The sequence below is a fragment of the Oryx dammah genome, unplaced genomic scaffold (genome assembly GCF_014754425.2).
Source record: "Oryx dammah isolate SB20612 unplaced genomic scaffold, SCBI_Odam_1.1 HiC_scaffold_25, whole genome shotgun sequence".
Taxonomy (NCBI): domain Eukaryota; kingdom Metazoa; phylum Chordata; class Mammalia; order Artiodactyla; family Bovidae; genus Oryx; species Oryx dammah.
This window is the reverse complement of record NW_024070209.1, coordinates 94,462,347-94,606,525: the sequence shown is the minus strand read 5'-3', so window position 1 is coordinate 94,606,525 and position 144,179 is coordinate 94,462,347. Positions and strand designations below refer to the sequence as shown.

Below are 144,179 nucleotides of genomic sequence, written 5' to 3'. Positions count from 1 at the left end.
TCCTTGGGTTGGGAAGATCCCCTGGAGAAGGGAAAGGCTATTCTGGCCTGGAGAATTCCATGGACTGTATAGTCCATGCGGTCGCAAAGAGTCGGACACGATTGAGAGACTTTCACTTTTACTTTCTGCTGGTGTTGACAAACTTCATAGGTATATCCATGTATTTCCTTTCGTTAGTGACTCTATTACCTATAGAATAAAAGCCTAAAACTCCCCATGTGTGGCAGTAAAGTCCTTTATGATATGGGCCTGCCTGGGGCTCCAGTAAAATCACATTACCAGGTAACATTATTCCCTTTCTGTCCATTCCTCCTACATGTGGCTTCCTCTGCATGTTTCTCAAATAGCCCTGTTTATCTGGTGAATGCTTATCTCTTCCACATGCCCCTGGCCCCATGGTTGCTGCTCTGTTCTTACTAATATTGATTACAACTACTAAGCACTTTCCACTGACTTAAGTGTATCATTTCCTTGAACCTCACAATAGCCTACAGATGAGGAAATTGGTTTAGAAAGGTGAAGTCACTTCCTCAGTTAACAGTAGTAAGTGATGGTGCCAGGACTCATACCTATTCTTATGTCAAAATATATCCTCTTACCACTGCTTCTGTTTCATCAGGTCCATCTGTCCCAATCTGTCTGTCCATAATTCTCTCCCTACCATTAATTTTTTAAACTATTATTTACTTCATTATCTTTTTTTTTTTGGCTACACCACATAGCATGTGAGATCTTAGTTCCCCAACAAGGGATCGAACCCATGCCCCCTGCAGTGGAAGCACAGAGTCTTAACCACTGGACCACCAGATAGGGAAGTTCCTGTCTTTCATTTGGCTTTAATTTTTTCTTGTTGTAGTTAAATATATATAACAGAATTTACCATTTAAATCATTTTAAGTATATACTTCAGTGGCTTTGAGTATATTCACATTGTTGTGCTCTATAATTATTTTTTATTCTGTACCCCTTTGGACTGTTTTCTGACAGTAGGCTCAGTCTTGGGCTTCCCTGGTGGCTCAGACAGTAAAGACTCCTGCAGTGTGGAAGACCTGGGTTTGATTCTTGGGTTGGGAAGATTCCCTGGAGAAGGGAATGACTGCCCACTCCAGTATTCTTGCCTGGAGAATTCCATGGACAGAGGAGCCTGGTGGACTATAGTCCATGGGCTCAGAGTCAGACACAACTGAACGACTTTCACTCACTCACTCAGGCTCAGTTGTACTGATACCTGTATCTTCCAGGCCTAGGACCTGCTACAGTGTGGGCAGGTACAATAACATTTGAAGGAATAAGTGACTATATTTGCTAGGCTGATGGAATTACTTTCTGATAACAGTGGATGAACTTATGAATTGGTTAGTAAATAACACTTGTGTAAGTGTTTCCTTATTTCATTTACTTTAAAGCTGCGACAGAATCCAAAGGGTGTCATGATAAATTTAGAAGGAAGAACTTCTCTGGTGGTGCGGTGAATAAGAATCCAGAAAAGGCAGAGGAACCAGAGATCAAATTGCCAACATCCGCTGGATCATGGAAAAAGCAAGAGAGTTCCAGAAACACATCTATTTCTGCTTTATTGACTATGCCAAAGCCTTTGACTGTGTGGATCACAATAAACTGTGGAAAATTCTGAAAGAGATGGGAATACCAGACCACCTAACCTGCCTCTTGAGAAATCTGTGCAGGTCAGGAAGCAACAGTTAGAACTGGACATGGAACAACAGACTGGTTCCAAATAGGAAAAGGAGTCCGTCAAGGCTGTATATTGTCACCCTGCTTGTTTAACTTCTATGCAGAGTACATCATGAGAAACGCTGGACTGGAAGAAACACAAGCTGGCATCAAGATTGCCGGGAGAAATATCAATAACCTCAGATATGCAGATGACACCACCCTTATGGCAGAAAGTGAAGAGGAGCTAAAAAGCCTCTTGATGAAAGTGAAAGAGGAGAGCGAAAAAGTTGGCTTAAAGCTCAACATTCAGAAAACGAAGATCATGGCATCTGGTCCCATCACTTCATGGGAAATAGATAGGGAAACAGTGGAAACAGTGTCAGACTTTATTTTTGGGGGCTCCAAAATCACTGCAGATGCTGACTGCAGCCATGAAATTAAAAGACACTTACTCCTTGGAAGAAAAGTTACGACCAACCTAGATAGTATATTCAAAAGCAGAGACATTACTTTGCCGACTAAGGTCCCTCTAGTCAAGGCTATGGTTTTTCCAGTGGTCATGTATGGATGTGAGAGTTGGACTGTGAAGAAGGCTGAGCGCCAAAGAATTGATGCTTTTGAACTGTGGTGTTGGAGAAGACTCTTGAGAGTCCCTTGGACTACAGGGAGATCCAACCAGTCCATTCTGAAGGAGATCAGCCCTGTGATTTCTTTGGAAGGAATGATGCTAAAGCTGAAACTCCAGTACTTTGGCCACCTCATGCCAAGAGTTGACTCATTGGAAAAGACCCTGATGCTGGGAGGCATTGGGGGCAGGGGGAGAAAGGGACGACCGTGGATGAGATGGCTGGATGGCATCATGGACTCGATGGACATGAGTCTGAGCGAACTCCGGGAGATGGTGATGAACAGGGAGGCCTGGAGTGCTGCGATTCATGGGGTCGCAAAGAGTCGGACACGACTGAGCGACTGAACTGAACTGAACTGCCAAGGCAGGGGACATAGGTTCGCTCCCTGGTCCAGAGAGATTCCACATGCCTAGGAGCAACTAAGCCCCTTGCACAGTAACTACTGAGCCCACATGCCTAGAGCTGGTGCTCTGTAACAAGAGAAGTGTCTCTTCTCACTGCAGTGAGAAGCCCGTGCACCACAACAAAGAGTAGCCCCCGCTTGCAACTAAAAAGAAAGCAACTAAATGAAGACCCAGCACAACCAAAAAAGAAAAAAATTTGGAAGAGGGAAGGTTTTTTTTCTTTATCTTATGTTTTTCCATTATAATAGCCATTGGCCTTATGTGACTAATTAAAATTAAGTTTAAATTCAGTTGCTCAGTCACACTCGTCACATTCCAAGTGCTTAATAGCCCCACATGGCTAGTGGCTATCATTTTGTGCAATGAAGATAGACAACATTTTTCATCACTGTAGATATTTGAATTCGACATTGTTGCTTTACACTTTAAAGGCAGAGAATAGTGAAACTTATTTTCTCTTAGAACTTGATATTTTGGCAAGAACTGCATTGTAGTGGCATGGGATTTAATACCATTGCTTTCTGGAAAAAGAAGTAGTTACTCAGCATTTACTAAGCAACCTTTCCTGGGATCCTGGGATATACCTTCGCCTTGTGGCTTGGGATGTTTAGGGCTGAGACCAGATTTGGCTGAGAGAAGGACACAGTTTCATTGGGAACCTAGTCATAATGAGGGAGGGTTGGGGGTGGGTGGGGCACAAAACAGATGGGAAACTGATATAAATGACTAAATGTTGGTCCAGAAAGGAGCAGAATGGCTCTTGTGTATCAGTACAAATCCAGGGTAGAGATTTTTAGCTTTTTTCATGGGGAGAATGGAAAACAAAATTTTCTAAAACCTGAATTCATGGTCAGTAGCCATGATCATAATTTGGTGTGGAAATCAGAGAGCACTGAGATCATAGGGTAGGGAATCTAATTAAGCAGAGGAGTTTAAAAATCCTTTTAGATCCTTGACTTCTGGAAGCTCTGCTTCACTTCATATCTCAATTTTAAAGTATATGAAACTTGAATTGCTGTTGACTAGGAGAAATAATGTTATATTTCATATTTAATTAAAACATTTAATCTGACACTAGTATGTGGTTTCTGTTTTGAGGAAAGGTGAGATGTTGGATTAGAATTGCAGAATTTTGCATTTTTAAGGGCCTCACCTTAATTTTGCCTGTGGGCTTCGAAGTAGACTGGCAGAATCCTCACCAAGATTCAAGTCTCTGTTGCACCATGATGCCCTCCTCTAGTCAAATTGAAACATTCCTAGAGTAATATTTAACTTGCTTTTGTAAAAGACACAGTAGATTATAGTTAGCTGATGTTTGGGCTTGAATTTGTTAACTGGCATTACCCACAAGCTTTTGTTTGTTCACATTTGGAAAAAAAAGAATACTCAGTTTATTTAAGATCCTTTTGTGGTAAATGTGTAACTGTATAGCCAAAAATATAAATAAAGAAGAAAAAAATCAATATTTAAAAAATTTGTTATGGTAGCCAATCATAGATTGAGGAGTCATTTCTTTTTGCCAAATTCTCTCCTATTGGAGAAAAGCTTGTACACTGGACCTTTGTTTTAAAGAAAATTCCTAGACTTGGAGCTAGAGATTGTTTAAAGAATTGTATTCTTCCTTTGTATTAAAGAAAATTCCTAGACTTGGAGCTCTTGCCATAAAGTAGTTTATTTATTTATATATACTAACCAAATTTTGTTGACTGGCAGGATCCTGACCACGATCCAAGCCTCTATTGCACCATGAGACTCACAACAATTGAACAATGTGGTTATTTTTATCCCCATTTCAGGAATTAGTATTGGGTAGTTAATTAAACAAAAACAGTGGCAAATCTGGGATTTGACTCCAGCTCAGACCCATGCCCTTTTTCTCTGTGCTTCCAAGCTGAGCTGTGGTAGCTGTTCAAATATATGGGCTTCACTGGTGGCTCAGTGGTAAAGCCTCTGCCTGCCAGTGCGAGAGCCACAGGTTCGTTCGATTCCTGGATCAGGAAGATCCCCTGGAGAAGGAAATGGCAATCCACTCCAGTATTCTTCCCTGGAAAATCCTACAGACAGAAGAGTCTGGTGGGCTACAGTCCACGGGGTCACAAAGAGTTGAGCGCTACATCAACTAAATAGCAACAGCTAAAAACATACAAACCTTGCACTAAATTTCAGATTGCTTCTGAACGTGCTGACCAAGTGGTGTATCTGTCATTTTAGGAACCAGTCTGTTTGTTTATTTTATTTTTGGCCGGGTCTTTGTTGCTCTATGCATGCATGCTTTCTCTTTTTGCAGCAGGTGGGGGCTTCTCTTTGTTGTAGTGCGCAGGCGTCTTAACTGTGGTGGCTTCTCTTGTTGCAGAGCACAGGCTCTAGGCACGAGGGCTTTAGTTGTTGCAGCATGCAGACCCAGTCGTTTGTGCTTTCTGGCTCTAGAGTGCCAGCTCGGTAGTTGGGGTGCACGTGCTTAGTTGCCTCTCGGCATGTGGGATCGTCCAAGACCAGGGATCGAACTGGTGTTCCTTGTGTTGCAAGGCAGATTCTTAACCATTGGACTACCAGGGAAGCCCCCAATCTGTGTTTCTTGACTCTCCCTTTTTAAAGCAATTTAAGCCACCAGCCAAAGGCTCTAGATTTCTCAGAACATTTCCCTAATCTGTTTAATGTGTTACTTCTGTGAGGCAGGAGGTTTGGGGGTTATTTTTGTATTTTTAGGTAGCTTAGGAGTCTGCTTTTCATTGAACAGTTCTGATATCCTTTCTTTGCCTTTGTGTTGAATTGAATTCAATACATAGAGGGGTTACTTCTAGCAGTGGTTTGGGTTCTTGTAGCTAGAATCCCTTTTGCTAGCCAGATCTGGTTTCTGAGAATCTCAGTAAGACTGTTTGAGAATGGTAGCCAGATCTAGCCATTCCATTGACTTGTTGTCAGGAGGTAGGATTAACATTGTTCTCTGTATCTCCTCAGACCTCCTGCATTAGTGATGATCTGTAAAGTCAGAGACAACATTATTAACCAGTGGTCTCTGTGCTGGATAGAGGGAATATATAGACATGGTTACTGAATTTCATAATCAGGGATCTTTGTGACCACTGGAGGAATTTGTTTTAAGGCAAATATAAAGAGTTCTTCTTTTCCTCAGGGAGTAACATACTACATCTAGGATTATTGTATCAAGCAGTTTATAGGCACAAAATATAAAAAAAGGTTCAAGTTATAGCAAGTAACTAAACTATGTTAGTAATGTTAGGGGATTCCATTCCAGGTCTTTGAGGATGATGTCATGAATGAATTAATAGTTAACTCTCCTATAATCTGCTCTTTGGTGCCATAGATACACCACGAGATTTCTTGGACCCTTGAGGTTAGTTAGTAGTAACTCACATATATAGAGCTTTGACTTTGTCAAGTACTGTGTAAAGTCTTTACATGCACTGTCTCATTTAATCCTTTTAACAGGCCTATCAGGTAAGTGCTGTTAATCTCAGTTTGTAGCAGGGCTAGGGCCAATCCTACTTGGGTCGCATCAGCTGAAAGTGTAAAAGGGCTAAGTCTCTAAAGGAAAATCAGAATGCCATTAACAGAAGGGGGAGTGATTGCTAGGCAGGTAAAAGCAATAGATGCCCACATTAACTGTTTTTCTTGGAACTGTCTTTGTTTTTTTAGTCACTCCCTCTTTATTTGTGTCTGATCTAGTTATTTTGAGTTCCATATGTTGTTTTCAGAAAATGTTGTTAGACTTTGTCTTTTCTTGAAATCCAATAAAGTTCTTTCACTTAATGTCCGAATCTGAGGTCCAGAATATAAGTAGTTACTTGCCTATGTCATATGACTAAACCAAAAGTGGCTTTTGAACTATAACTTTCCCATTATACTATTCTATCTTCCCACGTTTTTGTCCTATTTTTGAGTCAGTTTATGTTAAGTGTATGCTTATTCTCAGTTTCATTTCTGGCAGAATGTTGAATATTGGACCCATGTGTAATGATGAGTGATTTCCTTATTGCCTGGCATCTCTCTACAACTTTTCTGATCCCCAGGTGTTTATATAGAGAAGCTTTAAAGTTGCTCTAAGGTGATCCTTTTTAGGCATATCAGTCAGTTTAGCACCTTCCAAACTCTGATTTTCCAGATCAGATTTCCTCACTCAGACATTCCACACACTTTTCAGGCCAGACTTAGATTTTCTGATCCTGTGACTTTCTTCCCTTGATCCAGAGACAGGGTAGTGTTTTCTGTTTTGTTTGTCCTACATTTGAACACCTTACATATTGTATCAGCGGCAACTGTTGTGGGCATACAAACAGCTGTGTGGATGGATGAGGCACTGTCACTGCACTTGAGGAACTCACTATCTTGTGAAGTGAAGTCGCTCAGTTGCGTCCAACTCTTTGCGACCTCATGGACTGTACCAGGCTCCTCCCTCCCTGGGATTCTCCAGGCAAGAGTACTGGAGTGGGTTGCCATTTCCTTCTCCAACTATCTTGTGAAGGAGGCAGTTATTTAAGTTGTGAGCACAGGAGAAGCGTCTCCTGTTTTCCATGTTTCATTGAAGAATGATGAGTAGTTCTTTACCAAGTGAAGGAGGAGGAAGCGCAGGAAGACAAGGAATGTGGTTTGTTTGGTGAATGTTTAGGATTGCAAGGACTTTGAAAGGGGTGTTTAAACAGTCTGCTATTTGAATCCTTCTCCACATGACTCTCAGTTGCTCTTTTGGCTTCTGGTTGCCTGACTCTGATGACACAAAATACTCTTGTAACCATCTAGTCCTAGTTTTGCACAATTATTTTTGAGTTTACCATTGAGTTACTACAGTTGATATTTATTAAACAGCTGCTTTGTGCTAGGCTTGTGAGAGAATGGGGATACAGCTGTGAACGAGACAGGCCAGGTTCCTTCCCCTAGGATGGTAGAACATTATTAGTGGAACAGCCTTATAGTGGCATCAGACATTGAACAAGTAATTCCTTGTTGATGAGTGCACAAAGCATTGTAGATAGTTATTATAGGGAGCTTTGACCTTTTGTATGAGATGAGGGTAAAGGAGGCAAGAAAAAGCTTTTCTGAGGAAATATTTAAACTGAGGATGGGTCAAAGCAAACTGGAGAGAGTAAGCAGTCATTCCAGAAACTAGAACTTTGATCAGCTGTGTATAGAACCCCTATTGTCTCTTTGCCACTCACTGTGCTTGATTTTTCTCTTCAGTGTGATAGTTGTACACCAATTGGAAAGATGTAGCTTAGAGTTTTGGGGCCTGAAATGTGCTTTGAGGGCTGTTTATTCCAACCTGAATAGCATACTCATTAATAGAAGAATTGCTTCTATTTATGTGTATAGGTAAAATTCTTCTGCAGTTATGAAAATTTTAAGTAAATTTACCCTGTTTGATGTTTTATAAGTTCATTTTTTTTTGTTTTTATAAGTTCATATATTTTGCTTTCTTTTGGAAAACAATTGATAGCATAGGTAGAACATGACAAATATTAAATGCATTGTAAATTTAGTACAAAGTATGATAGCTCAGCTGGTAAAGAATCCACCTGCAGTGCAGGAGACCCCAGTTTAATTCCTGGGTCAGAAAGATCTCCTGGAGAGGGGATAGGCTACCTACTCCAGTATTCTTGGGCTTCCCTGGTGGCTCAGTTGGTAAAGAATCTGCCTGTAGTGCGGGAGACCTGGGTTCGATCCCTGGGTTGGGAAGATCCCCTGGAGAAGAGAGAGGCTACCCACAGTATTTTGACTTGGAGAATTCCATGGACTGTATAGTCCATGGGGTTGCAAAGAGTTGGACATGAGGGAGCAACTTTCAACATATGTATTACATATGTATACATATTGCACATGTTTTATTAAAACTAAATTTGGCATGCTTACTCATAGTTACTTATACTGTTGTTTATTGAGCTCCTCTGTGCCAGAGACTGTGCTAAATAAACATTTTATATCGTTATCTCACTTAATCTTCATTACTGCTCCATGAGAAATGCTGTTACCATCTCCATTTTTTAAAATAAAAATGATGAAATGGAGGCTCAAAGAAGGATCTACAGTAGCTAAATATTATAGAGCCAGGATTCAAATCCAAATTTGACTTATGAGTCTAGGTGTTTTTTTCCACTGTATGATACTTTTCATACTTGGAGGTACCTTGGAGTAATTCATGAATTACAATCTTTTTTTCCTATTTTTTTCTCTTCAGGCTTTTGTCAGGACGAATTGGCAGAGCTCGACTCAAGCACTAGTAAGTTCTAAATGTTCCTCAGTGTTAATGGGTAAGAAAAGCGTATGTGTGTGTACTTTTAAATGTATAACTTAAGGTGTCATTTATAGGCCTATTCACAGATTTTATTTCACTTTATAATTATGGGAAGGACATTCTCTTTTCTACTTATATTTCATTTTTTTTTCTCCTAATACTTTTTGGTGGTCAGACTCTAGCCATTTAATAGAAAATTTTTTGCTGAAAATTTCTGTTTAATGCTAGTCTTGTTTTCCATCATCCCATGAAGCTACCACTGACAAAAATTGTGCTTTCATTTATGTATACATACAAGCATATACCCACAACCATGTTTTAAAAGTATTGACTAATTTTGACATTTCTTTCAAAGAAGGATTAGGTAAAGTTTAGGTATTTATACATCATAACCTTCATACCACAGTTTAATTTCTAAGCATCTTCATCTACATTCTTAAGTTTAAGGTACGAGAATGACCGTTTCAAAGTCTTAATTAAATGATGCTTTTCATCTGTGTTTATAGTTCTCTCATAATGTCACAGACACCATTCTGGGTTATGGACATGGGAATATTCAGTGTATACACATATTATTTTGCCGTAATATTAAAAGGTCAAATGATACTTTAGATTGAGACTCTATGAAATGATCTAGAGTTATTTTTTTCTAGTTCTTGTATTTTTTAGGGTTATGGGGCTGGTTATTTGTTACCATTCTGTTGTTGAGGTAAGCGATAAAGTTCACCTCACCATCCTCACTAACAGCTGTGGACCTTCTCATATTTCCCTCACACACCTTAATAGTATAAAATTCACGTTTGTTCAACTAATAGTTACTAATTGCAAAACAAAAGTAAGTCTCATAATGATTATCAAACATTAAGGAAATAGGTTTTTCTTTCTAGAAGTCATAAAGTTCTGAATCAGCTTTGTAGGTAATACCGGATATTACTTTGTAGGATATTATAGGTTCGGTTTATCCCACCTTCCTACCTCACATCCCAGTACCTATGAGGGAACACACTATTTTCACTTTTTCTTTCTTTTATGAATAGCTGTCATTTAGGAGGAGTAAAAGGTAAATTCTTGAGTCATGGGCCTTTCTTAGAAGCACTTTTTAGAATTTGTCATTTTTGGCTGCTCTGGGTCTTCCTTGTGGCGCATGGGCTTTCTCTAGTTGCGGCAAATGGGCTACTCTCTAGTTGGAATAAATGGGCTTCTCATTGCAGTGGCTTCCTTTGTTGGAGAGCATGGGCTCTAGGTATGCAGGCTTCAGTAGTTGTAACCCTCAGGCTCAGCAGTTGTGGCACTGGGCCTAGTTGCTCTGTGGCACGTGGGATCTTCCTGGACCAGGAAGTGAGCTTGTGTCCCCGGCATTGGCAGGCAGACTCCCAGCCTCTGGACCACCAGTGGGAAGCCCCACTTATAAGAATTTTCTAACACTAGGAAGGATACTGATATGCCTTGTGATCTTTCAGATAGAACTACACATAAAACAAGTCAGATAATTGAGAACTCAATTTAATATTGAATGTTTTCTGCTCAGGCCCAGTTCTAGACTCCAGGGATACAAAAATAAATAAATCTTAAGTCCCACTCTCATTTGTTAACAGTCTATCAGAAAACCTTTCCTAGTCTGAAATTATTTAAAAATACACTTTTTTAAGCATATGGGACCCAAATTTATTCTTCATTTAGTAGCAGTTAAATACTGTTTCTTCTAGGAAAGGTACTTGATATTCTTAGGAAGATTATTTTTGGATTTTTCTTCCTGCTGACCCAAGTAATTCTAACTCATTTAACATTTCTGCATAGAATCCCTGTCTAGATATTGTGCTTTATAGATCTCTCCATTCCATGAGAATGAACAGATACTGAATCATAATTTTATTAATATATGTCAGTATGGAATGAGAGTTACCTAAAAAAATCATTTTTCTTTTAAAAATTATACCTAGCTTATGTGGCCAATATTTTCAGTAGTCCCCATGTTATTTTTGTGAATTTACTAGTGTTTTTGGTCTGTCTCTTTGAAATACATAAAGATCTGACATTATAATAATGAGTAGGCAGAAACAAAAGTTTATCATCCTGTCTGAATCAATCTTGGGGTTCAAATGAGCATGCTCAGTCCTACTGAATAATAGGAAACCTCAAGACTGAAATGGGCTATACACGTGTATTAAGTTGGTTAGGGTTGTTAATATTACAAATTCTATGGCTTCTGATTGGGAAGGAGTAAAGTCTCCTATGTTAATACCTCATGACTTTTGTGCATTAGATAGAGGACAGTAGGGTTTTCTTTGTGATGAATCTTTGGAATTTAGAGGCTCCAGTGTCTCCCTTACTCCTCAAATTCCTGATAGGGAAGGCCTGCTCATTCTTGCTTATTTTGAACCAAGAAATACCATTGTTGCTGATTTACCATTTTGCTTGTCAGTGGTTGTAGACAGCACGTTTGGGACATGTGGTATGTATTGGAACTGGATGAGGAAAACCAATTTTGTCCAATTCATATGGCCCCCACCTCCCTTTTCAGAGGTAGAGCAGATGGGTAGCCATGCTTAGAATATGGGCGGCTGTTCACACTCTGGCCGCCTTCCTATGATTCCTGGGCTTCCTGGAGTCCAATGTTATGGCACAGGTTCAGGCTAAGTTCATTTCTACAAGAAGCATCTCTGTACCCTGCCTATTAGCATAAGCTAGGGACAAGGGCAGTCAAAGGTCAAGAGAAGTTCAAAACAGCATAACCTTTCTCTGCTTCTGTTTCCAAATAACCCCAGTCTGCCCTGCTCCCCGAGTTTTTTTTTTCCTCAGCCATCATGTTTACTGTGTAGTTGTAAAACTCAAGAGAACAACGACTGACTTGATACAAGGGAAGTTAGAGAATAGAAGTCATTGTTGCTTAAAACAGGAGAAATAATTGATTTATGTTTGGGGGCCAATTAGGCTATAAAACAGGAACAGTAAAGGGACCTATGACTTCAGGACAGCTACTTGCTCTGATTTCTGTCCCACAGACAAGGGGCTCCCCAATAAAGGCTGTCAGCTTTCTAGGCTAAATTATTAATTCCTTTCATGCCTCTCAGGGATTGTAAACAGCACATAATACAGGAAAACAATTGATACTGTTCAGTTATTGGCCAGATAGAGGGTCAAAGGGTAAATAGTTGGATTAGCAACAGCTGTTCTTCTTCCCTAGTCAGACTTTGTCCCTTATTACATTTCAGCAAATCCATTCCTGGATTTTTGGCCTCTGAATAGTTAAATCCATTCCTCTTCTTATAAAATAATCCTATAAATAATTGGAGAATGGATATTGACCAAAATTGAAAATACGGATATTTTAATTCAGTTTCTATAGTTGAAGGTGAGCATTCTTTTTGGTATGTGCTGACTGTGGTTGTTTGGTGTTCAAAGGGTGTTATCCCAAGGAAGTAACAACTTGAAGTTTAGACAGATTAGTAGCTTTTTAGCTGTTTATACCATCTGCTTGAAGATTTTCTTGTAGCTTGATTAAAAGACAGAAATTGCCTTTATTTAAACTGTTGGTAGGATAATGCATGTTAATTGTGGAAAACACTAAAAGAAAAATACAAACACCCCTAATTCCACCACCTGGAAATAATCATTGTTTCTTATTTGAGAATATGTCCTTCCAGTTTGTGTCTGAACTTTTTATGTGGTTAGAAATCATATGTACAATTTTGTCTACTGTTTATTGCTCTCCCACTCAGCATTACATTGGGAACGTTGTTCCAAGTCATGAAAAATTTTTCATAAATCTTTTTAATGGCAAGATAATATTTCTTTGTAAGTGAGTAACTTTACCGTGGTTTATTTAACCATTTTCCTGCTGTTGGACATTTCAGTTGTTTCTAGTTTTTTCTTCATTATAAGTAACACCACAATGAATATAATTTTATATAAATTTTTTGTCTTCGTTTTAACTGAGCCCTTAGGTTTTTATTTAATATAAGCCAGAATTCTTCCGAATTAAGAGCATGGACTCTGGCTCAAGATTGCTTGAGTTCTGTAATCTTGGCTAAATTATTTAACCTCTCTGTGCCTCAGTACTCTCTTCTATTATATGGGGACAAGGAAAAAGTATTTCTACTTGACAAGGCTGTTGTGGAGATTAAGTGAAGTAATAACATGCATTTGGAACAACGCTTGGTAAATGATAAACACTACTGTTTTTGTTGTTCAGTTACTAAGTCGTGTCTGACTCTCTGTGACCCTGTGGACTGTAGCATACCAGACTCCCCTGTTCTTTACTGTCTCCTAGAGTTTGCTTAAATTCATGTTCATGAGTCAGTGATGCTATCTGACCATCTCCTCCTCTGTTACCCTCTTCTCCTTTTGTCTTCAGTCTTTCCCAGCATCAGGATCTTTTCCAGTGAATTCACTCTTTGCATCAGGTGGCCACAGTATTGGAGCTTCAGCTTCAGATATGAATATTCAGGGTTGATTTCCTTTAGGATTGACTGCTTTGATCTCCTTGCAGCTCAAGGGACTCTTAAGAGTCTTCTCCAGAATTACAGTTCAAAAGCATCGGTTCTTCAGTGCTCAGTCTTTGTGGTCCAACTCTCACATCTGTACATGACTGCTGGGAAGACCATAGCTTTGGCTACATGGACCTTTGTCCACAAAGTGATGTCTCTGCTTTTTAGTATGCTGTCTAGGTTTGTCATAGCTTTCCTTCCAAGGAGAACGTGTCTTTCAGTTTCATGGCTGCAGTCACCACTGGCAGTGTATTTGGAGCCCAAGAAAATAAAATCTTACACTGCTTCTGTTTTTCCCCTTCTATTTGCTATGAAGTGATGGAATCGGATGCCATGATCTCAGTTTTTTGAGTGTTGAGTTTCAAGCCAGCTTTTCACTCTCCTCTTTCAGCCTCATCAAAGGCTCTTTAGTTCCTCTTCATTTTCTGCATATCTGAAGTTGTTGATATTTCTCTCTGTAGTTTTGATTTCAGCTTGTGATTTTATCCAGCCCAGCATTTCGCATGGTGTCCTCTGCATAGAAGTTAAATGAACAGAGTGACAATATATAACCTTTTAACCTTTAACCTTTATAACTCTTTTCCCAATTTTGAACTAGTCCATTGTTCCATGTCCGGTTCTAACTGTTGCTTCTTGACCGACATACAGATTTCTCAGGAGACAGGTACAGTGGTCTGGTATTCCCATCTCTTTAAGTGTTTCTACAGTTCGTTGTGATCCACACAGTCAAAGGCTTTCGAGTAGATGTTTTTCTGTGTAGCATAATGTTGAAAGTCTCAGTCTGTGTACTACTGGCTGTTGTAACCACTTTATTCAATTAAACTAGCCTGTGTTTCTTAATGACACAAAGATAAATCATTCCAGATGTTAGCAGGTGTAAGTTACTGCTTCAAGTAAGTAGTTTCCTCCAAGGAGCAGAGCTTATGTATTGCTGGCCAAGGCTATTCTTTACCATCTGGTTGACTGTTTGGGTGTTTGGACCCCTTCCTCCAACAGCAGCAGGTAAGCCAAATGACCATCTGCCAGCCCATTTATTTAACCTCTTAGGAAACTAAAGAAGTTAACCCTCTGTTTATTCAAAATAAATAACTCAGATTGTGCACTTGCTCTTTGGTCAGTAGCAAGGTCTTATAGAGAGCATGCTGAGGAAGAAATTTGTATCATTAAAAATCTACCATTACCATTTTAAAAGGACTGCATAGTTGGGATTCTTCCTGACACAAACTTTAATACACACACACACACACACACACACACACATATACATATCTCCCCATTACTGATTAAACACCTGGATAAATGAGCATTTTAGAAGAGACTTGAGAGTTAAATTAATGTTTGCACTCTCTTGCTGTACTGATAGATTCCCACCAGGCAGAGATTCATGAGTGGGAGGAACAGGCAATTTAAAACACAGCTTCGGAGTGAAACAACTTAATACTACTAGTTTGCTCTGGCTTCACGTTCATCTGTCAAGTGTTTTGGGATCCCAAGGAGACTTTTTGTGGATTCTTCAGGCTATAAGAGAGAAATGTACACCTCAGCTAGAATACCCAATTTTGGAATAGGTTCATTCCAAAATTCCAACATTCTATGTTGTGTCCTATCAGTCTATTCCTAGTTGTCAAACTGTATGTTACAATTTTTGATCTGAGAAAACAGTTCATATAAGCCCAAGTGTGGTCTGCAGATAATGAACTTAAGTCTGGGTGTTAGAGATCAAAGAAAACGAACATTTACTGGGCGTTCCTTATGTACTAGGTACTCTGAACATGTTCAGTGGGAGTGAGGAGGGTTGGTTATAGCATTTAAAATTACCTAAATTTAAGTTTGAATTTGTAATACCTACCCCATTGTTTGTTTCCCTTCTCACTTCTCTTTTTCCCTTTGATGTGTGTGCCAAGCTAAGACTCAGTTCCTGCCGTCAAGGGACTCTGATTTCATCAGGAATGACAGACACAAAACATGATATGTGCCTTTAACTCCATAAAAATAAAAATAATGATAATAATAGTAATAATGGCTAATATTTGTTACACACTAAATGCTTCATGTGCATTTTTCATTAAGCACTCATGAAACCTATTGAAAAGATACTATTCCTATCTTACAGACCAGAGTGCTGAGGCCTGGAGAGGTTAAATGACTCACCCCAATGTACACAGTGGAGAAATATCTGGGACTTCAGAGCTGCTGTTTTAATGAATCTTCTATCCTGTTTCTGGCTCTTTTGACTGTGACAGGTCTCAGATGCTAATGGAAGAGTTTAAGGCAGTATAATGATTTATAACATATAATAGGGCCTTTTGTGTCCAGAATAAAGACTATTTTCTAAGTGTCATTTGGGCTCTTTTGCATATATTAGAATTATTTTGGATGTAAAGTAAAGTAATTTTCTATGGAATAGGCTCCCAAAGAGATTTCTTCTGTAGTTCAGGATTATTTGCACCATTTATTATCAAATGGGTTCTTTCCTTAAACAAATGAAGGTAAGTTCACAAATCTGCCTTGGTTTCCCTTTTTGTGTCACCTTTCCTTCAGAACATTCTGGTTGTGATATTGGTATTTCACATTCATAACAGTTCCAGGAGCCTTGCTTCCAAAGCTTCAGCAAAATCTGCTAGGTCACTGCAAGATCACGTCTCCTGAATGTGGCCTTTTGCTGAGGAGTTCCTTTCTGATAAGGATTCTTTTGAACAGGATGGGGGTGGGATGAGATCCAGGGTTTAGGCTGAGCGCTCATCCCCTTGACCTCTGCCCCTATTTCAGAGTTTATACTGACTTGGTAGGGACTCCCTATGGAGCCAACAGTTTAGGACTTGTTTACAGTTGATGAAAAGATAGTTGCATTCAAAGGCTGTTTTTGGGTCCTTGGAGAGTCATGGATCTCTGCTATTATCTTTGGTGGGTTCAGGGAATGCTTGAACATCTGGGTCTGGAGATTTGTAATAGATGACTAAGAAGGAATGAGAAGAAACTCTGAAATTAGACAGATTGCTGAAATTATTTCTGTGGGAGCAGTATTGCAGTAATATTTTGAGAGCAGAGAAAGATTTCTATAAACCTGTTGTTTTAATTAAAAAGCGGAAGATGACTGTTTAAATTCAGTATATGATAACAAAGGGAATGTGTGGGAATTCTTCTCTTTTTTGATGTCTCACCAAAGAGAAAATTTTTTGTGTTAGGCAAATGTGTTAGGTAGTGAAGGCAAACCTTGGATTATTAAATCCTGCTTTTCAGAGTTATACAGAGGTTTACAAATTGGCATTTTCTCTAAAAATCTTGTGGTTCTCTATGTTGAGGACAGTATAGCAATTGAATCCCAAATCAGTCCTCATAAGTCTTTTCTGGGCACAGAGATCAGTTAAGATGACTCTTGGCTTCTGTACCTGAAGTTACATTTCGTTTTGTTTTGTTTTGTTTTTTTTTTTTGGTTCAGTATTTGTTGTAGATGTGAATCTGGAAGAAGAAAAGAAGCATCTTTCTTTAAAAGGTGCTGACAATATGAACCAAAATTAAATTTTAATAGGTGTACCCTCTGTTAGTAAACATAGGGAAGGATAAAGTTCATGAATAATAAGATTCAAAGTGAAAATGTTATATCATTTTCACCTTAGCATGAAATTCCATGAGCTAAATGTAATCTGGCCTATAGAGCTATTTTGTTTGACTAATTGGATGTTTAAATAAAAACATATTAGTTGTCAACATTTAAAACCTGCAAAATTTTTGTGAAAAGTTGGATTTCTGGCCTTCTTGATAAATTGGATGGTTCAACTGTAGGCCTAGATTTCTACATGGGATCTGTTGGCTTGAATAGAGTAGTGGCTGCCTCTTTAAATGAGCATGTGCTCAGGTTTGTCACAAACCTGCATGACCTCTTTGATATACTTATGTTTCCTTCTAGTCTTCTGTAAGCATGTGAGTTTGCAATTCCTACATTAAAAAATAATTGTCAGTGTAGATGAAGATGTGTGAAAATGAGAAAGAAGTTTATAAGTATAATCTAATAATATCTGTCAACACTAAAAATGTTTGGGTTTATTCTCGCAGATTTAGCAGTTTAAAATTTAAACTTTTAAAATTCAAATTTGCAGATTTAGCAGTTAACCCATCTGGGTATTTATCCTATAAGAAATGACAGGTGTGCAAAATGTATATTCACAGATATTCTTTTCAGCATTTATAATAGCAAAAAAAAAAAATAGGAATAGCTCAGAAATTTAATAGGGGACTTGTTACATGGATTGTAGTTATCCATGTAGTGAAATACTGTAGAATCGTTAAGGAGAAGGTAAATTTTAGTCTGGAAGAAGATACACTGAACTGTTAACAGTGATGTCTTTCGGCACATGGTATCACAGAGTAATATTCACTATTACTGTGTTTTAATTTTTTAAAATTTATTTATTGGCTGCACCATATTTTACAGGATCTTAGTTCTCAGTTCAAGAACCAAACCCTGGCCCTCGGCAGTGAAAGTGTGGAGTCCTAAGCATTGGATCACCAGGGAATTGACCTTAATTTTTTTTTTTTTTTAATGAGGTTCTTATGTTAAGAAATGAGATACAGATTTTTTAAAAATCTACTGGCTCTCATTTCAGCTGCCAAGTTTCTAAGGCTATTCTGCCAAATTGAGCCACCCAGGCTACAGTTTCCCATTTAGATCACAGATTTTACATTCAGAATTCTCTTATCTTGAAATTACTTTAAGGAATGATGATTAGTATCCTCAAGTATCAGAAACTGTCTTGAAGCTCAGGAACAGGGTAAATGCTTAGAGCAGCATTTTCAGGCTTCTGCTTTCAGCCTTGCCTTCATTCACTAAACATGGCATCAGAATTGGCCTACTTTTTATCCTGCTGTCAAGAATGTAGGGAGCCTTAAGTAAGCTGCTCATATGAATTGTGCTGCTCTGGAGGTTGCAGGGTTATGTTGCTAAAAGTGAACCTAATGGACATGGTGTAGTGGAAAAAATATGAGAGTTTGCATCTTGGCTTTTGCCAGTTCTTACTAGGTGATCATAGGCAACCTGTGAAGATCAGTTTCTTCATCCATAAAACAGTAATAATCCCTGTTAGGGGTTGTTTTTTTAAAAATAAGTCAGATAATACAAGTGAATTGCCCAGCATTTAGCTGCTCCAGCTGTACTTGAATGTTTCTTCACTGCTGAAATATATGAAGAGTTTCTAACTTTGTAGGCTAATATTTAGTGAGCATTTACTATATGCTTATGGTTTTAAAACTTTGTCTCCTTTTTCTTTCAACTCTGTGAAGTTGTTCTCAACTTTTGTTCTCCCCATTTTATAGATAAGGAAACTGACAGTTTAACACTTTTCCAAGATCACACAGCAGTTAAGTGGCAAAACTGAAGCCTGTGTGATTCCAAAGCCAATGTACTTTTTATATTTTTAAAATAGTGGAATGATATACTTACAGTGAAATGTTAAGTGTAAGATTCAAGCAGTTTTCACAAATGTATGTGCCCTTGAAATTTATATTCCATCTAGATGTAGAACGCTGCCATCCCTTCAGAAAATTCCTTTAGGCTTTTTTCAGCTGATCATACGATTTTGCCCCCAAGCAGCAGTAGCTTCTGACTTCTGTCATGATAGATTAGTTTGTCTGTTCTAGTGTTTTTCAGCATAAAATTTTAGACTCATCCATGTTGTTGCAAGTGTTACTAATTCTCTTTATTGCTGAGTAGTATTCCATTGTTTATATCATAGTTGATCTGTTTATCTGTTGATACCTAGTCTCCTTCTAGGTCCAGCCTACTAGGAATAAAGCAGCTATGAATATTCTTGTACATGGTTTTTGTGGATATATTTTTATTTCTCTTAAACATATCTAGGAATTGTTGAGTCTGATGGTAGCTTTATGTTAAACTTTTTATGAACTTGTCAGTTTTCCAAATTGTGTATGCATTTTGCAGTTCCATTAATATGAGTTCTAATAGTTCCACATCCTTGCAGGTGTTTGGTGTTGTAAACTTATAAATTTTAATTATTCTAGTGAGCAAAAATGATGTGTTTTTAATTTGCATTTCCCTTATGACTATGTTGGTCACTTTTTCACACCCTTATTGGCCATTCGTGTTTCCTTTTTAGAAATTTCTATTCAAAATCTTTTGATAATTTAAGAAATCATGTTCTTCATACTGTTATTGAATTGTGGATATTTTTTATTATGATACAAGTCTTTTATCAAGTATATATGTTGTGAATTTTTCTCTCAATCTGTGGCTTTCTTTTTCACTTTATTAAACATGATTTTTGATTAATAAAAGTTGTACATTTTTATGAAGTTCTGTTTATTAATTTTTTTTTTATAATTAATGCCTTCTGTATCCTCCCTAAGAAATCTTGGCTTAACCTGAGGTTTCTAAGGTATTATCCTGCTTTCTACTAGAAACTTTATGGTTTTAGTTTTATTCAGGTTAGGTTTTTTTTTTTTTTTTTTTTTGGTATGGTATAAGATAGGAATTAGAGTCTTTTTATATGAATATTTATGTTACAGCACTTTTTGTTGACACGACTTTCCCATTGAGTTTTTGATATGCTTGCTGAAAAATAATTTGAACTTCTTATGTATGATCTACTTATAGACTGTTATTTTCTTCAGTAATCTATTTATAATACCACAATATTTTGAATGCTATAGTTGTATAGTAAATCTTAAAATTCTCCAACTCCATTCTTCCTTTTCAGAGATATTTTAGCTATTCCAGGGTTTTGTTTTAATTTTCTTATACATTTTAGAATCATCATCAAAAAAAATTTCTTTTAAACAAAGCCTGCTGAGATTTTGGATTTCATTGATCTTAACAATTTGGAGAGACTTGTTATTTTAGAATTGAATCATCTAGTCTATTAATTCAGTATATTTTCCCACTTATTCAGAACTTTATTTTTTCTTAGTGATGTTTTAAAAGATTAGCATTGAGATCTTCTACCTCTTTCTTTAAACTTATCCCTGAGTATTATTTTTTCAAATGCTGTAGTAAATAATATTATTTAAAAACTTTATTTTCCATTTGTGTCTTGCTAGTGTATAGAAGTACAATTGATTTTTGTATATTGAGATTGTATCATACAACATTGTTAAATTTGTTTACTACTTCTAATAACTTTAAAAATAAATTCTTTGATACTTTTTATGTGTGTGACTATGAATAAAGACAGTTTTACTTCTTTTTTGATGTTTATGACTTTTATTTTTCTTACCTTATAGCATTGGCTAAGATTTGCAGTCCAATAGTAGATACAAATGTTGAGGATGACCTTCTTGTCTTGTTTTTGATCTTTGAGGAAAAGAGTTCAGTGTTTCACTATCACATATGATGTTAGCTATAGTGTTTTTTTTTTTAATTGTGGTGAAACATACAGACCAAAACATTTATTATCTTAACCATTTTTTTTTCTTTTTTATTGAAGGAGAATTGCTTTACAGAATTTTGTTGTTTTCTGTCAACTGTTTTTTAAATGTACAGTTTAGAGTCATTTCTACACTCATACTGTTATGCAACCATCATCACCACCATCCATACACAGGTCTCTTTTTATCTTGCAGAAATGAAGTGAAGTGAAGTCTCTCAGTCGTGTCCAACTGTTTGCGACCCATAGACTGTAGCGTACCAGGATCCTCTGTCCATGGGATTTTCCAGGCAACAGTACTGGAGTGGATTGCCATTTCCTTCTCCAGGGGATCTTCCCAACCCAGGGCTCAAACCCAGGTCTCCTGCATTGTAGACAGATGCTTTACCATCTGAGCCACCAGGGAAGTCCTGGAAATGCAGAAATGAACCTGTAACTATTAACAGTATTCCCCATTCTCCAGACCCTGGCATCCACTGTTCTACTTTCTGTCTCTGTGAATTTGGCTAATTTAGGTATCTCATATAAGTGGAGTCATACTGTATTTGTCCTTTTGTGCCTGAGTTCTTTACTTAGCATACTATTTTCACGGTTGATCCATGTTGTAGCATGTCAAAATTTCCTTCCTTTTTAAGACTGACTAATCTTCCATTGTTCGTTATATAATGCATTTGTCTATCCATACATCTGTTGGTGGATCCTTGGGTTGCCTATACCTTCTAGCTATCGGGAATATTATGAATAATGCTGCTATGAATATTGAGTGTACAAATAGCTCAAGTCCATATTTTCAGTTCTTTTAGGTATATAGCCTAAAAGATCTTATCATAATTCTATTTTTACTTTTTTTAGGAAGCACCATATTGCTTTTTTCCATAGTGGCTCTACCATGTAAAGTGCCACAGGTTCTAATTTTCTGCATCCTCCTGTTTTCTGTGTTTTTGATAGTATCACACATACCTTATGGGTGTGAGTATCTCATTGTGGTTTTGATTTGCATTTGTTATTGTGTTTGTTTAGTTCCACAAGTTCTTTAAATATTAAGGATTATTCCTTATCAAGTATATTATTTGCAGATATTTTTCTTCCAGTTTATGGATTGACTTTTCACTGTCGATTGTGTCCTTTCATATAAAGAAGATTTAAATTTTGATGTACAGTTTACTTATTTTTTCTTCTGTTGTCTGTGTCATAGCCAAGAAATCATTGCCCAGTCCAATGCCAGGAATATTTTCCCGTTTGTTTTCCTCTAAAAGTTTTATACATTTTGGTCTTTGTTCTGTTTTGAGTTGATTTTTGAATAATATGGTAATGTTCATAGTCATTCTTTTGCATGTAGATACTCACTTGTTCCATCACTGCTGAAAAGATTGTCCTTTCCTCATTGAATGGTCTTGGCAACCTTGTTGAAAGTCATTGATCATATATGTGAGAGCTTATTTCAGGGCTTTCTGTTCTGTTTCTTTTGTCTGTGTGTCTGTCTTTATCCCACATTGTTTTGAGTACAGTAGCTTTATAGTAAGTTTTGAAATCTGGAAATTACACATTTTTTGAGATGGCCTTTATAAGCTTGAGGAATTTCCTTTGTATTCCTAGTTCGCAAAAGGTTTTTAGCACAAATGGTGTCAAATTTTTCAAATACTGCTTCTGCATCTGTTTAGATATTTAGACTGTTCATATATGATTTTTGAAAACTCAGCCAGCCTTGCAGTCCTGGGATAAGCCTCTTATGGTCATGATGTATTCTCATTTTTTTATCTTTATTTAACTCATTGTTTTGAACACAGTCGCTTTTATTTGTGTGAATTTATACTAGTTTTTTGTGTAGGCTTAAACCAACTAACTGGTTTTGATGTAGGCACTCTTCTTCAGATTTCAAGTCTCCACCTAGTGGTCTCTTCTGGAAGCCCAGTGGTGAGAACCTGGCATAATATATTGGCATTTATTCCCACTTTGTCCACTAGGTGGCAACAGGTCCTAATTGAAGAGCCAAGAGCAAGGAATGAGACTGAAAAATGGAAAACAATGCTTGTAGAATTCGTAGTTAAACGGAACAGAAAACCAAGATTTTCTTTAAAGTAATACTACTAGTCCTCAAGATCTGAGAGAAGGAATGATCCTTTAGCTTATTCCAAGAAACTAATTGGAGTGGAAACTTTAATTAGTATCATGGGAATCCATTCTGCTGCCTGACTTCCATTGCCTCTAAAACTACAAAATGTTAGCTTATTCAATAACTATACAGTTGCTTTTTTTTTTTTTTTCTTCAATATTGGGAGAGGAAGAGGAATGTGATAGAGCTGACTATTAATGCAAAGGGATCTGAGTTTGGGGAGTCAGAGTAAGAAGGATGTGCTTCTTTATGCAAGAGCTGACAGTTTACTTCCATGGAGGCTGCAAGAAGAGGTGTTATTAGTTCCCTGCCATCCCTTGTGTCTAAGACATCTTTCTTAGGGTATGAAAAGACTTTTTTTGAATGTTATAGTTGAAGGTGTGGGTTTTCTTTATAAAAATGGAAATTGGGAGAACAGAAATTTTCCTGGACAAGGATTTGTTTAAGGTAGTAGTGAAAGAATAAGGTCACGTAAAGGGATTTAAGATTCTAAGAAGCCCATAGGTAGAATTATCAGGCTGTGAAAATTAAAGGTAACAGGTGGAATGAGTTTCTAATGCTCCCTGAAGTAGTTAAGAAGAGAAGAGATTTGAGAGGACAACTAGGCTGAAAGCAGTGTGACCTATTGTAGCTTGCTTGATAATGGCAATGATGCCAACTTTTTTGACCTCAGTGACTTAGTTATCTTATGAACACAGCTGACTTAGGCAGGACCCCATTGTCTACTTAACCTTTCTATTCTTGCTTTCCAGTTGAAAATAATTCGTTGACAGTGAACTATTACATACAAATAAATTTGGAGGGAAGATGGTAAGTGTGCATTAGCAGTTGAGGTATGGTTCATATTTGAAATGGCATATACATGTCAAAGTCTAATTATAGTACTAGAAAATTTTAAAGTAAGGATACAGTTGATGTACTACCTAGCATACACAACATGTATCGACCTAAGTTGAAAATGAGGATGCTGAATGAACTGTAATGAAGATTGAAAAGTTAGAATAACAGTAATTGGAAACTACCACATTCCCTTAACAGTGATAATGGGGTTCAGAGAACTGCAAGATTTCCAAGTGATTTTATGTTTGTGTTTGCAGTAGGATCTTTGAAACATTGTCACCCATTTTGTGGCATCCAGGCTTATTAGCAGAATGTTAAAGAATCTCTTGTTACTTTTAGTTTATAAACACCAGATTTTGTTGACAGTCCATTAACAAGTTACTAATAGCCTTTATTCATAAGTAGAAATAAATGGGATGTCAGTCACTCATAAGATGGATGAAAGTTGGATTAATATACCAAGAGGATTCTTTAAATTCATACCTTGAGAATCATGGGCCTACAAGATTGAGAAGGAAGAGGAGAAGGTAGAAAACAGCGACAGGCTAGCAAGAAGAGGCCTCGGTGCTATAGCCTTTGGAGCTAAGTGTGAAGTATAAAAAAATGTGTGTCTTCTATTACTTGAAACACAACCTGTGCTATAGCCTTTGGAAATAGGTGTGAAATTTTAAAAAATGTGTGTCTTCTATGACTTGAAGCAAAATCTGTTAGGTGGGTCTTCACTATGTGTATGCAGATGTTTATAATAGTAGCTCTAATACTGTTGATAGAATTACTACTCATGTGATCAGTCCTATTGACAGAATTATTTGTTACATGAGTAACAACAACTGATTCTTCTAGGAATTGTTTTTCTGTATGTTGGATGGAGTAGACCTTTGTAATTGAGAAGGAAGTTAAATCCTTTATGAAATTATTTTGTACTGAGATTTTTGTTGATTCTTTTTGGTGTCTGCATTATTTAGTATCTCTGTTGTTCAGGAATTTTTCAACATAACTAAGATGCATAACTAACTTAGCTAACTAAAAGCTAAGCTCTAAACATAATTTTCATCAAAATAATCTTAATTGTGAAATTTAGTCTCTGTCTGTATCCCTTTGTTTCTCCATCTTTTTCTCTGTGTGAGAGGTTTTATTACACAAAACTTAAAATACTTTAATCCCTGTTTCCTAATAGTCATGATAATTTTGACTCTTAATCTTTCACCAAAATATATCACATTCTCTTAAGCTTTGTTAGTTAAGTCTGACCAGTTAGTTTCAACTTCTGGCCTTTGTTTTCTCTTTTGAAATACCTTGGGTAAAAAATACCACTAAAAAAACAAGCCTCATAAGCACCATTTGTAAATTAGTGGAAATGATCCTACAAATCCAGGTGAAAGATAGCAGGGTAATTTGAAAAGCTTCAAAAATACAGTGGGACTGGAAGGAAGCCTGGAAGAAATAGATGCTGATGGGGGCTGATCGGCTGCGCACATGTTAGCGACATAGTGGGGTCCTGTGAAAAGAATGCTGCCCAGCAGGAGTCACTCTCGATTAGTGTTCTTGATATACTCGGTGCCATTTAGATCCTCATTATTAGTGACGTGGCTTTTACCTATTGTTCAGTATGCACAAGTGCAATCAAGGTTTTGCAGAAAAGAGCTCCTTTAGTGGGGCTTGCTATATGCCAGATTCTGTACTAAGCACTTTATTCTCACCTTATATAATTTCCATCACAACCTTATGTAGTAGATGGTAGTTCCCAGATGAGAAGCTAAGACTAAAAGGTTAAGACCACACTGCCTTTCATTGCCCTTTTCATCATAACCAAAGAAAACTTTAGAGCTTAGAGAATATGATCTCATCTTAGGGGGTTGTAAAGAAACTTGGTAGAGTCAGAAAAACATGAGTTGAACACAAGGAGCTGTATTATGGCAAAGTAACACACTAACGTGTGTAAACAATTGTTGGTGTCTGGGAAATATAGACTGGTAACAAGGGAGGAAAACTAGGGGTTTTGACTGGAGTAGTTAAATTGCAAGAAAGACACTCTTCTTAAGCTAGTTTAAAATGAGGATATTGGTGGAAAATACAGGGTTTCTCTTGGAGACAAAGGAGGGAGCATTCAATTGGATTTCATGAAGAAGCAAGACCAGGATTCTTTTCAAATATCTCTGTGGAGGCTTATTTCTCTTTCTCTGGTACTTCTGTTTCACATTTCTCTTCTCCCTCAGACTGATAACTCTTTGCTTCTGTGTCCGTGATGAAAAATGGCTGCCCCTTCTCTGCCCTGACTTGTCTTTTGTCTTTCTAGCATCCGTGCTCAACACAGGCTGACATTTGTGTTCATATCTTAAATACTCAGGAAAGAGGTTAAACCCAGCTTTGAGTCCAGGTATCCATTTAATGGGACTATGGCCACTGACTATTCAGCAGAAATTGCTGGTACATTGTAAGGAAAATATTAATAGAGCAGATGAAATTTCTGATATGATAGCTTCAGTCAGGAAAAAGGTACATGGAGATTGTAGAAACTCCCCACTAAATCTGGTATTAATATTTGAGGGACAGTGCAAAGAGAGGGCAAATTCAGGGGCATAGTTTATTAGGAATTTGGTAGCCCTGGGGTGAGAGAGGATGGGGATCTGGGAACTGCAGTGAAAACCCAGGCATTAGGTGGTGCTTGAAGTTTGGCAAGTAGAAAAGATACTTTCAAACCACCCTATTATTGGCTGGGAGTGTAAATATGATGGACTTAATTGCAGTGGCCAGGGCTGGTTGTAGCCCTCAGTGTAACTCATTGCATAACACCTATTTGGTACCTACCTGCTGATAAGATCTGAGGCTGTCCAGGCTCTCTTGCCTTAGCCATGATTGGCTCTGGGGCTGGTTCAGATCGTATATACACATAGATGGTACTCCCACAGGTACAGCTTTTCAAAGTGGGAGCTGAAGATATGTCTTTGGTATTCAAGTTTCTGTATTGTTGCCTTTGGAATTTGAAAACCATTCCAGTAGTCCAGAGTGACTTTCCTCCTCTGTCTTCCTCAGGAAGTTTTTCCTCCCAAGTTTATTTTGGGATTGAGTTACGTTTGAGCAGTTTGTTATGGCACTTGGATCTAATTCCAGGAAAATAGACTTGATTTCAAGCTAACTGGCTTATCAAGATTAGGATTTTATCACTTGTGAGATTTGTGAAAACAGGAAGAGATTCATTTCTGTCATAAATGAGTGAAAAGGTGAACGAAGCTTGTCCCCAGAAAAAGCAACTATAAAGCTGAATAAAACTATCAACAACAACCACCACCAGAGGCTTATAACAAATTGAGAAGTAATCAGCCAACTTACCATAGGTCATGTTTATTGAATATGCCTTGCAGAATATACATTGTTTTTAAGTACACATGGAGCTGTTTCTAAGAGTATCCTGGGCCATAAAATAATTCGGATAAAATGAAGGTTAAAAAGCCCTACCTGATCATCTGAGTAGACACAGGAAAAACATTTGGCAAAATTCAATACTCATTCATGATAAAATCTCCCAACAAACTGGGAGTAGAAAGCAACTTCCACAGCTTCACTAGGGACATCTATGAAGAGCCTCAAGCTAATAATACTTAATTGGTGAAATACAAATGTCTTGCCCGTAAGATTGGGAATAAGGTAGGTAACAATGTGCTCTTACTACTTCTTTTCATCATTTGCTAGAGATTCTAGCTAGCGCAGTAAGGTGAGGGTTAGGGAGGAATGCATCGAAATTGGAAAGGATTAAAATTGTTTTTGTTCATAGATGACATGATCCTATGTTTAATCCTTAATTCACGAAAAAGCCCCAAAACAAATAGAGTTAATTTAGTTTAGCAAGGTTACAGGACACCAGATCATTATACCAAAATCTGTTGTAGTTTCATAACTATCAACAATCTAAAAAATGAAAGTGAGAAAATAATTCCGTTCATGATTACATCAAAAGAATAAAATACTTAAGAATAAATTTAACAAAAGAAGTGTAAAATATGTACACTAAAAACTAAAATATTTCTGTGGGAGGTTTAAAAGATCTAAATAAATAAGAGAGGCTTCCCAGGTGGCACAGTGGTAAATCCACCTGCCAGTGCAGAAGATGAAATTTGATCTCTGGGTAAGGAAGATCCCCTGGAGAAGGGGATGGCAACCTACTCCAGTATTCTTGCCTGGAAAATCCCATGGACAAAGGAGCCAGACAGGCTACAGTCTGTGGGATCGCAAGGAATCAGACATGACTGAGCATGCAAACATAGAGTGTGGCTCTGATGGACTGTCTAGGCTGGTGACACTTAAGACACAGAAAAATGCCTGCGTTCAGACCCAGGTTACAGGATAATAACCTCAGCTAGACAACTTGCAAATATGTGCTTCTGATTAACAAGTATGTGAGAGTTTGGGGAGTGAGGGAATCTTATCTGCTGCAAGTAGGGATAACCCATGGGGTAGAGCCATCAAAGACCAGATGCATTGGGTGGTACTGCTCTGTGCTGTTTGCAGCACGTTTCCCGCTGTGTTCCCTCTGAGGCCTTGCAGCCATCCTGTGAAGGTAGGAGAGGTGTCTTTAGTCTCTGTAGGTACAAGTCTTAAGTACGGTTTAAGATGTGATTCACTTGTCCAAGAACCGTGGGAGAGTTAGGATTAAGATCAGAGTTTCTAACTCCACACTATCCCAAACCATCTATTTCTTTTTTAACTGTACTGTTTTGCCTCAACTCTTTAATGTCGTCCCTCAGTATCCACAGGGAGTTGATTCCAGGACCCTCCTTGAGCACTAGAATCTGAGGATGCTCCAGTCCCTTCTAGAGAATGGTGTAGTGTGGTTGGTGTTCCATATCTTAGATACGGAGGACCCACTGTACTGGGGAGAGAAGAAAAAGGGGTGTGTGATTTTGACTGATTGCATGTATTTTTCAGTAGATTTAGTTAGTCTGAAGAGTAGGAGGGAGGTTGGGCTATGGTGTAAATTCAGAGGTTCTGTAGCAAGTATAATATTGCTGATATCCGGTGGATACTAAAATTATACCTGTGTTGAAACTGTAGTTTGTGGCACAGGTGCTTGAAGGTACCCTGTGCTTACTTCAGGGAGCTTCCTAAGTTAGAAATGTTAATTGTGCCATAAGTCATAAAGGAACTCAATTGGCATCCATTTATTGAGTGTTTATTCCATGACAGGCCCCTTTCAAGATTTGAGATCACAAGGTCCAGTTAGATCCTATTGAGATGCAGCCTCAGTAGGGGAGGAATACAGAAGCAGGCTGGAATGTGATTTGTCATTTTCATTCTCTGAAGCTGATGTGTCTGCCCTCCAAGGTGACCACTTAAGCCATGGACCCAGTGCCCTTTACTTTCTACTAACTCTGCAGCTGTGCTTTCTGCAGGTACTCTTTCTTAATAAAAACAGTCCGTCTTTTCTTCCTTTCCCACTGTAGATTCTTCCATATGCTTTTCAGCCAAACGTAGGTAGATCTTGCATCTAAAAGAAATCTGTGCTTTTTAAAAAAAGACATTCAAGTAAATTTTATTAATTATTGAAATATTGCATATTTATTGTTAAACACTTTGAAGACATAGATGAGTTATAAATAATAAACATAAAAATCACCTTTATTCTACAGCTTAAGAGATTTCAACTGTTAACCCTTTTCCTTCTAGCTGTTTACTTCCTATCAACGAGTGCACACTTGCACATATACACACAAGTACGAACACACACACATACACAAGATGTTAGCATTTTGTTGTGGTAGGCTCTATGTGAAATGTTTTATATGTATTCTTATTCCTCAAGTAGCCCTTTGAAGTAAATACTATTACCATATCTCATGTTTACATGCATGTGTGCTAAGTCGCTTCAGTCGTGTCTGACTCTTTGTGACCTGTGGACTGTAGCCTGCCAGGCTCCTCGGTCCATGGGATTCTCCAGGCAAGAATCCTGGAGTGGGTTGCCATGCCCGCCTCCAGGGGATCTTCCCAACCCAGGTATCGAACCCTCATCTCTTACATCTCCTGTACTGGCAGGCAGGTTCTTTACCACTAGTGCCATCTGGGAATCTGACCCCTGTTTACAGATGACATATTTAAAGCGGGTAAGTGACTTATTCAGGTTCACATAGTTGATAAGTAATGGAGCTGAAGTTTTCCCTCTCATTTATCCTAAGGACTTTACCACTCGTTTCCAGAAATCTATTTTCATCCATGACTGTCACTCTAAAATTCTACTCTCCAAGAATGTTGGTAATTTTTCAAAGTTCCTGCCTTCTTCTCCAACTTTGTCTCAGGACCTCTTCTGTGTGCATCAGCCACACTTTCTGTTTCTTGAAAGCACTATGCTCCTATGCTCCTGAACATACGCCACCTGTTCCCTCTGCTCGGAATGGTCACCGTACCCAGGTAATTATATTTCACCCAGGTAATTATACTTATCCTTCAAGTCTTAACATACACGTCATTTCCTTGAGGTCACTTTCTGGACCTTTCTAACCCCTAAGGCTGACTTGGTCTCTTATTTGCTCCCATAGTACTTTGTTTTTATCATTTGCAGAACTTTTCACCATTGGAAAGATTTGTTCATTAGACCTTGGTTTGCCACTTTCACTCTATACTTTTGTTCCCTTTGTGTCTCCAGGCTTCTCTTGCAGTCCAGGTACATGGTAGATGTCCAATAAAAATTTGTTACCTATGTTTTTCTTTCTGTGCTTGGCTCATTTACTCTCAACTCCATGCTTGTAAGTCACAAATTTGAATCCTCTGTTCAAAAAATGAACTCCTCTTCCTTCTAGTCTGAAGTTGCTCATTTCTTAGTGTACTCCAGGCTCCTATTATAGTCAAGAAAGTTTGGCATCATTCTTGGCTCCTCACGATTCTTTCTGTTTGAGCCAGTTCCTTGGAAGGTGGCTCATGTCCTTTGAACTGGAAAGATAGCCATATCATTTTAAGTGAAAGAAGGTTACGGAGAATTATATATATAACTTGTGATATTTTCTCCAAACAGAAACACATGTATTTTAAATCTCTCAGAGACGTCTAGAAAGATAATACACTGAGTAGAATGATTGAGGGGGCCAACTGGTGGACCTTAGTTTTCTCTCTCTTGTAGAATTTTCAGTGACTCTGTAGGACACACACAAAAAATTCCTATTTGAAAAACAAAAAGCAACCTAAACCAACAGCTTAAATGCCTTTTTGAGATATCCTTTTCATTCTGTCTAGTTCTGCTGCTTCACTTTCAGCTTAGCTCTTTTGTACAACAGATTTCTATTTCTTCTTGTCTCTTTCAGTCTTTTCCCTTTCTCCTACTTCATCTGCTTAGTGAAGCTTCCCAAAGTCATGCTTTCATTATTGCCTTTCACAGCTCAACACTTAAAGTGGCTCCCTACAGCACCAGTTTTAAACTTTTCTGCCTGGCTCACAAGGCTGTCTATAATTTATCCTTCTATTTTTTCAATGCTGCTCTTCATGACACCTTAACATAGTCTCTGAACTGTTTTCCTCTTGTCCCCTATATATGCTGCATGTTTTCTCTGTTGCAGATATTTACTTACAAGTCTCATCTGCAGGAAACACCCTCAGACTCACATAATTGTCTTTCTTCCTGTGTGTGGGTGTGCTCAGTTGTGTCCAGCTCTTTGTGTTGCTATTTTGGTGCTGTTGCAGGAGATGAGCGCATGTCCTTCTACTCCACCATCTTGAACCAGAAGATACTTGTCCTTATTACATGTAGTCATCTAATTTTTTTTAAACTTAAAAATGTTATTTATAAGCCACTAAATTGACTTCAAAACCCACTGAAGGGGCATCCTGAACTTTGAAAGATATATAGGAGAGAAATCTGAGACTCAGGTTATGATTTGTCCAGTGTCACATAGCAAGGAAGTATCAGAACTGGTAGTTAAACCATTCTAAAGCCCTTACTTGTTACATTGTATAGCTTTTCTAGTGATGATAAAGTTCAGTGAATCTGAACAAAAATAAAACACCTTAAATAACCTTTAATAATGATTATGTGTGTGTGTGCTCAGTCTCTTCATGATCCTGTGGACTGCAGCCTGCCAGGCTTCTCTTTCCATGGGATTCTCTAAGGCAAGGATACTGGAGTGAGTTGTCATGCCCTTCTCTAAGGGATCTTCCCTGCCCAAGGATTGAACCGATGTCTCCTGCATTGGCAGATGGGCTCTTTACTTCTAGTGCCGCCTGGGAAGCCCCTCCCTTCCTGAAGCACTTGGTTTTATCCAATAGAAACTAAGAGAGGATTTTAGTGACTAAAATATGCAATTTTTTCATTGGCATATGTAAAGACAATTGATTCTCTAGGTAAATAAATAGTATGCTTGTTTAGTTGTACATTTTTCAAAGAACACGTCAAACCTTTTAACATTTTCAGAAACTTTGAAAATGATTGAAAGTAAATGCCTATAAAATGCATGGCATCCTGAAAAATAGCAGTATGTGAAATACCTCTTATGTGACCATCAGTATGAAAGAAAGAAAACTTTGATTTCTATGAAGGCATCTGGGAAGGACAGCTAAATCTGAATTTAACTTTGTTCATTCATTAGGTTTTTTAGGTAGGTTTTAGTTTGTGAGAGCTCATAAATGTATCTATTTGTATAAAATATCAGACACAATTTGATGTGTTTGGCTGCCACAACAGGGTGCAAGGTTGTATTTACTCTGAAAAGAGATACTCAATAGCAACATAAGTATACCTTTCCTGTACTCAGAAGACCAGTGGCAGTATCAACTGGCAGCATAGAAGTTTGGGCAATAGTTGAAAAGTGGATGACATGAAGTGTGGTGGTTGGAAGCCGATGTTAAGTTGGTGGGCTTGGCTTTGCTTCACACCAGCTTTCCATGGGGCAAAATACCTGGTGAACGTGTTATAATAAAATACAGATTATAGGACCCCACTTCTGATCTGGAGTAGAACTTAGGAATTTGCATTTTTAAAAGAAACTATACTATAGATGATTCTGATATACAGCCAGTTTTAGGAAACATTGGCCTGAACCTCATATTTTTCCTGAATTTTTTCCAGTTTTCTTTTGGCTTTGATTTTTCATTTTAGTTCTTGTCTCAATACATTTGCATTTTTCCTTCCTTCCTACCCATAGGGGGGAAAATTTCAGAAGGCTGAGCTGACAAGCCTCTTCTCCTACTGCCTTATTTTATTTGACCACCACCACTACCATGAGAATCTACCTCAGACTTAAGTGTATGATAAATTATTCATGACCAAAGTGCTTGTTTTCCTGTCATTATCATGAAAGATTTAGTGGCTCATCTCATCTCATTTTAAAGGATTCAGAGTTGATAGTACATTTCAATTTTTGTTAAGAGAAATGTGAATCTCCCATCTCACTTGTTTTTTTTTCTTAACTTGAAGAATGTGGCTTGCAATATTCAGAATGAATGGACCTTATAGTTTTGGTCAAAAGAGAATATTTAAATATATTTGCGGCTTCCCTGGTAGCTCAGTGGTAGAAAATCTGCCTGCCAATGCAGGAGACTCAGGTTTGATCCCTGATCCGAGAAGATCCACATGCTGTGGGACAGCTAAGCCGTGCGCCACAGCTACTGAGCCTGTGCTCCGCAACAAGAGAAGCCACAGCAATGAGAAGCTCAAGTACTGTGACAGAGAGTAGTCCCCACTTGCCACAGCTAGAGAAGAACCCTTGCACAAAGATTCAGCAACAAAGACCCAGCACAACCAAAAATAATAAATAAAATAATAGAGAATCTATATTTGAACAATAATAACCAAGATGTTCCTACTAAGGCATACTACATAGTCATTTAAAAGAATGAATGCAGTATAATAAGATTGTTTTGGAAGGCTGTCTATATTGTATAGCTGAGTGAATAAAGCAGATTGTGTGGGAGTAAGTTAACTTATGTGCAGAGTACATCATGAGAAACGCTGGACTGGAAGAAACACAAGCTGGAATCAAGATTGCCGGGAGAAATATCAATAACCTCAGATATGCAGATGACACCACCCTTATGGCAGAAAGTGAAGAGGAGCTAAAAAGCCTCTTGATGAAAGTGAAAGAGGAGAGTGAAAAAGTTGGCTTAAAGCTCAACATTCAGAAAACGAAGATCATGGCATCTGGTCCCATCACTTCATGGGAAATAGATGGGGAAACAGTGGAAACAGTGTCAGACTTTATTTTTTGGGGCTCCAAAATCACTGCAGATGCTGACTGCAGCCATGAAATTAAAAGACACTTACTCCTTGGAAGAAAAGTTATGACCAACCTAGATAGTATATTCAAAAGCAGAGACATTACTTTGCCGACTAAGGTCCATCTAGTCAAGGCTATGGTTTTTCCAGTGGTCATGTATGGATGTGAGAGTTGGACTGTGAAGAAGGCTGAGCGCCGAAGAATTGATGCTTTTGAACTGTGGTGTTGGAGAAGACTCTTGAGAGTCCCTTGGACTGCAAGGAGATCCAACCAGTCCATTCTGAAGGAGATCAGCCCTGGGATTTCTTTAGAAGGAATGATGCTAAAGCTGAAACTCCAGTACTTTGGCCACCTCATGCAAAGTGTTGACTCATTGGAAAAGACTTTGATGCTGGGAGGGATTGGGAGCAGGAGGAGAAGGGGACGGCAGAGGATGAGATGGCTGGATGGCATCACTGACTCGATGGACATGAATCTGAGTGAACTCCGGGAGTTGGTGATGGACAGGGAGGCCTGGAGTGCTGCGATTCATGGGGTCGCAAAGAGTCAGACATGACTGAGCGAGTGAACTGAATTTACAAACAATCCTAGTGGAGATGATGGAATTGCAGCTGAGCTATTAGATCTTAAAAGAAGGTGCTTTAAAATCCTGCATTCAGTATGTCAGCAAATTTGGAAAGTTTAGCAGTGGCCACAGGTCTGGAAAAGGTCAGTTTGCATTTCAATCTCAAAGAAGGGCAGTGCCAAAAGATGTTTAAACTACTGTACAGTTGCCTTCATTTCACATGCTAGCAAGGTTCTGCTCAGAATCCTACAAGCTAGGCTTCAGCAGTGCGTGAACTGAGAAATTCCAGATTGTCAAGCTGGATTTAGAAAACGTAGAGGAACTAGAGATCAAACTGCCAACATTCGTTGGATCATGGGGAAAGCAAGGGAATTCTAGAAAAATGTCTGCTTCATTGACCATGCTAAAGTCTTTGACTGTGTGGACCATAACAAACTCTTCTTAAAGAGATGGCAGTACCAGACCAGCTTACCTGTTGGCAGGAAGCAACAGAACCAGACATAGAACAACTGACTGGTTCAAAATTGGGAAAGGAGTACGACAAGGCTATATATTGTCACCCTGCTTATTTAACTTCTGTGAAAAGTACATCATGGAGAATGCCATGCTGGATGAATCCCTAGTTGGAATCAAGATTGCTGGGAGAAATAACAACCTCAGACTTGCAGATGATACAGCTCTAGTGACAGAAAGTGAAGAGAAATGAAAGAGCCTCTTGATGAATTTGAGAGAAGAGAGTGAAAAAGCTGACTTGAAACTCAACATTCAAAAAACTAAGATCATGGCATCTAGTCCCATCACTTCATGGCAAGTAGAAGGAAAAAGTGGAAGCAGTGACAGGTTTTATTTTCTTGGGCTCCAGAATCACTGAGGATAGTGACTGCAGCCATGAAATTAAAAGATGCTTGCTCCTTGGAAGGAAAGCTATGACAAACCTAGTCAGTGTATTAAAAAGGAGAGACATCACTTTGTCAACAAAAGTCTGTATAGTCAAAGCTATAGTTTCTCCAGTAGTTATATATAGATGTGAGAGTTGGACCCTAAAAAAGGCTGAGCCCTAGAGTATTGATGCCTTTGAACTGTGGTGCTGGGGAAGACTCCTGAAAGTTCCCTGGACTGCAAGGAGATCAAACCAGTAAATCTTAAAGGAAATCAACCCTGAATATTTGCTGGAAGAACTAATGCTTAAACTGCCCATTCTTTGGCCACCTGATGCAAAGAGCCAACTCAATGGAAAAAACCCTGATGCTGGGAAAGATGGAAAGCAAAAGGAGAAGGGGGCAGCAGAGGATGAGATGTTTAGTGAGATGTTTAGATGTTTGACTCAGTGGACGTGAATTTGAGCAAACTCTGGGAGATAGTGGAGGACAGAGGAGCCTGGCATGCTGCAGTCAGGGGGGTCACAAAGAGTCAGACACAACTTAGTGACTGAACAACAACATGGAGTAAAATGAGGTCGTTTTGAGGAGCTCCTGGGTTGCCTAGTCATTAGGATTCTAGGGTTTTACTTCCTTTCAATCCCTGGTCAGGGGACTGAAATCCTGTAAGGCATGCAGCGTGGCCAAAATTAAAATGAGGTTGTTTCTATTACAAGCCACCTTCCAAAAAACCACAAAGTTGTGCTGTTTGTAGGTTCATGGGTAAAGGTCTTCAAGGAAATTAAGTAGTTTGCTCATGATATTTATTATTTTAGTAATAGATAATACAACAAGTAAATACTGTTTATTATTTAAAATAAATTATTAAACTGATTTATTATATTTATAGTGATTTCCATTAAGGAAAGAGATCACAGATGATGAGAAAATGAATTTTCAGTTTTTACTTAATGTTTCTGTATTGAATCTTAAATAATGAGCATTGATTCTTTTTAATTTAAAAATTATGAAAGCATTGTTTTTAAATTGTGGTGTAATGTTCATTCTTTCTATAAAATATTTCCTTAACTCAGAACATCTTTAAAGAAAAAAAGATAGAAGAAAAGTATTAGGAATTTAGAGGGTTTATTCCATATTAGAATCAAAGAGAGCCTTTAGACAGTATATTGGAAATAGCAGCACCTCCCACCCAGCACAGTAGCAGATACACTTGGGTGATTCTCTGCACATCCTTTTGCTTCCCTTGGGTTGTTTGGTCCGCAGTTTGCATTCATCGATCAGTGAGTTGATTCAAAGTCAAACCCACCGACAGCAATGAATGTTGAGTGCAGCCATCAGTGTTTTCAGTTGGTGGGGTTACCTTGGCCCATCCCAACTCCTGACTCTTCTTTTCTGCTCTAGGTTTTTGAGGTGTGTGCCTGATATCTCTCTTAGTAACCAGCCATTGAGAATCCACATAATTATAGATGACATTGATGGTAGGGCTGTGAGAAACTATGGTTCAGGGAATGGAAGGAGCTCCTGGAAAAGCTCATGAGTACCTCTGTGACCACACAGGCAGTGCTTACATACTGGTAGGTGTAACAAGAGTTGAGAACCTGGTTCTTCCTCTGTGTTTTGAACTGAGAAATACTAGTGCCATTCAAGGTAAATTAGCACAGATTGTGCTTTAGGTTAAGTAATAATAATAGCTTACATATACTGAGCATTTGTTGTTTGCTAGGAATGGTACAAAGCACTATATATATTATTGTATCTCAAACTCTAATAAGGTAGGTGTACTTATTATCTCCTATGAGCCTGAGGAAATAGAGACTCAGACACTCACCAGGGTCACACAGCTAGGGAGTTGAAGCAAAATTCATCCCAGATCCTTCTGACTCCTGACCGACCTTTTTACTTGACTTTAATGAACATTTAAATAAGCTCATGTGTGGATGGAAATGGTGAGGCAGTTACTGCTTTCAAACAGCTTGTATTCTAATGGGGCTGTCAAAACTTAACCACATTAACTATAATTGAGGTGGAATGTATTAAGAGCTGTGCAGACATTGGACAGTTTTGTGCTATTTTTGCTTATTAAATCCTCTTGTTCTTAATTAAAGGTTTTGAGGGAACATGGGAGAAATGGCTGTAAAGTACTTAATTGGATTTCACTTCAAAATGAAATACATGTTTTTAATCTCTTCTTGCTATTTCTCATCAGAATGGCCTATTTTTAGGAGACATTTAAAAACAGTATTACTCGGCTTTTCTTATCTCATTGAAATACCACAACAAAAAGCAAGGAACAATGAGCAAGAGAAAGAGGAGAGTTTTTAAAAAATTAACTGGACCACCTTTGGGGGTTAGGGAGCAGAACTGGTTTTGGTGATCTCACGTGACATGTGAAGGTACACCGTGCTTCTTTGCTTCAGGAAATATAGTGTTGTCTGTAAGGAACCCAAGGTACAGTCAACGGTCGGTGGTTTTTTCAAATCCCAAACTCACCGACAGCGTTGAATGTTCCTTGGAGTCCTCTGAAGACTGGATCCTGCCCTGGCAGCCCTTCTTCAGCCTGCACCCATGTTCCAGGAGCCAGTGAGCCGAGAGACCACAGGTGATGGAGCTCCTCACATTCCAAGGTGATAGTATTTAAAAAATCTTTGTGTACAGCCCAGAGCTAATGAACTTCAGGATTGTGAGGCTGCAGTTATTTACTTATAAGCAGACTAAATGGATATCTGAGAAAAAACTTTGAATAGTATTATTTTATAATTCTGAAAATATCAAGTATCCCATTTTATAGCAGTACTTTAATTATTGAAGGGCACGGATAATAAAGAAATTAACATATATATTGAGGATTTAATGTATACTGGGCTTTATATATTTTTAACCTCCTTAAATTATCAACTCAATTTGATCTTGTGAAAAAGCTGAGTCTTAGAGAAATCAAGCAATTTGTCCAAAGTTACATAGCAAGGAGTCAACGTTACAAGCTGGAACTTGAATACTGGACTTTATGATAGTGAAAACTATCATGATGCTTACTCCATTGACCACCTCAAAACTTAGCTGTTGTATATCTGGGGTCAGTACTTTCAGTGAGATCTAAGTCAAACAAGTAAACATCCTCTTATTTTGTTGTTCAGTAGCTAACTCATGTCTGACTCACTGCGATCCCATGGACTGTAGCATGCCAGGCTTCCCTGTCCTTCACAATCTCCTGGAATTTGCTCAGACTTATATGCATTGAGTGGGTGATGCCATCCAACCATCTCATCCTCTGTTGCCCCCTTCTCTTCCTGCCCTCAATCTTTCCCAGCATCAGGGTCTTTTCCCATCAGTCGCTCTTTGCATCAGGTGGCCAAAGTATTGGAACTTCAGCGTCAGTCCTTCTAATGAATATTGCAGAGTTGATTTCTTTTAGGATTGACTGGTTTGATCTCCTTGCCGTCCAAGGAACTTTGAAGAGTCTTCTCCAGCACCACAGTTCAAAGGCATCAATTCTTTGGGCTCAGCATTCTTTATGGTCCAACTCTCATATCCGTACATGATAACTGGAAAAACCATAGCTTTGACTAGACAGACCTTTGTCGGCAAAGTGATATCTTCGCTGTCCAGGTTTGTCATTGCTTTTCTTCCAAGGAAAAAGCATCTTTTAACTTCATGGCTGCAGTGACTGTCCACAGGGATTTTGGAGCCTAAGAAAATGAAATCTGCCACTAGTTCCACTTTTTCTCCATCTATTCACCATGAAGTGATGGGACTGGATGCCATAATCTTAGCTTTTTGAATGTTGAGTTTTAAGCCAGAGTTTTTCACTCTTCTCTTTTACCTTCATCAAGAAGCTCTTTAGTTCTCTTCACATTCTGCCAGTAGAGTGGTGGTATCTGCATTTCTGAGGTTATTGATATTGTTCCCAGCAATCTTGATTTCACCTTGAGCCCAAGATTTCTCATGATGTATTCTACATGTAAGTTAAATAAGCAGGGTGACAGTAGACAGCCTTGACAGACTCCTTTCTCATTTTCCCAACGCTTCCCTGGTGGCTCAGACAGTAAAGAATCTGCCTGCAGGAGACCTGTGTTCGATCTCTGGGTTGGGAAGATCCCTTGGAGAAGGGATCCCTCTTCTTGTTTGCTTGTAGTAATAGCAGGTTAAATGTTTCATAGAAGATGAAAAAAAAATTGACCTTTATAATTGATGATCCTAAATCACCAAGTTATCACAGAGGTTCAGGGGTAGTCTTCAAGTTATTTTCAATAATGAAAAAACAAAAAAAATAAACACTGCTACCTAGTAGAAAGCCTGGATTTGTCCTTAGTAAGCTCACAGAGAGTGACTAAAATGTCAGGTGTCTTAGCTTTGGGCAGAAATGCTGTCAGTGCATTGTAGACATATTGGTTATTTTTTTATTACCTGTTGAATATCCTTGATGAAAAACTTGGAAAATGAATTAATTACATAGAATTTTTCAGAGTATAGGATTTATAACAGGAAGGATCCAGACATGCCCTGTAGAAAAGAGGGCTTACAGAACTGCGGACTGAATTGAGGTTAATCTTTAATCAGGAATAATTATTATCATTTGCTTTCAGTTTAAATATTAAAGGCTGAGTGTTCTCAAATTCATTTTTAAATAGCCAAATGGTAGACATTAAAAAATATCAACCGCTGAGAATTTGGTTTGAATATAAGCTATTTGCATTCTACATCAGTTTAATTATTTCACGCTCTGTCAAAATACTTCAGTTAGGCAGCTTTATTGAGTCCTCAGTGTTATGACAGTAAGTTGTATATAAGAGACAACCAAAAAATCAAGCAACTGTTACTGTGTAGTATTTTAAAAACTCTTTAATGGGTTTATTTTGAATGATCTTCCCATTGGGCTGATAATATGAAGTCAGTGCCTTATTCCATTTTGATAAATAATCAGGCTTTATTTTAAAAAATACTTCTGCTATCCCCAAACCATTAGATGTTTACAAAATACCACTTCTTAAATTGATGACATTCTAAGAGGAATTCTTTTCATAGACTTGAAAAAACTTAGAGAAGAGTAAAAGGTAAGTTTCTAAAGTGAGATAGGGGTGTTTTCCATTGAGATAATTAATTTTCAGGGCAGTAAAGGCCTTCATTATCTTCATTCCTTCAATTTACTTTAAATCCTTATGTTTAGTTTTTATCATCAAGCAAGTTTAAGGTACAAATTTGATCTTTTAAATGAGTTTGGCTAAGAGGTGTGTGTACTCAGTATGAGGATAAAGTCTAGGGGTTAAAAGCAGATAAGGGTTAAATTAGGTTATAGAAGCTATACTTTTTACAGTTTACTTTTATACTACACATTTGATAGGTTAGTCCAAATTAATAAATTGATTTAGACTGGTTTTGAGTAGTTTGTCAAAACTCAGTATGCCATCCTTTAGTGTTTCACTTACCTCCTTTCGTTCCTTTTCCAGAGATACTATGAAATATTGTGAAACCCACATGCTTTGGCTTGGAGATGTAAATATTTTCATAGTCCTCTTGAGGCCTCTTGATATACTTGAAAGAAACAAGAAGCATAAACTTGTTAGAACAATATACATTTGAGAGATTTATAGCATAGAAGAGGAGTCACTGTCTTAGGTGGCTTTCTGCTCATACACTTCCCAAGCACTATTCAGGGAATATGTCTTAGAAGTGTCGAGGGTAATGTTGGTGTTCTTGAGGACAAAGTCTTTAAATTCTAAAGATGACAACAAAATGTCAGCATGAATCCATGTTCCTCTTAGCCAAGGTGCCAGTGTTCTGTTTCATTCATTTACTAACTCAACAGCGGAATCTTTTCTAGGAATTCCTTCTCTACATATAGCCTTTGCCATCATGGAGCCCAGTGTCTACCCAGAGAACTAAACATAGACACAGCTGATGACAGGATATGTTGCCGAAATGGCATGAATATGTTAAGGGAAAATAGAAGAATGGTTAATTCTGCCTAGGAGTGCCAGGAAAGGTATAACTAAATGGTCATGTCTCATCTGGGCCATGAAAGTTTAGTAGAACTTTTTACTAGACGGAGAAGGAAGGATAGTCCAATAGAGAGAAAACTGCACAGGAAATCCTAGAGGCAGGACAGTTCGGATAATGCGGAATAGTATTGAAAGTAACCCCTCAGAGCATCAGTTAGCTCAACTTTAAGATGCAGGACAAATAGTACTGGCTCTTGGGCTGTGCACACAGCTGTGAAAATCACAGGAGGTTATGTATCTGAAAGTAGCATGCAAATGAAATTGCTTGGTCTGTCTTCTCGTTACTCTTGGCTCATATGTGCTAAAATAGAATAAATGAAGTACCTTATCATGATAGACTTTTCCAATTGGATTTTTATTTGGCTTTCCTTTTTCCCTCTTTAAAGTGACCATGTTGTTCGTTCAGTGGTGTCCTGACTCTTTGTGACCCCGTGAACTGCAGCACTCCAGGCTTCCCTGTCCTTTATTGTCTCCTGGAGTTTGCACAAACTCATGTCCATTGTGTTGATGATGCCGTCTAACCATCTCATCCTCTCTTGCTCCCTTCCCCTGCCCTCAGTCTTTCCCAGCATCAGGGTCTTTTCCAATGAGTCAGCTCTTCAGATTAGGTGCCCAAAGTATTGGAGCTTCAGCTTCAGCATCAGTCCTTCCAATGAATATATTCAGGACTGATTTCCTTTAGGGTGGACTGGTTTGATCTCCTTACAATCCAAGGAACTTTCAGGAATCTTCTCTAACACCACAGTTCAAGAACATCAATTCTTTGACCCTCAGCCTTCTTTATGGTCCAGCTCTCACACCCATACATGATTACTGGAAAAACCATAGTTTTGACTATATGGACCTTTGTTGGCAAAGTGATGTCTCTGCATTTTAATATGCTCTCTAGGTTTGTCATGGCTTTCCTTCCAAGGAGCAAGCATCTTTTAATTTTATGACTGCAGTCACCCTTCGCAGTGATTTTGGAGCCCAAGAAAATAAAGTCTGTCACCGTTGCCATTGTTTCCCCTCTGTTTGCCATAAAGTGATGGGACTGGATGCCATGATCTTCATTTTTTGAATGTTGAGTTTTAAGCCAGCTTTTTCACTCTCCTCTTTCACTTTCATCAAGAGGCTCTTTAGTTCCTCTTCACTTTCTGCCATTAGGTTGGTGTCATCTGCATATCTGAAATTGATATTTCTCCCAGCAGTCTTGATTACAGCTTCAGCTTAACCCAGTCTGGCGTTTCACGTGATGTACTCTGTAAAGTTAAATAAGCAGAGTGGCAGTATACAGCCTTGACATACTCCTTTGCAGTTCATTGTTCCATCTTCATTTCTAACTGTTGCTTCTTGACCTTCATAAAGGTTTCTCAGAAGGCCAGTAAGGTGGTCTGGTATTCCCATCTCTTGAAGACTTTTCCACAGTTTGTTGTGATCCACATAGTCAAAGGCTTTAGCGTAGTCAATGAAACTGAAGTAGATGTTTTTCTGGAATTCCCTTGCTTTTTTCATGATCCAATGGAGGTTGACAGTTTCAGCTGTCTGGTTCCTCTGCCTTTTCTAAATCCAGCTTGTACATCTGGAAATTCTCAGTTCAAGTACTGGTGAAGCCTAACTTGAAGGATTTTGAGCATGACCTTGCTAGCATGTGAAATGAGTACAATTGTGCAGTTGTTTGAACATTCTTTGGCATTGCCCTTCTTTGGGATTGAAGTGAAAACTGACCTTTTCCAGTCCTGTGACCACTGCTGAGTTTTTCAAATTTGTTGCCGTATTGAGTGCAGCACTTTAACAGCGTCCTCTTTTAGGATTTGAAATGGCTTAGCTGAATTGCATCACCTCCACACTTGACTTCACACTCCAGAATGTCTGGCTCTAGGTCAGTGATCACACTATTGTGATTATCCAGATCATTAACACCTTTTTCGTACAGTTCTCTGTGTATTCTTGCCACCCCTTCTTAATATCTTCTGCTTCTGTTAAGTCCAAACCGTTTCTGTCCTTTATTGTGCCCATCTTTGCATAAAGTGACCATAGTTTAAATTTTTTATATATTAATTGTTTGGGGAAGCAATATTAAAAAAGCACAAACTTTGGGGCCAGAATCTTGACTTTGCAACTTACTAGCCACTTTGTTTCTCTTTCCTTTTCTATAAAATGGAGATCATGATAGAATCTATGTCTTAGGACTGTTCTGAGGACTAAATGAGATGATGTATGTCAGATCTGTGAAAAACTATATGTATTTTTTATGTTATTGCAAAATGATTTAAATTGTTAAAAATCATTTTCAAGTGTTATTTACATGTTACTAAATAAAATTACATTTTTTGCTCAGAATTTGGTTTCTGTGCATATATACTAATGTAAAAACCTTCTTTTATAAGTAATATAATGTCTGACTAGCTAATACATTAGTATACATATGTGTATGTGTGTTTTAAAGACATTTTTGAAAACAGTGCTATACCATTTTCATTTTGACCTTATGTAAAGTTTTTAATCTGTAAACTTCAATTTCCTTAATCTGTAAAAATGAGAATGTTAGTACCTGTCTCATATTGATTGTGAGGATTAAGTTAGATATATTAATATAATTTAAACCTCTCTGGAAAGCTATGGATTCTCTACCTAAATACATGCATATAAACACAAAAATTAAAAGTTTCAGTTATAGAATCTAAGAACACATCCATAGACTCACTATGAACTTCAGGTTTAGAAATTCCGACTGGAGTTTTAGACCAAGGTTTTGCAGTCTGGTCTTCTTTTTGCTATATCTCTAGTTTCAGAAGTCTCCGCCTCCATATTATTAGGAATAGCTAGTGTAGACTCACCATCATCTAGTCACACCTTTCCCTGTGGTGTAACCTGTGCAGTATAACTTGGGACAGTGATGACTATAAAGATGTAATGTGAATATTACATCTGGGAAAGTGGATATTTCGACTTCATTGTTTTGTACTAATTTCAGATACACATCACTAACTAGTAATTCTGTGCTTATAAAATTAGCAAGAAGTTGCTGGGTGACAAGTTAACACAATATTTGAATGAATTTAACTATCTTGCAACAGTTCCCCATCTTTCTCTCCCCTTACTTCCCCAGCAACCATTTGACTTGGATCTGATTCCAGCACTATGACTACTAATTCCAACTCGAAATTAGGCTGAAACATTGTGTTGTTTCAAGGCAAAGCTTATAAAGGAGCCTGCTGAATTCAGAACGTTTACTTCAATGTCAGGAAATGGGGGAAAGAATGTGCCAGGGATTGTGAATGGATATATATGGAATTATTGCTCTTTATTGTATTTGCCCTCCTTGAATTTTTTACCAGGGAGTTGAGATGTAGGAACAGGTTTTTTCAGCTATTTCAGATGAGTCTAGAAAATACGGAGGTAAGAGACCAACTCAGTGAGATAGCAAATTGGCCAAGTGCCAGAGGCATTATGGGATGCATACTTCAAAGCCTATCAAAATGTTATAAGGACCACCTGAATTCTCCATCACCTTATTACAGTGATTTCATGTGTTTTGAGATATTACTATTTTATATTATTTTGCAATTCCACTGAAAACAAGACTTTGTTTTTCCATGGTAAATTAATTTGCAGGCTATCTGTAATCAGTGAACTCTTCTAAGAAATTCTGTACCAAGGTTTGTTGTCTAGCTGAGCTAAATAATGGAGTACATAAATGAGTTAGGCTTATAAAGTTGTAAAAGAAGTAGGAACCCAAGTCATGTAGTAGCTAATATTCATGGGAATTAAGGAATTAGTTGGAGAGATAGTGGATTTTATTTCAGTGTGTGAAAAGTGTTGGCAGAGATTTTTAAAAGTCATATAGAGTAACAAGCATGTGTTTTGCAACAACCAGTTAGTGAAATAAACAAGAACAGTGAACAGAAGACTCAAAATCCTTTTTTATAATGAAACCCTGTTGATAGATACATCAGTAATATAAGACTTTGATTTCTCCTCTAGCCTATTTTAGTTTATTGGGTTAAAAATTTATTCATATGGCACTTTATGCTTTTAAAACTTGACATCTATTTTTATAACCTTTATATTGAGGCATCATAAGTTATTAATATAAATACTAATTAAGTGTATTCATTCCATAGCTTTTAAGTTATTCATAATTTAGGGAAAATGCTTTGTAATTGTTGCTTTTCTTGACTATTTCCAGCAAATAGTTGAATCTTTTTAAAATATGGTGTCTTAAACGTTTTATTTTTGAGTGTATATTGTCTAGAAATAATTATGTAATAATTATGTATTAATTATAATTAATATTATGTATATTAATAAGCATATTGTCTATGCTTATTAATTAGATCTACTTTCATAAAGAAAATAGTAGTGTACTATGTTTGGTAAGCTATTAATACTTGACAAATGGCTTTTACATTTTATGTCTCCATTGTTAACCTGAAATTAGATAATCCTGATATTTGAGTGGGAATGCTAACAGTGGATAGGGGAAAAAATTCTGTGATGAAAGAATAGAAAATACGTTCCCGTCCATAGTTTTATAACTTTCAAAGCTATCAGGTGTCTTAGAGGTCATTTAGTTGAATGATTTTCAAACCTGACTTTACATCAGAATTTAAAATGGTGTTGGTAGGGAATATAGATTGCTAAAAATGCAGACTCCTGCGTATCAACCTGGACTTTGTAAATCAGATCCTTAGGGATGGGTTCTGTAGTTTTATCAAGCCCCCAGAGCAGTCTGATGTAACCATTTCATAGACATTTGGTAATCTCTGATTTAGGCCACAATATGTCTTTAACAAATAAGGAAGCAGATGTAGAAGGGAAACAACCCCAAGTCACACAGGAGATCAAAATTGAAATCCTTTACTCTGTCTGTGTGCTTATACGTGTGTGTTCGCTTATTTATTCCACACAACTTCTCCACCGTGAAAAAGCCAGCTTTTTGCAGACGTTTCCTAATGTCCTCTTGGGCATCTGCAGGGCACTTCAGGTCATCTGCCTGACAGGTCAAACGTCTTAGCCTTAGGGATGAACCCAGAACTAGTGCAAACAGGACCATTGATTTGAGTTTGGTATGCTGACTTGCCCTATTTGACTAAGTAAGCAATGCTGAGTGGTGTTGGCTTAAAACCGTCCATGGTATGAAATGAGAAATAGCTGTAAGTTATCAAAACTCTGTGAAGGCCCTCCAGGCTCTGACATTTATCAGTTGCTGCTATACTTTAACACTTTTCTCTAATCAGAGGTGACTGTTAAGGATGGAAGAGGCTTGCCCGACCTCTGGCTGTTCTCTGGGGAGGATTTTATTTTAATTGCCAGTGGGATGTTAGGAATTATTTCTAAAAAGATCAAGAACCTCCAAATCGACTTCAGCTTGGGCTCCTGGCCAAGTGTCCGTCCTCAGGAGGGAGTTGGTGTCAGCTGCTGCCATGTGACTTTAGTATTTCAAAAAACGCAAAGCCATTACAGAAGTCTTTCCTGAGTTGGTAGGCAGAAGTAGCACCAGAAATCAAGGTCTGACACATGTCATCAGCCTGGAAAAAGTGGAGCTTGGACACTAATGATGGCTCTTGTCAAGGCTCAGTGTGATAAAGCCAGGAGGGCTCAGCTTAGGGGTTAGTTTGCATAAGAGAAGAGTTATAGCTTAGAGAACACCTGCCAAGAGATTTCAGTGCCTCAGTTGTGTGTCAGTAACAAATCCTTCACCCTTGACTCCTGTCACTTCTTTTTAATGGGTGATGGTAAAGTTGCTGGGTGGCTAAAGAAGAGAGGCACTTGGTTATGTTTCTGGCACATCTCCCAATTTGCTTGTTTTCTTGTATGCCAGTCTAGTGTATTGTTTTGTGTACATCTGAAGGTGTATTGGGCCAGAGTCACAGGTCCTCTTTTTCCCTAAATGCCACTACCAATGACCACACAAATGTTTTGATTGACAGTTATGAGAAATCTTTTTTTTGCTGGTATATCTCTCTGTTAGAAATGTTATTTTCACATCCCATCTCTGCCATTTAGTAGCTCTGTGACTTCTGGTTTAACTTCTGCCTCTCATCTAGAGGTTAGTAATTAACTATACTTACATCATAGGGTTGTGAGAATTATATGAAAGCATCAATATACAATAACTAGGACATAACATTTGAATTTCAGTTTCTGTTATTGTAATTATTTAGTCAGACTTTTTGCTTATTGAAAATGACAGAATGAGGGGTTTCAAATTATTGTCTTAGTGAATACATGAATTGTGGTCTAGAATGAATGTAAAATTGAAGTCAGGAGACCCAGTCTTGACTGTGCTGTATTTTACTTAAGTTTTCATACTTTTCCATTAAGAAAAATTATACCAACCAAACACAAGGTCAGATCTCTTAAGATCTCTTGCCATAAAAAAAAAATCTTTGCATTTGTAAAAATTACAAAAATTACTGAAGTTTCCAGGGGCTTTTGTTTATTTGAGTTATAGCTGTCATTTTTTACTATATCAGAAATTAAAACTGAAAAATTGGTATTTATTAATTTGAAATAAAATGATAAACCCATTACTTATCAACATAAATAACAGTTTAAAATAAGAAATGTATTAAAAGCAGTTATATTTTACCCAGAAAGCTTAGTGAGAACTGTGGGATTATTTTATATTTTTACAGCTCTCTTTAATGTCTGGCTTTATGTAAGTTAACTGATTTCTCATATCTGCATGTTTCTGCATCTGCCTTCTATCTGTTTCAATATGTTATTTTGGCTGAGGTATATGAAGAAAATCTGGCATCTGCCCATACATATTGGAGAAGGAGATGGCAACCCACTCCAGTATTCTTGCCTGGAGAATCCCATGGACAAAGGAGCCTGGTGGGCTAGAGTCCACAGGGTCGCAACGAAGTCAGACAGGACTTAGTGACTAAACAATAACAAAAATCCCTACATATATAGAAAAGGGAGGGGAATTTTTGTAGTTTCTTCACATAATTATACTTAACTATTCTTTGATACTATATCTAATAGTTGGTAGTTTCTTAAAAGTTGGTAGTTCTTAAAAGTATCTAATAATGTTATATCTAGTAGTTGGTAGTTTCTTAAAAGTTAGTTCCAGTTTAGCATCTGAAACCATACATTGAACTTCTTATACTCTATTCTGTTCAAATCTGCTGGTCCGTCTTACACTTTGCATGGATCTTTGAATACCCACAAATGATTTTGTGACATCATGCATTGGCCATTTGGAAAATATTAATTCACTGATCTATGCAGATTTTCTGAACATTGATACATTTCATTATATAAATCAAATGAATTTCATTAGTATCACCACTAATGTTATTGAAAGTGAAAGTTACTCAGTCGTGCCCGACTCTTTGCAACCCCATGGACTATACAGTCCATGGAATTCTCCAGGCCAGAATACTGGAGTGGGTAGCCTTTCCCTCCTCCAGGGATCTTCCCAACCCAGGGATTGAACCCAGGTCTCCTGCATTGCAGGCGGATTCTTTACCAGCTGAGCCACAAGGGAAGCCCAATTTCATTGAAAAATCTTTTAAATATTGGGAAGCCATGTGAAGTGCACAGTGGCAGATATAAATTAGCCACAATTCTAATTTTTGTTTAAAGGCTTGAATTGTTTCATTGGCAACAAGGATTTGTTAAGTTATTCTCCTTGAAATGACATGCTCATTTTGTTCATTTTCAAGAAAATATCTATCGAACATCCACATCTGAATCACCATAATATTCTGTTAGTTGTTCCTTCAGGTAAATTGGTGATGCTTGAAAAAATCCACTAGTTCAGTGTACAGTTCAAACAATAGCTCAAAGTGCGTTTCCTTGGGGACAACCAGTGTGCAGTAGAATTGCTTTATGTGTACTTCCCATTTTGTACACAAGATACAAAAAAGTTGTGTACTCATGCATCAAGATTTAATAACCAATAAATCTTACTGCTTCATCAAGAGCATTCAGTTAAAGTGGCTAGAGGAGGTCCTCTCCTCCCTGCCCAGCCCCGTGTGTGGCAGTGATGAATACAGTGACTGTCAGTGTATTTTGATGCCACTGCTTTGATGAGTGTTACAGTTAAGCAATTAAACTTCACATTGGCTTCATCCCATTAGTGCAAACGTCAAGCGAAAAAGGCAAATTAGTACAGAAGTAGTTTTGATCTTCCAGACTCTGTGAAAGGGTCTTGGGGACGTCTGTGAACCACACTTTGAGAACCAATACTGTGGAGTTTCAAATGTTAGGAAAGTGTAGGCAAGCAGAAGAAACCTCCTTAATCCCTTCAGAATCAGAGGGCTGCTGTAGAGAAGACAACTGCTGGCATACCGTTTTGGTATCCCCAGAGGGCTTAGTTTATACATAGTGGATCTCAGTAAAGGTTGATCTATCAGTATAAATTGCCTAAATAATATTTCTAGAAATTTCTTTTTTCTGTTGTACTTAAAATGTCAGTTTTTAAACGTTCTCATGGTAAACAGTATGCATTTTCTAAGTCTTGCTGAGGCTTCTGTTTGTTCAAAGTTATCTTTTTATAATGAAGTTAAATTTATTTACCAGATTATGAGATGGACATGTGTCCTGTATGTGTTTTTTTCCCTCTTTTTGGGTGGATAAAAAGTAAACCCCATGGGATTTACTCTTTTGTGTTCTTGGGGAAAATAAGCAGTTAAACAACATACCAAGTGCTGTTCAGATGAAGAGGTTAATAGTACCTGGCATAGAATTCAGTGTTTAGAAGGTATTTGTAATAAATATCTCCTTTTCTTAAGCCTTCTTTCTGTGTCAGGCATTGTTATTTTTTCCCCACTAGCATTACTGAGAAATAATTGACATACATCACCATGTTAGTTTAAGGTGTACAGCATAATGGTGTGACTTACATGTATTGTGAAGTGATTACCACAATAGATTTAATTAACATTCACCATCCATTGTGATTTATATATATATATTCAACATAACACATATATGTAAGTATATATTTACAGTAAAGTTTGTATACATAGACACAGTATATAAATATATGTATTTTATTCTCAGTATATTATATATGTATATATAGTTGTAAATTTATATAAATATGTAAATCATTCACATTAAATCTTCATGACGGTTCCACCAAGTATTTGGTATTAACCCTTTATACATGAGACTCTAATAGGGGGTGTGATTTTGTCAAAATCACAGAATCTTGGTCGGTCTGGTGCAAACTTTTAGTAAATGCATACCTGCTTAGAGTGATGAAAGGAGTATGGGCTGGACTGGGTAGAACTAATTATTTTCCCACTGCCAGATTTTTCCTTAATCTTTCCCAGACTTCTCCCCAGGATCTCTTCTTTCCTCTTTGGTTCTATAATATTTGTCATAGTGTGCCTTCTACTGGAGTTGTTTGCAAGGCTTATCTTTTCTACTATAATGTACCTCAGTGAAAAACATTTTGTTCAGATATATGTCAGGCACTTGATAAATGTTTATAAACATTAACAGTGAATTAAACTTTTATTTAAACACTATGTAAATGAAATAATTTAAATATAAATTGGCTTCCCTAATAGCTCAGTTGATAAAGAATCTGCCTGCAATACAGGAGACCCGGGTGTGATTCCTGGGTTGGGAAGATCCCCTGGAGAAAGGACACGCTACCCAGTCCAGTATTCTTGGGCTTCCCTTGTAGCTCACCTGGTTAAGAATCCACCTGGAATGCGGGAGAGCTGGGTTTGATCCCTGGGTCGGGAAGATCCCCTGGAGAAGAGAAAGGCTACCCACCCCACTAATCTGGCCTGGAGAATTCCATGGACTGTACACTCCATGGGGTCGCAAAGAGTTGCACATGACTGAGCGACATTCACAAATACATATTAAGTCAATTTAAAAACATACTCAGTATTTCCTTCTGAGATGTGACTAATAACTCTGTAATCTGTCTATTCTAAAAGTTGAAGTATGCATCTATTTTGATGGGAGGAGGTGTGTTCAAATGTTTTATTTTTAATTCCTAGGTTTGAAGAAGAATGAAAAATATGAACATTTTTGTTCATATTGCTACCTTTGATTAAGCAGTATACTTTTTGGCTCTTGAGAGATGGTTCTATAAGATAATTGGAGAGAGGTTGCTGACTTGAGTTGATCAGATATATTTACTTTTCAGATGAAGGCAGATGGAAAAAAGTTGTAAAAGTCCAGCTTGCTAATCTTTTTAACATAAGAAATAGTCAGTTTGCAGCTTCATAAACCAACTTGGAGATCAAAGCACCCTCCATAAAATGTCAGTCACGATAAAACCAGTAGCTGGCAGGGGTTATTTATATCTTCAAAATTAATAGTGATCAGAAGCAGCCAGTATGATGATTGTTCTATTTTTGTACACTCTATAAAAAGATTATTTAAATAGTAACATCTGTGTACAGGACTAACCATAAATGCTTAGCTAGCTTTGTGAGTGGAAACTTGAGGTACGGATAAAGGAGGGAGACAAGTTGTCAGTTCTTTGTAAACCACATGCAGTTGGGTCTTTGCTTCCTAATAAACCCTCAGCTTATCTTTTTGTTTCTAAGAAGTACTTAGGGCTTTATTTCTTCGCTCTAGGGCTTTCTTTATACCTTCTCAAGTTTTTATTTTCACAGTGGAGTCTTAACTAAGATATATGAAAGCAAACTGATAAAAGGATTTTATCACAAAGTTCCATTCTTAAGTTTTCCAGAGATATTGGTTACACAAAATGAATTCTTGAAAATTATGGCTATTTGAAGTAGAATATTTGTGCTGCTCTAGGATGTTGAGCTGAGGAGAGGGCATTTGTTAGATCACAGCTTAGTCAGTGTAAATCTAAGGAGGTGAGGAGTGCTGAGGAGGTAAGAGCAGTAACACCTTTTCTTTGTGTTGTCTTAGTTAATGCATCCAGCGACACTTCTGATAAGGTCACTGCACTGAGATATCCGTCCTACTCCACTGTTTTCCAGTTGACCCTAGAATTGCTTAGTTTGCATGTACCAAAGTAATTTAATATACATGTTCTCCAGTCACATGACTATTAATTTAACAGTGATGCTTATTGGTAAAAATAGATCAGATCAGCTCAGTTGTGTCATTTGATTGAAATACTAAATTCTACAGTAACCGAAGGGTGGTGATATGTACTTACCAAATACAAGACTTTACTCAATGAAAAATCTTGTTGTTTAGGGCACTCTAAATTTGTGTGTGTATCTGGCCCATTTAGGAAGAATGTCAGCTGCTAGGCGTGAGAGCATGACCTTAAAATGGTTGTGAACTTTAAAGAATACATAATTGTAATTGGAGTGGGATTTATTCAGACACTGACAGGCAATAAAAATCGACATATGAAAGGTTTAAAATTTCAGTTGAATATTCTCTTTAGAAATGTACAAACTTTCTTATTTAGAAAACTGTCTAGTGTGTTTTCTTTAGGATTTATTTAAATCAAAATGAATTCCACTTTTCGTTTTGGTCATTTTTACGCTAGCATTCTGTCTTCTGACCCATTTAAAATGCTGAGGGACTTATGGGTGTTCTAAATATGTAGACTTTTTTCCTGCTATACTTTTTAGGTCTTTTGCCTGTTTCTACTATTACTACTTTGAGTCTTGCAGTGGCCAAAATATGTTTGATTGAGGTAGACTTTGGTGAACTATTTAAGAAAACAGAAAAGTAAAGCCTAGATCAGATTAGTGGTGGTGAAAGGAAAACCTAACAAGTTAAGAATAATACTAACTGAATTCAGAATAATAGATACATCAAGAGGAAAAAGTCCAAAGGGAATTTGTGATCTGCTATAAATATTCCATAATTTTGTTCTGGGTGGTGATTACATGTATGTATACATATGTAAGAATCAGACTTATTTAACTTAAGGTTTGTTCACCTTACTGTATGTAACCTAAATAGTAATCTTTTCTGAAGCAAATGTGGTAAAATCTTGAACATAATGAAATAGAAAATCCTATCACTAAACAAGTAAAATTATATCTACTTTAAGAAAGGTATAGGTGGTTTTTTATTCTCTCTTCTTTAACCTGTCATCATTTTTCATATTTGGAATTTTGTGTTTTATTGGGTGTTATTGGAGAGGAGAATGAAGTCTTATTTTTGTGCTATCACTTGTTGAAAGAGGACAAACCCAGTCTTGATCTTAAAACCAGATTATATGTGAATTCTTTTTATTCTTGAATCTGAGTAAAGTCAAGACCACTTAGCTCTGTTAAGTTCTAAGTAAACATCACTTTTAAAGCCTCTGTCTTTCATAAGTTTATCTAATACTTACTGAGGACTTGCCATGTACTTGATATTGTGAGGACTGTCTTGTGGGGGTGATGTTACTATTTCGCTTAGCATTTGAAGCTCTGAGGTCAAGAAACTTTTCCAAGTTTTCATGGCTGAAGTAGAGGGGGCTTCCCGTTCTTGGCCTCCAAAGGATACCTAAGCTGCCAATGTCAGAGTATAAATATGAAGATAATTAGCATCCTTTGTAACTGACTCTATTGCCACAAAGGATAATCACTGGTTTAGGAGACATCCATGTACTGTTTGAGATGTCCTTTTAGAGCTTGTATTTAGTGGCCTTTAATGTCTCAGAGTCATTTCTAACACTTTTTAATACCTTGGCAATATGGCTTTGTCCTTTAAAACAAAATCTGGGGTAAAGGGAAGTATTTATTTCTCTATTGTATGAAAAAGGCTATTTGTAGGTCATTTTTTTCTTAAAAGGCCAGAAATTCTCTCTCTAAACCACATTAGAACCCATGCCAACTTGGTACAGGGCCCTTACCAGAGTAATGATGTAAGAACTTGAAAAGAGTACACAGTGCAGCTGCCAAAGCTCACACTGTTTAATTTCAACACCGTCTGTCTGCCAACGTCCACAGCTTGATTTTTTTTTCCTGTACATACCAATTTATAATCACATATATTTATCTCATTGGGAGAGGAAAAATGAAGAATTACTGTTTGATAAACTTACTGCTTTCTGAGGTAATGGTGCTGTTTTGCCTCTCACATACTTCTCACATACTTCCCTCCCACCTAAACTACCCCCTCCCCAAGTATTTATTCTCCTGGGTGAATTTTTCCAAAATGTGACAGAAGGACAGTTCACACCTTGCCTAATTTATGTTTTGCAAGGAAACCCATCCCCTTGCATGGTTCATGTGCTACATTCCATCCGTTTGCCAAGTCTTGGACTCTTATCCAAAGTACAGTATTTGAGTATGCAATTACACATACTGGCAACAGCATACTTTTTCCTGGCCTCTCTTAGAGAAAGCTCAAAGCCAGGGGAGCAAATCCAGATGTTCTTGAATCTGGCATCCTTAATTCAGAATTCTAGATGGCAAGACTTTACTTGGAAGTGTACCAGACTTACTCAGCACCTGTTCTTGCTAACATCACATTTTTATGACCAGAGATTCTGGAGTTTGCCTCCTTTGCTGAGCAGAAAGAACAGCACATTTGAGCTGCATGGGAAGAGGCTCTCTATCATTTGAGAGAAATACTTGATTTGTTTCAGCAGGCATGCAGAGGAGGGTAGCTTTGCTTTGGGGGCTAGGTCTGGGATGAAAGCAGGTGCAACTGCAGCTGACACTCCTTAATCAAATCTGGCCTTGTTTAATTTTTAAATAGTCTAAAATGTTTTGACATAAACATAAGTGAACCGTTTTGGGCTGTCTGGCATCTACCATAGTACCTTTTACAAGGGGGAGGTGCTCAGTGACTAAATTCAGTCACCATTTATCGAACACCTTCTGTACGTACTAAATACTGGTGTTGAATAAGATCTTTTTTCAAAGATCTGTCTGGTAGGAGGCACAAACTCTTATACAGATAAATTGCAAATCACTGATTTTATTTGTTGACGCAGTTCAGTATTTTGTTCATTTTGTGAGTCAGCTACAAAAACCAGAACACAGGGTTGACTTCATAACCTAAGAACAAGCGTGGGATTTCTTTTTAATTCTAAAATGTGCTACCTGTTGGCATTTTTGCCTCTTTAGATACCTCTTCTGCCTTGCCCAGGAATGGAGATTTGTGGAGTGTGGAAAGAAAATATTAGTATAATGCAGAAAGACATTTCTGAGACAGCGTCTAGGATTGATTATTCTGTTGCAAGCAGTCTTCCCTTATCTAAAAAGATGTGAGGATGCACCAGTCTGTAGCTCGCTGTGTAGGTTATCAGGCTGTTGTAAGGTGAAAGTAGGAAAAGTAATTTCCTTCTCTCTGTGGATGTAGGCTTCCTTCGTCTGAATTGTTGCACAGTTAGGGCAGAGCCAGAAAGCACATTTACCCCCCAACTATTTCTGGACAGATGAGGTCATATTTCCTTAGTAGTGATACAGTTCTTGTGTTTAACTTGTTATTCTTTCAGCCTTCCTCCTGATTTTTAAGGCTGAGTAGATGAGTATTTTCATTGGGCTTCTCTTATCCCTAAGAAGAACATTAAATTGCCTATGTCCAAACTTATTACCTCCCCTCCGTTTCTTGTGGCTGTGTTGCACAGCTTATGGGATCCTAGCTTCCCAACCAGGGACAGATCCAGGTCCTCAGCAGTGAAAGCAGAGTTCCAACCATTGGACTGCCAAGGAATTCCCTGAAAGTGAAAGTCACTCAGTTGTATCCAACTCTTTGCGACCCCCGTGGACTATACAATCTGTGGAATTCTCCAGGCCAGAATACTGGAGTGGGTAGCCTATCACTTCTCCAGCAGATCTTCCCAACCCAGGAATTGAACTCGAGTCTCCTGCATTGCACGTGGATTCTTTACCAACTGAGCTAATTCCCTACCCATTTCTTTCAGACAAAACATGTATACCGCTGCTATTAAAATAATAACAGTTTATACTTATATGCTATTTATGTTCCAGGTTTTGTCTCTAGAGCTTTATAAATAAAGCACTTAAAAAGAGTTATCTAATCCTCACAACAGTCCAGTGAGATAGATACTTATGTTTTCAATTTTACAGGTAAAAACTGAAAGGCACAGTAAGGTAAGTAACTTGCCCAAGATCACATAGCTAATAAGTGGCAAAGCCAGGCTTTGAACTCAGGAGTTTCAAACCCATTGTGTTCTTAATCAGTGCATTATACCATTTCATATGCAGTTTGATGTTGAATGACAGTTTCCTAAAAGTAGGAGGTAATAATAACATCTACCATTTGAGTGCTTCCTGTACAGGCATTATACATGGTCATTTTTCTTCTTTTCAGTCTTAATGCAAGTGTGAATTGGTCCCGTTTTGCAGATGATAATATCAGATTTTATGGAGCACTTAATATGGGTCAAGCATTGTACTTAATTGCTTTACTTTGTATTATCTCATTTAATGTTCACAGTAGTGCTGTGGATAATTACTGTTCTCATTCTGGATATGAGAAAACTGAAGCTGGAGATGTGTGCACTTGCCTAGAGTCAAATAGCTAAGGAGGTCTCCTGCTCATTTTTGCTGTATACTAGAAACTAGCACAGCATTGTGAATTATATTCCAATATTAAAATTTAAGATATATGTATGCACACATATGTACGTACATATATGTGTACAAATACGTACAGATAGCTACTGAGAGATAGAGTTAGGATTTAAATACAGGGTCTGTATCCAGACCCCAAGCTCTTGATACCACATAATAATGTGAAGCAATAATTAGCTATAGATGTTCTGGTGATGAGAAGAATCTCAGAAGACAGAGCCTAGCTCCAAATCTGTTTCTTATCTATAATCCTCAAATAGTTTGTTGTAAGCCTTGCTTTTCATCTTCTTCTTGTTCTCATAACAGAGAAACTTGAAGTGTCAGAGATGGCCTTTTTGTAAGAACACAGGAGGTCCTTGTCTAACTGATTGAGTGAATTTGTCTTTTATTAAGGCTTCGAATTTTTCTTTAATTCCATTTGCTGGGCTCATCTCTCTGAAGATTTCTTTCCATTATCTTCACAGGAACTCCTAGAAGTTATAGTGGGGGGAATCTTAAGCATGTATGAGGCTCTGTTTTTAAATACAGCACTTTAGTGTATCTTTATTTTGCTTCCTTTGGATTGTAAATTTATTTTCTTTACAACCTAATGTGGTGTTGGAGATTTTTGTTTTAAATTACTTTTTAACATGAGAACCTTTATATGGTCATTGAATTTTAGCTGCATTCAAGTCTTGAATCTCAAAATTCACGCATTCCCGTTGGCAAACTCAGAACTAATAATTTCAGAAAGGGAGTGTGTTTTCTGCCCCTTCTTCCTTTCCTAAATAGCTTTCGTCTTTCCTGTCATTCTAGATTTTCTCTTCTTCATCTTCAGTCAGTTTTTCACTGCGATTTATTAAATCTACCTCCGAAATACCCATCAAACTCTGGTTCAAGGTACTCAGCATCACTAGAAATCAGAAAAATGAAAAAATTTTAAAACTGATATGCTACTACATGGCCACCAGAATAGCTAAAATTAAAACAAAAAAAACTCCTGACTATGTAAAGTGTTGGAGAGAACAGCTGTAACACCCTTTGCCAGCAGAAGTAGAGTATAAACTGGTACAAACGTTTGAAACTCTTCAATAATAATATCTTTGGAAGTTGAACATAAGCAGTTCCATTTCTAGACATATATCCAACAAATAGTGGATAAAGTATATGCTGAAAGAACACTTAGGAGAATGTTCATAATAACATTATTTGTAGTATTCCCAAACTGGCAACAACTAAACTGGAGACAGTTGAATATCTATCAGCAGTAGAATGGGGGCTTCCCTTGTAGTTCAATGGTAAATAATTTGCCTGCCAATGCAGGAGACCAGGGGTTTGATCCTTGGTCCGGGAAGATCTCACATGCTGTGGAGCAACTAAGCCTGTGTGCCACAACTACTTAGCCTGTGTGCTCTAGAGCCTGGGAGCTGCACCTACTGAAGCTTTAGAATCTGTACTCCACAAGAAGAGGAGCTACCACAATGAGAAACCTGTGCGTCGTAGCTAGAGAGTAGCCCCCTCTCACTGCAACTCGAGAAAGCTCACACACAGCAGTGAGGGCCCAGGGCAGCAAAAAATAAATAAAATTATATTAAAAAACAACCCAGTAAAACGGGTAAATGAATTATATCATTTACAAAGTAGAATACTGTATGGCAGTGATATGGACAGACTGACAGTATGCAGCAGCATGGATGAATCTCCTATACAAAATGTTGAACAAAAGAAGCCAGACATAAAAGATTATATAATATGTGACTACTCTTGGACTGCAAGGAGATCAAATCAGTCAGTCCTAAAGGAAATCAATCCTGAATATTCATTAGAAGGACTGACGCTGACGCTGAAGCCCCAGTACTTTGGCCACTGATGTGAAGAGCCAGCTCATTAGAAAAGACTCTGATACTGGGGAAGATTGAAGGCGGGAGGAGAAGGGGATGACAGAGGATGAGATGGTTGGATGGCATCACTGACTCAATGGACATGAGTTTGAGCAAGCTCCGGGAGTTGGTGAGGGACAGGGAAACCTGCTGTGCTACAGTCCATGGGGTCACAAAGAGTCAGACATGACTGGGCGACTGAACAGCAGTACCTTTGTGTAAAGTTCAAAGATAGGCTAAACTAATCTGTGGTGATAGAAGTCATAATAGTACCTTTACTGAGAGGATATAAATTACTGTGAGGGGGAGCAGAAGAGTTTTCAGAGAAGTTAGTAATAGTCTATATCCTGATTTGAGTGTCGGTTTCACAAGAGGTTTCAGTTCAGTTCAGCTGCTGAGTCATGTCTGACTCTTTGTGACCCCATGGACTGCAGCATGCCAGGCTTCCCTGTCCATTACCAACTCCTGGAGCTTACTCAAACTCATGTCCATCGAGTTGGTGATGCCATCCAACCATCTCATCCTCTGTCATCCGCTTCTCCTCTTGAACAAACAAAATTTAAAAAAGCAAGTGTGTCCACTTAGTAAAAATTCTTTGAGCTGTATATTTCAGATGAGTGTGCTTTCCTGTATTTTTACACTTGCTGTTGTTTACTTGCTCAGTCATGTCCGACTCTGCCATCCTATGGACTACAGCATGTCAGGCTTCCCGGTCCTTCACTGTCTCCCGTAGTTTACTCAAACTCATGTCCATTGTGTCGGTGATGCCATCCAACCATCTCATCTTCTGTCACCCCCTTCTCTTGAACAAACAAAATTAAAAAAAAAACAGGCAGAAGCTTGGTTTAAAAGTTTGAGGAGAAGCATAAGGCTCAAGGACTTATGTGTTAGATCATTTCTAGTTAATGACTTGGGGTAAGTCACTTGAAAGTGGCTTTAAATAATGACTTTTTAAAATTTACAGTAGAAAGCTGGGAGGAATCATACCAAACCAATAATACTTGGATCAAGGGTAGGGTTTTGAGAGAATTGGTGGGGTTTCGCTTTTTATTCAGTTAGCATTTCTCACATTTTGAGTTATTTTTCAATAATATTTTAAACATGCTTTAAACAATATTATTTTAAAAAGCAACTTTAATGAAGGAAATGTTAAGTAGCATGACAGGTAAAGTATCTTAGATACTTGAGGTCATGTGGAACTTCTGGTGCCTTGCAAATCAGATCTCATTTAGCCATGTTTATTTTATAGTTCAGTAAAACAGCAAGAGAATTGTTCAGAGGTTGAACAGAGCAAAATGTCAAAATAAAACAAGCCCTGGTCTCTTGTTTACATCTTTAAAAAGAAAAATTGTGATAAAACCCACATAATGTAAAATTTGTCTTGTAACCTTTTAAAAATATACAGTTCAGTAATGTTAAGTATTTTTACATTGTTGATCAGCAGATCTCCAGAACTTTTTCTTTTTGGAGACCAGAAACTCTGTATTCGTTAAAGCTTCCCATTTTCCCTTCCAACCTCATCCATGCTAACCACCATTCTGCTTTCTGTTTCTATTAATTTGACTACTTTAGATAGACCATATTATTGGAAGCATACAGTATTTGTCTTTTTCTGTCTGGCTTCTTACTTCATAATTTCCTTACGGTTCATCCGTGTTATAGCATGTGACAGCCTTTGCATCTTTTCTGCCACCATTGTAGTCAAAGCCATCATCTATTCATCTGAATTACTGCAATAGCCCAAGTATTCTCCTTGCCTCCAGTCTTACAACCAACTATACCATCCCAAGACATTTTAGCGATTAAAAAAGTTTAGAAACTAAAGAAACGTAGTAGGCTTTTGTTTCATGTTTCATGCAGGCTTTTGGAGAAGGCAATGGCACCCCACTCCAGTGCTCTTGCCTGGAGAGTCCCATGGATGGAGGAGCCTGGTGGGCTGCAGTCCATGGGGTCGCTAAGAGTTGGACATGACTGAGTGACTTCCCTTTCCAGTCTTGTGCTTAGTTGCTCAGTTGTGTCTGACTCTTTGCGACCCCATGAACTATAGCCCGCTAGGCTCCTCTGTCCATGGGGATTCTCCAGGCAAGAATACTGGATGGAGTGGGGTGCCATGCCCTCCTCCAGGGGATCTTCCCAACCCAGGGATCAAAATGAGGTCTCCCTCATCGCAGGCAGATTCTTTACTGTCTGAGCTACCAGGGAAACCCAGTTTTGCCTACCTCTAATTCATCTTTAACCCAGTGGCTAAATGCAAATTTGACTTTACTTAAAATCTTGATGCCCCAACTTAGATAAAGTCTAAATACTTTAACCTGACAAAAGCTTTCACTATGGGGCCCTATTTCACTGATTCTTAAGTCACATCTATTTCCTCATTGCTCCTAAACTAGGTACACCCTTGACTCCCAAACTAGATATACATCTTAATTTTTTTTCTCATTCATATTATTTCCTGTTCCCAGTCTGTATTTATTGACAGTAAATCTTGAATGAATCATGGGGTTTAGTGAGGCTGTTTGTCAGATGCTTCTGCATGGAGCTAACCTAGAGTGTTAATGTCAGAATGTAATTTAGTAATAAAATAATACTTCTCATTTCCTAGGTTTTTAGACTTTTAGACAACTAAAAATAGTCTGATCTAAAACAAACAAGCAAAAATCTTAAGAAATATATTAACCAAATTCCTGTGAGGGGAAAGCTAGGGGCGGGGGGAAAAGATGGGGAAATTATTTTAAAGTCTTTGTTCCACTTGGTTTTTTAAAATAGGATATCTGAAAGGTTTCTTTCTCACTCGCTGGAATTTAATCCATGAAGTGTGTATTGAAGATCTGTTGTATATTCAGTTTTGTGAGTCAACAAAAGTCCAGAGAAATCTGTATACCTTGAATGACTATACATACTTCAGTAATTACCCAATTTAGATAACTTCTTTGGTTTCTCAAACAGTGTCTTCTGATCTAGATGGAAAATGACAAGTGTGTGGAGTGCATGTACCCACCACAAAACCAAGTGTGTGTGTATTGTGTGTGTGTGTGTGTGTGTGTGTGTATTTTAAAGCTAGTCAGATTGAGTGACAGTTAACATATTAAGCTGTAAAACTGAACTGATGTTACCCTTTTTACACAGGTTTAGTGAATTATTACATAGGGTTGGAAGGAATTTCACTGTTTGAACCTGACAGAGGAAGCCTCTGCCTACCCTATTAATTGTCTCTATTCCTCTTGAGCTCCACCAACATTGTACAGTGTGGTTTCTTGAATACACAGGTTGGTCTCTCATGTCAGTGCTTTTTGCTCACACTATTTCCTATGCCTGAAAAGCACCTTTTCTTTTTCTCTTATTTTTCTACAAATTACATTTATCTTTCAGTACGCGTCTCAGATGTTCCTCCTAGTTGTCTTTCCCTTACCAGGTTACGGCTTTTTATCTGGGCTTCCATAATCCTGAACTTTCCTTTAATATAGCACTTAGAACACCATGTTACCTGTTTAAGATTTGTCTCTACTACTAGATTGTGAGCTTAAGGCGTTTTTGTGCTTCACTTGCTATAGGGTAAGTTTTCAGTGACTCTTTGGATGAATAAAGTGAACTGTTATTGAATGTTTGATAAGAATATTTGAATGAATAACAAAAGACCAACTTTAAACTTACTTTAAATTTGTGATTTCCAGCCACAAATTTTGAGCAGTGCAATTCTATTTTTGTTTAGATCATATCCACCAGCAAACTTGGAACTCTGTCTGGCTCTTTCAAAGAAAAAAAACTTCCTAAAGGAAGAGAACTGTTAATAATTGAACACTACTCTGTTGGGCACTGGGGACTTTGTCATTTAAGACAGCTGTATGAAGAACTTTAGTATTTTCCCATGTTACAGCTAAGGCAGCTGAGGCTCAGAGAATGTTAGTCAGCAGTTTAGTAGTAAAGCTTTAATTAAACCCATGTTGTCATCAGTTCAGTTCAGTCGCTCGGTCGTATCCAACTCTTTGCAACCCCATGAACAGCAGCACACCAGGCTTCCCTGGTATCACCAACTCCTGGAGCTTGCTCAAACTTATGTCCATTGAGTCGGTGATGCCATCCAATCATCTCATCCTCTCTTGTCCCATTCTCCTCCCACCTTCAGTCTTTCCCAGCATCAGGGTCTTTTACAGTGAGTCAGTTCTTTGCATCAGGTGGCCAAAGTATTGGAGCTTCAGCTTCAGCATTAGTCCTTGCAATGAATATCCAGGACTGACTTCCTTTAGGATTGACTGGTTTGATGTCCTTGCAGTCTAAGGGATTCTCAAAAGAGTCTTCTCCAGCACCACAGTTCAAAAACATTAGTTCTTTGGTGCTAAGCTTTCTTTATGGTTCAGCTTTCACATCCATACATGACTACTGGAAAAACCATAGCTTTGACTATATGGACCTTTGTCAGCAAAGTAATGTCTCTGATTTTTAATATGCTGTCTAGATTTGTCATAGCTTTTCTTCTAAGGAGCAAATGTATTTTCATGGCTGCAGTCACCTTTGGCAGTGATTTTGGAGCCCAGGAAAATAAAGTCTGACACTGATTCCATTGCTTCCCCGCCTGCTTGTCATGACATGATAGGATCGGATGCCATGACCTTCATTTTTTGAATGTTGAGTTTTAAGCTGGCTTTTTCACTCTCCTCTTACACTTTCATCAAGAGGCTCTTTAGTTCCTCTTTGATTTCTGCTCTAAAGGTGGTGTCATCTGCATATCTGAGTTAGTTGATATTTCTCCCGGCAGTCTTGATTCCAGCTTGTGCTTCATCCAGCCTGGCATTTCTCATGATGCACTATGCATATAAGTTAAATAAGCAGGGAGACAATATATAGCCTTGACATACTCCTTTCCCGATTTGGAACCAGTCTGTTGTTCCATGTCCAGTTCTAACTGTTGCTTCTTGACCTGCATACAGATTTCTTAGGAAATCTGCATACACTCATCTCAGGAGGCAGGTAAGGTGATCTAGTATTCCCACCCCATTTAAGAATTTCCCATAGTTTGTTGTGATCCACACAGTCAAAGGCTTTAGTGTAGTCAGTGAAGCAGAAATAGATGTTTTTCTGGAATTCTCTTGCTTTTTCGATGATCCAGCAGATGTTGGTAATTTGTTCTGGTTCCTCTGCCTTTTCTAAATCCAGCTTGAACATCTGGAAGTTCTTGGTTCACACACTGTTGAATCCTAGCTTGGAGAATTTTGAGCATTTCTTTGCTTGTGTCTGAGATGAGTGCAGTTGTGCAGTAGTTTGAACATTCTTTGGCATTGCCTTTCTTTGGGATTGGAATGAAACTGACCTTTTCCAGTCCTGTGGCCACTGATGAATTTTCCAAATTTGCTGCTATATTGAGTGCAGCATTTTAACGGCATCCTCTTTTAGAATTTGAAGTAGCTCAGGTGGAATTCTGTCATGTCCACTAGCTTTGTTCATAGTGATGTTCTCCAGGGCCCACTTGACTTCACACTCCAGGATGTGTCTGCCTCTAGGTGAGTGATCAAATCATCTTGGTTATCTGGGTCATTGAGATCTTTTTTGTATAGTTCCTCTGTGTATTCTTGCCACCTTTTCTTAATACCTTCTGCTTCTGTTAGGTTCATACTGTTTCTGTCCTTTATTGTGCCCTTCATTGCATGAAATGTTTTCTTGATAACTCTAATCTTCTTGAAGAGATTTCTAGTCTTTCCCAGTCTGTTGTTTTCCTCTATTTCTTTGCATGGATCACTTAGAAAGGCTTTCTTATCTCTCCTTGCTATTCTTTGGAACTCTGCATTCAGCTGGATATATCGTTCCTTTCTCCTTTGCTTTTTGCTGCTCTTCTCAGCTATTTGTAAGGCCCTCTCAGACAACCATTTTGCCTTTTTGCATTTCTTTTTCTTGGGGATGGTTTGGCATGTTGTCATACTGTCTATGCTTTTTTCTCTATATTTTGCTACCTGCCCAAAATTAAGAATCTGTTTGCGTGAATTCTAATTATCTGTTATCAAAAAGTAAATGTGAATTTCTAGGAACTATTAAAGCCGAAGTACCTTAAAATAATGTTAATGATAATTTTGCTTTACTGTTAACAACAGGCTTTCACATTCACATATAATCCAGAAATGCTGTTCTTTGAAGATATTATATATCCATTTAAACAACATTATAATCATAGAGCATTGGTACAGTGGACACTAGTCTATTTTTGAAAACAGTGGATTTCCCCTAATTAGACTATATTGTTTATACTTAAGTAATTTTTTGAGAAATCATATAGTTCTTTCTACTTTTTCTGGAGACTTGAAACCTAATAAATAAATGATATCTAGCTATTTTAAAAGTTCCATGCATAATTTAGACTATATACTTGCTGACATTCAGGAATCTATTTTCATCATATGTAAAATTGCAATGTACTGTCCCATATTCTCGTGATCCTGGAAGCTAGTTCTTTTCAAAGCTAGAAGCAGAAAAAAATTTACCCAGTTTTTGACAGGAAAAATTTTAAAGGGAGGTAAATGTGCCAGCAAACCATAGAAAATTAAACTGCTGAAGAGAAAGGAGCTATTTCCCAAGAACCACTCATCTGGATTCTGCTTCTTCCTAGCAGTTTTGACAATGGACAAGCTTTCCAAGCTGCAGTATCCTTGTCAATAAAATAGGTGCTAATAACAGTACTGGATTATTCTTGAGGTGGTTTTGATTATTAAATGGCATGTTTAGAAAAACACTACACAGGTTCTGATGCATTCAGTTCAGTTCAGTCGCTCAGTCGTGTCTGACTTTTTGCGACCCCATGAGCTGCAGCACACCAGGCCTCCCTGTCCATCACCAACTCCCGGAGTTCACTCAGACTCAATGTCCATGGAGTCGGTGATGCCATCTAACCATCTCATCCTCTGTTGTCCCTTCTCCTCCTGCCTTCAATCTTTCCCAACATCAGGGTCTTTTCAAATGATGCGTAGTTGACCTTTAATAATTATTATTAGGAAGAGTGTGTTTTTGAAACGTAGTAGTTATATATAGATAACAGAGTCCTAACAGAAGTAAAACTTTACCAGAAATCCGTCCTTTCACATGAGCTGATCAGCTTTCATTTTTGGAACAGGCAGTTACTGTGACAACTTCTCTTCTATTACATACACATACTCTAAAATATCTACAGGAAACCTGGATTGTCATTTTCTCTTAAGGAGAAATCCCTCTTATCAGATTGAAAATAAGCATTTACAGGGGAAATTAGGAAGAAATGAAAAATGGTAGTAATTTTATTAGTCCATGGGAAGTGAGAGTTTTTTTTTTCTTACTATCATTATTTGAATTCCTCTTGACTGTAGGTACTTGGATAAACATTATTTTGTGCTGATAAGTGGTCATACAAGTGGAATCTATTCAGTTAGACTGTATTGGATTTGGGCTTTTTTTTTTTTTTTTTCTAAAGAAATTTTGATATTTAAGTTGATCATTCAGTACAGTGTGTGTCCTGAAAGGTTTTCCTTTTTTTTAGCCATGGTATGAAGTATTTAATGTGTCAACAATTAGGCAGGGCAAATGTTACATGATGTAAGAGGGCCAGACTGGGAAGCATACTAAAGGCTATTGTTTCCAGGAAAGAACTTGTCTTAAGGACTTCAGATCTCTTCTTATACATACACCTGAAACAAAGGTGTCATTCAATAAAGCTTTGTTGAATAAGTGATATTCTTGGTTATTTCCTTGCTTTGGTAAGACTTTATAGTATTTTATTGCATTTGGGAAACCGAAAATGTATATCCATGTTTAATACTCTTTGCTTCTTCCTAAAATCTGAAACTAATTCAGATGTGAAAATACTGATTTTTGTGCATCCTAAATTATCATTAGATTTCCATGTCATTTTTATCCCAAAGGTGGGAATTGATTCTTGATTCATGTCATTGTTTCCAAGTAATGAACACATCCTCTAGAGTGTTTTGTTTTGATTTGATTTGTGTTACTTCTGAAATTTTGGGGGTCTGATGTTCAACTTCTCTGTATCTTATTGGAAGGTTTTCAAGATTTCTATCAATTGCCTAACATTTGTAGGTATGTATAATTTATCTTACTAGAGAGATTCTTCTATTTTCTTGTCCTTATTTCACTTTGTTTTCTCCTTTAAAGCTCTTCTGTTTTCATTATTGAAGAAATGGAAACCTTATTATATCCGGGTACCAGTTCATTATGTATAGCACATCCTCAGTGGTTAGGGTGAGACATGGGCTCTTAGTTCCTGTTAGTAGGAATGTACATTGAACTTAAAAAGTTATCAGAAAGGTAGATAGTGATTTCTGTATAAATATGTTCACTACAGTGTTATTTAAATAGAAAACAACTGGACACCACCTGGATATCTTTTTTTTAAGTCATTTTTACAGACTTTAAGAAATGTTTATAATGTCCTACCCTTTGAAATCTGTGAGTGCAAGATCCATTTCACCATTAAAATCCTAACCTCAAAGTATTTTTTTTTTCTCATATATTCTTGCTGTCTTGTGTTTAGCGTATGCAACCAGAAACTGTTTAATAACCAGAGATAGCAGTTCATCCATTAATGACTCTTACTCTGCTTATCTCTTAACACCTGAAATATGTATTTTAGGTACATATATGCCATTGAAACCTTTTATTATTTAAGAAAAAAACTAGAGTGATTCTCAGATGCATGGATGTGGAGGCAGGATGAATAATAGTAATATCTTCTATTTGTAAAACTTGAGCTATGTTTGTCAAGCATCTGTGGTATTCTAGATACTATGCTAAGCGCTGACAATTATTTTTCACAGCAGTTCTTTGAAGTAGTAGTATTCCCTCCGTTCCGCCCCCACCACCCCGCCCCGCCCCCACCCTCCCAGATTTGTCTAGGGTCATGCAGTTGGTGAGTGCTTAAGCTGAGATTGGATTCAAATCTTTGTGACTGTGATGCTGAAGGATAGGATCTTGGTTTTGTTTGCTATTGTATGTATGTTCAGTGCCTAGAATGAAGCTTAGCATGTACTAAGCATTCAACAGATAGCCTTTGAAAGAATGAACTGTATACCTAGAAGCTTTTAAGTGGCCAAGCAGAAGAAGAGACTGTTCCAGTAATACAGGATTATATAGAGAAGTGAGCCTGACAAAATGTAATGCTATTAGAAAGCCAAATGGAGGTACTTCTAACAAAATCTAGATCACAGTAACAGATGACAGATTGGGAACCTATTTTTTGATTTAACTGTCAAATTTGTTCTAAGTACATTTGCCAGATCTCTTTTCCACTTGACTTTGATATTCAGTGAACAAAGAAAAGGCAAAAGACTACCTGATATTGGGTCCTTGCTGGTGGGGGGGGAAAAAATCTGTTTGGAAATCCAAGTTCTCTAAGTATTGAGAAACTAGAATGGTAATTTCTTGATTGGGATTTGGATAGCAGGAGCCTCAGATTCTGTGGAAATAACATTGTGCTGTTGTGGTATATGGATATACTTTATCTATTGTTAACAACAACTCTTGATATAGTCCTATGACAACAATGACTAAATTCCAGTTGGAAGAGAGTTAATCCAGTTAATATTTAGTTACCTCATAGACATGGTTCTAATTTGTACAGAAGCCCAGTTGTGACTAGCCCTAGCCATGCCTTCTCTTTATATTTATCATCCATGTCTCAGATATTTTTGGTTGCTAACAGTTAGCTGTGTAATCATGATGGTCGTAGTATGCACCATTGAAGTGGTAAGTTCTAAGAGCATAGTCTTAGGAGAGGGAGTGAAGGAAATATGTATCACATTTAATGCTCCAGTGTATTGTGGTCTGTTCCCAAATTAGACAGTCCTAACTCAGACCCCCTTTATGCTGTCCCCTGCAGAAATTATCTTGTTCATCATCATCATCTATCAAAAGGAGCTGAGCTTTTATATGAGATAGTGGTTTGCCACACATCTGAGTAGTGATCACTGTGAAACCACTCTCTGTATTTGAAGGTGTTTTGTTTCCTTAATTGCTTGAAATCCATTAAAATCTTATAGTTTAGCATCTCTCTTTACTTGAAACAAATGGAGCTAAGGGTGTACCCTCTTTCATATTCTTATGAACTTCAGCTTCAAAGGATGGCAGGGCAGTTTCCCCAAATTATTGGGTCCATTCTCAAAGTCTCTAAACTCCCATGCCTACTATTTTTTAAATGAGGTGACTCCTAGCAATTGTTATCTCAGTAAATAACTTAGCAGCTCCATGAGGGCAACTTCTGTATCTGTTTTGTTCATCATTCAGCCTGGATCTAGCACTGTGCAAGATACATGTTTGAATAGTCTCTGGCATCAAAATTTTTCACTTCCAAGTGCTCTGTCATTTAGCCTCCAGTATAGATGTATTTTTTGAACTACCACTGGTAACAAAGATTCATAAGTGACTTGTTAAAAGTCACCTAGCTAAATAGTGGCAGAGCTAAGATTTCATGCCATATCTAATCCAGCCAGGTTTTTGGATGTGAACCTAGGTTTTTGGATTTTACAATATGGCACATTATCTCCTCTAGACGTAGATCTGGTGTTTGCTTTTGAAAATCTCTTGCTTTTCATGCTGTGAAAAGATTTTGTGACATGTTCAACATTCTTCAGTTATTTGGGATCATCATTAAGAAACACCTACTATTTCTAGTTTCTGCTAGATTATTTTCAACATTAAAATGAGTCTACAGATATAGTACAGCTCTTGCCCAGGAATTCCTTCTATGACTGGTTTTATTTTCTTTTTTAAAGTTTTTATTGAAGTATAGTTGGTTTACATTGTTGTGTTAGTTTCAGATGTATGGCTTTGATTTTTAAAAGACATGAATTTTTTTTTCTCATACCTGCAGGAAGCTATTTTTGGCAATATTAGAATTTTCATGTTTTTGTTTTAATCACCAAGAATTAGTAGAAATGTTATTCAAAAAGTGTCTCCAGGAAATATTATTTCTTAATTTAAGAAATGATTCTTATATACTAAATAGCATTAAATTAATATTAGTATTAAAAACACCTCATGATATTAAAATTTGTTGTTCCACCTACCTTTTCAAATGATAATTTTCTTATATTCATTCAATCCATTTAATATTTCTAAGACTTTGTGAAATTCTTTGTGCAGTGTTGACAGCTTTCATCTTTATTAAAATTTAAACAGAGAATTCTCTGTGCTGTATGTCAGCCTGGACCCTTCTGTTTCCATTCTCTGTGTTTGGGAAGAGTCTCAGACAGTGAATTGAACCTTAAGCCCTTACTGTATTTTCACAGAATTGACATTTCCAGAGTATTTTCTAATGTGCCAGGAGTTCAAGATCTTTTATATATATGATCCTTGAACCTTCAAATGACTGTCAGGAAGGCATTAATATTTGCGTTTTATGTATGAGGAATCTGAGACAAAGAGAGGAGATGACTTATTGAAGATCACATAGTAAATAAGTGGCAGAGCCAGGAATCCAACCAATGTCCACCTGACCTTAAAAACCAGTTTCTTGCACCAAGCAGGAATAGGATGGGTTGAGAATGCATCCAAATTGAAGAACCTCATATTCATGTTTATCATGTCTGTTTTATTTGTTGGTAGATTTGATGGTTAAGACATGTAGTCATGACACTAAATGCCATTCTGGAACATTTTACTGTAGCCGCTGCTGCATGTCTGTCATTACTGTCTTAATATTCTTTATAACCTTCATTATAGACCAAGGAAAAAAATGAAATCTTTGGTTTCAAAATGCCTGTTTTAGACATCTCTGAAGTATCGTGGTACTCACTACCTTGTCATTGTGGTTTTTGCTTAGAGATCAGTTTCTTTCACGTCGAGCTGGATGTGCAGTTGAAAATGTGGTCTGGATATAAGCATGGTCTAGTTGGGCTTTCCAGATGGTGTTAGTGGTAAAGAACATGCCTGACAATGCAGGAGACATAAGAGATGTGGGTTCCATCCCTGTATCAGGAAGATCCCCTGGAGGAGGGCATCCAACCCGCTCCAGTATTCTTGCCTGGAGAATCCCATGGGCATAGGAGCCTCGTGGGCTACGCTTCATAGGGTCGCAAAGAGTCAGACATGACTGTAGTGACTTAGCAAGCACACTGTCTAGATCAGTACTGTCCAACAGAACTTTCTGCAGTTGGGAATACAGTTTTTTGCTTTGTCCAGTATAATAGTCACTGGTTACACACATTGGGCTATTGAGTGCTAGAAATGCATGCAGCTAGTGTGACTGAGCAACCAAAATTTTAAATTTTATTTAATTTTTATTTAAATTCAAATAAAAATATTGCGTAGTTTGAGGTTGTAATTGATCCTTGTGTTTGATGAGTAATGATAGAATTTGAAGACATCCAATAAGTAGTAGTAGTTTAAAAGTTGCATATTGGTTTTCCAACAACATAAAATTTGGTATGTGTTTATCCTAAAGCCATAGGACCAAATAGAGTACAATAGTTCGTATTTCCAAAGCACTTTTTGATCATTCACAATCTCATCTGATGAGTATTTCAGGTATGATATCATTTGGGACTTGTGTTTGCTAATGGATCACAGAAGAAAGAAGAACAAAACCATTTACAACTTTCTTGTGCCGTGTCCCCTCTTTTTGAAATGGACATCATTCTGGCCCCTTGATGCTCAGGTTGCAGCATGAGAGCTTGCAGAGAAACCCATGTTCTGTTCTCTTCTGCTCATTGAGATTGAAGAGTATCCCTCTCCCCTCACCTAGAATTACCAATAATGTCATTTCTTATATCTAAAGAGAAAGTGGAGACGGTTTCTATATTTAGCCAGCAAGCTATAATAGTTTGATAGCCAACAAAAGAAAATGTAGTTTTCCTTTCAACAATTTCAAAGTAAATCCTCAGGGCTTCAATTTTAGTTCTTTGTTTTAGAAAATATGACCCAGAACTCAGAAATGTTCTACCTAAGATTAGTTTTTAAATTGATGTCTTCCAAAGAAACTTTGGATGGAATTAAATAATAGATTTTATATGATAACTTTAAAAGGCATTTGTTTCTCTGGAGTTTTGATAGATTCAGCTTCATTTTGCTTGCTTGGTCTTATGAAATAATTTGTAGACCCTATTAATTTTGTTATGTGTCACTTGTGTTACTTAGTATATATTTTTTGCTGTCATTTTATTTGTAAAATATCCCTCTCCTTTCTATCAGAGCTCACAACTAATCAACTCTGGGTGCTTTTGATTTTTCTGACTGTGCCAGGGCATTGAATGAAGTTCCCTGTAGTGAGAAAAGAGAGCACATGGGACTCGTGACTTTATGTACTCCAACAATAGAGCTTTTATGACATTGGAGGTGGTTAAAAAAGCTAGAAGTAGCTCTTAAACATGGCATCACTGTGTTGCCCTTTTTTTTTTTCTTTCTGTATTCTTAGAGCTGCCAGGAGTGCATCGGGCCTGTAATTTCCTGTTCTCTGAATCCCCCATCTTTCTCCAGCTCCAAGCTTTGTGTCCCACAGCCTGTGACTCTGTGCTAACAAATCGCTATTGTCCAGTGGGGCGAATGGTGGCTGGAACTAAAGAATTGCTGTCTGGTTTCTATTCAAATCCAGGTAGTGAGATATATGAATGGACTCTTCGAATCGTCATGTGAATAACGTCTGCTCGGCATGAAGGCTCAGAGCCATTCTAGGAAAGATTAACTCCTAGGCTGACCACTAACATTTTTTGTGATAGGAGGTAGAAACATTCCCAAGTATCATTTTATTCACACTTAATTTTTCATTTCATCTTCCAGAAGTAGAGTTAGCCATTCAACTATTTGGCTACTTTTCTCTCAGGTGGTAGTGTTTCTGTTGGTAATATGGAAGTTTGGGAAAATGGTAAGTTGTTTTTACTTAGAGCACTGTTTTCCGTGAAAAGTTTCCTACTTTACATCTATATGACATAAAGTTATCTTTGTAGCATACTTGCAAAAATGAGAGAGAGCGAGAGAGAGGCTTTCTCTGAGAAATCAAGCAAAAATGCTTTCTAACCATTGAAGGGAAAATCTCCTTTTTTTCGGTTCATTCTGAATACTTCTTTGCTTTTTTTTCCTCCCAAAACACAAATTTATACAAAGAAAATAGAAACAACTTCAAATGCAATGTATTAACCAAACAAGCATACCTCCTTCAAATTAGGAACCATCACAAACATTTGTAAGTATAGCAGAATCGGGCTTTTTAAAAATTAGGTTGGAAGCTTGACGGTAATTCATAATTCTCATTACCCTTGGAAAATTGTTATATTATCTTTCTCCTCTATACCTGAAAAAAATGTCCACAGGCTTAAAGGGCCATGCTTTTTACATTCCTTCCATATCATAGGTACTATGGAACGAGAGAGCCTTTTATGTTTCTTTTTGTCTTAAACTCAGACAGCTTTGTAAGCAGTAGTGTGTAGATTACAAGAGTTAGACAAAAGCAGGCGCGACTGAGAAGAGTTGAGGGGGGGAGAGCTTCGGGCACTTCCTGTCACTCAACACATTCCAGATCACTAAAAAATTTCCACACCCTCTGTGTTTCCCTCTTGCCCACCCCAGATCCCAGTATTTTCTGATTCCATATGTTGTAGTATTCATCACACTCCTTTGCTATCGCTGGACCCTGGCAAGACTGCTTCAGAGAAGATGCATTCCTTTAGATTGCACAAAGCATAGCTGGGAAAATGGCTGGCAGTTTCAGAATCTAGTCACGATCGCACGCATGAGCACCTCACACATCCATGCCCCTTTCCCCCCTCTCCCGCCCCTGCAGCTGGCTGACCTGTCTCACCCACTGCTGGCCTATCGAAAGGCCAGGACTGTCTGGTTTTGGCTCATGCCTTTGTCCATGTCTGGCTTAGTTCCTCTCTGTCTACGCTTGCCTCTACCCCCACCGCCCCAGGCGGCACAAGTGTTTGGCCACACAAAACTACAGATAGAAAAGGTGGTAAAAACTTCAAACTTCGCTAGATTTTCCAACAGTTTATTCTTTCATTTATTCAGTTTCTCCCTTCTTTAATACTTCATTTTAAGAAAACAAATACGAAATTAATTATCTAAAGGCAAAGAATGCAAAGCAACCTTTGTGTTCCTTATAATAACTGACTTCATAACTCTCTCCAGCTGCGTTATGGGGTGTGTATAAAAAGCTTCTGTTCTGAGAACAAAGGAGCACGTGCAGAAATGAGACTAAAAAATCCACTGACAGTATTTCACCACACAAATTACTTAAAAGATTTTAGTCAAGACTCTCAACAGATTCAATGTTAAAATGGTTTTTAGTTTAAAAAAAAAAAATTGAAAGTGCTTACCCAGTAAAAGAACCGAAGTAGTCCTGAACTGTTACGTAAGACTTTTTACAGTTGGATCTTTGTCAAAAGGGGGTGGGGGTGATGGGAGAAAGCAGCAACAACAATCAAAAAAGTTCGAGCTGCTGTGGCTTAGAGGACAACTTCTGTGTTTCCAGATAGGATTCTTGCTGCAGAAATGGAACTCCCAGCCAGCACAGCATCCTGTCCCGGTAGAGAAATGAGTTTGTCAGTTTGGAAAAAAAAAAAAAAGGTACTGGAACCCAGACTAGACGAGGTATTGAACCGCGCCAGATTTCCTTGCAGCCCTGTCTGCTCAGCTCGCATTGAACTATATATGACCCAGATGATGGACAGAAGCACATTCAGTCATGTGCACACTGGAAGAAAGCGGATTTGCTGGTCCCTGGCAGTGTTGGGGTTTGTCTTCTGATTGGGCTGTGCCCTGATCAGTGAAATGTGAAGCCCTCACCATTCAGAGGCCGTAATTCAGGACTGGCAGTTTGAGTGTCTGGCTGCCTCTAGTCACTGAGAGAGACTTTGAAGGTGTTGCTTTTGTTTGGTGACATTACCCACTCAGAGGCTACTTACACCTATGTACTAGTATTAGGAGCAATGCTAGTCTTTCTGAAATGCCAGAAGGAACCCAACTTGGCCTGAATTCTGTATCATCTTCTTGTTGATAAACTTTGTTCTAACTTAGCCCAATTATTTGATTTGAGAATTTTTGTGATCTTAACCAAGGCTTATGTCTAGACCACACCCCAGCTGTGATTTTATGGGTTTGATAAGGTAAAAATAAAGGTAGCATTTGACTTTGAAGCTTCCTAGATGATATAAATTGTTCTTAATGAAAATTGGATGGAAGGACAGCAGAGAAGTTTGGGATTCTGGAGTCTTTGAATGTGCTAGGAAGAAGCTTTATCTCTTACTATTGCCTTTGTGAAGCTGTCACTCATATCCTAGTCCTTAATCACATAGGCAGCTGCTGGGGGGAAGCTACTGAAGTGTTTACCCCATTGAACTGTGACATAGTCTTTAATTATGCAAGAACCACAGTCTACTCTCTCTAGTCTATCTGAACTAGGGTCCTTGGGATTTATTTTCTGTCTTTCTGGGCCACTAGGAAACAAGGCCATTATTTGGACTGTTGGTTGTGACATTTTTATTTAGTGTATGGAAGTTACTTTGTTTAATGTAAATTGACATTAAAAAAATTGAATAAAGTTGTTTTATGGGACCTTAGCACTGGTAATAGGAAATCTACCCTACATAGACCAATTAATTCCGCCCCCCGCCCCGCGCCGGAGACTTTTCTTGTTTGTTTAGGAATTAGCTTATATATAATCCTAAACTGGTATTTAGACATGAAAGTACTTTGGTTTATTTTCTGCGCTTTTTAGACTTTTAGAAATAAATCCACGGGCAGTGTATAACATCTGTTAATTTTGCTGTAAATTCTAGGTTTGGGTGTGTAAAGACTTGTTATTTCTTAGATGTCATGTAGTATCTTATATATGGTGACTGTCTAGGAATTCTCTTGTCTTAACCTGGGGAAGCTGGGTTGATACACTATGGGATATAACAGTGATCAAAGTCAAAGAAGAAGGGATGCACCCTCTCTGTAAACTACAGAGCAGTCATTCCTTCTTTTTCTTTAAATTGTGGTAAAATACACATAATGTACTATTTATTATTTTAACCATTTTTAAGTCTACACTTGTATAGCATTAGGTACATTCACATTGTTGTGCAATCATCCCTGCCATTTTCTCCAGAGCATTTTCATCATTTCTCAAAACTGAAACTTTGTACCTAACATAACATTAACTTCTTCTTCCTTCCTTCCCCAGCCTCTGGCAACCACTATTCTTTCTGTCTCTATGAATTTGACTACTCAAGATACTTCATAAAAGTAGAATCATACAGTGTTTATCTTTTTGTGACTGGCTTACTTCACTTAGCTTAGGGTCCTCTAGGGTCATTCATGTTGTAGCATGTGTCAGAATTTCCTTCCTTTTTAAGGTTGAATAATATTCAGTTGTATGTATAGACCACATTTTGTTTATCCTTTCATGTGTTGATGGACACTTGGTTGCTTCCACCTTTTGGCTATCAAAACAGTCATTCTCGCAGATTTCCCTGGTGGTCCAATGATTTAAGAATCTGCAGCTTTACAGCACAGGGAATTCAAGTTCAGTCCCTGGTTGGAGAACTAGGATCCCATATGCCCTTTTGAGCCCTCGCCACAGCTAGAAAATCTGTGTTCTGCAACTAAAGATCCAGTTGATAGAATGAAGATCCCACATGCCCCAGCTAAGATCCAACAAAGCCAAATAAATACAACAAATTTTTAAAAATACATTTTAAAAAAGACAAACATTCTTGACCATTCTTCTTGTAATCTTAAGAGGGCTTCTTTACAGAGCTATTCTGACCATCTTAAAAGCTATTCCTTTTTATAAGTTGGAAGGGTTTTGGTGTGCCTTTTAACTCTAGACTGACTGCTGCTGCTGCTAAGTCGCTTCAGTCATGTCCGACTCTGTGCAGCCCCATACATGGCAGCCCACCAAGCTCCGCCGTCCCTGGGATTCTCCAGGCAAAAACACTGGAGTGGGTTGCCATTTCCTTCTCCAATGTATGAAAGTGAAAAGTGAAAATGGAGTCGCTCAGTCGTGTCCGACTCTTAGCAACCCCATGGACTGCAGCACACCAGGCTCCTCCATCCATGGGATTTTCCAGGCAAGAGTACTGGAGTGGGGTGCCATTGCCTTCTCTGACTGACTAGATCCTAATATCAAATTTACTAGAACAGGGCAGATTCTTTTCAGACTTCTTGGATGAGAGTTAATACATAATTCTTCTATGCTTATTTTTTATGGGTTTATCTTTTCCTTTTTGGAACTTCCCTAGTGGCTCAGAGGGTAAAGAATCTGCCTGCAATGCAGGAGACCTGGGTTCGATCCCTGGGTCTGGAAAATCCTCTGGAGAAGGAGATGGCAACCCACTCCAGTACCCTTGCCTGGAAAATCCCATGGACAGAGAAGCCCCGTAGGCTACAGTTCATGGGGTCGCAGAGTCGAACACGACTGAGCAACTTCACTTTTCACTCTCTTTTCCTTTTACACAGTGAGCTCTTCCTGGGCAGGGACTATGGTCAATTTTTTTTTTTTTTTTGAATTGTGCCTTTTATATCAATAAAAATTAGTTGGAAGAGTGTGAATTAATTAATACTAGGGTAATAGCTGATTTTATTGGATTTTTATTATGTGTTAGACTCTAACATGTTTATTATATGCATTATTTAACTTTTAAAACAACTCTTAGATAAGTACTGTTATCTTTGTTTAATATTAATAAGTAAGATAACTTGGGATTTGAATAAGTAAGATAAAAGGGATTTGAACCTTGTCTCTTTTGGCTCCTGAGCCATTATGGAAACTTAATAGTGAGATGATCAGTGTGTTTAAAAGCAGATTAAGCCTATGCACTGATTCGAAATCAGTTATTCTTTCATTAGGTATCAGGAACTATAGCCCTGTGATAGATATGATTCCTGAGTGCATACTTGGAGGAAAGCTTGCCAATTAATTAATTGAACCTTCTATAGGGCTGAACAATCCCTTGTTGAACTCAGTTTGCAGATATTCCTGTGTATGTAAATTCTCTTTCTTACATTATTTTTAGAGTGCCGTTAAATGAATGTGCTAAAACAAACATGTCGATGATCTTCATATATATATATATATATATATATTTATATTGTACTGTTCTAGGTGCTAAGGAGAGTCAGGAATAAAAGAGAATGCTTCTCTGAGGAAGTGAATATACAAGCTGAGAGCCAAATGATGACGAGAAGAATCCTTGAGTACAAAGATCCTGAAGAAGTGTGATCTGGGCAATGAGAATGAGACATAAGAGCTCTAAGATATTAATAGGATTGAGTGTGGTGTGTTTGAGGAGCAGAAAGGATAGCTGGAATGGAGTGAATGCAGGGAGGAGGTCATGTTGAAGAGATGTGATGGGACCCTATCATGTAGGGTCTTGTAAGCTGTGATAAGTAACTTGGATTTTTTCCCAAATTTGATTTTTTTCCCCCAAATGGTGGGAAATGGGAAGGTTTTAAGCAGACGAGTCCTCCTGCCACTACTGCAAAGCACGTGGGATCTTAGTTCCTGTACCCTCTGCAGTGGAAATGCAGAGTTCTAACTACTGGAACACCAGTGAATTCTGCTGACAGTACCTTTAACTAGAGTTCTTCCCAGGCTGGAGACTTCGCCAAGGCTTTTGTATGTTAGTGGCCTGCTCTAGTTGCCCTAGCAGAATGATACCTGTTTAGAAGAGTGCTAGAGCTGCCATTGGTTGCATTGCTCTTTCCACATAAACAAGAGTCTCTTGTTTTCACAACATTGCTGTTGTTTGGATAAGGTTTTGTATGCTGGTTTTTTGTATTAATTTAGGCTAAAATTCAATTTTAATTAGACTTGGTCTTTCAGTGTCAGTAATTTTAAAAAAACATTTCCTTCACACATGTTGATGACTCATTGTTTAATTTATGTGATATACTTAAAGTCATATTGATAGGAATCTGAAATTGATAAATAGGAACTTTTCCAGTATTCTTAAATAAAGTTGTAATTATATATTCTGACTCAAGTAGAATTAATTGTTAACATTTCTCCCATATTACTTGATTTTTTTCAAATATTCTGAAAAATATTGAACATCACATACCTGATAGTCTCATAGGTCAGTTCAGTTCAGTTGCTCAGTCATGTCTGACTCTTTGTGACCCCATGGACTATAGCACGCCAGGCTTCCCTGTCCATCACCGACTCTTGGAGCTTGCTCAAACTCGTGTCCATCGAGTCGGTGATGCCATCCAACCATCTCATCCTCTGCTGTCTCCTTCTCCTCCCGCCTTCAATGTTTCCTAGCATCAGGGTCTTTTCAAATGAGTCAGTTCTTTGCATCAGGTGGCCAAAGTATTGGAGTTTCAGTTTCAGCATCAGTCCTTCCAATGAATATTCAGGACTGATTTCCTTTAGGGTGGACTGGTTGGATCTCCCTGCAGTCCAAGGGACTCTCAAGAGTCTTCTCCAACACCACAGTTCAAAAGCATCAATTCTTCGGCACTCAGCTTTCTTCACAGTCCAACTCTCACATCCATACATGACCACTGGAAAAACCATAGCTTTAACTAGACGGACCTTTGTTGGCAAAGTAATGTCTCTGCTTTTTAATATGCTATCTAGGTTGGTCATAACTTTTCTTCCAAGGAGTAAGTGTCTTTTAATTTCATGGCTTCAGTCACTATCTGCAGTGATTTTGGAGCCCCCAAAAATAAAGTCTGACACTGTTTCCACTGTTTCCCCATCTATTTCCCATGAAGTGATGGGACCAGATGACATGATCTTAGTTTTCTGAATGTTGAGCTTTAAGCCAACTTTTTCACTCTCCTCTTTCACTTTCATCAAGAGGCTCTTTAGTTTGGGCCTTGCTCAGTAATACTTTTTTTTTGCTGACTGTATAGAGCTTCTCCATCTTTGGCTGCAAAGAATATAATCAATCTGTTTCGGTGTTGACCATCTGGTGATGTCCATGTGTAGAGTCTTCTCTTGTGTTGTTGCAAGAAGGTGTTTGCTATGACCAGTGCATTCTCTTGGGAAAACTCTATTAGTCTTTGCCCTGCTTCATTCCGCATTCCAAGGCCAAATTTGCCTGTTACTCCAGGTGTTTCTTGACTTCCTACTTTTGCATTCCAGTCCCCTATAATGAAAAGGACATCTTTTTAGTTCTAAAAGTTCTTGTAGGTCTTCATAGAACCGTTTAACTTCAGCTTCTTCAGCGTTACTGGTTGGGGCATAGGCTTGGATTACCGTGATAGTGAATGGTTTGCCTTGGAAACAAACAGAGATCATTCTGTCATTATGAACTCCTTATTGCCAAATACAGACTTAAATTGAAGAGTGTAGGGAAAACCACTGACCATTCACGTATGACTTAAATCAAATCCCTTATGATTATACAGTGGAAGTGAGAAATAGATTTAAGGGACTAGATCTGGTAGACAGAGTGCCTGATGAACTATGGATGGAGGTTCGTGACATTGTACAGGAGACAGGGATCAAGACCATCCCCATGGAAAAGAAATGCAAAAACGCAAAATGGCTGTCTGATGAGGCCTTACAAATAGCTGTGAAAAGAAGAGAAGCGAAAAGCAAAGGAGAAAAGGAAAGATATAAGCATCTGAATGCAGAGTTCCAAAGAATAGCAAGAAGAGATAAGAAAGCCTTCCTCAGCGATCAATGCAGAGAAACTGAGGAAAACAACAGAATGGGAAAGACTAGAGATCTCTTCAAGAAAATTAGAGATACCAGGGGAACATTTCATGCAAAGATGGACTCGATAAAGGACAAAAATAGTATGGACCTAACAGAAGCAGAAGATATTAAGAAAAGGTGGCAAGAATACACAGAAGAACTGTACAAAAAAGAGCTTCACGACCCAGATAACCACGATGGTGTGATCACTTACCTAGAGCCAGGCATCTTGGAATGTGAAGTCAAGTGGGCCTTAGGAAGCATCACTGTGAACAAACCTAGTGGAGGTGATGGAATTCCAGTTAAGCTATTTCAAATCCTAAAAGATGATGCTGTTAACGTGCTAGCAAATTTGAAATTTTGATGCCAGCAAATTTGGAAAACTCATCAATGGCCATAAGACTGGGAAAGGTCAGTTTTCATTCCAGTCCCAAAGAAAGGCAATGCCAAAGAATGTTCAAATTACCGCACAATTGCATTCGTCTCATACACTAGGAAAGTAATGCTCAAAATTCTCCAAGCCAGGTTTCAACAGTATGCAAACCATGAACTTCGGATGTTCAAGCTGGATTTAGAAAAGGCAGAGGAACCAGAAATCAAATTGCCAACATCCATTGGATCATCGTAAAAGTAAGAAAGTTCCAGAAAAACATCTACTGCTGTTTTATTGACTGTGCCAAAGCCTTTGACTCTGTGGATCACAACAAACTGTGGAACATCCTTAAAGAGTTGAGAATACCAGACCACCTAACCTGCTTCCTGAGAAATCTGTATGCAGGTCAGGAAGTGACAGTTAGAACTGGACAAGGACAATAGACTGGTTCCAAATGGGGAAAGGAGTACCTCAAGGCTGTATATTGTCACCCTGCTTATTTAATTTATATGCAGAATACATCATGTGAAATGCAGGGCTTGATGAATCACAAGCTGGAATCAAGACTGCCAGAAGAAATATCAGTAGCCTCAGGTATGCAGATGCTAGCACCCTTATGGCAGAAAGAAAGAAGAACTAAAGAACCTCTTGATGAAAGTGAAAAAGGAGAGTGAAAAAGTTGGCTTAAAACTCAACATTCAGAAAACTAGGATCATGGCATCTGGTCCCATCACTTCATGGTAAATAGATGGGGAAACAATGGGAACAGTGAGAGACTTTATTTTCTTGGTCTTCAGAATCACTGCAGATGGTGATTGCAGCTATGAAATTAAAAGACGCTTGCACCTTAGAAGAAAAGTTATAACCAACCTAGACAGCATATTAAAAAGTGGAGACAGTACTTTGCTGACAAAGGTCCATCTCGTCAAAGATATGGTTTTTCCAGTAGTCATGTATGGATGTGAGAGCTGGACTGTAAAGTAAGGTGAGTGCTGAAAAATTGATGCTTTTGAACTGTGGTGTTGGAGAAGATTCTTGAGAGTCCCTTGGACTGTAAGGAGATCCAAGCAGTCCGTCCCTAAAGGAAATCAGTCCTGAATATTCGTTGGAAGGACTGATGCTGAAGCGAAACTCTAGTACTTTGGCCACCTGATGCAAAGAACTGACTCATTTGAAAAGACTCTGATGCTGAGAAAGATTGAAGGCGGGAAGAGAATGGGACAACAGATGATGGGATGGTTGGATTTCATCACTGACTCGATGGACATGAATTTGAGCAAGCTCCAGGAGTTGGTGATGAACAGCGAAGCCTGGTGTGCTGCAGTCCATGGAGTTACAAAGAGTTGGACTGAGCGACTGAACTGATCTGAGCCTTCAAGGTCAGATTCCCTGGAGATTCCCAGTCTCTCTATCTGATCCCAGGGCTGGGAAGCCTGACATCGTGCTCAGAACCTTCACTAACAATGGGAGAACTTCTCTGGTATTGTTATCCAGTTTGTGGGTCACCCACGGGTATGGGATTTGGTTTAATCGTGATTGCGCCCCTCCTACCGTCTTGCTGAAGCTTCTTCTTTGTCTTTGGATGTGAATTATCTTTTATTGGTGGTTTCCAGCATCCTTCTGTTGATAGTTAATAGCTATTTGCATTTCGGTGCTCTTGCAAGAGGCAATGAGTGCAGTTCCTTCTACTTCGCCATCTTGAACCAGAATATACTTGTCCTTATTAATTATAGTTATTTGATTTTCTTTTTACTTAAAAATGTTATTTATAAACCACTAAATTGATTTTAAAGCCCACTTAAGGGGCATCCTGAACTTTGAAAAATATTATAGAGGAGAAATCTGAGGCTCAGAGAGGTTATAATTTGTCCAGTGTCACATAGCAAGGAAATATCAGAGCTGGTACTTAAACCATAGCTTGATTCTAAAGCCCTTACTTGGTACATTGTATAACTTTTTTAGTGAGATAACCTTCAGTTGATCTGAACAAAACTAAAACACCATAAATGACCTTTGATAATGATCTTTAATAATAATATGCATGTCTGTGTTCAGTCACTTCAGTCATGTCCGACTGTTTGCAACCCTGTGGACTGCAGCCCATCAGGCTCCTCTGTCCATGGGATTCTCCAGGGAAGAATACTGGAGTAGGTTTCCATGCCCTCCTCCAGGGGATCTTCCCAACCCAGGGATTGAACCTGCATCTCTTCTGTCTCCCGCATTGGCAGAGGGTTCTTTACCAGGAGAAGCCCAGTAATGATTATATAAAATGTAAATTTTCTAAAACAGAGGCTGCTGGGTGGGACAGAAATATTCTTTTTCTGATCATGTCCTCTGACTTTTCAAAGAGCTGTTGGCCACTTAGAGTTGTCTTCTGTTGATATTACTCATTAGTTGTACTGGGAACCAGCAGATTCCCAAAGCACTTGTATCTCATTACTCAGCCTAGCCCTGAGCTAATCTTGGCTTCTTAAAATAATAGCCATGTGAGACCTAGCTTCTGAGAGTGAGAACATGGCCTCTCAAAAGCGAGCTATTGCAACGTAACTTGTAGTCAGTGCTCTCAGCTACAAGACAGGATATATCCAGTGTCTGAGTCCAGCCCTTCTGTTTCCTGACCTGGTTATGGTAGTGCTGGTTGAGTTAATTTTAAAGAAAGGAGAAATCATGTCCTTCTCTCCCCTGGAGGATAAGGGAAGAGAAGGGAATTAATGCTTGTTGTTTACTATGAGTCACGTGGTTTACTCTAGGGCCTTTTGACATAGGTTTTAATTTAATTCTCTTGACAATTCCATGAGAGAAAAGTTACTATCCCAACTTTTTTCATATTTCTCAAGTTAGCATAAAGGAAAATTGATTGTTGGTTATATCTTTTTTTGAATTTCAACACGTGTGATTTATGTAACCACCTCTACCATCAGGATACAGAACAGTTACAGTGCTCCCTGCCCCAAAACTATTTTGAGTATTTCCCTTATTTTACAGAGAAGAAACATTGAGACTCAGAGAGAGAAAATGATTCTTAAACAGCAGAAATTCAGGTAGTGACTGAGGTTGGGACGGAAGCTAAACTATACCTAACTTTGAAAGTCATACCTTCACATCAGAGCTGAATTGGAGCTCTGAATTGATGAGACTTTGTAGAAGTGGACATTTCTAGGCTTAAAGAATAAAGGGTTATGTCATAGGATGGAAGCCTTTGAAAACCCAACACTGTGGAAATAGAGCTCCTTTCTTATTCCTGTGTAGTGTGGCATCTGCCTTGTATACCTCCAACACTTAATCAGTACAGATTCATGTTTTTGTCTTCATGGAGTAGCTTTTCAATGAAAAACACAAGTATAATCTTCCACTTATGTCCTTTATTAACCAGCTGGGTCTTGTTTTTGTTTTTCCTTTCTTCTGCCATGACTTGGACATAGGTGTTTTTTTTGCCGGGCTTAAATGGAGTTGACTCTCCAAAGCTTCTGAACCAGTTTGTTTCTTGCTTGAATAGACAAAAATAGTCAGGTACCTCAATGTCTGCTAGGGAATAGAGTAAAATCACATGTGTAGGATTGGGTTGAAGGCATGTGCCATAAAACATTACTCTTGTGGCTGCCAAGAAAGTGTTCATTTTAAGAGACTGGTCCAATGTTAGTGATTGATTATATAATTAAAGTAGGAATGTTGGATAATTTCTTCAGGTATATGATAAAACTACTTTTCCTCCCCCATTTTGTCTTCCTTGGATCACACCAAGGGTAAAGATGGGAAAGTAGATTGGGCAAAAAAACAAAAAAGATTTGAGAATCACAATGGGCCAAGCCAGATGGTAGGTGCTTTGCAAAACTGTTATTTTGAATTCTTATAATGTCTTTATTGGCATTGTCATTTCCTCCTTGTACAAATGAATAAACCTGAGATACATAGTCTCTTCTTCATCATTCCTGAGACAGAGCCAGTAATCTAACTCAGGTGTTTTTTGTGGGGTTTTGTTTTTTGGTCTGTATGGATTTTGTTTTGTTTTTGTTTTGGTGTTGCTCCAGTGCTGTCTCTTTGTATTATCTTATTTGCTATATTCACTAAAGTACTTCCAGTGCCTCTTAAGGGCATTGACAGGGTTCAGAGAATGGTGGTGGTGATTGTACCCCTTAGGACAGACTTTTTTCCTCTAAAGTATCAAAATCATTCTTGAGCGTGTTAAATTTAAAAAGAGATTCAGTTCAGAGTTGTGTTATGGTTCTGTCAACATCATTTACAAATTCAGGGTATCAAAATCTTCAGGAGCTGATTGCAACATGGAAGGACCGAGGGCTGTTGAGATTTGGAATATCTGCTGATCCAGAGCCTCATGGTTACTAGGCAGAAGGTGATAGACCAAAAGGTACTTGGCTTTGGACCCCATGTGGGGTCAAATTATATTACAGGAAGAAGCCAGAGCTAAATTTCAGGTCACAGAGAGATGAATCTAGGCTGGTGCCAGAGCTCCCAAAGGATATTTCTGAGGCAGGCCATTGGTGGCCAGTGCTTTGGCCTGACTTACTATTTGTAATTACTAACTGGGTCTCTCCAAGCAGGGCTATTAGCCTGATACATAGAGAGGTCATTTTCAGGAGATAACCTGCCACTGAAGTTACATGCTTTCTAGAAGTTTACATGTTTACCATTCTGATGAGAGTCCTAAGTGCCCACTGACAAAACATAACATGGGAAATATTAATTTAAGCAGTTTTATTAAGCAATTTTATAAGGAGCCTGGTGTTCTCTGAACTTCTGTGAATTTGTAGTTTGGTGAGTGAATGGGTGTGGAGTCTCTCAGTCATGTCGAACTCTTTTGCAGCCCCGTGGACTATAGCCCACCAGGCTCCTCTGTCCATGTAATTTTCTGGGCAAGAATATTCAACTGGTTATCACTTTCTACTCCAAGGGCTCTTTCTGACCCAGCGTTAGAACCCTTATCTCTTACGCCTCCTGCATTCTCAGGGAAATTCTTTACCACTAGCGCCATCTGGGAAGCCCTGTGTTTTGGTATCTGACATTAATTTGGGGGGAATTCTCAGCCATTATTACCACAAATATTTCTTCTCTTTCTTTCTTTCTTCTTCTAATATTCCCATTTACACACATGTAACACTTTTTGTTGTCCCACAGTCCTTGGATAGTCTGTTCTTCTGTTGTAATCTTTTTTTTTCCTTTGCTTTTCAGTTTGGGGAGTTTCAGTTGTCTTATCTTTATGCTCAGGGATCTTTCTTTAGCCATGCCCAGTCTAATGAACCTATCAAAGCCTTCTTCATTTCTATTACAGTATTTTTTATTTTTAGCATCTCATTTTAATTTTCTTAGAATTTCTCTCTACTTAAATTATCCATCTGTCTTTCATGTTGTCTGTTTCCCATTAAAGCCTTTAGTATATTAATCATAGTTCTTTGAAGTCCTGGTCTAATAATTCCAACATTTCTCCGATATCTGGTGCTTGTTTTGCCGTTCAATATGCCTTATGGGTTTTTTTTTTTGTTGTTGTTGTTGTTTAAAATTGAATGCAGTAGTATACTAGGTAAAAACTGCTATAAACAGGCCTTGAGTAATGTAGTAAGATGTGGGCAAGGGGAAGCATTCTGTAGTGCTTTGATTAGGTCTCAGTCCTCTGGTGAGCCTGGGCCCCAGAACAGTGAATTTTACTAATGCTTCTCATTTTTTTCCCCTCTTGGGGGAACAGGATGGCCAGGTGGTCTGGAAGTGGGTATTCTTCCTTCATATGGGAAGCTAGATGAGGCTAGAGTTGGGTACCTTCTTCTGAATTGGTTAGTCTCTGATAAAACTCTAGCAAGTTAGGCTCTGGTAAAATAATTTTTCCCAGATGTGGGCCATGTTAAGAACAAAATGCTCTGGTATATTTCAGGGGTCATTTCCCCCTCTCTATTCCAGAAGCAAGAAGGAATTTTTCTGTGACAGTCATTGTGAGGTCCTGGTAGAGGTCTTGGAGGTAAAACTCACGAAAGTGTGGAGCCGTCCTGTGACTGGGTCTCTCTGAAGTTTAACTCTCAGAGTTATCCACACTTATTCTCCAGCAATTCGTCAACCACAGCTTATGTGTTCTCAATTAACCCTGGCACTGGTTCCTCTGAAATTTTCTGCTCATGAGTTTCAGCTTTGTTGATAGTGAAAGTTGCTCAGTTGTGTCCAACTCTTTGCAAGCCTACGGACTATTCAATCCATGGAATTCTCCAGGCCAGAATACTGAAGTGGGTAGCCTTTCCCTTCTCCAAGGGATCTTCCCAACCCAGGAATTGAACCCGGGTCTCCTGCATTGCAGGTGGATTCTTTCCCAGCTGAGTTACCAGGGAAGCCCCTCTGTTGTCTGTATCTGTCTCCAATTTTGGGGACAGTGGTTTGCCATGTGATCTCATTTCTCTGCTACGTCTAAGAAGAGTTGTTGATTTTACATTTTGTTCAGTTTCTTCCTATTGGGACAGAGTGGTAACTTCTAGGCTCCTGACATGGCCAGACTGGAAACTGAAAGTGGTATTGCTCTTTAAAAAACTTGAGATATGGCTATCATTTCTTTCTACTTTTAACCTTTCCTTGTGACTGTCCCAAGAGTTCAGAGCTTGCTTTCTCAGACCTTGTCTCTGGCCCTTGGAATAAGTCCTCTCTCTGGCATCTGCCTGCTGCACATTGATAAGGATCACATTTTCTGAATTCAAAATCAGGACAATATATCTCATGAGATTTCCACCCCCCCACTTTTAAGTAGACTGTTTTTAAGAACTATTTTGGGTTCACAACAATATTGAGCAGAAAGTTCAGAGAGTTTCCGTATACCACCTTCCACATATATTGTACAACTTCCTCCCATCAACATCCCATACCAGAAGGGTCCATTTATTATAATCAGTGAACCTACGTTGATACAGTATTATCACCCAAAATTCATAATTTACCTGAGGGTTCACTCTTCATATTTTATATACTGTAGATTTCGGCAAATGTGTCATGGGCTTTCTGTATGGAGATTTAGTTTGAATTCCTGAATATTGAAATTTATAGGACATTGATTCAGAGACTGCAGAATATTGTTATCTTGGAAAATTCAATTGCAGGCACTGTATGTAGATGAGTCAGATCAGTTTCAGTGCTTTTCTGCTTTGACCTAGTGCTTGAAAGGGCCTTGGAATAGACTATCTAGCAGATAAGCAGAGATGCAGTCTTTGTTTGCTTCAGGTGGCTTGGCAGAGATTGCAAGAGTTCCCATGATGGGCTGTTGGGGACCTGGAGGCTGTAGAGTCAGATAGATCTGACTTTCCCTAAGGGTATCAAACAACTGAAATTGGAACATGCATTGGTTTAGAATCACCATTTTTTTCACCAATTGCTTTAATATTCAGAAGGATCAGTAAAGACCAGTTTTTCAGTTTTCTGGTGAAAGGATGGAAAACTGAAAAAGCCTGTCACTATGTTGTAGTGATTTTTGAAGCAGACAATATTAAGAAGAGGTGACAAGAATATACAGAAGAACTATACAAAAAAGATCTTAATGACCTGGATAACCACGATGGTGTGATCACTCACCTAGAGCCAGACATCCTGGAGTGCAAAGTGGGCTTTAGGAAGCATCACTATGAACAAAGCAAAAAACATCTTAATGACCTGGATAAACATGATGGTATGATCACTCACCTAGAGCCAGATGTCTTGGAATACGAAGCATCACTACAAACAAAGCTAATTGAGGTGATGGAATTCCAGCTGAGTTATTTCAGATCCTAAAAGATGATGCTGTTAAAGTTCTGTACTCAACATGAAAGCAAATTTGGAAAACTCAGCATTGGTCAGTCACAAGAGTGGAAAAGGTCAGTTTTCATTTCAGTCCCAAAGCAGGACAATGTCAAAGGATGTTCAGACTATTGCACAGTTGCCCTCATTTCATATGCTAGCAAGGCAACATTCAAAATCCTTCAAGCTACGCTTCAACAGTACATGAACTGAGAACTGCTAGATGTACAAGTTAGATTAAGAAAAGGCAGATGCACCAGAGGTCAAATTGCTACCATCTGTTGGATCATAGAAAAAATAAGAGAGTTCTAGAAGAACATCTACTTCTGCTTCATTGACTATGCCAAAGCCTTTGTGTGGATCACAACAAACTGTGGGAAATTCTTAAAAGAGATCGGAATACCATATCACCTTACCTGCCTTCTGAGAAATCTGTATGCAGGTCAAGAAGCAACAGTTGGAACCATACATGGAACAATGGAGTGGTTCAAAATTGGGAAAGGAGTATGTCAAGGCTGTATGTTGTCACCCTGCTTATTTAATTTCTGTGCAGAGTACGTCATGTAAAATGTCGGGCTGGATGAATCACAAGCTAGAATCAAGATTGCCAGGAGAAATATCAATAACCTTAGATATACAGATGATGCCACCCTAGATGGCAGAAAGCAAAATGGAACTAAAGAGCTTCTTGATGAAAGTGAAAGAGGAGAGTGAAAAAGCTGGCTTAAAAGTCAGCATTCAAAAAACTGAGATCGTAGCATCTGGTCCCATCACTTTATGGCAAATAAATGCAGAAAAAGTGGTAACAGTGACAAACCTTATTTTCTTCGTCTTCAAAATCACTGCAGATGGTGATTACAGCCATGAAATTAAAGGACCCTTGTTCCTTGGAAGAAAAGCTATGACAAAGCTAGACAGTATATTAAAAAAGCAGAGACATTACTTTGCCAACGAAGGTCCATATAGTCAAAGCTGTGGTTTTTCCAGTAGTTATGTATGGATGTGAGAGTAGGACCCTAAAGAAGGCTGAGCACTGAAGAATCGATGCTTTCGAACTATGGTGTTGGAGAAGACTCTTGAGAGTCCCTTAGACAGCAAGGAGACCAAAGCAGTCAATCCTAAAGGAAATCAGTCCTGAATATTCATTGGAAGGACTGATGCTGAAGCTGTAGCTCCAGTACTTTGGCCACCCTATGCAAAGAGCCGACTCATGGAAAAGACCCTGGTGATGGGAAAGATTGAAGGCAGGAGGAGAAGGGGATGGGAGAGGATGAGATGGTTGGATGACATCACTGACTCAACGGACATGAGTTTGAGCACCTTCAGGAGATGGTGAAGGACAGGGAAGCCTGGTGTGCTGCAATCCATGGGGTCGCCAAGAGTCAGACATGACTGAGCAACTGAACAACAGTTTGCTTTACATTTTTTCTGATTATATTTCCTTTTGAAATTAGAATACATTTTTTTTCTTGATGGCTGTTCATATTCATTGTCAAACATGTCTTTTAAGTTTATTTTTCCTGAGAGCTCTGTAGTTAAGGCATATGACTAGTATTCATTTTGGAACTATTAGATATAACTGAAACCGTTAAAAACTCAATAGACATAAACAGTGATTTTAATATTTTGATTCATAGACCTACAGTGACCCTTTTACCTATAGTGATCCTTCTCCTTAGCTACAGACCCAAAATTCTTAATTCTTTCAGATATCTTTATTTGCATGTCCCTTGATCCCTCACTCCTGCACATTGTCCTTTCTACCTTAGTTTGTTTGGTGGGATGAATCACACAGAATTAAAGTTGTGGTCACGTCTGCTACCTTCTTCTTTCATGGCCTCCATACCTGTCAGCCAGACAATTCATCTCTGTCTCTGTCTTAACTTTCACATTTCTGCTTTCATCACTGAGTGACTATCTTTTCTGTTTGTTCCCTGCAATCATTTTTTAAAGCTTGTATGTATTGATACTTTATATACCAGAAACTATACCAGGTATGTATCAATTGGAGTTTAGTTGGCAATATTGAGCACTTTTGGTTGTCTCAACCTGGGGTCAGTGGTCGGAGATGGGTAAGTAGGCACCAAGGATTCTCCTAAATATTCTTAAAGCACAGGACAGCTCTTCCATAAAAAAAGAATTATTAGGTCCAAAATGTCAGTAGTGTAGAAATGGAGAAACCTGAATCACATCATTTCATAGCTTATTTAATCCTCACAACTCTTTACATGGGTTTTATTATTCCTACTTTATAGATGATTAAACTGAGTCTCACAAGATTTAAGTTACTCAGAGTCACACAGCTGGTAAGTAATGGAGCCAAGTTCAAACTTAGTCTGTCTGACTCAGTCTGAGCTTATACTGGTCATGGTACATAGTCTGCTCTTAACTCAGACCTTTAACTTCTACCTGGTCTACTGTAATGGGTTCCTCCCTGATCCTCTTGCCTCTTGCCTCTCCATTTGTCTGTCTTAAGCATGGCATAAGGCTCTAATTATACTTCCTCTCTGCTCACAGTCTTCCAATGCATTGGGAATGTAGTTTTGGTTCCCTAGCCTGGGAGTTAAGGCCAGAGCTACTGCAGTCAGTCCCTGAACGACCTTTCCAACTAATTTTCCACAACTCTCTTCTTTTCAAAGATGTGTTTTTCTTTCTTATTTTTGCTTCTTTATGTATTTTCCAATATTCCATAACATATATACTGCTGTTGTAATTTAAAATGTTTTTAATGGCAGAAAAGAAAATCCAGCCCATCTGATGATTTAGGAATTAGAAAATAAAGTGATTGTATTTTTATTTTAAAGCCCCCAGACTTCCTCTGTGTAATCCTTTGTTCATGCTGTGTCCTTTGTTTGGAATCCCACACAATTCATTATCACCAATTCAAATTCTTTTTGGCCACCAGGGCCCAGCCTGAACACTACTGCCTGCCACTGATCTGGAGAGCAGAAAGGTTAAGAGCATGTGCTTTTACACACTGATAGGGTCAAATTTGAGATCTGTTTTTTCTGATAAGTAACAGCTGTGAGACTTCTAGCAAGTAACCCAACCTCATTAAGTCTATTGCTCATCTGTAAAATTGAGGTGGTATTGAGCTCACAGAGGGTTTTCGAAATTCATTGAGAGCTCACATATGAAGTGCCTGGCACAATGTGAGTGTTAAAGGAGTCCATTAATAGAATTTCTTTACTGCATTATTTTTCCACTTCTTTAATTCACACCTCTGCATCTCTAATAGTGTAAGTTGTAGTGTCAGAATTCATGCATTTAAATCCTGGTATCATCACTTACTAGTTATGTAAACTTAATCAAATTACCTAGCTATCATGTGCTTCAGTTTCCACATCTGTGCACATAATAGTATGTGCTCCATTAGGGCTTATTTCAGGATTAAACAAGACAATGTAGGTAAAGCACCTAGACTAGGTCTGGCCCATAACTGCTCAATTATGGTAGCTATTATTACCACTCTTTTTTTTTTTTTTTTTTTTTTTTATTACCACTCTTACTGCTTGACTCATTATTAGCGCTTACTACTTCTTAATCTCTATTCAACTCATTTGTATATTTGTAACTCCTTATCTGAGGATTAACCCCTTGAAGCCCTGAGCACTGTTTTGAATTTAGTTATAATGATGTAGTTATATTTTACTTGCTTAAGGACTTTCACTGACATCACCCTATTTGAGCCTCACAAAAATCATATGAGGTAGGCAGACAAAATACTAGCTAAATATAAGTTTGTGTAGGAGAGGTTTGGGTGTCTGCCACGCTCTAGGTTTTAAGTCCTTCCTTCTTCACCATATTTATCTTAATTGGCTTTCATAGCTATCCTGAAAGGTAGTATTTATTACTACATTTTAAATATAAGGGACCTGAGGCTCAGAAAGTTTAAGTAGCATGATCAAATTCATTCAGCTAATGAGCTTCAGAGCCTCAAAGTGTTTCCACAGAGTTGTGTCAAGTTTTCATGGCCAGGTGTCAGATTTGGTGGTATCTAAGCCACAGTCTCATTATGTTCCTGTTTCTGCTTTGGGGAATCTGGTCACCTTGTCTCCTGAAATAGCTGTTGATGTAAAATACTGCAGTAATGTCAAGAGAGGAAACCTTCAGACAAGGACCATTGGAAAAACGGATCTAGATTTCTTAGTATTCCTGTGTTTTAGAGACTGCTTAGAATAAGTAGATGAACCTCCATTGGTCTAATACCAGTGATTTCAAGGGTCTTTGAACATGTTTATAACAATCCAGTTTGCTATACATCCAAGTGAAGTCATTCTGAGACTTAACATTATAACCAATAGTATGTTGGAAGGAGCCCTAGATTATTTGGAATCAGAAGTCTGGGAGTTCTTATACCAAGAATCCTTTTCGAGGAGATTTTGTGTAGTCTTCAAAGTCAAACAGACCTGATTGGAGTTGCCTGACCTCTCTTCAGTCTCTTGTGTGTACAATGAGGAGAAAAATACCCATATGGCAGAGTTTTTAACATTAAATACAGTAAAGTATGTAAACCATTTTGCCTCATTCATAGCAGGTATTTAGTAAAATAAACTGTAATAATATGCTTTTAAAATATTTATTTGACTGTGCTGGGTTTTGGTTGCAGCATGTAGGATCTTTAGCTGTGGCATATGAGAGCTAGTTCCCTGACCAGGGATCAACCCTAGGTCCCCTGCATTGGGAGCGTGGAGGCTTAGCCACTGGACCACCAGGGAAATCCCAAAACTGTATTAATATTAAATGTATGTTGTTCCCACCTACACAAAAAAAGTCCAGCTATTTAGCTTGGTATGTAAGATCTTTCTAAATCTGGCTTTCCTCTCAACATCCCTCAGTCTTTTCCTGCCACTCACTGTCATATTCCTTAAACCCAAGCTACACAAAAGTATTCTTACTTTGAAAACAACCTCTGCTTTTATGTTACCATGTCTTTGTACATGCTATTGCTTTTGCCTGGAATGTGCTTTCTGCTTCCCCCTTCTCTGCCCGTTGAGAGCATACTCCTTCAAAACTGAGCTCTAATGCTACTTCTGATTGTCAGGTTTCCATCAGATCTACTCTTACTCCACAGATTTATCACTCCTGCCTGTGAGTTCCCATTTAGCACCTTGTTTGTACTTTTCTTGGGCACCGTAGATAATTTCCTGGTCTGTCTCCCCAACACTTTCTAGAGGGCAGTGACCCTGTCTTAGTGTTTCTGTGGAATTCTGGGGTGGCAGAGTGCATTTGCTCTATCTCACTTGGGACTTCCCTTTTAGTTTGAATTCTGAATGTGAAAAACGTGATGACAGATCTCTTTGTTTTAAACCTCTGTGAGATGCAGGCAGTCCACGTGGAGGTTAATCTCATTGCTCAGATTTGGACATCACCATGTGTGCAGTTTCTTTAATCCTCCTCTAGCTATCAAAATGGATTTAGCAGTTGACATCCTCTTTTTTCTGTCTGGGGCAAATGGAGCTTTGTAGAGTTTAGCCTGGAGGAGCAATGACCTTGCCTCCCCAGTTTAGAATGATCCCAGGACATAAAACTAGCTGTCCCTGAGGACCTAGCGTGGCCACAGTGTCACCAGTGACAGGAGTACTGTGGCCTTACTTATGTTTATTCAGGAGACTGGGAAAAACATTCAGCCTCTGATTTAACTTTCTGTGACACATTGAGTCTGTGTTTTAGCCTGCAGAACACTACAGCTGTGTCCTAATTCTTTTCACCCTATCCTGTTCCTACCTTGTGATTTTCATATCACTACCTTTTAAGGTATTTCTATCCTTGGCTGATAGTCTTGCATTGGAAGTCACTGCAGAAGAGTAGAGAAGATACTTCTGAATCTTCGATGTAAACAAGCAAAAATCACCACTACAAAGGAGCTGAGAGCAATGGCATGTGTTGGGATCCGTAGTAGGTGATCTATTCCTGGGACTGACTTGTTGATGTTTCTCTGCCAAGGGGGAAGCGATCTCAATTAATAAAACAAAGCTGTATAATTTGTGTAATGACCAGTATGAAGGGCAGTAATCACAATAATAACAATTACCATTTTCTGAGGGCCTACTGAGTATCTAGCCCAATGCTAGATATTTGAGATGCAGAAGTAGGTTGGATGAGGTCCCTATTCTGGAGTAGTTTGTAGTCTAGTAAGGGAGATAGGGAGAGATTGAAGGCAAAGGAGAAGAGGGTGGCAGAGGATGAGATAGATAGATAGCATCACCGACTCAATGGACATGAATTTGAGCAAACTCTGAGAGATGGTAAAGGACAGGGAAGTCTGGTGTGCTGCAGCCCATGGGGCTGCAAAGAGTCGGACATGACATAGTGACTGAACAACAACATAGGGAGATAGACTCATAAAACTGGTTGTCACACTGGAAAAAATTAGCTCATTAGTGACAAGAAGTACAGGATGCTAAGAACACTGAGGAGAGACATGTATGTGAGACTTTGGGAGCAGAAGGGCTAGACCATTTTTTAGAAAGAAATCGAGTTTGATTCTTTTCTGGTGTATAGTTTGGCTTCTGCCTACTCTTCTCTTATTCCACTGCTTAAATGTTTTTCTCCTTCTCCAAGGCCAAGTTTGGTCCTGTCATTATTACTCATACCTTGTGTACTTATGATACTTATCACAGCTATAATTAAATATTTCTTTATGTAATTGTTTAATGCTTGTCCTTTCTACTAGCCTGTAAGGGCAGTGACCATGCCGGTCTTGTTTGCACTGATACCTATCAGTATCAGTCCTGTGCCAGGAGTGTAGGCACACAATAAACACTTGTTGAATGAATGAAAGAATCCTTATGAACTCCTCAAGTCCTTAGATTGTCTCCCCAACATATATTGTATATGAGATTTAGGAAAAATTAAGCCTATAATCTGGTGGGAGAAACATCTCACATCAGATTTATTGTCCTTGTGGTGACGTAGTTAGGTGGCCAAACCTGTGTCCTTTACAGACAAATCCCTTGGGTTCTGAGCTCTACAGTGCAGAGTAGACAACTCTGACATTAGTCCTCCTTTCTCTTGCATTTTCTGTTGTTGGTGTTTGAACAATTATACCACTATTCCCTGAAAAGCACAAAAAAATAAGAAATGAATGCTCAAAATGGCTGACATAGTATTTTGATCCCCGGTGTCTCACTTAAAAACTCCTCTCTCAAATTCAATCTGCAAATATTTCTCTTGGAAACGTCCATCTTTCACAGGCATTGGAGTAAGCTCCAGGTATAGCCAGCATGTATTAAGTGTGCCAGATGTGAGGCTATACCTTTTTATAGTCTTTCCGTTTGGCTGTTAAGGGTTGGGGTTTGAAATTGAACTGGGCAGGATCTGTGCCTGCCTTGAGCAGGTGTTAAAAGTGAGGCTCTTAAATGTCTGTCTATCTCACAATCTATCCCTGGCAAATAGAAAACTGTCAGTTGTATAATAGAATGAATGTATTTGTGGCCTGCATAGCACACACGCTGTATGTATTTCCTTGACATGTGTCCACTTTTTTCAGATGGCACTTTCCTTTCTTCTCACCAGGACACTTCCTACCCTTTCCCATAATAATTTGCTCAATGCTTCTTTAACAGTCAGTAGAAAAGATTCTGAAATTTCTTCTGTTCACCTTTTTAGGGTTGCTGAATTCTTGGTTTGCTTATGGAATTGGGACTGAAGCAGCTTAAAACACAAGTTAGCTGCAAAAGGGTATTTGTCTTCTGTTCATCCTATCTGGAAATTTTGAGACTCAGAAAATCCCTAGAACATCATAGCTGAAAGATAGACTTACACACACATCTCCCACAACTTTGTCATTAAGCAGATGACAAAAGTGAAGCCCACAAAGGGCTTGCTGTGCCTCAGGCTATCCAGTGAGGTAATGGCAGAGTCTTGAACCCAACCCAATCATTGCATCTTTTTATTTTATTTTATTAATTTTTTTAGGTTAAATAACTGTGACAGGAAGAGTTCATAAAAAAGCAGAAGTTTTTTAAAAAATGAGCTGTCTTAAAGTTGTAATTCCAGATCACACATGACACTTCTGTTATAAGCCTGTTATGAGCAGCATTTTGCAAATTTGGAGAGATTTTGAAAGAGGTCCTATAAATCTTCAGAATTCCAAACCTTTGTCCTAGTCCACAAGGAAAGTAGCAGTTGCTAGAGTTGAATAGATTTCAATTTTTATGGGAGCAAGTGCAAAAAGAGTTGCAGTGATTTTAGGGGAGAGATTCTTGGCCCCATTTTCCCTACAACGTATGCATCTGACAGCTGGCCTGTCATTCTATTTTTAGACATAATCTATGGGATTACAGAGTGGTTTCATTTCTTTCAAAGCTATGCTGCAGAAATGCAAGCTGTGTAGAAAATGGATTTGCTTTGTAGCAATTTGGAGCCTATTTAGTACACTGTCTTTAAATTTTTAAATTTAATCAACTAATGTAGATCCCTTTGTCCAAATATTTCATCTTAATGTCCACTTACAGTTACAACAGTATTCTAACTTAATTTGGGAGAAATAAATACTGGAAATACTAGAAGTGGAAATAAGGTTTTTAATTTATGTCATATCACTGATCTTTGTTTCCCCTTTCTAGGTCATAGAAGGAACAATAGACATACTCCTTATAGGGGTTTAAAAATAATTTATAGCTGCATTCATTAAGCACCTGTTAGCATTTACTGAATGCCATCTGTATCCCAGGAACTGAGCTTGCCTAATACAGTGATTCATTTATTTTTTATGTTACAATAACCATTAAAAGTAAGGGATGATATCCCTGTTTTGTACAAGAATGCTGTGAGACTCCAAGCAATTGAGTAACTTGCCAAAAGTATAGAAATAGTAGAGCAAGACTTGGAACCCAGATCTGTCTCATCTCAGAATCCTGCTTTCCCTTTCAGCAGGTAGCCTCTACTAGTTTTAAGAAGAAGCTGATTGGTAAAACTAGAAGGGCTAAGTACAGAAAGGTATAATAATTCAAAATATGATTGGAGGGGGTTATGTAGGGATTGTACCATAGAATAGAATTTACATATACCTTATGTGTTCATAAAGACTCATTTTGATTTAGAACTGTCATTTCACAGGTTCTGTTACTTTTTCTTTTGATTACATAAATGAAAAAATTCAGAAAAAAAATGTAGGTTACTACTTTAGCATCTAAGATGTTCATCAGGAAAAGGCTCTTGCTTTTAGTATACAAAAGATTTACAATGTAACAAATGATTAATGAGATAAAATTGCCCTAACTTTTGGAGGAAAAAATCAGTATCTTTGAAGGTAGATCTTACCTTTTCCAATGACTACACTATCTAGGAAAATCATTCTAAACGATTTAGAACTTGGTTGGCATGACTTTGCTGTTCTTTAGATTGGAGTGTCTAAGATACTACAACTAGTGGTGATCTGACATTGTCCTTAGAAGCAGGATACCTCAGGAAAGTGATAGGCCTAACAGACCAGACCTTAATAACTTTGGGAAATTGCCTTGAGAAAGGAAAAAACATTCAAAACTTAGAGTCAGATCCTAGTTCTGCCCATTTAAGCATTTGCCTACCACTCTGAGCCTCAGTTTGTTCACTGATAAAGTGGGGTAATGATACCTTATTACAGAGTTATTCTGAAGTCATTTTTAACAGTCACAGTGAAGGACTATGTTTTGAAATGACTAGAGTTGAAGCATTTTATCAGTGATGTAATTCCAACAGTAGCTACATTTAAATAACCTACTGTCACACTTTGTTATAAGAAAAAAAAATACCTTCTCATGCAGCTGGTCTACTTGGCCTGTGTTAATGTTGTTGAAATTAAATTTATTTGGCTTAATAGCAAGCAATTCTTGTTCCATTACTTACCATTCTGCCAGTTCCTGGCCTTGGTTGGCAGGCTCTGTACAACAGTAAAAAATGCAAAATTAGTTTTCCTGTTAAGTGTATGTGTTTATGGTAGGAAGAATGTGAATTAAAGCTGGATCCTGAAAGGCCATTTGAGATGGGAAAAGGAAGCGCTGCAGGAGACAGAGACTTCTTTGGCTTGGCTTTGGCTTGACTTATCACTTGATCATGAGGCGGTCAACACAGAGAGGCTGTGTTGGCTTATTAAGGTTAACAACAAAGACCAAACAGCTTCTCCCCACTTCACAAACCATCTTTCTCCCATATACATTTAGTTGACTGGGACCATTGCACTTTCTGTTGCTTTCTTTAAAAAACAAAACAAAACAAAAACAAAACCTTGTCTGCCAAGACGTTGCTCTTTATATCCAATCTTTTGCTATAATGAAAATGCTTGGTTTGACATCCTGCTGAAAATCCCTCAGTCTGTAAATTTCCAAAGCCTGCTTTAGCCCAGTGCTTCTTGTTTTCTACCTTTTGAGCTTTTTGTCACCCCCCATCTAAGAATGAGTGGAGAAAAGGAAACAAGTCTATCAAAGTTCATCATCCCCTACTTTTTTTTTTTTTTTTTTTTTTACCATATTAGGGTAGAGACTATTCAGTATGTCTGTCCTGTAGTCTGAAATGGGTGGATGGGGAGTCAGTCTGAATCCAGGTCTACCACATTATAGTTGTGTTTGACCTATGTCCAAACTTTTCTCTCAGAGCTCAATTTTTTTTCATTTGCAGAAATGGGAAATGTCTTTGTATTACAGGTATTAAGGTTGAATATAACAATATATGTGAAACACCCAGTGTAGTGCTTACTTAATACATGAGAAGTGTTTAATAAATGTTGTATTCTTTTCTTCCAAAAGTGTTTTCTAGATAGAACAACACTGAATCTTGTACTAACCCAACAAATGTATTAATCCCTGTGTTAATCTCTCCTATAAGGATAGCATGTCAATCCTTTGTCTTTAAACTCCATTTTATTATTGAGGAAAGCCTTTTAAGTTCCAGGCAGCTGGCTTAAAAGTGACTTTGAGAGCACATGAATTTATAGATCAGGATCTGTCATCTTGAAGCAAAAAGAGCTCTGGAGATAAACCTTTGGGTTTAATGTATCCAGGATGGTTCTTGTGAATCCTAAACAAAACTAGGTCCTAGGTGTGTATTCCTGGAGTAGGAAATGGCAACCCACTCTAGTATTCTTGCCTGGAAGATTCCATGGATAGAGGAGCCTGGCAAGCTATAGTACCTGGGGTTACACAGAGTTGGACATGACTGAGCGTGCACACATGCTCAGGTTAGTCAGTATTAGTCAGGATTCTCCAGAGCAACTGAAGCAATATGGGGTGTGTATGTGCATGTAGATAACTAAAGATGTATTATAAGGATTTGGCTCTCATAATTATGGAAGCTTACAAGTGCAGAATCGGCAGAGTGGGCCAGTAGGTTGGAGACCCAGGAAAGTCAATGGTGCAATTCCAGTCCAAAGGCTGGCAGGCTAGAGACCCAGTAGAGCCAATGTACCAGTCAAGTCCAAAGACAGTCTCTTCTGGAGATTTCTGTCTTGCTCAGTGGAGACTGGTCTTTATGTTCTCTTCAGGCCTTCAACTCATTCAGTGAGGCCCAACCACATTATTAAGGGCAGTCTGTTATACTCAAAGTCAAAATTAAAACTTAACAAATTTAAATGCTAATTTTATTCAAAAAATTTCATTCCATCCATCATGGAAATACACAGAGTAATATTTGATCAAATGTTTTATCTGATGGCCCAGCCAAGCTGACATATAAAATTAACCATCACGCTAAGTTTAATGAAAAACACAAGACTCAGAGATTGCTATCAACATTGATCATTACTTTCTGTCCCTTAATATTAACACAGCTCTAGTGCTTTCTACAGTACTTTCACATACCTGTCTCAGTTGACCTCCATAGAAGCTCTTATTAGATTATCAGATACAACCCAACTTGTCTGAATAGAGTTCTGAGACTGAGACAGATTAGGGGACTTGCCCATGGTGTCACATAGTTAGTGAGTGGCAGAGCTACAGTTTGTCCAGATCCTTTAACTTCAGATCTGAACATTTCCTTTTGGCCATCTCTCTGTGCCAGCTGGAAAATTCTGGAAATGCTTTTGAGAGCCTGGTGGCTTTTCTTCTTGGAACTGTTGTACTCCTCCTTGGAACCATTTTGTGATAAAAAGTTAACAAAATATATATTGGTGGAACCTAAAGATCTTCCTTTCAGATGATTCTGATGATGCCCTCAGGCAGAAAAGAAGAAAGAAAGAGGAAGGAACAACCTTAGCAGCAAAAAGAGTAATGTCAAAAAGTAATTAGAGCAGGACAAATGGATTGTGCTGCCATGTTCAAGATTGTTATTTCTGTAAGCAGTGAGGAGGAAGGGCACTAATGCAATGTGACGGATCTGGAGCAAAACCCAGGGCAGTGCGCAAACTGCAGAGACACAGCCAGTAGCAAAGCTCAAATCTCAAGGTTTGACTGAACAGTATTTGATATCTCAAAGAGTTGTTTCATGTTCTTTGGAGAAATTATTGTGTCAGGGGACCTACTTTCTTGATTTTGGCTTTTGGGAAATGGCCTCATGGTCTTATGTAGGTAGTCGGTGTCCTAGGATAACTCCCACCCAGCATGTTGTCCCTGCACATCTCTAGGCTAGGCAGGGACATGATGCCAACAGGGATTTGGAAGAGAAGATACCAAATATGAAGTGTATTACCTATTCGGAGAGAAAATGAAATAGAAAAGGAGTCTTAATCAAAATGCAGCTTAGTATTAGAAAGCCACCCTGGAGAGAGGCAGACGGTAATATTCTCATCTGTTGAGGACAGATTTACTAGCCTAGATTACCTGTATCCATGATCCCACTGCTGCCACCATGTATGAGGAAACTGCCACAACCCTCCAGAAACATAGAATTTCCATATTTGCCTGCAAGGACATCTGCACAAGTAGATCAACTTTTCCCCAGTGAGTCACCATACCTTTGAAGTCTGTTGCTAGTTGCTGCCACTTCTATGGCAGTGTCATTAAGAGCTTGTGTTTTTAGCGCTCAGACATTCCTGGGTTTGTTTTCTAGCTCTGTTCTTTATGAGCTGTTTGACCTTGGGCAATTTACCTAACCTCTCTGAGATTCAGTGTTTTTATTTCTAAAATAAGGATAATAAGTGTACTTCCAGACTTCTTTTGAGATTTCGGTAAGGTGATACAACAGTCAGTACTGTGCCAGATGCCAGGCACAAAGTCATGACCAGTAAGGGGAGAAGAAAAAGCACGGAGTGGGAGGGTGTGTAGGGGGGTGTGGCTGGCCTGAAGCTGTCTACCCAATAGGCTTCAGTGGGGAGCTAGACATCTGTTCTTCAGATTTCTGGTTTGAGCAGAGATAAATGGTTATACCTCAAGATCCCATAGTATAGCTGTTCAGTTCAGTTCAGTTGCTCAGTCGTGTCCGACTCTTTGCGACCCCATGAATCGCAGCACGCCAGGCCTCCCTGTCCATCACCAACTCCTGGAGTTCACTCAGACTCACGTCCATCGAGTCAGTGATGCCATCCAGCCATCTCATCCTCTGTCGTCCCCTTCTCCTCCTGCCCCAAATCCCTCCTAGCATCAGAGTCTTTTCCAATGAGTCAACTCTTGGCATGAGGTAGCCAAAGTACTAGAGTTTCAGCTTTAGCATCATTCCTTCCAAAGAAATCCCAGGGCTGATCTCCTTCAGAATGGACTGGTTGGATAGAATAGCTGAGGTAAGACTAAAAAAATTAAATTGGGATTTCTTTACTTACTACTCAGTGGGAAGGGGAAATTAAGACAGAGTGTTATGATGCTAAGTATTCAAACTCACGATATAGATTATTGCTCTTGGCCATGTGCAGGGATTCACCTTTCATTCCTGACTCTTGACTTGGCATCTCCCACCCCCATTCCTGTTCCCATTCCCACTCTGAAATCCTCTGACACCTCAGAACTGACCAAAAATCAAGTCTTAATACTCTGCCATCATATTTTTAACTGTCTTCAAGTCACTTCAGTTTGATAATTTTTTTCTTACCATGCTGTTACCAACCAGGGTTCTTGACCAGCCCCAATCAATAGAAATTGACTAGAGGCCAGATTAGAAATTTAGGCAAGGCTTAATTGGGGTCCTGCTGTAGCAGGGGGCAGCAAGAAAAGCAACAGGTTCCCTTGCTCCACTTCCTGAGGAGAAGGGAAGCTTGCTCCTTTATGGAGTGAGGGCAGGGCTGTGTCCAGGGCTCAGGCCTGAGGGGTTGCTTGGGTATTTTGCCCACCCCTTTGGTGGTGGTGTGCACAGGCGACATGCTCAGTATCCTCCTTTTGCTCCTCACACCCTGTTTTTGCTCCAGGCTCTATAAAAGTGGCAGTTGAGTTTTTGTCTCCGTATCATTTGGGTCCAGAATTTGTACCAGCTGTGTAGGCATGCAGGTATTTTTAGTGCCATACAGTTTATTTTTATTTTGTTGCTTGAGGGGAGGTAGGTCTGGCTGTAAGCATCGTAGCACTGCAGCAAAGGGCCCCATGTCCCAGCCTGACAGTCTGAAGAGAGCTGGCTGCTAACAGGGGCAAAGAGAATCCTATCATAACCTATAGAGACAGACCTCTTATTTGGCACGTTGCAAAGGAATTCTATTTTTGGACCTTTAGAAGTGTGCTGTCTGGTGTTGGGCTCATAGCCCCCTTGTTAAGATTCTGTGGTTATATTACAGTGTGAGTCTTCTGGGGCATCCCAGCAACCATGGACTTATGAACTATTTTCCAAGGTCTGTTTCTCTGTGCGTAATAAAATCATGTAAAAATTGAGCTAATTTTTACATTGTGTCTTTGGAGAAGGAAATGGCAACCCACTCCAGTATTCTTGCCTAGAGAATCCCAGGGATGGGGGAGCCTGGTGGGCTGCCGTTTATGGGGTCGCACAGAGTCCGACACGACTGAAGCGACTTGGCAGTTAATTATGTCTTGCTTGTTCCAAACCTATGTCTCCATGAGAAAGCCTCAGGAGCCAGAGTTGAGCTCAGTTTTTGTCCCCTTGTCAAGTTTTCTAGTGCTTTCTGTGGTCTGCCCATAATTCAAACACCCTGTTTGTGGCTTTTTCTCTGAAAAGCTTTACCTTCTTTTAGCTTCCCAAATCCTAATGAATATAATGTCAGGTGTAAAGACAAAACTAAATCCCAAATATATTAAATGGTCCAGGATTTATCATTTGCTGATATGATATTGTTTCTAGTTTACCAGTTGCCTCTGGGTGTTTCTTTTCAGAGACTGATTAGGTAAAAGTATCACAGCTGCCAAGGTTTAGTGCAAGGTGTTTTAGTTAATGGTTCAAGGAGTCTTGTTCTTTTTAGTTGTGATCAACAGAAAATGCTAAAGAAACTGACATTTTGCCTGCCCAAGGTTACTTTTCTATCTTTAAAATGGGAGTGAGCAAAATCAATCATATTATCAACCCTGTTTAATGTACAGACACAGGATTTTTTACATGGAACCAATTATTTCCTACTGTTCAGTTTATTTCTCTCCCATGGTTCTTGTCGCATTATAACAAAGATTTGGAACAGTGGACTGGTTACGACTCTAGCCGACAGGATTTCTTGGCTCCTCTCTTATTGTAGCAAGGATTGGAAACAGCAGACTGCTTACAGCTTAGTTACAGCTCAAGCAAAACAGGTCTTTTATTAAACAGAAGATAGTACGCTCCCAAGATGTGGGAGTGGGCTGACCCTGAAGGAGTGGCAACGATCCCTCCTGGCTTCCCTTTTTATCCTCCCTGTCACCTCCTCTTGGTTCTGCCCTGTGCAAAATTAGACATGTACCTGCCACCATTATGCAAAATGCCAAGCCTGATAAATCACAAGCTGGAATCAAGATAACTGAGAGAAATATCAATAACCTCAGATATGCAGATGACACCACCCTTATGACAGAAAGCAGAGAGGAACTAAAGAGCCTCTTGATGAAGGTGAAAGAGGAGAGTGAAAAAGCTGGCTTAAAACACAACATTTAAAAAGCTAAGATCATGCCATCCAGTCCTGTCACTTCATGGTGAGTGAAAGTGAAAATCATTCAGTCATGTCTGACTCTTTGCCACCCCATGGCCTACACGGTCCATGGAATTCTCCAGGCCAGAATACTGAAGTGGGTAACCTTTCCCTTCTCCAGGGGATCTTCCTGACCCAGGAATCAAACCGGTGTCTCCTGCATTCCAGGCGAATTCTTTACCAAATAGATGGGGAAAAAGTGGAAAGTGACACTTTGTTTTCTTGGGCTCCAAAATTGTTGTGGATGATGACTGCAGCCATGAAATTAAAAGATGCTTGCTCTTTGGAAGAAAAGCTATAGCAAACCTAGACGGTGTATTTAAAAGCAAAGACATCACTTTGCCGACAAAGGTTTGTATAGTCAAAGCTATGGTTTTTCCAGTAGCCATATATGAATGTGAGAGGTGGACCATAAAGAAGGTTGAGCACCAAGGAACTGATGCTTTTAATTGTGATGCTGGAGAAGATTCTTCAGAATTCCTTGGACAGCAAGGAGATCAAACCAGTCAATTCTAAAGGAAATCTGTCCTATTCAATGGAAGGACTGATGCTGAAGCTCCAGTATTTTGGCCACCTGAAGCAAAGAGCTGACTCACTGTAAAAGACCCTGATGCTGGGAAAGATTGAAGACAGGAGGAGAAGGGGGCAACAGAGGATGAGATGGTTGGATGGCATCATTGATTCAATGGACATGTTCAGTTCAGTTCAATTGCTCAGTCATGTCCAACTCTTTGTGACCCCATGAACTGCAGCATGCCAGGCCTCCCTGTCCATCACCAACTCCCGGAATTTACCCAAACTCATGTCCGTTGAGTCCCTGATGCTATCTAACCAATTCATCCTCTGTCGTCCCCTTCTCCTCCTGCCTTCAATCTTTCCCAACATCAGGGTCTTTTCAGATGAGTCAGCTCTTCACATCAAGTGGCCAAAATATTGGAGTTTCAGCTTCAACATCAGTCCTTCCAAAGAACACCCAGGACTGATCTCCTTTAGGATGGACTGGTTGGATCTCCTTGCAGTCCAAGGGACTCTCAAGAGAGTCTTCTCCAACACCACAGTTCATCAGTTCTTCAGAGCTAAGCTTTCTATATAGTCCAATTCTCACATCCATACATAACTACTGGAAAAACCATAGCCTTGACTGGATGGACCTTAGTCAGCAAAGTAATGTCTCTGCTTTTTAATATGCTGTCTAGGTTGGTCATAACTTTCCTTCCAGGGAGTAAGCGTCTTTTAATTTCATAGCTGTAATCACCATCTGCAGTGATTTTGCAGCCCAAAAAAATAAAGTCTAACACTGTTTCCACTGTTTCTCCATCTGTTTGCCATGAAGTGATGGGACCGGATACCATGATCCTAATTTTCTGAATGTTGAGCTTTAAGCCAACTTTTCACCCTCCTCTTTCACTTTCATCAAGAGACTCTTTAGTTCCTCTTCACTGTCTGCCATAAGGCTGGTGTCATCTGCATATCTGAGGTTATTGATATTTCTCCCAGCAATCTTGATGCCAGCTTGTGCTTCTTCCAGCCCAGCGTTTCTCATGATGTACTCTGCATAGAAGTTAAATAAGCAGGGTGGCAACATCCAGCCTTGACGTACTCCTTTTCCTATTTGGAACCAGTCTGTTGTTGCATGTCCAGTTCTAACTGTTGCTTCCTGACCTGCATACAGGTTTCTCCAGAGGCAGTTCAGGTGGTCTGGTATTCCCATCTCTTTCAGAATTTTCCACAGTTTATTGTGATCCACACAGTCAAAGGCTTTGGCATAGTCAATAAAGCAGAAATCGATGTTTTTCTGGAACACTCTTGCTTTTTCGATGATCCAGCAGATGCTGGCCATTTGATCTCTGGTTCCTCTGCCTTTTCTAAAACTATCTTGAGCATGTGGAAGTTCACGGTTCACATATTGCTAAAGCCTGGCTTGGAGAATTTTGAGCATTACTTTACTAGCGTGTGAGAGGAGTGCAATTGTGCAGTAGTTTGAGCATTCTTTGGCATTGCCTTTCTTGAGTAAAATCCAGGAGATAGTGAAGGACAGGAAAGCCTGGTAGCCCATGGGGTTGCAAAGAGTTGGACAGGACTAAGAGACTGAGCAACAATGCCAGTGTGAAAAGGGAATGCAAATAGGTATCTGCTTAAGGCCGATTGACGGTTGCAAGTTACATAACAACAGGTTCTATTGTGCATGTCTTTCCCATAATTAATGTTATAATCAGTGTATGTGTGTATAGAATATTCACAAACCCTTAATTGGCTCATAACTGCCTAAGGTTATTTGAAGACATGTGAAAGAGTTGGAGAAGCTCCTGTGGTTAGTTTGTATCCACTCTGTGCCTAGGGCACATGTGCAGGAGTTGGAAAAGTTTCTGTGCCTATTTTTGTAGCATATCTGTGAGCTCTCTGGGGCATTTCTGGTATGGGGTTTAGAGATCAACTTGCATCCTTTTCGGCTCTGCCACGCCTGTTGCTCATGCCTAACGTCCTACCTTAGACTATTGGAGTTCTCTGGACCTAGTCAATAAAAGAAAGCTATAGGGAGATTTTTGATTGGTTTTACTAGGCCTTCATTGTTTTCTTAGTTGTTTGCCTGATGCTTGGAAGGTTGATGGAGACTGCAGATGCAGGAGGCCTTTTGTACTTTTAAGCAAAATGAGAAGTAACCATCTGTCCAGAAAAAGTGAGGTGAGGGAGAGGAGAAAGAATCTTCCATGTAGTTTATGGTTTGAATTTTGTCTCTTGTCATTTGCCTCTGGTTTTTCTATACAAAATGAAGTGCAGGATGCATTTATTAATAGAATAATGTTCCATTTAAGCCTTTTAAATTTTATAATTATTTTTCATCGTTGTTAAAATCATATGTTGAACCAGTTGTGTGCTGAGCATTTTATGAGCTAAAGAAAAGGATATGTCTTGTTGCTTCTGGGAATTAGTCTGTAATGATCTCAATTTTAGTGGAGTGTATAAGGGAGGAAAAGCACCTTTTATGTAAGATTTTGTAAATTTAAATATACACTTACTCAAAAAGTTAAAAAAAAAAATTAAAAACCCCTGTCCTTCAGTGTCCAGCTAAGGTGTGATCGCTGTTTGGTGCTGATACCTGGACCTTGCAGTCTTGGCACGTGTCTGCTGCCGTGTTTATTGATTTAGTTACGTTCAGTAGCTGGGCTCCAGGAGCTTTCCTTGCTAACAGTGGCTCTAGGCTAGTTATGTTACTTTTGTGAGCATTATTTTCCTTTTCTCTTCAAAGGGCATGATCCTTACTCTTGCTTATGAGGGTCAAATAGAATAATGCATATGAAAATCTTTTTCCAAGGGGCAAAGCTTTGTATGAGCATAGACTAATGCATGGTTTATAAGGATACTTTTTTCCAACTTTTTTTTTTTTTAACTACATTTAGGCACATTTTAGTGTGTAAAATAGTGATGTTTAGTAAATTTATCATTCTTGGCGTGTCATTGTGTTAGTCACTCAGTTGTGTCTGACTCTTTGTGACTCCATGGGTTGTAGCCCACCAGGTCCCTCTGTCCATGGAATTGTTCAGGCAAGAATACTGGAGTGGGTTGCCATTCCCTTCTCCAGGGAAGTTTACCATTACCTTAAGACTTCCCTGGTGGCTCAGACGGTTAAGCATCTGTCTACAATGAGGGAGATCCGGGTTCGATCCCTGGGTCGGGAAGATCCCCTGGAGAAGGAAATGGCAATCCACTCCAGTACTATTGCCTCAAAAATCCCACGGACAGAGGAGCCTGGTAGGCTACAGTCCGTGGGGTCACAAAGAGTCGGACACGACTGAGCGACTTCACTTCCACTTTCACTTTAAGTCATTTTTAGAATATTTTATATCATCATCCCAATAAAGTCTCTTGTGTCCCTTAACTGTTAATACTATTCCCAACTCCTGATCCAGGTGATCCCTGTAATCTTTCTCTCTAGATTTTGCCCTTTTGGACATTTCATCTAAATGGAGTCATACACTGTGTGTTCTCCATGTCTTGCTTCTTTCACTTAGCATGATGGTTTGGAAGTTTGTTCATGTCATAGTATAGTTCTGTTTCTGAATAACACTCCATGATACGGATCTACCGTACATACATTTTGTTTATCCATTCAGTAGTTGATGGACATTTGGATTATTTCCAGTTTTTTATTATGATTAATGCTGCTCCAAACATTCACATAGAAGTCTTCTTATGGACATGTGTTTTCTTTTGTCTTGAGTATAAAGATGTATCTTTTAATTATAAAATAATACATGCTTGTTCTGAAAAATTTTTTATATAGGAAAGTATGAAACTTGGTAAGTGAGTCATCTCCATAATTACACTTTCCAGGGGGTGGTAATGGTAGTAATAATAATTGTTAGCATCTGAGTGTTTTGAGCGTTTACTGTATGCCAGGCATTGTGCTGCCTGATATATTCAATTCAATTCAGTTATTTCATATAGCATATATATGAAATAATCCATAGAAGTTGATACTATTTTTCTTTATTTTATGAAGGAGGAAACTGAAGTTTAAGGACTAAATGTTAAGTCACTCTTCTAATAAGTGGCAGAGCCAGAATTTGAGCTTGGGCATTCTGGTATATGTTCTTTGAGACTTTCCAAAACATGCAGTTTTTTAAAAACAAAAATTATCTTATTCTGTAGCTTGTTTTATTTCACTTAATTTGTCTTACAGATTATTCCGTGGTAGGATTTATAGATCTATCATTATTTTTATGATTGTTTGAATAGATATGCCAGGATTTGTTTAATTCATCTTTTATTAGTAGACATTTGGTTGCTTTTTTCCCCTTCTATTATAAATTGTTGTTGCTTATTTGCTCGGTCGTGTCCAACTTCTTGTGACCCCCATGGACTGTAGCCCACCAGGCTCCTCTGTCCATGAGATTTCCCAGGTAAGAATACTGGAGTAGGTTGCCATTGTCTTCTCCAGGGGATCTTCAGGGATCGAACCCTGCAGATGTCTTCTGCATCGTCAGGCAGATTCTTTACCGCTAAAGCCACCAAGGAAGCCCCCTATTACGAATAGGGCTATAGCAAATATCCTTGTATATAACACATTGCTTTCTGATGGTATTACTTTTGTGGCCTTAGGTCCTGGAAGTGAAATTTCCAAATGACAGGCTTTGTACATTTCAGTTTTGGTACTGTTAAATATCTCTCCACTGAAGATGGTAAATAACCCCCTCCAACTTCTTCACCGTTTAAATAAGCATATAAGAGAACCTATTTTCCCTAACCATTTCAATGGTGCATTATTTTCTTTGTAATGTGGTTATATGTTATCAATCATATAATGTTCTAGAGAGAAGTTAACGTATCAGGGAAGGGCAGTGTGGAATAGCTGGTAAATTTAAGTAGTTTCTAGCCTTTTGATAGGTCAGGATTTGGCATTTATCTGGGCTCTCAAGAGGTACAGTATTGGAGTAACCCAAACTGTAATTCAGGTTAACTTAGGTTGGCTTACCTGTTTAATGTTTTAAAATGAACACTTAAGACATTTCAGCCATAGCTATTTCCACTTTCTTAGGCCTGTTCCCTAACTGCTCTGGCCTGCTGGTGACCTTTCACCTCATTGCTGCCTACACTATCCTTGCCTTGCCCCTAACTCACTTTAAAGTGAAGCCAAGAAAGGGAGGTAAGAACTTGGACAGCTGGGATGGATACTTGTGCTTGTCATTTCCATTCTTTCCTTCAGTGAAAATCACCGAAGTGAGTCCAACAGCCTAATACTATCCTTTTTCAGTCTCTCCAGAGATAAGGCTCTTGTCATCTCTGTTACTGGCAGGATCCAAGTTGCCATGGTCTCTGGCCAGTATAGAGCTATATATACCTGTTTAAGGGGAGGTAAGTTTTCCATCCTGGTGCCAATAAAGGAATCGAGGACACAGAGTTTTGGATAGTTGTCTTGCAGGAGCCAGGCCACATCTTATATCTTTCAGACACTGGGAACCATGAATAGCATTTTCTTGTAGATTTTGCTGTTGTCTTCTGACTGTCCTTTTCCTCTCCACTCTCCATGCTGGTGTCTTCATCTCTTGGCCCTGTTATTCTGGGAGATGCTGCCCTCTGCTGGTGGACTGTAGGCTACCCAGAGCAGTTTAGATAGGTCTGACCACTAGAGGAACTGACAAGGCTATGTAGAGCCAGAGTCATCAAGCTCTCTAGTCTCCAGTTTCATGAACTAATCCTAAGACTTTCCACTATGAAAATAATTCATCAATCACTGGAAAATATACAAGTACAGAGACATCCATTGTAACATCTATAGTTGAGTGTAAGCCACTCAGTCAATGTCTGACTCTTTGTGAGCCTATGTACTATATAGTCTGCCAAGTTCCTCTGTCCCTGGAATTCTCCAGGCAAGAATACTGGAGTGGGTTGCCATACCCTTCTCCAGGGGATCTTCCCCATCCAGGGATCAAACCCAGGTCTCCTGCATTGTAGGCCAATTCTTGACTGTCTGAGGCACCAGGGAAGCCCAAACATCTGTCATAGCAAAAGAATAAAACCTAGATGTCCAACACTTGGGATTGTAATTATAGCTGCTAAAATTGGCTGTGTAAAAGACAACATAAAAGAATGAAATTATTTATCACAAACACGAAGCAGAATGTACCAGTTGCAGCCATGGTACATCTCTCTTAAATAATATAATGGCTAATCTGAAATCCTCAAGGCTAGTTGTCAAAGCTAGGATAATTTCGTTTGATATTTTATTAATACAGTTAGTAAACCAGTGTGCCTAATATTTCTTTAGTATTGTTGTATATCTGTATTTTCTCCTGAAACAAATACTTGACATTTGAGTAGCCTGCTGAAAAACATTTCTGTGATGTGTGGTCCTCCTGCAGACCTGATTTCCTAGGACAATAAGGGTGGTGCCGTATGTAGCAGCTGTCTAAAATAGGCACCCCAGCTGTGACGGGAAGTTCCTAGGCAGCCTTTTTACCTATGATGTCTTTATAATAGAGGAGATCAGATAGAGTATAGATATTACTTTGTATGATTTGATGAGAGACTGACTTGCCTCCTTGGTATAGGTCTCTACCTCAAATGATGACCCCCCAATAGGATGGTGACAACTACAGGTTATGATATTTCTGAGAATTTTCTTTTTAAAGAACTGTAAGGAGGAAAGGGAGCCTTTTGAGAAACCTACTTAACGTTTTTTAAAACTAAGCACCTCATTTCACAACATTTGGATGAGAATAAAAAGTATCGGCTCATATATCTTGATCCTTGTCACTTAACAAGTGAATTGCTATTTTCAACAGCAGGACTAGAGTGAAGCAAATGAGATACCTATAATACAAAATTTAAGACAACAGTCACTCTCAGGGTCATGCAAGTTCAGGATCAGCCCTATTTCTCAAATAATCGCTGTCAGACCCTGCTCAGCTCTTGGGAAGACATCATTCCTGATGTGATGTGATGGATTGTTTATTATCCTTTCTTAGTCTGAGCCTTGACCTAGAGCCTAGGGCCCCTGCGCTCTGGAAGCAGCTGTCTGGTTGAGCAGATTTTGATCAACCACTTGACTTTTAGCTGTTGGTTTAGCCCAGGAGGGGTAGCCCACTAATGACAGCCTGTCTAAAATCCAGAATGAATCTTGCAAAATGACCAAGTAAGGCCTAAAATAGTCAGGTTTCTTATCTCCTTAATTACTTCCCTGTTTCTTGGCTTTTTTTATATTGAAAAATATTTGAGTTTCTTCCAGCTTTTAAAAATTGTAAGTTTCCATTGATCATCCGTATACATACATCTTTGTGAACATAAGTATTTCTGTAAGATAGAGTAGTAAGGGTCTTTGGATCAAAGAGTGTGCAAAGTTTAAATGTTAATAGATACTATAAGCTATATTCAAGCTGTGTATCAACTATCAACATGTATAAGCATACTCATTTTCTCAAGCCTTTTCCAGTGAAATATTCTCAGCATTTAAAATTTTTTTGCCAATTTTATGGATAAGAAGTAGTATATAATAGTTGTTTTAACTTGAGTTATTATTAGTGACCTTTTCAGTATTTATTGACACTGTAGTCATTTTAGGACATCTTTGTCTCATCATATTAGTTTCCCATTGGAAGGTTTGCTTACCTTTTTCTTAATCCTTATTTGTAGGATTTCTTCATATTTATAAATGTGTGTGTGTGTGTGTGTGTGTGTGTGTGTGTGTGTGTTTGGGTGGCTTTGCCTTTCAGAAGTTAGACATTTATATAAATGTAAATACAATCATCTTTTTCTTAATGATGTCTGGGTTTCATGTTATGCTTAGACTTTCCCTCCCCTCAACAGTAAAAAAAAATTCTCACTTTTTATTTTAATAATATTCTAGTTTACTTTATATATGTGATTAGTTCTTATATATCTCATGAAATTCTTGTTTCATGAGCTGTCAATCCATTTTACTGCCAAAGAAAAAACAGTGGAGTTTTAATTCAGAAAGATCATAAGAACAAAAACACTATGTATGCCCTTTTGATGATTACTTTGGGATTATAGACTTGGGACCAGGCTGCCCTTCCTTCTCCTCTCTGCTGCTGCTGCTAAGTCACTTCAGTCGTGTCCGACTCTGTGCGACCCCATAGACGGCAGCCCACCAGGCTCCCCCGTCCCTGGGATTCTCCAGGCAAGAACACTGGAGTGGGTTGCCATTTCCTTCTCCAGTGCATGAAAGTGAAAAGTGAAAGTGAAGTCGCTCAGTCGTGTCCCACTTCGAGACCCCATGGACTGCAGCCTACCAGGCTCCTCAGTCCATGGGATTTTCCAGTCAAGAGTACTGGAGTGATGCTCTGTTCCAGTTGTGTTTGTCCTGTCTTAACTATCTTTTTTTAAAGTACATGTTATTTTTACTAAAAATAATAACTGTTTGACACTTCTGTTTATAAACTGTTTCCACACACATTCTGGTTGGTTCCTCAAAACACTTTGGAGTTAGAACAGTAGATATAATTATCCCCATTTTATGGGTGAAGAAACAGATTATATAAGCAACAAGTTGCAGAGAATTTTCTGGCTTTAGTTATTCTAGCTACGGTTCTTTTTAGTTACCCAAGTTATAAGAACATCTGACTCTTAACCTGTATCGTTCATCTGTTTATCTCCTTAAAAAAGATTTATGGTTCAGTATCTGCGTGGAAATTTTTGCATCCTCCTGAAATAAACAAAAAGAGAAGAAACTCAATATGCCTCACAAATGTTTCTTAGGTGTTTTCTGAGAGGACAGAGAGGGTTGGCAGATGGTTGGGATAACTAGAATTTAATGAAATAGAGCTTTCCTGAAGCTGGAATAAACGCTCTGTTGCTGCTAGCCTGATAGCCTTTCACAGTTTCCAGTGCCTTGCCTTTGTAGACTTCTCCATATACACATTCAGAGTTTTAAGGGAGCTGAGTGAGCCTTTCATAGACCAGGCTTTCATCTCTGATTCTGTCCGTGGCTCTCATTCCAGAACCCCAGCTACATGCCTGCCACCAGCAGCTTCTGTGGGGCCTATCCTGCTGGGTGTTGACTTTTAGATTACTGGGACTCTTATAATGAATCCTTTACTGTAAAAAGTACCCATTTTCTTTTTAACTTCTCTTTTTAGCCATTAAAATAACGGCATTGCAGTGTCTTAGCCTAGAAGTTCAGAAGATTCTTTTTATGCTGCATTTATCTTGAGAGTTTTCAGTGTTACATGATAAAGCATCTAAGTTTCCCAGTTTTGAGTTAACTTGACCCAAAGAGAGATGTTCAGTGGAATTCAAGTATATTATTTCCATGCAAAATAAACTTCACCAAGACTGAGAAAACACCATTAAAAGGGCAATCTCACATTTCAAATTCATAATTGTTTCAGTAATACCAAAAGGACAAGTATTATTGTACAGAGTTGTTTTCCAGGAATATGCTCAAAAGGATTGTGTTAATGTATTTGGGTGTCTCTTGCAAAGAAGACATGGTGAATAGGCAGGCCAGCTTTGGGCAGAGTTGTAGAGGCTTGAAAAATATCCAAGAAAAAAGGGAGAATTTCAGTATGAAATTTAAGTTCATTTAAGAGGGGTTATGATATTGTTACCTTTACAGTCATTTTTGTACTAAACCAAATTTACAGAGGGGACTTCTGTTTTTATTCGTGAATTTTGTCAAAGTCAGGGTTTTGAGGCAAAGTTTATTTTTAGGATCTGCTCTCTCCAGTTATTGGACTTACCTCTTTGGCTCCTCTTAACTTTATAATTGGTTTCTCATTCCCCAAAGCAATGGTCACAGCCTTGCTTAGATTCTATCCTGTATGAATTGAATATAACAGCAGCTAACCTGAGAAGACAATCAGTGCTTTTAGGGGGATACTTGCAGGGCAGTTGTCGATGATATATAAATACTAATCAGGATCTTCAGGAAATAAATTCAGTAATTTTGAGCATTTTCTACTCTGGCTGGTGAAAATAATAACTATTCCTGGCTTTTGTGAGCCCTGAAAATAATTTCCCCTATGCCTTTTGGGTGGTTCTTTCCCTAGCTTTGGGTAGTTTGCTCACACATGTGTGATCATCTGTCCTCAGCTGAAGACTCGGAAGAACTCTCTGCAGATCTCAGTCATGCTCTCTCCGTGTAGTGCTCTCTCTTCCAGCCCTCTGCCCTGGTAATTCCAGCCACCTTGCTTCCTGGACTCCCAGCCGCAGATTGTTGGACTCAATGTGAGCTCTCACGATGCTCACTCTTGAAACCCATCAGGCAGTTATGTAGGATGTTCACAGGAGTTTCCTTGTTTCCCCTTAGGAATCACTGTTCTTTGTTATCTCAAATCAATAAAGGAAAACCATTATTTTATATACTTTGTCCAGTTCCGTCTTCTCTAGTCAGGAGGCCAAACTAGTTCCCATCATTCCATCTTGGCCAGAGGCAGAAGTCCATTTGTAACTTTTGTGAATTTTTAAATATATTTAAGTTTTCATAAAAGATCAAACTGATCTCTTTTCATTAACAGTAAGTTGCAAACTTTTTTACATGCCAATACTATGAAGACTTACCTCATTTTTGGTAATAGCTACGTATATCTAGTGGCTTTATTAGATTATAAAATTTCTTTTCTTATTTATTTATTATGTACAGTACTACAGTGAATGTTTTCTCATCCCTGAACAAGTATATCTGTAGGATACTTTTCTAGAATTGAAATTGCTATTAAGAAAAAGAAATAGGGCTTCCCAGGTGGCGCAGCGATAGAGTCTGCCTGCCAGTGCAGGAGACACAAGAGATGCAGATTCGATCCCTGAGTCAGCAGGATCCCCTGGAGTAGGAAATGGCAACCCACTCCAGTGTTCTTGCCTGGAAAATTCCATGGTCAGAGGAGCTTGGTGGGCAGCAAATCCATGGGGTCACAAAGAGTTTAAAAAATGATATGTGCCTTTTAAAGAATAGACTTAGTTTTGATAAATAATGCCAAAAGTAATTTGGCAAAATGTACAAATTTATATGAGTGTGTGATGGAAGATGTGAAAAAAAATCACCTAAACTACTTTGCATTAACACTGATGGGATACATGGAGAAACTTGCTTTTTTTTATAGAATAAAGAAATTGGAATTGGGTAATTTCTAAGGATATTTCTTGGCAGGCAAATTCTTACATTGATGTGATTTGAAACAGATCTGTCTGCTAACCCAGTTAAATAACTAGAAGAGTTTACTAATGCAAGTGTTCAGATACGACTCCCACTACCCATAGCCCTGATACTGTTTTTTTTTTGGCTAGAGTGCCACTTGAGTCCTGCAAAGATGCTAGTGTTTGGTCCTAGCACCAAGAGAACATGCTTGGCGAATCCCAGGAAAGCATTTCCTGAAGTCTTTGGTCTCTCTGTGGGCCTGGGGGGTGATCCTTTCTCAGCTTTCTATACTGGTTTGTCCTCTTACAGCTGCTTCCGTGTTGAAGTCAATGAAGGCTCTGCATAATTCACCGGTTTTGCTCCAAATTAAGGTCCACTCGCTGGAATCGGGATGGACTCTTGAGAGTTGGGGACAGAAGAGAGGAGTGATCCAGTTCACCAAATGGAAGTTCTTTCTCTTTACCTGACATCTGGTTTTAATCCCTTGTTTAGATTTATTTGAAAATCTATGAAAAAGCAAAAGTCTCTGTGATACTATTAGCTGAACAATACAGCTACACAACTCAGTTCTTACTCTCTTCAGGAAGCCCTTCCAAACCTGTTCAGCTCATCAAATAATCAAATATATACTGGGCACTAAGAACACAGTGATAAGCTCCTCCCACCCCAGCTAAAAACAAGAGCACACCTTATATTTTGCCCCTCTTTTAAGATATATGTATCTTCCTCTTCCACTGGCTTGAGCTCCTCAAGGACAGAACTTTGACTCATTTGTTTTGACTCACTCACATCTAGCTTGGCACAGAACAGGAATTGCTCATTGTTGACCTGCTCAGAATCCTTAATTCTTTGTCTCTACTTCTGGACAAAAGACGGGAGAATGATCTTATTTAAAAATCACTTTATTGAGGTATGATTGATGTATGAAAAAATGTGTATAACTTGATGAGTTTAGAGACAAATATATACTTATAAGGGCTTCCCAGGTGGCCCAGTGGAAAAGAGCTTACCTGCCAGTGCAGGAGACAAAAGAGATGTGAGTTTGATTCCTGGATTGGGAAGATCTGGAGAAGGACATGGCAACCCACTCTAGTATTCTTGCCTGGAGAATCTCATAGACAGAGAGCCTGGAAGGCTACAGTCTGTGGGGTTGCAAAGAACTGGACACAACTGAACAACCAACACTTTCGCACACATATACCTGTAAAACAATCCAATTTCAGGCTGCCTTTTATTGTAATTATCTGTTTCTGTAGAGTTATGGACTCCTTGGAAGTCTAGGCCTTTTAACTTTATTTTTGATTCATCAAATACAAATCAAGTACAGTTGGCCCTGCAGATTCCACATTCATGGATTCGTCCAATCAAAGATTAAAAATATTAAAAAATTTTTTAAATTTCAGAAAGTTCCAAAAAGCAAAACTTGAATTTGCTGCATACCAGCATCTGTTTACATAGCATTCGCATCATGTCCATATTTGGTATTGTAAGTCTCACACGCTAGTAAAGTAATGCTCAAAATTCTCCAAGCCAGGCTTCAGCAATACGTGAACCATGAACTTCCAGATGTTCAAGCTGGTTTTAGAAAAGGCAGAGGAACCAGAGATCAAATTCCCAACATCCGCTGGATCATCAAAAAAGCAAGAGAGTTCCAGAAAAACATCTATTTCTGCTTTCTTGACTATGCCAAAGCCTTTGACTGTGTGGATCACAATAAACTGTGGAAAATCCTGAAAGAGATGGGAATACCAGACCACCTGACCTGCCTCTTGAGAAACCTACATGCAGGTCAGGATGCAACAGTTAGAACTGGACATGGAACAACAGACTGGTTCCAAATAGGAAAAGGAGTCCGTCAAGGCTGTATATTGTCACCCTGCTTATTTAACTTCTATGCAGAGTACATCATGAGAAATGCTGGGCTGGAAGAAACAAAAGCTGGAATCAAGATTGCCAGGAGAATTATCAGTAACCTCAGATATGCAGATGACACCAGCCTTGTGGCAGAAAGTGAAGAGGAACTAAAAAGCCTCTTGATGAAAGTGAAAGAGGAGAGTGCAAAAGTTGGCTTAAAGCTCAACATTCAGAAAACTAAGATCATGGCATCTGGTCCCATCACTTCATGGGAAATAGATGGGGAAACAGTGTTAGACTTTATTTTGGGGGGCTGCAAAATCACTGCAGATGGTGACTGCAGCCATGAAATTAAAAGACGCTTACTCCTTGGAAGAAAAGTTATGACCAACCTAGATAGCATATTCGGAGAAGGCAGTGGCACCCCCTCCAGTACTCTTGCCTGGAAAATCCCATGGACGGAGGAGCCTGGTAGGCTGCAGTCCATGAGGTCACTAAGAATTGGACACAACTGAGCGACTTCACTTTGACTTTTCACTTTCATGCATTGGAGAAGGAAATGGCAACCCAATCCAGTATTCTTGCCTGGAGAATCCCAGGGACAGAGGAGCCTGGTGGGCTGCCGTCTGTGGGGTCGCACAGAGTCGGACACGACTGAAGCAACTTAGTAGCAGCAGCAGCAGATAGCATATTAAAAAGCAGAGACATTACTTTGCCAACAAAGGTCCATCTAGTCAAGGCTATGGTTTTTCCAGTGGTCACATATGGATGTGAGAGTTGGACTGTGAAGAAAGCTGAGCACCGAAGAATTGATGCTTTTGAACTGTGGTGTTGGAGGAGACTCTTGAGAGTCCCTTGGATTGCAAGGAGATCCAACCAGTCCATTCTAAAGGAGATCAGTCCTGGGTGTTCATTGGAAGGACCGATGCTAAAGCTGAAACTCCAATACTTTGGCTACTTCATGCGAAGAGTTGACTCATTGGAAAAGACTCTGATGCTGGGAGGGATTGAAGGCAGGAGGAGAACGGGATGACAGAGTATGAGATGGCTGGATGGCATCACTGACTCGATGGACATGAGTTTGGGTGGGCTCTGGGGGTTGGTGATAGACAGGGAGGCCTGGCGTGCTGCAATTCATGGGGTCGCAAAGAGTCGGACATGACTGAGCGACTGAACTGAAGTAAACTAGAGATGATTTCAAGTATTAAGGATTTACATAGGTTATGTGTAAACACTATGCCATTTTATATGAGGGCCTTGAGCATCTTTGGATTTCGGTGTCCGTGAAGGTCATAGAACCAATCCCCTATGGATACTTAAGGATGGATGACTGTACTCATTTTGTGCTAGATTCTATAGTAGGTACCAGGAATGTAGAGATGAATCAAATTATGTCTCTGTTCTTGGAATGGTTACAGATCCGTGGGCAGGCAGGCATCCAACACAATGAAACTGCAGAAATTCATAGGATTAGAACCTTTAGGGCAGGTAAGAATTGGAGATTTCCTGGAAGATATATATGAATTAGCTGAGAATTAAATAGTTCATGGAAACTAGCCAGGCAGAAGGAAGACAGTGCATGCAAAGGCACATTTGGGAAATTACAAAGAGCACTGTTCGTTGAGAGCATTGGGAACATGAGCAGGGAAGATGGAGAGGTTGACAAGAGGTTTGATCAGGAAGGCTCTCTTTGGGAAGGTGATTTATTCTGAAAGAAATTACAGATTTACAGATTTTAAATGGGAGTGTATGGTTTGATTTGAGTTTTAGAAAGCAGCCAGAGTGGAGAATGAATTTGGGAGGGGAGAGGTGGAAAGGACCTTCTAAGATGGCGCTAGCGGTAAAGAACCTGCCTGCCCGTTCAGGAGACATAAAAGATGTGGATTCAGTCCCTAGGCCTGGGAGATCCCCTGGAGGAGAGCGCACAGGAGAGCAGTGGAATCCTCTGGGAATCCCCTTGGACAGAGGAGCCTGGTGGGCTACAGTCCACACGGTTGCGAAGAGTTGGACACGACTGAAGTGACAACACACACATGCCCGGTGGAAGGAGGGTTTCCCAGGTGGCACTGGTGGTAAAAGAAACCACCTACCAATGCAGGAGACAGACGTGGGTTCAAGCCCTGGGTTGGGAAGATTCACTAGAGGAGGGCATGGCAACCCACTCCAGTATTTTTGCCTGGAGAATCCCTTGGATAGAGGAGTCTGGCAGGCTACAGTCCATAGGGTTGCAAAGAGTCAGAGACGACTGAAGCAACTTCGCCCACATGTACACAAAGTGGAAAGGTAGGGAAAAAATATAGCTAACAAGCCAGACCTGTAAGGAGGCTCTCAAAATAAGCCAGATGAGAAATAGTGGTGGCCAAGAATAGGATGGTAGAGATGAAAACAAATGTATGAGTTGGGGAGGAGGAGACAGTGGAGGATAAGATGGTTGACGGCATCACCAACTCAGTGGACGTGAGTTTGAGCAAACTTCTGGAGATGGTGAAGGACAGGGAAGCCTGGCATGCTGCGGTTCATGGGATCACTGAGTCGGACGTGACTTAGTGACTGAACAACAGCAACTTTATATTGTTATGCATACACAGAAAATACATAAAGTAGTATGATGTACCCATGTACCCAGCCTCAACAATAATCATCATCCAGTGACTAATCTTATCCTATCCATGTCTTTACCTCCCTCACCTCCCCATGTTACTTTGAAGCATTCCAAAGTATCATCTCATCCATAAGCATTGCAGTATGTATCTCTAGAAGATTTTTTTTTTTTAATCTATAGATTTCTCCTCAATCTCTTTTTCCCCTCTCTAAAGTTCACAAAGTTGGGTGATTTGTCTTGTTGAATTTACTACAACCCAGATTTTGCTGACTGGCATCCTTCTGATGTAGATGAGTGTGTTTCTCTGAAGTCTATAGTACTTTTATTTTAGTAGTTGGATATAGAGGCTTGATCATCTTCAGATTCTACTTTCTGGGCAAGATACTGAGTTCTTCAATCAGAAGATACATACCTCTTGTTCTCTCTTTTTGTTATATTAGTAGCTGTTGATGATCAGTACCTAGGACCCATTATTTCATAGTAGCATTCTAATTCCAGTGTTTCTTGTTCACGTTTCTACAAAGAGAAAATTTTCCATTGCTGTTATTACTCTATGCTCTATTTCATTTAGGAAAAGCAAAGTAAATACTTGATTCTTTCCCTTTTTAATATTTAATAATTTTCAAAAGGTTGTGTTAATTCCCTGGCATCCTTCAGTGGTGACATTGTTCAGTTAATTGCAGTTATTCTTTTTAAAGGATATTCAGATTGTTTCATGTTTGGTTAGAGTGGCTGATTTAGTAGCTTTTGAGGAGACAGGAAAGACAGGAATGATAGGTTTTGAATGTAAGTGGGGTAAAAAGGAGAAAGGAGTCAGAGTTCCAGGTTTTGGCATGGGTTGTTGAGGCTGTTCACACTGAAACAACTGAGAAAGAGGAGCAAGTTTCAAAGGGCATACGTATTTGGACATGTCTGAGGTGCATATGATCGATGCATCTTGGAGATGCCCAGAAGGCAGTTGGATATTAAGATGTGAGGCTCAGGGGAACAATCCATGAGTCCTGGACCCAGGATAGAGCTCAATTGCTATGTGGAATTGACTCATTTGATTATGTGTGTTATATCTTATTTGATAGAAATCAGTCCCTCTGCCAGCTGAAACCATACTATACACCAAAGTAAGATTATTAAGCCCTGTTGCCTTCTCTTTTCTGTGTGCTTATCTTTAGAGAGTCAGGTTCAATCTCTAGTAGAGCAGAAAGGACAGAACTGGTTGTAGGTAGGATTGCCGCTTGTCCGGTTTACAACCGGTCCTTTTGGTTTTCAGATTTATTACAACCAGTCCCTCAATTAGAGGAGAGCTCTGTGTATGGGTAGGATTTACTGGAGTTGGAATTGAGGCTGGGTGAACTGGTTTTGGCTTTGCAGGAATAGCCTAGGGCAATCTTTTTGTGAAATTTGTATTCCTGAAGGATTTTATTTCCCTCTCCCATGTTCCTGCTTTCTGAAGCAACTCCTTTCCTTCCTTCCTCTAATCCACAGAATATTCATTGAGCACCTGCTTTGTGTCAGGCACTGGGCATACAATGGTGAACAAGAATAAGGGGCATAGTCCTTGCCTTTATTTACCTTGGAATCTAGGAGATACGTGTATATATTATGTATGTTAATCAGAAGATCATTAGCAACATATCCTTCCGTACTAATACAGGAACTCAGGACATATTGGCCAGAAATCTTTTCTTCCCAGTGCTGGATCTTCTTTATTGGAAGATAAGGTGTCAAGTTTACAAATGAGAAAACATATTTAAAACAAAAGGCCTTTGAAATGGAGCTTGTTTAGGGGGAAAAAAATCTCCTCTGAAGAAAGATGGAAGAGGTAGAAAACGTGAAAATGAAAGTAGACAGTGAATGCACTCTTAAGTTTAATTAAAAAAAAAAAGCTGCACACCACCTGCTCACCTACACAACGTACATACCAAAAGCCTTCTAATTGCCTGCTACATGATACATGCTAAACACAGGACTGTGCTCTGAAATTACCAAAGCTTTACTCTTTGGGGTTATATTCAGACTAATAATGAAGATATTGAGTTGGCCAAGAAGTTCATGTTTTTCTGAAATACCTTACAGAAAAACCCGAACAAACTTCTTGGCCAACCCCATAGAACTGTGAAGTAAAAACAGTAGGTAGTTTGTATTATCATGATATATTTTAGGGATCCAGTCATGTGTGACTCTTTGCAATCCCATGGACTCCTACCAGACTCCTCCATGCATGGAATTTTCCAGGCAAGAGTACTAGAGTGGGTTGCCATTTCCTTCTCCAAGGGATCTTCCCCACCCGGGGATCGAACCTAGGTCTCTGGCATTGCAGGCAGAAACGCTTTATCCTCTGAGCCACCAGGGAAGCCCCAGGGATCCAGGCAGCACGGCAACAGAATGTGGTTTGACTTTGTCTGATTTGAGGGCTGGGAGGATGGAGTGTTAGAATACCTCACAGTGGAGCTGATATTTAAATTGAGTCCAGAAAGATGAGTAATTGCTAGTGGAAGCTATAAGAAAGTAGCAAGGGGAGTTATTCCAGGCAAATATTATAGCTTAGCATATTTGCAGTACAAGTGGGTTAGTGTGGCAGGAGTGATGGGTGTTTGTAGGGAGTAGTGGTAAATGAAGCTGGAGAGATCAGCAGGGGCTAGATTGTAAAGGGCATTGGGATTGTGGATTTTTATGTTACAGGGAGCCTGGGAGCTGTTGACTAGTCACAGCTCATGCTACAGTTTTTATCTTGCATACCTTTGTTCACAGTCCTCACTTACACTGAAGCGAGTTACTTGTAGGCAGAAAACTCTTCCTGTGTCATCTGACCATTTTTTTTCATACAGTCAGGCAAATACATGGATAGACAAATGAAACAACAATGAGAAGTCAGGGCCTAGTCCAGAGTCTATCCAGAAACTACTGGGTTTCAAGTGGTCTTCCTTTTTAGGGGTACCAAAGAAGAAAGGCTGTCTGGCCATTTGCCCAGCCCCCAAGTCTTGCTTTTTATTGCTGTGATCTTTTTTACTTCATTTATATATGTTGCTTAACAGCAGTTTGAGTTGTTGCTATATTCAGAGCTGCATTATTTTATTTGCATTAAACTCTGGGCTTAATTGTGAAAATGGTAGGCAGAGGTTCCATATGGGTTGAATAAGTCGCAACTAGTTTAGACTTCTCAAGAGACAGAATAGTTGGCTGTGTTTATGTTTATATGTTGTATATCTGTTTCTTTTCTTTTTTTTTTCAAAGGGACTGATTTATTCGTACTATGATCTGTGATACTTTAAAAATTTATGTACAATATCCTGACTGGAGAATTATGGAGATTTTTTAAAGGAGGGCTCACTCTTCTTTCCCTGTCTTCGATTTGTGGGTGGAAAACTGATCTAATTAAAAACTCGACTCATATTTAAATTTACTTGATTGTTTCAGAAATGTCTTTTTACAATCGATTTGTTCAAATCATAGTCAAAGTATGTATAAGGTACATACATTGCATTTGCTTATCTTATAAGGCTGTTCTTTTTTTAAAATTGCCCTTGATTTTTAAAAAAAAAATATTACCAGGGCTTCTTTGCTTCTCGTAGACTTTCTCTAGTGGCAGCGAGGGAGGGCTCCTCTCTAGTTGCGGTATGCAGGCTTCTCATTGTGGTGGCTTCTCTTGTGCAGCACAGGCTCTAGGCACTCAGGCTCAGTAGTTGTGGCCACATGGGTTTAGTTGTCCCAAGGCATGTGGAATCTTTCTGGACCAGGGATCAAACCCATGTCCTCTGCATTGACAGGCAGATTATTAACCACTGGACCACCTGGGAAGTCCAAGATTATTCTTAGACCCTGCAGTCTTTTTTTCTAGCCAGTCATGTTACTCTTCTTCATATAGGTTTAGTTCCTGATTTTGTATCACAAGCATTAAAAAGTCTTTTGTGATTCTTTTTCCTTCAAGTCCTGAAATACCTTTCCTGCCTGTCTACCTGTTGAACACCAAGGTTCAGCTCCCTCTCTGTGGCATGCCACTCCAATCTAATCAATTTTCCTTCATCCATTTCCCTGACATGTAGATCTAAGGTAAGAATCTCATAATATTCATTTCTGTCAGTTCAGTCAGCATAGTGCCTAGTTCATAGGAGACACACAATGAATGTTTATAGGATTGGATGAAAACCCTTAGTCCTTAGTTTCTAAAATATTTTTAGTTTGTGACTCTGCATTATTTTTTTTTTCCCTGAATTATGGACTCCTCTTTCCAACTCCAGGAATAGATGGTAAAAGTAGAAATCATATTTAAGTATATTCTTGGTTGCTCCTGTTGTTTTCCTGAACTTGAGAGCTTTGCTTATTAGTCTCAGTTAGTATGGTCTTCATTTGGCTGTGTTTCATTATTCATGTTTAGTTGAGTTAAACTCCTTTTCTTGTCATAAGAAATGTCTGCAATCAAGCATCTGACAGATGAAAACTGGAGACCGTGTGCTTTTGGTTTTTTTGTGGTTTTTCAAGTTTAAAAAGAAATTTAATATGTTTTCTGCATAATTCTGTTTTTCTGAAATGGATAGAAATATTCTAACTAGTCCCTCTCTATCAGTAGTCACATGGCTTTCACTTTGCATCAGACTATCATTGAAACTTCTTGAAGGCAAATAAGGCTGAGATGATTCCAGTGATTGTGTAGCCATTGGAATTGCTATCTTTTGTTTTACTTTGAAGGACTGAACATAATACATCTTGATTACCCCCTTCAGCTTAGAAATCTTCCGTCTTCTTTGAAAGTTGCCATTTGAATAAACAAACATGAAAATAATGTTGAATAGTGGCATCTAAAAAGAGGCTTTGTTGTTTTCTTTCCAAGATATGTGGCATTATGGAGGAAATGAGGGACCTAGGATATTTGGATTTCTTCTCAAGTGGTCTGATGACTTGCTTTTTTCCTTTTCTTGGGCCTCAGTTTCCCCATCTTTAAAATGAAAGTGAACCAGTTTCTTGCAAGGTTAACTGAGGTTCTCCTGTTCATAATTTGAACTCAGCTTTTGAATTCTGTTAGATATGCAGTATGCAAATATTGCAGGTGTTGGTTGGATTTTTTTCTACATTACAAAGCTAGTATTAGCAAGTAGAAAATGTTGCTGATTTCTTACTCTTTTCTGTCCTTCACACTGATAAATTCCATGAATCCTTTTAATCTATTTAAATGATTTTTCTTGACTATAGTTGTTTTAACAATCTTGGGAGCTCGAATTTAGATTTAAGGTTTGTCTTTTGCATTCACATGGTGACTAAGGTGCATGTTCATGTTCTCTGCCTTTTCCTCCCAGTAGAACTTAAAAAGGGCTCTCAAAAAACTTGTGGGACTGAAGATATTGAAGAAATATGACTCTGTATCTAAAGATAAAACTTACCTGCCTTAAACTATGTTAAAGATTTGTTCTCAGGCTTATGGGTACATCAAGGATTATTACTGAGACCCACTACCACGTTCAGTCCCTGGGTCAGGAAGATCCCCTGAGGAAGGAAATGGCAACCCATTCCAGTATTCTTGCCTGGAGCATTTCATGGACAGAGGAACCTGGTGGGCTACAGTCCATGGGGTGGCTAAGAGTCAGACACGACTGAGTGACTAACTTTCACACCCTTTAAAATCAAGAATGCTGCTTCAGTCCTGATATTAGTAGATTAACCAATAGTTCCCCATTTTATATTTTCTTCCAAAGGTTGTTGCAGTAAAGCAGAGGTTTACTACACTTTATTAATCTCTTGTTGATGTGTTTCTGTTGGAGTGAGGTGCGTGATGGCAGTGGCAGAAAATTTATTGTTAGGCAGACAAATTATAACGTTTTCTCCTCTAAATCATTGGTCACTTTCCCTTTAGGCCCTACATTGTAAGGTGACTTAGTGTTCTCTCTCTTGGTTGGGAAATCCCTCTAGTGATAGTGGTAGCAATATTTGCCATTCAATTATATGGCTGCCAGTGACATATTCCACTCCCACCCCCAAAAAAGTCTCCTTTTGTATGGAATACTGCTGTAAACTGTGCCTAGCCTTTAAGTTATTTCCAAGGCTAGCCTAGACATTGAGGGAGATTATAGGATGAAACACTGCAAAGTTAAAAAGCATTTATCCCTGGCAACTGGTCTCTCTTTGATCATCCCACCTTCTCAGTGGAACTTGCCATGATGTTGTGTTCTGATATCTGAATGGATAGCTGAATGGTTGACATCATGTGTCATTAGCATATGGCTCTGATTTGCCAGCCTCTACAGATCTGTGGCAGTGTTTGAGCAAGTATCCACACACCTGGTATGATGCACTCTGCCATGTGTTACTGGTATGGTTCACAAATCAAGGAGGCATAGCATAATGATTGCTTAATGTCTTAGGAGTTTTACAGGAATGAAGCAAGAAGCTTACTTTAAAGATTTACACTCTTGACTAGAAATGGGGGATGAAATTTCTAACCTTTACTTTCCAAAAGGATTTTGCAGACCTAGTTCCCTCTCTCCACATTATTTCAAACTAGTGTGTATAGCCACCGCATGAAGGGGCCAGAGTTAAAGTGAACCCTGCAAATAACTCAGAGCTTCACATTTTAATTTTCTCAGAAGAATTTGCCTTGTCATTGTTTATTATAATGACAAAAAGCAGGGGCTGCCACTCCTACCCCTCCCAACACGTGCATAACACGGAGTCTTTGTTTTTCTTTTTCTTCTCCCAAAGGTTCTAACTCTAAACTTTTAATTCAAATTACAAAAGAATATAATATAAAATAGCTCTTGAAAGAAAGGAGAGAAAAAGCCCTACATACTGGAACTCTTTTAAATGAAAACAAAGTCCTTCTAGAATACTGCCTTTTAAGTTAAGGATCTCAGCTTTAAAAAAGACTGGAGGAGTATTTCCTACTAAATGTTTCCATAATAGTTTTCAGAGACATGATAGGCAGTATTGTTAACTAAAGAAAATAAGTCTATCAGTTCCACTTAGATAACCTTTGGTAATAAACGAACTCTGTACACGTTGTGACCTTAGCGCCTGAACTTTCTAATCACATGACTGGCTTGTAAACTGACCTGTGAGGATGACTGTTGTAGTTCGGGCTAAGAGAGAGAAATTGGCCAAGTGTCGGAAGAGTGGTCATCAGGCTGGACTTGTCTTGTAATCTCCTTTTCTTCATGGCTGCAATAGAACTTCCTAACAGACTCCGAGAAGCATGAAATGGAGACATGGGAAGGTAAGGGAGCGGACTGTTTCGGTCTGAGCTCAAATCTAAGGTTTAGAAATTTTATTTAAAGGTTTAGAGCAGATAGTAGCCTTGAGAGAAGAGAGAAGCAGTCCAGTTCTTTTTTGTGTGTGTCTTGGCAGAATTCAGCCAACAAGTTTTTATGTAAATAGCAACTGACTGTAAATGTTTTTAAATAAGAGAAAAGCAAGAGAGAACTGTAGTGAATTGGTTATTGTGATTGATGATTTTTTTTTTAATGAGCAGAAGAAAGGAAAGAAAAAATGGATTGAAATTTTGTAGTGACTTGAAAAAAATCTTAAACTTCATTTTACATCACAGTTCTTAGGTAAAGTTTACATTTAAAAAAATTGTTCTGTTTACTTCTTGACAGACTTTGTTTATATTTTAAATTCCCTAATCCAGTTCACCATCTGCCAAAGCCTTATTTAGTACTGTTAATTATAGATAGTATTGGGGTCTTGAGACCTTGATAAGGCAACCTCATTTCCTTTAGGGGAACTTAGATACTTTACGGTATAAGACTAAGTCATTGCTGATTTCTTTTTAAGTGGACTGATTTTAAAATGGATATATTCTCTCTCTCTCTCTCTCTCTCTCTCTGTCCCTCTTGCTGTCTCTCATTAATAGCAAGTAGTGTTGAATTTGTATGTTTGGAATAGGCTCTTGTGTGAGAAACCCCATTGTGCCACAACTTTATTATTTGGGCCAGAAGAGACATAGGCAGCTAAAGAAACAGCTAGAAAATGAATCTTAGTATTAAAGATTTGCTGTATTTGTTCGCTGTGTTTATACAGAGCCTAAGACTTTACTAAAAGTTTGGTTTCTCATACGCATTACTGAGTTATAGCCAAAAGAGTTTCAAATTCTTTGAGGCACTTGGTATATTTCTAGGAATGACATTCATCTATGAAATGCTTTCTTACCAAAGCTTCCCACCCCCTTGCAGCATGCCTAACCTCTGCCATAGGCAGCTTTGCAGTTTAATTCTTACTCTGAGGATGCATACGCTGGAGAAATGGGAACTTATCTCACAGTAAAATTCTTCTTTATAGTAATACTTTATTGTAATGCTCCCTTATAAATTCTCCCCCAACACTTTACCAGCATTGCTTCATTGGTTTTTATTATAAGTTGGCGGAAACAATAAAGTTTACAGAAATTATCAATTACATGCACGATCTGATATTTTTTATCTTGAACAACTTCCTCTTTCCCCCAGTAGGCACAGAAATTCTTTGTTAAACCAATCTGGATATACTAGCTTTTCCAGAAGGGAGTAGTTTATGAAGTAAGATTTGCTTTCAATCCTTGGAGTAGCTTAGGGGTAAGCAGAGATACCAGAGCAATAGTTATATGAGTTTGGAGGGAATAGGTCTGGAGGATTTGGATATTTTTCTACCAGTTTGAATCTGTTAGCGGTATATAGTCCACCCATTCTGAAAGAGAAAAAATGTTTGAACAGAAAGTTCTCCCTCAGTTCTTAATTAAATATTGAAACTTCAATTTTTCTTAGCTGTTCATTGGCAGAAAATAACTATGGTACTAAAACAAGAACTTTTATAAAACAAGTGAATTTTTAAAATGTCACCTGAATCATCCATACAAAATTCTTAATAAAGCATAATGAATTAACCCTACTGAAGGAGGTCTTTGAAAGTTTATAAAGCAAAAAGAAATTAGTGAAAATGCTACTGTAAAAAAAGGATTGCCTGGTTTTAGATAGTGGGCCCTTGTCCATTTAAATTAACCTTTGTCACAGCTGGGCATACAAATGTTTTGTTTTAGTTCACAGAGGGTTAACTCTATTCAAGCTTTCACTGTGGCAGGCCTGATCTGTGGAGTCATACAATCTGGTCTTTCAGCCCTGCCAGTCGCTAGGCAGGAAGTCTTATTTCTTAAGCTATCTTTCAGAATGGGGGGTTGGGATTTGGAGAAAGGTGGGTGGGGGAAGGGCCTTGGAGCATCTGTAAGGATCAATAACAGAGAGCAAGCCGCAGAGAGGCCATTGTGCACACTTCAAGATAGATGTAGCCCTTTTGCATGGCCCCTGCCTGGCAAGACAGACACCTAAAACCAAAACAATGCCACTGAATGAATTCCCTGTGAAAATAAGATTGCTGTTTAAAAGAGGAAAAGTCCTTGAGTGCCCTTTTAATGTTGGGAATATTCTCATTCCTCTACTTGCTGGGATCAGGCAACCCCCACTAGAAATAACTCCAAATTGATTTTTAAATGCCTTTTGTCCGTATGCTAATACTGTATTGAACTGGAGAGGGTGATCATTTTGGTCTTAGTCACGTGAGTCAAAGCTTTGAGTAAGTAGTCTTTTTTTCCCCCTCTTCTTATTTTTTTTCTTTTTTATTCTAAAGTTTGTTTTACCTTCTTGATATTGGAGACATCATTAAAAGAATTTAAAAAAATTCGGCTAGGATTTGAGCAACACATGTGTGGAATCCTGCCCTCCTCCCAACAGCTGGTATTGGCTCTTGAAACTTCAACTGAGCTAAACAGATGCTCTTAAGTGTTACTTTGAGATCATTTAAACCAGATTTGTAGCCACGAAATCTACTAAAATCATAGGTCTTATTTTAAAATACACTGAAGTTGTGATATGCTACATCCTAATGCACATTATATGGATGTTAAACAGTACCCGAAATACTTGGGAAAGTAAGCAAATTCTGCCAATGAAGTTATGATTTTTTTTACTTCAGCCCACATTTTCATTTTTCGAATTCCCATTTTTCAGGCCCAACTGTAACATTCCTGTTTTACTGTATCCTTTTTCAGAGGACCAAGACAGTAATTCAGTAGGTATTTTTATGATGCAGATTCTTTATGGCAGTTGGAAGGAGTAATGGAGTCCTTGTTGCTTCTCTTCTACTAAACTCCCAAATTATTGTTGACAACTGATGGTAACAGCTGTGGAAAATGGAATCATAAAGAACTTCTAATGTCCTTCTTCCAGTTGAAAATCTCCCAGGAATAAATACATAAGCTAACTGGGGGTCCATAATGTGACTTGCAAATATACAAATGCAGTAAGGGGACGGGGAAGACCTGTATTTGAAAAGAGCCCCAAGTTTAATTTATTTTATGCTTCTTTAATTGAGACCTGACATATTTTCCTGGACAGTTTTGAGGCTTGAGAGAATATATCAACACTTCAAAAGATCATTCGGGTGTTTTTAACACATCTCTAACCTGTATACCTTTTCTGGGGGAAACGATATATGAAAGAAAATTTAACCATCACAAATCTTGATAACATTGTTTTTGCCTTTCTGATGCATTGTAATTCTGAATTGCAGAAGGGATCAATTCTTTTAATGGGTATTTTCCAGAGAGATACAAATATTACTAACAAAATCTGGAAGTTCAGTTACATTTACATTGTATTAAAATAGGGTATGAAACCTACCATGACCCTTTGAACAATGTGGTCTTTAATGTGCTTTAGGGGGAGGGCCTAGTGAAGGAAAAGCCATAAAAGTCTTCAGGGTTCAAGATGAGGTTGGGATTTTAGGCCATTGCTTTTGTCATTTTCACACACAAACATCACTGCAATCATGTTTGATTTAGCATCCTTAATACAATGAGGTGGGAGAACAAAAGGATATCAGAGGCACAAGTATGAAAGCCAAACATTCTCCCTTCCCCCTAGATTTTTTCAGATCATTCTTTTTGTGTCCTCTGCTACTCTCTTTCTAAGCCAAGAAAATTAGTCCATTTATAAGAATCTTCTTTTTGCATGCCTCAGTGATTTGCTTAGGCATTTGAAAAACAAGCTGTTTCTCAGATATTTTTTAGTTACGTTAAAAGTCATGTCTCAAAGACTTGGTTAAAAACACCATAATTAGGAAAAATGCATCTACTCATATTTCAAGGTTGAGGGTTTGGGGGGCGTTCTCAATGCACAGCTGTTTTACATATTTTGAAAAGCCTGATAGATGTAAAGGTCATTGCTAACTCTAACAGGGTCTTGATGCTCACACTGTGATCCAAGGACCTTGCATTAATTAGGATGAGAAGCATGGAAGGTCAGGAGTCAACTGACTGGTGGGCCTTGGTGAATTGTTGTTGGGGCCAATCAGAATTCGTATAGCATTTTTAGCCGTTGAAACCAAACCAAAACAAAACCAAAAAACGAAAGAACAAAAAACCTGCTGTTGCTTCCATGGCCTCTGAGCAGATCCTTTGGCCTGAATGGTAAGGGCTTGTCCTGTGCTGCCCAGATGGCTCATAAAAACTTGACTGCGTCCATTGGTTTGCTACAGACTTCCCAGTGTTGGGTTAAGAACCTCAGCAGCCTGCTCTGTCACTTGGCCAAGTCACTTGACCTCTGTAAGCCTCAATTTCCTCATATGTACAACAGTGGATGGTAATACCAATCTCCACAGGGTTGTTACAGGAATTGAATAAGAGAACCGCTGTCACAGTGCCCAACACATGCTTAACATGCCTTGACATTGAAATGAATTTAAATAGTAGCGAATTTAGGGAGATTAGGAAGGAGAGGATTCTTGGGTGAGGCTGTGGCTGGTGCTGTTTATATTCGTCAGAAAAGTCCTCAGGGAGTGCCTCCATTCAGTAGGGAGCAATCAGGGGAGGAACCTTTGGAAATTGGAAAATTCTGTACAACCAGTGAGACAAGCTACTGAGTTTTCTCCTACATCCAGCTGCTGTGCTCATATCCAATTACTGAGCTAATAAAAATGATTGGTAAGGGCCCCCCTGCAGAATTTGAAGCTTTTTCCCCTAAGAGAGGTTTTTTTTTTTTTTTTTTTTAACAGTTGTTTTGTTGGGAAGAAGGGATGGCTTCTGAGTGAGCAAACAGATTAAGTCATTATTAAGAAAGGAAGGATAATCATGTAAGTTAATAGTTGCCAAGATGATTGCCATGACCATACTTGGTGAGGTAATACAGTTGGGAATATTATTAACATGCTTACCATTGCCGTGTTTAACTTTGGAGCCTTCAGTCTCTCTGCCTTGTAGTTGAGAGGTTATATCAGTGATTCATTTTCTTATCTCTGTATTTAAAATTATAATTTATGTAGCCAAAATTCATTGAGCCCTGGGAACACAGGTTAATCAGACATAATTCCTTACCTGAACTGCAGCTCCCCCTTTTCAGCTACATAGAGGGGGAAATAATTTTAATGTTATTTAACAGATATTAACATTATCAGAGTTTTAATTTTTATTTATTTATATATTTTTTGGCCACACAACATGTGGGATCTTAGTTCTTTGACCAGGAATTGAGCACTTGCCCTCTGCAGTGGAAGTGTGAACTCTTAACCACTGAACTACCAGGAAAATCCCTCACGTAGAGTTTTTGATAAACACAGTGGAATACTACTCAGCCATAAAAGGAAACGAAATTTTGCCATTTGCAGCAACATGATTGGACTTGGAGGGTATTATGCTAAGTGAGATAAGCCAGACAAAGAAATACTATATGATATCACTTATCTAAAAAGTACAAGAAGAAGCAGACTCACAGTTACGGATAACAAATTAGTGGTTACCAGTGTGTTCAGTTCAGTTCAGTCGCTCAGTCGTGTCCGACTCTTTGTGACCCCTTGAACCACAGCATGCCAGGCCTCCCTGTCCATCACCAACTCCTGGAATCCACCCAAACCCATGTCCATTGAGTCGGTGATGCCATCCAACCATCTCATCCTCTGTTGTCTCCTTCTCCTCCTGCCCTCGATCTCTCCCAGCATCAGAATCTTTAAAATGAGTCAGTTCTTCACATCAGGTGGCCAGAGTATTGGAGTTTCAGCTTCAGCATCAGTCCTTCCAGTGAACACCCAGGACTGATCTCCTTTAGGATGGACTGGTTGGATCTCCTTGCAGTCCAAGGGACTCTGAAGAGTCTTCTCCAACACCACAGTTCAAAAGCATCAATTCTTCAGTGCTCAGCTTTCTTTATAGTCCAACCCTTACATCCGTACATGACCACTGGAAAAACCATAGCCTTGACTAGACGGACCTTTGTTGATAAACTAATGTCTCTGCTTTTTAATATGCTGTCTAGGTTGGTCATAACTTTCCTTGCAAAGAGTAAGCGTCTTTTAATTTAATGGCTGCAGTCACCGTCTGAGGTGATTCTGGAGCCCAGAAAAATAAAGTCAGCCACTATTTCCACTGTTTCCCCATCTATTTGCCATGAAGTGATGGGACTGGATGCCATGATCTTCGTTTTCCGAATGTTGAGCTTTAAGCCAACTTTTTCACTCTCTTCTTTCACTTTGATCAAGAGGCTCTTTAGTTCTTCACTTTCTGCCGTAAGGGTGGTATCATTTGCATATCTGAGGTTATTGATATTTCTCCCAACAATCTTGATTCCAGCTTGTGCTTCCTCCAGCCCAGCGTTTCTGATAATGTACTCTGCATATAAGTTAAATAAGCAGGATGACAATATACAGCCTTGAAGTACTCCTTTTCCTATTTGGAACCAGTCTGTTGTTCCATGTCCAGTTCTAACTGTTACTTCCTGACCTGCATACAGGTTTCTCCAGAGGCAGGTCAGGTGGTCTGGTATTCCCATCTCCAGTGTGTGTGGGGGTACAAACTATTGGGTATAAGGTAGGCTCAGGATGTATTAATACAGAGCAGTGGGAATACAACCTATATTTTGTAATAGGGCTTCCCAGGGGTTGCTAGTGGTAAAGAATCTGCTTGCCAATGCAGGAGACATAAAAGACGCAGGTTCGATCCCTGGGATGGAAAGAGCCCTTGGAGGAGGGCATGGCAACCCACTCTAATACTCTTGCCTGGAGAGTCCCGTGAACAGAGGAGCCTTGCAGGCTATAGTCCATAGGATCTCAGAGTTTGACATAACTGAAGTGAGTTGGCACGCATACACGCACTTGAAGGGAAAGCAACCTTTAAGCTTGTATAAAATATTTAACATTTAAGGGGAAAAAACAGGTTTTGAGGGCAGTTGCTGGGAGAGGAAGAACATTTGGCTGCCAAAACATTATTCAAAACTGGCAGTAAGTTTTGTTTGCACTTTGGGGCCTTATATTCTTTAGTTTTTTGACTAGTTAGATATTTCTTGAAGTGTTTTTGCTGTTACACATGTATGATTGAAAAGTAGAATATTCAAATACTTTTCTATTTTTCTTAATAACATTTGGGTCCTGGAATGCAGTTGGTAAAAGTGTGGAGAGAGACTGAATCTTTTTTCTCTGTTTCTCTGTTAGCATTCTGTTCATTGTGAGCAAAACTTTTTACTTGCGTGAAGTTTCAGCAAGTGGATGTGATGACTGTAGCAACCTAGCTTTGCTTTTCGAAGGAGCTGATAAGTTATGGATAATTTATTAAATGTCAGATATATTTAATTAAGGATTTCCCTGGTGGCTCAGACGGTAAAGAATAAGTTTATTAACTAACTGCAAATGCATGTTTTGGACCTTTGAAAAGAAAGAAAGAAATACCATCCCAGTGGCTGTTTAATCCCTAAACACATACACTTGAGTCTGTGCAAATGAGAAATGTATAAATGAAAGTCTTGACACCCAGTAGCTGGTCATGAAGTCTTGGCTGTTGTTAACTATTATAAGAGTATGTATACATGCACACACTCACAAGTGTGTGAAAAACTCACTCATGGTTTTCAAGTGTGCCACGAGATAGTTGTTGATTGCCGCCAGCAAGAAAATCTGCCACCCTCATGTTTTGTATTGACGGGGCAAGAGAAGGGTTTGGTGATGGTGTGCTACAATTAATTTCTTTCCTCGTCTTTAGGTATAGACCATGCAGTTGTTTTAACCATATCACATATTTAAATGGTACTTTAAGAAACTGACCATCACATTGTTCTGTTAGGATTCTAGGTGTCTTTTGAATGTGTGGAAGTTAATTCTCCCTGAGCACCTCTGCTCTTGTCCTCACACGCCTTTGAGTCATATACACTAAAACACTTGCCATAAGGGTTACAAATCTGATACCAAAGAAAGACTGCCAATCACAGAATATGCTTTAGTAAGGAAAGATCATCATATGTCATATGCTGAGAAATATTTGAACTTAGTTTAATTCTTTTTTTCCACCAACCAGTAGTCTTACCAAAGGAAGAGAATGATGAATGTCTAGGGAGTTTTGGGGAGTGGTGGAGAAGGAGTGTTAGTTTTATGAAAGTACTGATCCAGGGCCTTAGGGAAGCAGAACCCTGTGGTTCTGATGGCTACGTTAGTAAAATCATGTGAGTGTAATTGTGAAAGAATGCTTATGTACATAATTTAAGTTTCATAATTTATGGTCTTAATATTGAGTGCAGAGAGACTCTAGCACTTTTTCTGAACAGTGTTTTGAAGGTAGTTACAAAAGACTTTTTGGCAGTTAGAGTGTGAATCTCATAATTCAACATGTCTGTGTTCTGGCCCTGCATAGTAAATCTGGTCAGAATTCTGATGAAAGTAGCCTTTTGGTAAGGCAGTATGGCAACTACGTTTTCCACATGTGGTTTTACTTAAAGCATGTTCATTTGTCTCTCTTTCACCAGGACCTTAGAACTGGGCAGCAACCTTGGTAGCTAAGTACTGAGCTTTGAGCATTGGCATAAGGTTTTGGGGATGGCTCACCAGTTAGTCAACTAGAATTCTTATAAACTGTGCACTTGGATTTTCAAGTAGAGAAGCTGTGCCATTCATTCAGCTGACATTCACTAGTGGTTTCCTTATGCTTAGTTATTGAGCTGTGTATATAAGGATATAGAAAAATTAAGATTCTGTCCCTGCTCTGTAGAGCTTACAGTCTAGCGGAGCGAGATAGGTAAGTGCAAAAAAAGTGGAAGTGAAAGTCACTCAGTTATGTCCCACTCTTTGTGACCCCACAGACTATACAGTTCATGGAATTCTCCAGGCCAGAATACTGGAGCGGGTAGCCTTTCCCTTCTCCAAGAGATCTTCCCAATCCAGGGATTGAACCCACGTCTCCCACATTGTAGGCGGATTCTTTACCAGCTGAGCCAGAAGGGAAGCCCAAGGATACTGGAGTGGGTAGCCTATCCCTTCTCCACCGAGTCTTCCTAACCCAGGAATTGAACTGGAGTTTCCTGCATTGCAGGCAGATTCTTTACCAGCTGAGCTACCAGGGAGTCCCAAGTGGAACAAAGTGAGGCACAATAATAGCAGTCCTGGAAGGTACAGAGGAAAGAGTGCTCTTTTTCCCCCCCTCCTTTTGGGCCACACCGTGCAGCATACGGAACTTTGCCAACCAGGGACTGAACCCATGCTCCTTGCAGTGCAGGTGCTTAGTCTTAACGACTGGACCATCAGGGAAGTCCAAGAGTGCTCATTTCTATTTGGACTACCAGGTTAGGCTTCAACCAGAAAGGCATTATGACAACTTGGTCAGCGTTTGTCAGGCTGGTGAACTGGGAAAGGGGACTCCCAGGCAGAAGGAGCAGTGTAAGCAAAAGCACGAGAGTATAAAACAACCTGACAGGGTGCTGGGTGATACAAGGCCCACATAATACAGAAATATTGCTTGATTTGAGATGCAAGAGAAACCAGAGAGAGCCTTGGTCTGTGACTGGATATCCCTACACTTGATGAGCAGAAGAGAGCCCTCTTCACATTCCCTTCAGCGTTCCTCTTGCAAATATGTTGAAGAGATTAATGTACTTTGCTAGAAAAGGGCACGGGTCCACCCCTTAGCTGGAGGCCTGGACATGACTGCTCCTGAAATTTAGGGAGAGCATGCTATAACCATACTTAACTTTGTTACAACTTGCCAGATACTACAGAGGGAGAAGCCTTGGTTAAATGGTTCTAATAAGTTGTACATTTGTGCTCTGGGGGAATGTTCCAAACAGAAATGGGGTCTGTTGTATTTCTTTAATGAATAGAAAAAAGAGTCTTTAAAAATTTTTTTTACTTTATATTGAAGTATAGTTGATTTTACAATGTTATGTTAGTTTCAGGTATACTGTGTGTCAATTATGTCTTAATAAAATTGGGAAAATCATAAAAATATAACTAGGAGGGAAAGTTTCATGTCACCTTAATAGGCGGGAACATCAGGGTGACTCAGACAAGGCAATAAACAGTCTTTTATTTGGCACCAAGTCCCAATTTACAGGATGTGAATGAGGCAGCTTACCAGCAAAACATGAAAAAAAAGACTGAGAGATTTGAGTTACTATATACTCAGAACTATAGTGATCAATAATATTAACCCATTATCTTTTACAGGGATGTAATATATACTGTTACAAAATACATTACAGCTACCCTAAAGGTGACAAACCCGATTTGTACTCATTAAAAACATAGTATACAGGTCCAGTGGTTAAGACTCTACACCACATCACTGCCTTGGGCCCAGGTTCAATCCCTGGTCAGGGAACTAAGATCCCACAAGCTGTGCGGCACAGCCAAAAAAAAAAAGTATATAAAGGGGAGTAGGGAAAAGAGACCCCTTGTGTTAAGTACTCGTCAAGCCACACTAGGTTGTTGTGAGCATCAGATTTTCATGTGACCCTTACAGGCAGGAACATGTCCAGAGGAGAAAGCAGATGAACAGTGTGGTAAGGGCAGTAGAAATCATGTACTGTGTAAGTCAGTTTTGTAAACTGGAGATATTAAACTCTGAAGGCTCAAAACTCTTCCTAGAAATAGGGAGGGAGCAGGCTGGTTCAGATTGGGCAGTGTCCACAGCTTGATTAAGATGAGAATGGTGTTTTTTGTTTGCTTGTCTGTTTTGGTTTGGGGGTGGTTGTGTTTGCCTTTTTTTTTTTTTTTTTTTCCTGTACCACACAGCTGGTAGGCTCTTCGTTTCCCAACCAGGGATTGAACCTGGGCCCCTTCAGTGAAAGCACCAAATCCTAACCTCTGAACTGCCAGGGAGTTCCCAAGATCAATATATTTTTATTACAGGGAGCCATATTTAAGCATCAGGAGCCGTAGTAATTACTCTCAATCCTTATGAATCCATGTGGTATAACACCACTGCTTCACTTAATATCCAACCCTCATCACCACCACTATCACCTAGATGAGCAGTAGCAGCTTCTGCTTTTCTAAAACAAGGCCATCTTTTTGGAATTCACAGTTTCAGAGGCACAGAGGAGTTCTCAAATATTTATTTAGTGAATAAATATCAGGAGATGATTTGAAGCAAGAAGTAATGATTATTGAATAGTGAATCAGTGTCTACTTTATACTTCCAGTTTTAAAATTATTTATTTGTTTAGAGGTATAATGCATGGATCAGAGTTATCTATTAATGAAATATCTATCTATATATGTTTTTACCCCCTCAGAGAAGATGCCTCAGACTCAATCTCTTTTTTCCTAAATAAGCAAGGATTCCTTAAAAAAGAAAAGTCCCATTAACAATCCAAATAGGACAAACCTAGCTCTTCTAGGCTTTTTTCCTCCAAATGGAAAATCTAAATTTGCATGAACATGAAAACTGTTTTCATTGCAAATAGAAACTTGATTCCTAGCTCAAAAATTGCCACATATAAAGACACTGGTTGGAACTAGGGACTTTGGTCTAAAATGTTATGTTCTTACCCCCTACCTGTTGAGTGATGGGGTAATATTTTCCCTAAATTATCTTCTGTGGCATTCAGTTAATTGTAATTTGTGAACCATTTCATCTTTGTTTCCAAGCCTTTTCCCATCTTTTGTTCAGTGACCTAGAAGGATAATTCCCATTCAGTTAATACCATTCTTGTAAATTGCTCACTTGTTTTCATTCAACTGATATCATTTTTTAGAAATGTCCTTTGTGAAACTACATCTGTGGCCTCAGATGGATTTTTATAGTGGTATGTGTAGAGGAGGCAGAGTATATTAGTAGAGGAAAAATCCCATGATTTTTACTTATTTCTGTTTAAATTGTATATTCACAAATTAAATTTTTAAGATACCTGTTCCCAATTTCATTTTTGCCACACCACCTGAAGCCTGCATTTCAGATACTGGTAACCTATAAAACTGAGTGCAGTCAGTACTTAAGTCTGTGCAGCTGATCACAGTCTAGTGAGCAGCTGAACTCTCCATTTCCTGAATCTGGCCTTCATCACAGTCTGAAAAGCAGGTTTTGATAAAAATCGGTTTCCAAATGTAATTTACGTAACCTGAGCCACTGGAATGGGTAAAATGCTCTTTGTGAGGTTGGGGAGGTATTTGTGTAGCAGCAGGGCTGAGTGGACGCATGAGAGTAAGAGGCATTTTGATAACAGTGTTTGGTCTGCGTTTAACCAAGTTAAGGTAGACCCTGTTGCTAATATGAAGGTACTCAGTGCTCACTCACAGCATGGTAAGAATACATCTAGTTGCACAGACTTTGTTGTGACTCTCGTTGCTTCTTTGGTGGTGGTTTTTTTTTTTTTTTTTTTTTTTTTCTTTTTTAAAGGCAGTGGCAGCACTGAGGCTGTTTTTATATGTGCCGTGCTTCTCTTTCTGTACCCCACGCCCACAGGAGATAGTTAGCTGTAATGGAAAGTCTGTCTTTGGAAAAGTAGTAAGGTTGAGATTCAGATCCATCACTGACTGGATATGTGATCTTGGGTAAGTCACTTTTCTTTTCTGACCCGAAACATGTACCTTTATCTTTTCTTAATAAAAATTAAAATACATACAAAAAATTAAAATTTTTTTTTTACATTTCACTTCATTTTTTTAATTTTGAAAATGTCTGACATACAGTCTCCTTTTTTAAAGCCTTTGTTCTTAGGTTTATTTTCTTTAAATGCATATGAATTTCTCCTAGTTAAAAAAATACGTTGATGTATGGCAGAAACCAGCACAACATTGTAAAGCAGTTAGTGAAGTGAAGTCGCTCAGTCGTGTCCGACTCTGCAACCCCATGGACTGTAGCCCACCAGGCTCCTCCATCCATGGGATTCTCCAGGCAAGAATACTGGAGTGCGTTCCCATTTCCTTCTCCAGAGGATCTTCCTGACCCAGGGATCGAACCCAGGTCTCCCACATTGCAGGCAGACGCTTTAACCTCTGAGCCACCAGGGAAGCCTGTAAAGCAGTTAACCTCCAATTAAATAAATTTTTAAAAAGAAAAATAAATAAACATCTGCTTAAATCTATTGCTTCTTCCTGCAAAAGTTTTTTCTATCTATCATTCTTGTGCTTACTCTCTCTCTCATGTCTGAGTCTTTGCAGCCCCATGGATTGTAGCCTGCTAGGCTCGGCTGTCCAGGGGGATTTTCCAGGCAAGGATACTGGAGTGGGTTGCATGCCCTCCTCCAGGGGATCTTCCCAACCCAGGGATAGAACCCGGGTCTCTGGCATTGCAGGCAAACTCTTTACCATCTGACCGATCATTCTTGAACGGAGTGATACTACTTATTTTATTTCTTTACCACTCACATGTTTTTAACTGAATCTGATTTTTGTTCTAACCAGTTACTGAAACTTCTCACCAGTGACCTTTGAGCCTTTTCTCCTCACACTTTTTGACCTGCATTGTGTTTGACAGTGTTCTCTTCTTTGTGAGACCTTTTTTGTCCCTTATATTTCTCATAATCATGGATCTATATTCTACCTTTTTCTTCTTTGATCATGTCATCTCACTTTCTTTCCCTAACTTACCTTCCCCTCTCTGTGTCTTCATTTGACCCTCCTGCTGCTTCTCTGGCTTGCCAGGTGGTGCTAGTGGTAGAGAACCCACCTGCCAGTACAGGAGACCTAAGAGATGCAGGTTCGATTCCTGGGTCGGGAAGATCCCTGGAAAAGGAAATGGCAACCCACTCCAGTATTCTTGCCTGGAGCATCCCATGGACAGGAGCCTGGGGGATTATAGTCCACGGGGTTGCAAAGAGCTGGACACGAGTGAAGTGACGTAGCACACAGCACAGCTGCTTCTCCACACACGCCCTTCCTCCTTAAGTTTCTAATCCGTTGCCAGTGTCAACTCTCCCATGTATTGATGACTCCCACGTCCTTCATTCTTGCCTTAACCATTGTCCTGTAAATAATTGCCTTTAGAAAACTTCTCCTTGACTCTCCCCCAGCATCTTCTCTTAAACTAAAGCCATTGATTTTTGTCCCTCACTCAGCTTTTGCTTTACTCTATTAGTGATACCACATTTCTCACAACCACCTTCATTTAACACCTTGAGTTTATTTTTTAATCACTTTGCTATCTCATCCTGTCCTTATCCCAGCTCTGGAATCTAGTCAGTCAACAAGCCATCTTTAGGGCCTCCACACTTTCTTTTCACTTTAGTCTGGCCATTTGATTGTTACCATTCCTGTTACGTAGATGCTCATGCCGTCCATCTTGTGGCAATCTGCACATCATTGTGAAATTAATATTTCTAAAATACTGTTTTGACCCAGACATAGCGTTATTTAAAAATATCAGTAGGATAAAATCTGTAGCCTCCTTTGTGAAAATGTCTGGTCACGTCTCTTGTTGAGCTTTCTCCTGCATTGCTTCTTTCTTATTGATGTACAGGAGTTTTATATATTTTGGATGTAAGCTCTCTGTAGGTTGTATGTATTACATATGTCTATTTTCATACCGTGATTTGCCTTATCACTGTCTTGAAGTTCTTCATTTTACTGTAGTCTAATTTTACCAATGTTTTCCTTTATATTAGTGCTTTATCTTAGTGGTGTATTATTTTGCTTTTGATATTTGGGTTTCATATTCTCCTTGGAATTCAGTATTTTACATGGTGTGAGGTAGGATCATGTCTCATTTTTTTCCCCACATAGACATTTAATTGTTCCAACATTGTTCATTGAAAACTGTATTTTCCTCACTGCTCTGCAGTGCCACTAATAGGTTAAATATCCATATGTTTATGATTATATTGTAGGATTCTATATTGTAGGATTCTCCATTCAATTCTTTTGGTCTGTTTGTCTACTTGTGAGCCAGTAAAACGTATCTTAATTACTACAGCTTTAAAATGAATATGGTAGGTCAAGTCATCTTATTTTTCTTAAATATTTGCACTGTTTTTGTTCTTTTGCATATCCATGCACATTTTAGAATTTGCTTCTCAGGTTATACACACACAGACACACACACACAGATGGGATGTTGTTGTTCAGTCGCTCATTCGTGTCCGACTCTTTGCGACCCCATGAACTGCAGCACACCAGGCTTCCCTGTCCTTTCCCATCGCCTGGAGCTTGCTCAAACTCTGTCCATTGAGTTGATGATACTACCCAACCATCTCGTCCTCTGTCATCCCCTTCTCCTCCAGCCTTCAATCTTTCCCGGCATCAGGGTCTTTTCTGATGAGTCTATTCTTTGGCCAGAGTATTGGAGCTTCAGCTTGGGATGTTGAATGGAATTTTACTAAATCTGTAGATCTTACTAATAACTCTTCCAATCTACTAGCATAGTATACCTCTCCATTTACTGGAATCTTTTTCAATTTATCTTAGAAATAGTTTAAAAAAAAAAAAGAAATAGTTTATTAAATAAATAAGTACATTAAAATTTTTCTGTAGAGATCTTATGTCTCGATTAGATTTACATCCTAGGTATTTTATATTTTTTGATGCTATTATAAATGGTATCTTGAAATTTCATTTCTGTTTGTGACTAGGATAGAAATATAGTTAGTTTTTGTGTGTTTCTTATTTTACTGTGCTGATTAGAGCCTCCAGTACAGTGTTGGATGTAAGTATTGATAATGGACCATCCTTGTCTTAAAATCTCAAAGAAAAGGTTTGTTGTTGTTTTTAAAGCTTTTCACCATTAAGTATGATATTTGGTATAGGTTTCTTTAGATAGGGGCTTCCCAGGTGGCCTAGAGGTAAAGAAACTGCTTGCCAATGCAGGAGACACAAAACGCAGGTTCTATCCCTGGCCCGGGGAAGATCCCCTGGAGGAAGAAATGGCAACCGACTCCAGTGTTCTTGCCTGAAAAAGTCCAGTGACAAAGGAGCCTATCTGGCTATAGTCCTTGGGGTCACAAAAGAGTCAGACGTGACTTAGCGACTAAACAACAACGACAAAGATGGCTTTATTTTGTAGATCTCTTTATGGATCTGGAACTTGACATTTCTACTTCTAAAGATTAATCGGTGTCCATAGAGACCCTAACTGAACTCTCCATGATCCCTTTCCTCTTTACGCCAGAGTGTTATTTAACATGTGAAGAAATGAGATTTACTATGATAGTTCCTGTTTCCTGCTCTAGAATAATTTCTGATTAAAAATAAATTATTAAGATTATTTCTAAATTTTGGAAGACTATAGCAAAGAAAAGCATGTTACCTTTCTTGGTAATAATGCCCATGTGTGGTTACATTTCCCCTTCATGAATCTTAGAGCCTTGTCATGGTGAAGGGCCTTGCATAACTCAGTGAAGCGACAAGCCATGCAGTGCAGGGCCACCCAGGATGGATGGGTCGCAGTGAAGGGTTCTGACAAACCACGCTCCACTGGAAGAGGGAATGGCAACCGACTCCAGTGTTCTTGCATCAGGAGCCCCATAAGCAGCATGAAGAGGCGAAAAGATAGGACTACTGGAAGATGAGCCCTCCCAAGCGGGGAGCTGTCCAGTATGCTGCTGGCGAAGAGTGGAGGACAGTCTACTCCAAAAA

General features: G+C 38.8%; 1 long non-coding RNA gene across 1 annotated transcript; it reads right to left on the bottom strand.

Moving 5' to 3' along the window:
- Positions 1-27,092: 27,092 nt before the first annotated feature.
- On the bottom strand, positions 27,093-74,314 carry LOC120851985. Its single transcript, XR_005718450.1, has 3 exons — positions 73,980-74,314; positions 40,827-40,932; positions 27,093-29,268 (listed from the first exon to the last, which is right to left on the bottom strand). It is a non-coding gene; the product is annotated as an uncharacterized LOC120851985 (long non-coding RNA).
- Positions 74,315-144,179: the final 69,865 nt, after the last annotated feature.